The 144,179-nt window shown below is 39.2% G+C and overlaps 1 protein-coding gene across 1 annotated transcript; it reads right to left on the bottom strand.

Moving 5' to 3' along the window:
* Positions 1 to 56,880: 56,880 nt before the first annotated feature.
* Positions 56,881 to 128,768, bottom strand: Nxph2 (neurexophilin 2). The gene is made up of 2 exons (XM_051167015.1): positions 128,185 to 128,768; positions 56,881 to 57,863 (listed from the first exon to the last, which is right to left on the bottom strand). Exons 1-2 carry the CDS (start codon positions 128,233 to 128,235, stop codon positions 57,129 to 57,131), a joined length of 786 nt encoding a protein of 261 aa, XP_051022972.1. The 5' UTR covers positions 128,236 to 128,768; the 3' UTR covers positions 56,881 to 57,128.
* Between the last annotated feature and the right edge of the window lie 15,411 nt (positions 128,769 to 144,179).

Genomic DNA, 144,179 nt, shown 5'->3' with positions numbered 1-144,179 from the left:
GAAGAACTCAAATTATCCTTATTTGCAGATGATATGATAGTGTATATAAGTGACCCGCAAAATTCCACCAGAGAACTCCTACAGCTGATAAACACCTTCAGCAAATTGGCAAGATACAAAATAAACTCAAAAAAGGCAGTAGCTTTTCTGTATACAAATGACAAACAGGCAGAGGAAGAAATTAGGAAAACTATTCCCTTCACGATAGCCACAAACAATATAAAATATCTAGGAGTAACTCTAACCAAGCAAGTGAAGGACTTATTCGAAAAAAACTTCAAACCTCTGAAGAAAGAGACTGAAGATGACATGAGAAGATGGAGGGATTTACCTTGTTCGTGGATCGGGAGAATCAACATAGTAAAAATGGCCATCTTACCAAAAGCAATTTACAGATTCATTGCAATCCCTATCAAAATACCTACAAAATACTTTCAAGATATTAAAAGATCAATTCTCAAATTCATATGGAGAAATTAAAAACCCAGAATAGCAAAAACAATCCTATACAACAAAAGATCTTCTGGAGGAATCTCCATACCTGATCTCAAGCTGTACTACAGAGCAACAATAATTAAAACAGCATGGTACTGGCAAAGCAATAGACTGGTGGATCAATGGAATCGAATTGAAGACCCAGAGATGAATCCACACACATTTGCTCACTTGATTTTTGACAAAGAAGCCAAATCTATTCAATGGAAAAAAGGATAGCATCTTCAACAAATGGTGCTGGTCTAACTGGATGTCTACATGTAGAAAAATGCAATTAGACCCTTATTTGTCACCATGCACAAAACTCAAGTCCAAGTGGATTAAAGACCTCAATTTAAAACCAGAGACATTAATTCAGTTAGAGGAAAAAGTGGGGAAGAGCCTGGGACACATAGGCACAGGAGACAACTTCCTGAACAGTACACCAACAGCCCAGGCCTTAATGTCAACAATTAATAAATGGGACCTCATGAGGCTGAGAAGCTTCTGTAAGGCAGGAGACACTGTCAAGAGAACAAAGCGACAGCCTACAGAATGGGAAAAGATCTTCACCAACCCTTCATCTGACAAAGGTTTAATATCCAAAATATATATAGAACTCAAGAAATTAAACACCACAAAACCAAACAACCCAGTTCCGAAATGGGGCTTGGAACTTAACAGAGAATTCTCAACAGAGGAATATCAAAAGGCTGAGAAACACTTAAAGAAATGCTCGTCCTCGTTAGTCATCAGAGAAATGCAAATCAAAACGACACTGAGATTCCATCTTACACCCATCAGAATGGCTAAGATCAAAAATCAAATGACACCACATGTTGGAGAGGATGTGGAGAGAGAGGAACACTCCTTCATTGTTGGTGGGAATGCAAACTAGTACAACCACTTTGGAAAGCTATCTGGCGCTTTCTCAGAAAAATGGGAATAGGGCTTCCTCAAGACCCAGCTATCCCACTCCTTGGAATATACCCAGAAAATGCCCTACCACACAACAGGGACATATGCTCAACCATGTTCATAGCTGCTCTATACATAATAGCCAGAACATGGAAACAGCCTAAGTGTCCCTCAGTAGAAGAATGGACTAAGAAACTGTGGTATATTTACACGATGGAATACTACTCAGCTATTAAAAACGAGGAATTCCCAAAATTTGTGGACAAATGGATTGATCTAGAAATTATCATAATGAGTGAGTTCACCCAGAAGCAAAAAGAGACAAACGGTATATACTCACTTATATCAAAACACTAGTCCAAGGGATACATACCATGAAAATCTTTACTTACCAAGAAAGTGGGTCAGAGGAGAGGATATCCGATTGAGACTTTAGGCAAGGGTAGCATGGAAGAAAGAGGAAATAGTAGGACCCACAGGGTCCTGGAAACCTACAAGAAGAACTTTATGACAGGCAGATCTGGATCCTGGGGTCCTCCTCAAACTAAGGCACCAGCCAAGGAGAATATAGGCAGTAAGCTTTGAACCCCTACCAAGACCTAGCCGATGAACATGATACTTTCCACTGTTGAGTGGAGAGTGAGATCTGACTCTCACACGAACTCTGGTGCCCCTTTTCTGACCATGTCCCCCGGATGGGGAGACCTGGTGGCACTCAGAGGAAGGATAGCTAGTTACCAAGAAGAGACTTGATATTCTGAGAGCATATATAGGGGGAGGAGGTCTCCCTCAGTCACGGACATAGGGGAGGGGAAAAGGGGAGAAATGGGAGAGAGAGAAGAATGGGAGGAAACAGGGGAAGGGCTAACAATCGAGATGTAATATGAATAAATTAATAAAAAATGAATTTGAAAAAAAAAAGTTTTTTTTCCACCAGAAGTTTTGTGACAATACAAGCAATAGATAATAGAATCTTCTAGCGTATCTTGGCTGAATAAATGATAGCTCATCTTCCCAGTTGCTCATATTAAACACCAGAGTCTTCTTTCCCTGATGCCTGTATCTAATCCACTGAGAATCATTGTCCCTCCCAATATCTCACAGGACCAATTCATCCTCTGTCTATTTATTAACAACTATTTCCAACTTGAAGTTTGCAATAGCTTTCTAATGGATGTGCTTTATATGTGATTACCCTTTAACAACTCTTTCTTTTCACAGATACCCAAGTAATCACTGCAAAATAGAAATGATTGTGTTCTGCCCTTCCTACTTGCTTAAGTATTTCTGTGATTTTTCCATTGTTCTTAGTATATCATTAAGGTCCTAAGTTTGACCTACCACGTTCTCCAAAATTTTTTTTTGATTGCTGTCTTTCTAGCCATTTCCATTCTCCTCACAATATTGGCCACCCTGGTGCTATGCCTTAGTTCTCGATACTATATATGCATTATTAGTTTTGTTGCCTGAGTCCATGGCTTTTTTTCTAGTATTGACTCTTGGTTTGTTACTTCTGTCATTAACTTGACAAAATACCACCCAAAGGAAATTAAGGGCGTATTCTGATTCATGGTTTAAGAAAAAGTAGAGTTCAATATGTTGGAAAAGGCAGGGAAGCAGGTTATGAGACAGATGGCCACACTGTCACAATCAGGAAGCAGAGAAAAGATAGAATATGTGGGGTGCCTCACTGGTCATTCTGTATCTTGTAGAACCGACAATAAAGGTTAAATAGAGAGAAAAAGGAACATCTGGTTTTGAGTTCAGCCTAGCACAGGTCCCCACTTGCATGGTTTGATCATTTCTTGCTGCATTTAGAAACTTGAAGGACAGATTGCGTCTTTTTCTAGGTCCATCAAACTTGCAATCTGTGTGTGTCTAAAAATCAAGACTATTTTGTTGTAATATTGTTAAACTCTAGTAACAATCCTGTGGCATCTAATTGAAACAATGTGAAAGTAGGATATTCCAGAAATTCACAATGTCTGGATTTTACAAGAACGGTTCATTTAGATAAAAATGAAGCTTTTTTTTTTTTTTTAAATCATTGCTGCTTTATTTGTTAGTTAAGGTTACTATTGCTCTAATAAAACACCTTGACCAAAAGTGACTTGTGGAGGAAAGGATTTATTTGGCTTAAACTTCCAGGTAACAGTTCATCACTGAGGGAAGTTAGGGCAGGGGATTAAGCTGGGCTGGAACATGAAGGCAGGAGCTGATACATGTGGGAGGCATGGAGGTTCTTGTCCTCACAAATCAGCACTAGAGAACCAGAACTTTTAAACACACATGGTTGTTCCTTCAAATAATGAGATACTTAACCTCTTATCTGCCTAGAAGACTGAATGGAAATACCCAATAACTAGTACTCTCTGGGTAGCCATGCCAAATTCTGCCATGTCAGAAATCCCATGCTTAGTCTGTATGCTGTGACCTTAGAGTTGCTGACCTTTGCTGGAGGAGGTCTTGTGTTGTAGGCTGTCCTTGGACTATTTACCTTTGAAAGAAGTAGGGAAATCCCAATTGAAAGCCATCCAAAGGATCAAGGAAGTTCTTACAGGAAGCAACTCAGAGAAATAGGAAGTTCTTAGAGGGAGCTATTCAGGCCATTGTATTCTTGCCTGGGGGCTAGGGAGAGTGGGATTAGAATAGATCCTATTGACCTTGCTCTATGTATATTCTTACTAGTCCACATGAAAGAGAGTCTTGATTAGAAATTTCCAGACTTGACTCATTATTTCTCATGTCTCTGTACCCCAGTTTCAATCCCCACTCCCTCTTTCAGATGAACTCTGGTTTGATGTGTCCTACGGGCCAGGACACATCATTTGGCGCCTGACCAGGGTACTGAAAATGAGGAATTAAGTGAGGGACATTGTGTGGAGGGGGCCTCATGAAAAGACAAGTGGACTGTTTCCCCCAAAGTTGCCTGCTTCACAGAAGAATAGCAAGGTGAGCAAAGCAAACATGAGACAGACCAATAGTAAAGATTTATTCAGAGAGACATTGAAAAATAAGCTTCAAACACCAGGAATAAGGGTAAATAAAGAACAGCTGGATGAGTTTTTAGATTTTGTCAATGAAGTATGTCCATGGTTTCTTGAGGATGGAATGGTTAATTTAAGAATGTGGGATAAAGTTGGCAAAAGATTGCAGGGTCACTATGTTACTAATGGATCTGAAGAGACATCTGCCATGGTTTTTTTTTTTTTTTTTTCCTTTCGGTTTTCATCAGGGACATTCTTGATTCCTGACATGAGAGTGACAAAATGAGAGATTTATATCTCAAGCTGGAGAGGTCTTGGAAGGCGATATAAGGGAATCCAGGAATAACGATGAGGAAGGTATAGAGATGGAAGCTGCTTGCTCTCAGGAGCATGACTGGCAGCCTCTGCCTATAGAAACCCCAGAGCAACAGGATCCCATTGATAAACTTCGGGGACAGGTTCAGACCCTGGAAGAAGACCCTGGAAGCTTAGCTAAGAGACGGAAACAATCAGAGAGAGAATTAGAAAGAATAAGGATTGATGATGATGTTGAGAAAAGTCATTGCAGACGGGGCGGGGGAGGAAGACTGCCAGTCTAGTAAATAGCCCTCAGAGTATGTCCCCACTAGAAACACAGGACAAGAGGTGAGCAGTGAGCTCACTTCTCCGGTTGTAGGAGCTCTAGATTCTCAAGGCAACTGAGTCAAACAGTACGCCCCTATAGAATGGAAACAACTTAAAGAATTAAAGACTGCTTGTGCTCAGTATGGTCCCACTGCTTCTTTTACCATAGCAATGGTTGATGCACTAACCAACGCCAACCTTCCCCCCTGCCGATTGGAATACCTTAAGCAACGCGTGTTTAGATTGAAGAAGTGGATAATTCTAAAGTGTGAGTCAGAGTTGGTAAAAACAAAAAACAAAAAACAAAAAAAAAACATTATAGAAACGCTATATTATGCTTTTAGACCTATAAAAGTTCATACACACACACACACACACACACACACACACACACACACAGTTTGTTTGTTGGCTTTAGTTAAAGATAGTTTAGACCATAGATACGCCATTTATTGTCAAGGTTTCGAAACTGCTTTTTGTCTTTCCTATCAGACTGTTTGTTTGCTTTATGATTATTATGTCAAATTTTATGTCTATGTCTGCAAATTTGTTTCATTGTTTAAACATTGTTTCATTTTTCTATATTTTGAGAGAAGGCTAAGGTTTACTTGCTGGCCAATTTTCTAAAACAGTGTGGCCCAACATGGTACCACAGCCCGCGATGCGGTGAGAGTGCTGCCTCTGCTGCACCAGCCAGCAGCAGGCCCACCCTTCGCGGGGCTTGGACCCAGACACAATGGCCACCCCTGGGGAACAAGCCTAAGGCTGGAGCATCCATGGGCCAAAATGTTTTACAGGCGCTACTCCTGGCTGCCTGGGGGGCTCAATTCTTACATAACAGGGATGGCTGCGAACACGTGGCTGGTTAGAGAAGTACAGTCTAAGGAATAGAGTTTGTTGTCTAAATCATAGAATCTTCTTGCTTAATTCTTATTGTAAGAGACTAACAGTTGAGGAACACCGAGGTCCGAACATCACGGCAGCGGGAGTGCTCCACGGTTCGGAGGGACCAGGGTGCGGAGGACCTGCGTGCCCCTGCACACGGGAGGAGCGTGGTTTTTCTCTGATCGGAGCGGCAGCGGTAGAGGCGGCAGCACCAGCGGCACCAGCAGCGGCGGCTGAGGTTTGCAGCTCATAGCCTTCCGGTGGAGGCGATTGGTGTGGTGGCTGGTGGGAGTTGCTGCGGGAGAGGGGACTCGGGGCAGGATTTGGGTCGCGTGGAGCCTTTGGACCCAGATTGGACTCGGCGGACAGTTCGGCCCCAGAGTCCCGGGTATTGGCCCGGCCCAGCAAACAATTCTGCCTGAGGCACTAACTCAGCGTGGCCATAGCTCCCCTGCTGTGGCGCAGGCTTAGTTGAGCACGCTGCTCCACACTAGGCACTACCTCAGCTCAGCGGCAGCTCCCCTGCGGGGACACAGTCCGGGCGGAGCACTTGTTCCACCACTGGCGCTAACTCAGAGCAGCCACAGTTCTCCTGCTGTGGCGCAGGCTTGGTGACGTGCTCGGTTCCATCCTAGGCACCACCTCAGCTCAGCGGCAGCTCCCCTGCGGGGTCACAGTCTGGGCGGAGCACTTGTCCCACCACTGGCGCTAACTCAGAGCAGCCGCAGTTCTCCTGCTGTGGCGCAGGCTTGGTGACGTGCTCGGTTCCATCCTAGGCACCACCTCAGCTCAGCGGCAGCTCCCCTGCGGGGACACAGTCTGGGCGGAGCACTTGGTCTCACCACAGGCGCTAACTCAGAGCAGCCGCAGTTCTCCTGCTGTGGCGCAGGCTTGGTGACGTGCTGGGTTCCATCCTAGGCACCACCTCAGCTCAGCGGCAGCTCCCCTGCGGTGACACAGTCTGGGCGGAGCACTTGTCCCACCACTGGCGCTAACTCAGAGCAGCCGCAGTTCTCCTGCTGTGGCGCAGGCTTGGTGACGTGCTCGGTTCCATCCTAGGCACCACCTCAGCTCAGCGGCAGCTCCCCTGCGGGGACACAGTGCGGGCGGAGCACTTGTTCCACCACTGGCGCTAACTCAGAGCAGCCGCAGTTCTCCTGCTGTGGCACAGGCTGGACAGAGCTCTCGGTTCCACCAGCTCTAAGACTCTGGTTGGACACAGTGTACAGTTTGAATCCAGAATTCCTGGCTGAGATTGGTGGTCAGTTCGGGCCCGGAGTCAATAACTGACCACAGCACGCACTTTGGGCCAAAAGGCCCTAGTGGAGCTTGGTGCGTAGTCCCAGCCCAAAAATTCTGGCTGGACCCTGTGTGCATTTTGGGCCCAAAATCCCTAGCTGAGCTTGGCAGACGGTTCTGGCCCTGAGAATCTAGCTGAGTTCTGCCCGTGGTTCGGTCCCAGTGCTCCTGGATGGACTTGGCAGGGAACACAGAAGGCTGTGGATACCTTGGCCTGACCCAACGCTCATTCAGAGACCCAGAACAATTGCAGGATCCACAGCAGAGAGGGACTGAGGATCACTGGCTGTGAGAGACCAGAACAACAGGGCTAACCTCCTAACATCCACACCAGTGAAGCTTTGAGCTCGCAGCCTAGGGAAATCGTAAGAAAACAAGTGAATCTATCATCAGACACCCTCCATTCAACTCTGGAAGCTACCCAACAAAAACAAAGACGGCAAGATGTCTAAAGGACAACGAAAAAGCATACGCAAAAAACCCCAAAACAACATGGCGTCTCCAGTTTCCAGCTATCCCAAAGAAAACCACCCAGAGAACTCAAATACAACGGAAATACAAGAAAATGACCTCAAATCCTTAGTAATGAGGATGATAATGGAGGAAACAAATAAAATTCGTAATCAAATGCAGGAAGACGCAGACAAACAGGTGAGAGACATAAAAGAAGCACATAGAGTGGAACTGGAAAAATTGCAGGAAAATGCAAACAACCAGATGAAAGAAATAACTAAAACGGTTCAAGCTCTGAAGACCTATAAAGAGGCAATGGAAGAAACTCAGGAATATACAAAAAATCAGATGAAAGAAATCAAAAAATCAGTTCAAGATCTGAAAATGAAAATGGATTCAATGATAAACACACAGACAGAAGAAAAACGAGAACGTGAGACCTCAGAGAAGAAGGCGAGCAACACAGAGGTGAGCTTTTCTAACAGAATCCAAGAGATGGAAGAACGAATCTCAGGGCTAGAAGATACAATCACAGATATTGAATCAACCATTAAAGAAAATGCCAATCTGGAAAACTCCTGACACAAAACATCCAAGAAATTAAGGACACCATGAAAAGAAGAAATTTGCGGATAATAGGCATTGAAGAAAGAGAAGACATCAGACTCCAGGGCCCAGAACTATTCTCAACAAAATCATAGAAGAAAATTTCCCCAATCTAAAGAAAGAGATGCCTATAAACATACAAGAGGCCTACAGAACACCAAATAGAATTGACCAGAAAAGAAAAACTGCCCGCCACATAATAATCAAAACACAAAACATGCAGAACAAAGAAAAATATTAAAAGCTGCAAGGGAAAAGGGCCAAATAACATTTAATGGTAAACCTATCAGAATTACACCTGACTTCTCAGCAGAGACCATAAAAGCCAGAAGGGCCTGGACAGAGATCCTGCAAACCCTAAGAGAACACAGATGCCAGGCCAGACTACTTTACCCAGCAAAATTATCAATAACCATTGATGGAGAAAACAAAATATTCCATGACAAAAACAAATTCAAACAGTACCTATCCACAAATCCAGCTTTACAGAAGGTACTAGAAGGAAAACTCCATCCCAAAGGGTCAAGCTACAACCAAAACTACCCAGGAAATAGATAACTATCCCATGGCAAAAACACAACTACACAAACGCTCGACTGGAAACAACATCAAAATTAAGACTCTTAACAGTCACTGGTCATTAATATCTCTCAACATCAATGGCCTCAATTCTCCAATAAAAAGACACAGACTAACCGAATGGGTACATAAACAAGACCCAACATTCTTCTGCATCCAAGAAACACATCTCACCCATAATGAAAGGCATTACCTCAGGGTAAAAGGTTGGAAAAAAATATTCCAAGCAAATGGTCACAAGAAGCAAGCAGGGGTAGCCATTTTAGTATCGAACAAAATAGACTTTCAACCAAAATTAATCAAAAGGGATGAGGAAGGACACTTCATACTCATCAAAGGTAAAGTCAACCAAGATGACATCACAATTCTGAACATCTATGCTCCCAATACAAGGGCACCCACATATGTAAAAGATCTCCTAAAAAAGCTTAAACCACACATCGATCCCCACACAATAATAGTGGGAGACTTCAACACCCCACTCTCACTGAAGGATAAGTCATTGAAACAGAAACTAAGCCGAGAAATAACATCATTAACCAATGCCATGGGTCAAATGGATCTAACAGATATCTATAGAACCTTTCACCCAAACAAGAAAGAATACACCTTCTTCTCTGCACCCCATGGAACCTTCTCCAAAATTGATCACATCGTAGGTCACAAAGCAAGCCTCAACAGATACAAGAGGATTGAAATAATACCTTGTATCCTATCAGATCACCATGCTCTTAGGCTGCAATTCAACAACAACAGAAATAACAAAAAGCCTACACGTTGTGGAAACTAAACAACTCTCTGCTAAATGACACCTGGGTCAGGGAAGAAATAAAGAAAGAAATCAAGGAGTTTCTGAAATTCAATGAAAATGAAGAAACAACATACCCAAATTTGTGGGATACATTGAAAGCAGTGCTAAGAGGAAAATTCATAGCACTAAGTGCCTTTAAAAAGAAATTGGAAACATCGCACATAAGCATCTTAACAACACAACTGGAAGCCCTAGAAAAAAAAGAAGCAGAAACACCCAAGAGGAGTAGACGCCTGGAAATTATCAAACTCAGGGCTGAAATTAACAAATTAGAAACTAAGAAAACAGTCCAAAGAATCAACAAAACCAAAAGCTGGTTCTTTGAGAAAATCAACAAGATAGACAGACCATTAGCCAAACTAACTAAAAGGCAGAGAGACAGTATTGAAATGAACAAAATCAGAAATGAAAAGGGAGACATAACAACAGACACTGAAGAAATTCAAAGAATCATAAGATCCTACTTTGAAGGCATATACGCCACAAAATTTGAAAATCTAAGGGAAATGGACGATTTTCTTGATCAAGTTCACTTGCCAAGTTGAGTGAAGAACAGATAAACAAGTTAAATAGTCCCATTTCCCCTACAGAAATAGAAGCAATCATCGATGGTCTCCCAACCAAAAAAAGCCCAGGGCCAGATGGTTTCAGTGCAGAATTCTACCAGACCTTTAAGGGCGAGCTAATACCGATACTCTTCAAGCTACTCCAAAAGATAGAAATGGATGGAAAATTACCAAATTCATTCTATGAGGCCATAGTCTCATTGATACCTAAACCTCACAAAGACTCAACAAAGAAAGAGAATTTCAGACCAATTTCTCTTATGAACATAGATGCAAAAATACTAAATAAAATACTTGCAAAACGAATACAGGAGCACATCAAAGATATCATTCATCATGACCAAGTAGGCTTCATTCCAGGCATGCAGGGATGGTTTAATATACGGAAATCCATCAATGTAATCCATCATATAAACAAACTGAAAATAAAAAACCACATGATTATCTCCTTGGATGCAGAGAAAGCATTTGATAAAATTCAACACCCATTCATGTTTAAAGTTTTAGAGAGATCGGGGATACAAGGCACTTTCCTCAACATAATAAAGGCTATATACAGCAAGCCAATAGCCAAAATCAAAGTAAATGGTGAGATACTCAAGGAAATTCCTCTCAAATCGGGAACAAGGCAAGGCTGCCCACTCTCTCCATATCTCTTCAATATAGTACTCGAAGTTCTAGCCAGAGCAATAAGACAACAAAAGGAGATCAAGGGTATCCAAATGGGAAAGGAGGAAGTCAAATTATCCCTCTTTGCAGATGATATGATAGTGTACATAAGTGACCCTCAAAACTCCACCAGAGAACTCCTAAAGCTGATAAACACCTTCAGCAAATTGGCTGGATACAAAATTAACTCAAAAAAGTCTGTAGCCTTCCTATACACAAATGACAAGCTTGCAGAGGAAGAAATTAGGAAAACCACACCCTTCACATTAGCCACAAGCAATATAAAATATCTAGGAGTTACCCTAACTAAGCAAGTGAAGGACTTGTATGAAAAAAATTTCAAAACTCTGAAGAAAGAGATTGAAGATGACCTGAGAAGATGGCGTGATCTTCCTTGCTCATGGATCGGGAAATTAACATAGTAAAAATGGCCATCCTACCAAAAGCAATCTACAGATTCAATGCAATCCCTTTCAAAATAACTACACAATTTTTAAAGACATTGAAAGTTCAATTCTGAACTTCATATGGAAAAACAAAAAACCCAGAATAGCTAAAACAATCTTGTACAATAAAAGATGCTCCGGAGGAATCTCCATACCTGATCTCAAACTGTACTATAAAGCAATAGTACTTAAAACAGCATGGTACTGGCACAGCAACAGGCTGGTTGATCAGTGGAATCGAATCGAAGACCCAGATATGAATCCACACACATATGGTCACTTGATTTTTGACAAAGAAGCCAAATCCATTCAATGGAAAAAGGATAGCATCTTCAACAAATGGTGCTGGTCTAACTGGAGGTCTATGTATAAAAAAATGAAACTGGACCATATTTGTCACCTTGCACAAAACTCAAATCCAAGTGGATTAAAGACCTCAACATAAAACCAGAGACACTAAGCCACTTAGAAGAAAAAGTGGGAAAGAGCCTGGAACATATTGGCACAGGAGACAACTTCCTGAAGAGAACACCAACGGCCCAGGCCTTAATGTCAACCATTAATAAATGGGACCTCATGAGGCTGAGAAGCTTCTGTAAGGCAGGAGACACTGTCAAGAGAACAAAGCGACAGCCTACAGACTGGGAAAAAATCTTCACCAACCCTACATCTGACAAAGGTCTAATATCCAAAATATATAAAGAACTCAAGAAATTAAACACCAACAAACCGAATAACCCAATTGAGAAATGGGGCTTGGAACTAAACAGAGAATTCTCAACAGAGGAGTATCAAATGGCTGAGACACACTTAAAGAAATGCTCAACCTCCTTAGTCATCAGGGAAATGCAAATCAAAACAACTCTGATTTCCATCTTACACCCATCAGAATGGCTAAGATCAAAAATTCAAGCGACACCACATGCTGGCGAGGATGTGGGGAGAGAGGAACACTCCTTCATTGCTGGTGGGAATGCAAACTAGTACAGCCACTTTGGAAATCTATCTGGTGCTATCTCAGAAAAATGGGAATAGGGCTTCCTCAAGACCCAGCTATTCCACTCCTTGGAATATACCCAGAAGATGCTCCAGCACACAACAAGAAAATTTGCTCAACCATGTTCATAGCAGCCTTATTCATAATAGCCAGAACATGGAAACAGCCTAAGTGTCCCTCAGTAGAAGAGTGGATAAAGAAACTGTGGTACATATACACTATGGAATACTACTCAGCTATTAAAAACAAGGAATTCCCGAAATTTGTGGATAAATGGATTGAGCTAGAAATGATCATAATGAGTGAGTTAACCCAGAAGCAGAAAGAATCAAATGGTATATACTCACTTATATCTGCATACTAGCCCAAGGGGCATGTCCCACGAAAGCCTTCACTTACCAGGAAACTGGGACAGAGGGGAAGGCATCCTATTGGGACTCTAAATGAGAGACGCATGGGAGAACAGCAAAATAAAAGGATCCAGAGGGTCCTAGAAATCTACAAGTAGAGCAATATGATAGGCAGATTTGGGCCCAGGGGTCCCGCTCAAACTAAGGCACCAGCCAAGGACAATACAGGAGGTAAACTTTAAACCCCTTCCCAGATCTAGCCAATGGTCAGAATATTCTCCACAGTTGAGTGGAGAGTGTGATACGACTTTCTCACATACTCTGGTGCCTCACATTTGACCATGTCCCCTGGAGGGGGAGACCTGGTGGCACTCAGAGGAAGGACAGCAAGTAGCCAAGAAGAGACTTGATACCCTATGAGAATATATAGGGGGACGTATAGGGGAGGGGAATAATGGGAAAATGGGGGGGGGAGGAATGGGAGGATACAAGGGATGGGATAAACATTGAGATGTAACAAGAATAAATAAATAAAAAAAAAAAAAAAAAAAAAAAAAAAGAGACTAACAGTTTTCCAAACTGGTCTAGGGAATGGAGTTAATGCCAAACTCCTTAGCTACAAGGTGTTTATACTTTTCTTGTTTCTTTGCTTAATTTTTACTTGAGATATTTCTAAAAATTTTTAGATTCTCTAAAAAGAGAGAAAAACTAGTTTTATCCTTGGAACTAGATATTTACATCTGAGAGTTTCCAGCTTAGATCAGACTAGCTAAGCGAGCCCAGGGCTAGAACATCCTTGGGACAGATAATTTCACAGACATTGCTCCTAGCTGCCTGTGGACTAGACTCTTACAGAGCAGAGATGGCTACAGACACATGGCCAGTTGAAGAGGTGGCACTAGGAGGCTGATAGTTTTCTAAACTAACCTAGGGAATGTAGTTAACTGCCTAGAACTTAGAATTTTCTTGTTTCCTTGATTAATTTTTGTTTGAGATGTTTAAAGATTTTTTTACTAGAATTGAGATGAAATAATTAAACAAGGCGTGGTGGCACACACCTTTTATCCCAGCACTCAGGACACAGAGGCAGGCAGTCACTGTGACAGGGCATGGTGGTGCACACCTTTAATCCCAGCACTTGGGGACTAACACAAGCAGAACTCTTGAGTTCCAACCTGGTCTTCACAGGGCATGATCTGCTGATAAGCTAAATTACTTACAGAGATGTAAATTTTTTAACTTACATGAGACTATGAAACTTATGAGAACATTGCAGCCAGGATTACCCATTCCTGTGGCTGTCCCCAAGGAATCTTTTAAAATTGTCATACACCTTAAAGATTGCTTTTTCACTATTCCCTTGCATTCAAAAGATTGCCATCGCTTTGCTTTCAGTGTGCCTTCTGTGATTTTTAAGGAACCAACGAAGAGATATCATTGGTGGGTTTTGCCTCAGGGAATGGCTAACAACCCTACCCTATGTCAGAAATTGGTAGCTATAGCTTTACAAAAAGTTAGAGAAAAATATACTGACTTATATATCATTCATTACATAGATGATATGCTTATTGCTGGAAAGGACGGACAACAAGTGCTTTTGTGTTATTCTTTTATGGAGACCCATTATCTCAGTATGGTCTACAAATAGCTCCTGAAAAAGTTCAAAAGGTTGATCCATATTCACATTTGGGGCTCCAGCTTTTTTCCTTCTCAGATAAGACATCAAAGTATCACATTAAGTGTGGATCATTTAAAGACTTTAAATGACTTTTAAAAGTTGCTCTGTGATATAAATTGGCTTAGACCTTATTTCAAATTAACAACTGGACAGCCGGGCGTGGTGGTGCACGCCTTTAATCCCAGCACTCGGGAGGCAGAGGCAGGCGGATCGCTGTGAGTTCGAGGCCAGCCTGGTCTACAAAGCGAGTCCAGGACAGCCAAGGCTACACAGAGAAACCCTGTCTCGAAAAACAAAAAAACAAAAAAAAAAAAAAAAAAAAAAAAAAATTAACAACTGGAGATTTGAGGCCCTTATTCAAAATCTTACAAGGAGATTCCTCTTCAAATTCACCCTGGGAGCTTATAGCTGAAGCTAGGAAAGCCTTGACATTAGTGGAAGAGGCTATCTCCAATCAATTCATAACCTATATAGATTATGACAAGCCTCTAAGGTATATTGTCTTGGCCACACATGCTATGCCTACTGCGGTGTTCTGGCAAGGGGCTCCTGTTATGTGGGAGCATTTGCCATCTTCTCCCAGTAAGGTAATAGTGCCATATTATTTGGCTGTTGCAAAGTTGATTCATATAGGTCGATTGCAAAGAAGAAAGTATTTTGGCAAAGAACCTGATTTTATTATTCAGCCATATTCTAACGAACAGCAAAATTGGCTGTCTGCTAACACAGAGGATTGGCCGTTGGCTTATGCACAATTTTGTGGATATATAGATAACCATTTTCCCTCTAACAGGCTTCTCCACTTTTAAAATAAACATCCAGTTATTTTTCCTAAAATAACTGAGTTTCAGCCTGTGAGAGATAGTTTGCTGATTTTTACTGATGGGTTTCTAATGGAAAAGCTAGTTACATAGTAGAAGGACAGACATGTTATTGCTACTACTGCTAAGTCTGTTCAAATTGCTGAGCTGCAGGTGGTAGCTACTGTTTTCCAACATTATACTTTTTGTTCATTTAATTTATATTCAGATAGTGGCTATGTAATAGAGGCAGTTCCTCTCCTAGAAACTGCAGGACAAACCCAACCCCAATCACGGGCTAGTGGATTATATTCCCAAATCCAGACAGCTATTCTAAAGAGAAAACATCCTTTTTTATAGGACATTTAAGAGCTCACACTGATTTATCTGGACCTTTGGCTGCATGTAATGCATTAGCAGATGCAGCTACCAAGAATTTGGTATGCGTTACAAATGTAGGAAAGGTTCAAAAGGCTCATGATTTACATCATATTAATAACAGAAGTCTAAGACTTCAATATAGGATTACTAAAGAGCAAGGTCGAGCCATTGTGAAGGCATGCTCCACATGTCCTCAGTTTCTTCCTGTACCACATTGGGAGTTAATCCCAAAGGTCTGGTCCCTAACCAACTTTGGCAAATGGATGTTACTCATATACCTGAATTTGGAAGTTAAAATATGTTCATATTTCTATAGACACATATTCTGGATATTTAATTGCTTCTCTCCAATGCAGAGAAGCGACAAAAAATGTAATTGCTCACTGTCTGTATGGCCTTTTCTCACATTGGTGTGCCTAAGGCTATCAAGACAGATAATGGCTCAGGGTATGTTAGCAAAGCTTTTCAAAAAATTTGTGGCTCTTTTTCCATAAAGCATGTTACAGGTATTCCTTATAATCCTCAAGGACAAGATATGGTAGAAAGAGCTCATTCCACCATAAAAACCTATTTACAAAAAGTAAAGAAGGGAGAAATTTACCCCCAATCACCTAAAAATGCTTTCAGTCATGTTCTCTTTATTTTAAAATTTTTTTTTATTAATTTATTCTTGTTACATCTCAATGTTTATCCCATCCCTTGTATCCTCCCATTCCTCCCCCCCCCCCATTTTCCCATTATTCCCCTCCCCTATGACTGTTCCTGAGGGGGATTACCTCCCCCTATATATTCTCATAGGGTATCAAGTCTCTTCTTGGCTACTTGCTGTCCTTCCTCTGGGTGCCACCAGGTCTCCCCCTCCAGGGGACATGGTCAAATGTGAGGCACCAGAGTATGTGAGAAAGTCGTATCACACTCTCCACTCAACTGTGGAGAATATTCTGACCATTGGCTAGATCTGGGAAGGGGTTTAAAGTTTACCTCCTGTATTGTCCTTGGCTGGTGCCTTAGTTTGAGCGGGACCCCTGGGCCCAAATCTGCCTATCATATTGTTCTACTTGTAGATTTCTAGGACCCTCTGGATCCTTTTATTTTGCTGTTCTCCCATGCATCTCTCATTTAGAGTCCCAATAGGATGCCTTCCCCTCTGTCCCAGTTTCCTGGTAAGTGAAGGCTTTCGTGGGACATGCCCCTTGGGCTAGTATGCAGATATAAGTGAGTATATACCATTTGATTCTTTCTGCTTCTGGGTTAACTCACTCATTATGATCATTTCTAGCTCAATCCATTTATCCACAAATTTCGGGAATTCCTTGTTTTTAATAGCTGAGTAGTATTCCATAGTGTATATGTACCACAGTTTCTTTATCCACTCTTCTACTGAGGGACACTTAGGCTGTTTCCATGTTCTGGCTATTATGAATAAGGCTGCTATGAACATGGTTGAGCAAATTTTCTTGTTGTGTGCTGGAGCATCTTCTGGGTATATTCCAAGGAGTGGAATAGCTGGGTCTTGAGGAAGCCCTATTCCCATTTTCTGAGATAGCACCAGATAGATTTCCAAAGTGGCTGTACTAGTTTGCATTCCCACCAGCAATGAAGGAGTGTTCCTCTCTCCCCACATCCTCGCCAGCATGTGGTGTCGCTTGAATTTTTGATCTTAGCCATTCTGATGGGTGTAAGATGGAATCTCAGAGTTGTTTTGATTTGCATTTCCCTGATGACTAAGGAGGTTGAGCATTTCTTTAAGTGTTTCTCAGCCATTTGATACTCCTCTGTTGAGAATTCTCTGTTTAGTTCCAAGCCCCATTTCTCAATTGGGTTATTCGGTTTGGTGGTGTTTAATTTCTTGAGTTCTTTATATATTTTGGATATTAGACCTTTGTCAGATGTAGGGTTGGTGAAGATTTTTTCCCAGTCTGTAGGCTGTCGCTTTGTTCTCTTGACAGTGTCTCCTGCCTTACAGAAGCTTCTCAGCCTCATGAGGTCCCATTTATTAATGGTTGACATTAAGGCCTGGGCCGTTGGTGTTCTGTTCAGGAAGTTGTCTCCTGTGCCAATATGTTCCAGGCTCTTTCCCACTTTTTCTTCTAAGTGAGTTAGTGTCTCTGGTTTTATGTTGAGGTCTTTAATCCACTTGGATTTGAGTTTTGTGCAAGGTGACAAATATGGGTCCAGTTTCATTTTTTTACACATAGACCTCCAGTTAGACCAGCACCATTTGTTGAAGATGCTATCCTTTTTCCATTGAATGGATTTGGCTTCTTTGTCAAAAATCAAGTGACCATATGTGTGTGGATTCATATCTGGGTCTTCGATTCGATTCCACTGATCAACCAGCCTGTTGCTGTGCCAGTACCATGCTGTTTAATTACTATTGCTTTATAGTACAGTTTGAGATCAGGTATGGAGATTCCTCCGGAGCATCTTTTATTGTACAAGATTGTTTTAGCTATTCTGGGTTTTTTGTTTTTCCATATGAAGTTCAGAATTGAACTTTCAATGTCTTTAAAAAATTGTGTAGTTATTTTGATAGGGATTGCATTGAATCTGTAGATTGCTTTTGGTAGGATGGCCATTTTTACTATGTTAATTCTCCCGATCCATGAGCAAGGAAGATCACGCCATCTTCTCAGGTCATCTTCAATCTCTTTCTTCAGAGTTTTGAAATTTTTTTCATACAAGTCCTTCACTTGCTTAGTTAGGGTAACTCCTAGATATTTTATATTGCTTGTGGCTAATGTGAAGGGTGTGGTTTTCCTAATTTCTTCCTCTGTAAGCTTGTCATTTGTGTATAGGAAGGCTACAGACTTTTTTGAGTTAATTTTGTATCCAGCCAATTTGCTGAAGGTGTTTATCAGCTTTAGGAGTTCTCTGGTGGAGTTTTGAGGGTCACTTATGTACACTATCATATCATCTGCAAAGAGGGATAATTTGACTTCCTCCTTTCCCATTTGGATACCCTTGATCTCCTTTTGTTGTCTTATTGCTCTGGCTAGAACTTCGAGTACTATATTGAAGAGATATGGAGAGAGTGGGCAGCCTTGCCTTGTTCCCGATTTGAGAGGAATTTCCTTGAGTATCTCACCATTTACTTTGATTTTGGCTATTGGCTTGCTGTATATAGCCTTTATTATGTTGAGGAAAGTGCCTTGTATCCCCGATCTCTCTAAAACTTTAAACATGAATGGGTGTTGAATTTTATCAAATGCTTTCTCTGCATCCAAGGAGATAATCATGTGGTTTTTTATTTTCAGTTTGTTTATATGATGGATTACATTGATGGATTTCCGTATATTAAACCATCCCTGCATGCCTGGAATGAAGCCTACTTGGTCATGATGAATGATATCTTTGATGTGCTCCTGTATTCGTTTTGCAAGTATTTTATTTAGTATTTTTGCATCTATGTTCATAAGAGAAATTGGTCTGAAATTCTCTTTCTTTGTTGAGTCTTTGTGAGGTTTAGGTATCAATGAGACTATGGCCTCATAGAATGAATTTGGTAATTTTCCATCCATTTCTATCTTTTGGAGTAGCTTGAAGAGTATCGGTATTAGCTCGCCCTTAAAGGTCTGGTAGAATTCTGCACTGAAACCATCTGGCCCTGGGCTTTTTTTGGTTGGGAGACCATCGATGATTGCTTCTATTTCTGTAGGGGAAATGGGACTATTTAACTTGTTTATCTGTTCTTCACTCAACTTTGGCAAGTGAACTTGATCAAGAAAATCGTCCATTTCCCTTAGATTTTCAAATTTTGTGGCGTATATGCCTTCAAAGTAGGATCTTATGATTCTTTGAATTTCTTCAGTGTCTGTTGTTATGTCTCCCTTTTCATTTCTGATTTTGTTCATTTCAATACTGTCTCTCTGCCTTTTAGTTAGTTTGGCTAATGGTCTGTCTATCTTGTTGATTTTCTCAAAGAACCAGCTTTTGGTTTTGTTGATTCTTTGGACTGTTTTCTTAGTTTCTAATTTGTTAATTTCAGCCCTGAGTTTGATAATTTCCAGGCGTCTACTCCTCTTGGGTGTTTCTGCTTCTTTTTTTTCTAGGGCTTCCAGTTGTGTTGTTAAGATGCTTATGTGCGATGTTTCCAATTTCTTTTTAAAGGCACTTAGTGCTATGAATTTTCCTCTTAGCACTGCTTTCAATGTATCCCACAAATTTGGGTATGTTGTTTCTTCATTTTCATTGAATTTCAGAAACTCCTTGATTTCTTTCTTTATTTCTTCCCTGACCCAGGTGTCATTTAGCAGAGAGTTGTTTAGTTTCCACAAACGTGTAGGCTTTTTGTTATTTCTGTTGTTGTTGAATTGCAGCCTAAGAGCATGGTGATCTGATAGGATACAAGGTATTATTTCAATCCTCTTGTATCTGTTGAGGCTTGCTTTGTGACCTACGATGTGATCAATTTTGGAGAAGGTTCCATGGGGTGCAGAGAAGAAGGTGTATTCTTTCTTGTTTGGGTGAAAGGTTCTATAGATATCTGTTAGATCCATTTGACCCATGGCATTGGTTAATGATGTTATTTCTCGGCTTAGTTTCTGTTTCAATGACTTATCCTTCAGTGAGAGTGGGGTGTTGAAGTCTCCCACTATTATTGTGTGGGGATCGATGTGTGGTTTAAGCTTTTTTAGGAGATCTTTTACATATGTGGGTGCCCTTGTATTGGGAGCATAGATGTTCAGAATTGTGATGTCATCTTGGTTGACTTTACCTTTGATGAGTATGAAGTGTCCTTCCTCATCCCTTTTGATTAATTTTGGTTGAAAGTCTATTTTGTTCGATACTAAAATGGCTACCCCTGCTTGCTTCTTGTGACCATTTGCTTGGAATATTTTTTCCAACCTTTTACCCTGAGGTAATGCCTTTCATTATGGGTGAGATGTGTTTCTTGGATGCAGAAGAATGTTGGGTCTTGTTTATGTACCCATTCGGTTAGTCTGTGTCTTTTTATTGGAGAATTGAGGCCATTGATGTTGAGAGATATTAATGACCAGTGACTGTTAAGAGTCTTAATTTTGATGTTGTTTCCAGTCGAGCGTTTGTGTAGTTGTGTTTTTGCCATGGGATAGTTATCTATTTCCTGGGTAGTTTTGGTTGTAGCTTGACCCTTTGGGATGGAGTTTTCCTTCTAGTACCTTCTGTAAAGCTGGATTTGTGGATAGGTACTGTTTGAATTTGTTTTTGTCATGGAATATTTTGTTTTCTCCATCAATGGTTATTGATAATTTTGCTGGGTAAAGTAGTCTGGCCTGGCATCTGTGTTCTCTTAGGGTTTGCAGGATCTCTGTCCAGGCCCTTCTGGCTTTTATGGTCTCTGCTGAGAAGTCAGGTGTAATTCTGATAGGTTTACCATTAAATGTTATTTGGCCCTTTTCCCTTGCAGCTTTTAATATTTTTTCTTTGTTCTGCATGTTTTGTGTTTTGATTATTATGTGGCGGGCAGTTTTTCTTTTCTGGTCAATTCTATTTGGTGTTCTGTAGGCCTCTTGTATGTTTATAGGCATCTCTTTCTTTAGATTGGGGAAATTTTCTTCTATGATTTTGTTGAGAATAGTTTCTGGGCCCTGGAGTCTGATGTCTTCTCTTTCTTCAATGCCTATTATCCGCAAATTTCTTCTTTTCATGGTGTCCTTAATTTCTTGGATGTTTTGTGTCAGGAGTTTTCCAGATTTGGCATTTTCTTTAATGGTTGATTCAATATCTGTGATTGTATCTTCTAGCCCTGAGATTCGTTCTTCCATCTCTTGGATTCTGTTAGAAAAGCTCACCTCTGTGTTGCTCGCCTTCTTCTCTGAGGTCTCACGTTCTCGTTTTTCTTCTGTCTGTGTGTTTATCATTGAATCCATTTTCATTTTCAGATCTTGAACTGATTTTTTGATTTCTTTCATCTGATTTTTTGTATATTCCTGAGTTTCTTCCATTGCCTCTTTATAGGTCTTCAGAGCTTGAACCGTTTTAGTTATTTCTTTCATCTGGTTGTTTGCATTTTCCTGCAATTTTTCCAGTTCCACTCTATGTGCTTCTTTTATGTCTCTCACCTGTTTGTCTGCGTCTTCCTGCATTTGATTACGAATTTTATTTGTTTCCTCCATTATCATCCTCATTACTAAGGATTTGAGGTCATTTTCTTGTATTTCCGTTGTATTTGAGTTCTCTGGGTGGTTTTCTTTGGGATAGCTGGAAACTGGAGACGCCATGTTGTTTTGGGGTTTTTTGCGTATGCTTTTTCGTTGTCCTTTAGACATCTTGCCGTCTTTGTTTTTGTTGGGTAGCTTCCAGAGTTGAATGGAGGGTGTCTGATGATAGATTCACTTGTTTTCTTATGATTTCCCTAGGCTGCGAGCTCAAAGCTTCACTGGTGTGGATGTTAGGAGGTTAGCCCTGTTGTTCTGGTCTCTCACAGCCAGTGATCCTCAGTCCCTCTCTGCTGTGGATCCTGCAATTGTTCTGGGTCTCTGAATGAGCGTTGGGTCAGGCCAAGGTATCCACAGCCTTCTGTGTTCCCTGCCAAGTCCATCCAGGAGCACTGGGACCGAACCACGGGCAGAACTCAGCTAGATTCTCAGGGCCAGAACCGTCTGCCAAGCTCAGCTAGGGATTTTGGGCCCAAAATGCACACAGGGCCCAGCCAGAATTTTTGGGCTGGGACTACGCACCAAGCTCCCACTAGGGCCTTTTGGCCCAAAGTGCGTGCTGTGGTCAGTTATTGACTCAGGGCCCGAACTGACCACCAATCTCAGCCAGGAATTCTGGATTCAAACTGTACACTGTGTCCAACCAGAGTCTTAGAGCTGGTGGAACCGAGAGCTCTGTCCAGCCTGTGCCACAGCAGGAGAACTGCGGCTGCTCTGAGTTAGCGCCAGTGGTGGAACAAGTGCTCCGCCCGCACTGTGTCCCCGCAGGGGAGCTGCCGCTGAGCTGAGGTAGTGCCTAGGATGGAACCGAGCACGTCACCAAGCCTGCACCACAGCAGGAGAACTGCGGCTGCTCTGAGTTAGCGCCTGTGGTGAAACCAAGTGCTCCGCCCAGACTGTGTCACCGCAGGGGAGCTGCCGCTGAGCTGAGGTGGTGCCTAGGATGGAACCGAGCACGTCACCAAGCCTGCGCCACAGCAGGAGAACTGCGGCTGCTCTGAGTTAGCGCCAGTGGTGGGACAAGTGCTCCGCCCGGACTGTGTCCCCGCAGGGGAGCTGCCGCTGAGCTGAGGTGGTGCCTAGGATGGAACCGAGCACATCACCAAGCCTGCGCCACAGCAGGAGAACTGCGGCTGCTCTGAGTTAGCGCCAGTGGTGGGACAAGTGCTCCGCCCGGACTGTGTCCCCACAGGGGAGCTGCCGCTGAGCTGAGGTAGTGCCTAGTGTGGAGCAGCGTGCTCAACTAAGCCTGCGCCACAGCAGGGGAGCTATGGCCATGCTGAGTTAGTGCCTCAGGCAGAATTGTTTGCTGGGCCGGGCCAATACCCGGGACTCTGGGGCCGAACTGTCCGCCGAGTCCAATCTGGGTCCAAAGGCTCCACGCGACCCAAATCCTGCCCCGAGTCCCCTCTCCCGCAGCAATTCCCACCAGCCACCACACCAATCGCCTCCACCGGAAGGCTATGAGCTGCAAACCTCAGCCGCCGCTGCTGGTGCCGCTGGTGCTGCCGCCTCTACCGCTGCCGCTCCGATCAGAGAAAAACCACGCTCCTCCCGTGTGCAGGGGCACGCAGGTCCTCCGCACCCTGGTCCCTCCGAACCGTGGAGCACTCCCGCTGCCGTGATGTTCAGACCTCGGTGTTCCTGGCTCAGAAATCTGTGCAATTCCCTGAATTGTTCACTGGAGCCTCCAAACGCGGTCCACACTGCTCGCCGCCATCTTGGATCCCTCTATTTTAAATTTTTTTTACTGCTTGATGCCAAAGGAAATTCTGCAGCCAATCGATTCTGGCACACTAATAGTCATCCTTCACTACAGTGAAATGGAAAGATCCTTTAACTGGACGGTGGAATGGACCCAATCCTGTATTAAAATGGGGTTGAGGGTCTATCTGTGTTTTTTCACAGGAACATGATGCTGTACACTGGCTACCTGAGAGGCTTATGCATCAAGCAGATGCTGACATAGATGAGTTTGCTGATGATCCTGAGGTCTGAGGTGAAGCTTCATCGGAAATTTATTCCTGATCCTTCTCTTCTTCAACCTGCTCCTTGGGATAACGTATGCCAACAACACTCAGTGCCTGATTTCCCTGAGTATGATGAGGAAAGGAGAACTGAAGTGTTCTAGCACCTATGAGGCCTCCACCTTACAGACCTGACTGAATTTTGGAAAATGGTGCTTTGCAGAGACTCCTCTGGAATATTTTCCTTCCAGAAGCTCAGATTTTAAGCTTTACAAGTACTTTTCCACCCTAATTGTTAGGGTCAGTTTCATCTGCAGGACTGTGGAGAACTGAAAAGGGACTTGAGGTGTGCGTTGAATGGTAAAATATCTGTAATTCTTGTACCTATTATTGTTTTTGCCGTTGCTTTCCTAATATTGCTTATGCCTTACCTAAGAGATTAGTGACTTGAGATGACTGAGCAAGTTACAATGTCACCCTAGACATACCTAGACTCTTTATGAGTAGGATGCAGCTAGATTCACCTTCAATAGAGTTTCCTTAGAATTAACAGTAATCTACAGCATAGATCATTCTTGGTGGGGATGGCAGGGCTTGAAATTGGCCTGTGCCTTTCTTCCTTTCTAAAACAGCTCATGCCTCAGCAATAGCAGCCAATACCAAGCACAAGCACATGGCACAGAGCTCAGACACACTGCCGTTCTTTGTGTGCTGACAAGGAGGCAAGCCAGAGACAGGGAAGAGTGAGTCTGATCCTTATCTGACCTAAGACAGGCTATGAATGATGGATTCATGTGCCAATGGTGGGTAAAGATAAGCACTCTACTCACTGACCTAAGACAGACACTTCATAATTTTATTTTAGAAGGGGCAGATGTGGGGATCCATGCCAAATTCTGCCATGCCAGAAATCCCATGCTTAGCCTGCATGCTGTGACCTTAGAGTTGCTGACCTTTGCTAGAGGAGGTCTTGTGTTCTAGGCTATTCTTGAACTATTTGCCTTTGAAAGAAGTAGGGAGGTACCTACTGGAAATCATCCAGAGGATCAAAGAAGGTCTTACAGGGAGCTACTCAGAGAAATAAGAAGTTCTTACAGGGAGCTATTCAGGCCATTGTATTCTTGCCTGGGGGCTAGGGAGAGTGGGATTAGAATAGACCCTATTGACCTTGCTCTCTATATATTCTTACTAATCCACATGAAAGAGAGTCTTGGTCAAAAATTTCCTGACTTGACTAGTTATTTCTCATGTCTCTGTACCCCAGTTTCAATCCCCACTCCCTCTTTCAGGTGAACCCTGCTTCAATTTGTCCTGCAGGCCAGGACACATCAGGATTCCACTGTTCTATCTGTGTGGCTGAGGCCATCCTGGGTTCTTCCTCTACCCTTGTCAATCTATAGAATGTATCTTTATGGACGGTATCATACATAGTCTACAGATGTCATTTTTATGGGTGGTGTCACACATGCTTTACAAAGAGTCCTGATCTAGTCACATCTTAATCTTTATTGTAAATATAGGATTAAGCTAACTGTCACCAGGAAATTTTTCACCAAATAGTGTTGTACTTAAATATGACTAAAATAAACTACCCAGAGTCAGACTCCTGAAGATAAAACAAATACTGGCTACTGAGTCCTATCGACTCAAACTATGTTCTTGCCTCCTGCAGATTGTTAATTTTTCTTGCAGGGTGGTTGCAGACACCCTTACAAATTCAGAGGCCGTGGAAGAGGGCTGATGACTGGTTTTGTCCTGATAGATTTCTCAGCTTGTTTTTATGGAATACAGGACCACCAGCCCTGAGGCAGACCCACTTACAATGGTCCTCCTACACCAACCATTAAGAAAAAGCCATACAAGCTTCTTCTCAACAGCCTGCTCTTGTATATTTCGTTTGTCAACTGCTTTTCCATCCTCTGAGGTGACTCTAGCTTCTGTCAAGTTCACATAAAACCAGCCAGAACACTCAGTATTTAGATGTGTAGCTCTTTTAGATTTAATATTAATTTTATTGTGTATAGTTCAAAAATTTTATTCATACACATAACATATTTGATCCACCCTTAGCTTTCTTCCAAGTTCTTTCAATTCTTTGCATTGCTTTCCCTTCTAACTTCATTATCTTTCTCCTTTTTAAGTCTAGCAAGTCCTTATAGTGCTGCTTGTACTTACATTGATGTAGGACCACCCTCCAGAGAGGCCATTTTAGGGACTGTACCCATAAAGAAAACTCACTTCCTCTCCTAGAGAAGGCACTAACTGTCGATGGACATTAGCTGGAAGTTGAAGCTTCGTGTATCCTGGAATTTACGCAGCTTGTTTTCCTGAACATCTTCTGAATTCATTTACAGTTTCTGTGAATTTATGTGTACATCTCAGGGCAAAACTGTTTCGTTTCAGATGCCTCCCACCTTTAGCTCTTACAATCTGCACCCTGATTAGCAATGGGTCCTTCGCCTTAGTCAAGGGATTGGCATATAAAGCACTTTCATTTAGAGCTAGATATTTCACAATCTCTTGCTCTGTGCATTTTGACCAGCTATGGGTCTCTGTATTAATCATCATCTACTGCAAAACAAACCTCTTTAATGAAGGTTGAGAAATGTACTAATATGTGGTTAATACAGTTAAGGCAACTTATTACTGTATCCTTTTAGTAGGATAATAGTATTAGATTTTCTTTTTGGTTTTTGTGGGCGTGTGGTTATTTATTTCCTGTGTTTTCCTAAGTAAAGTTAATCTCCTTGGGTTGGAGTTTTCCTTCCTGTTGTGATGGATTTGTGGCTAGTTATTGTTTTAGCTTGGGGGGTTTTGTGGAGTATTTTGTTTTCTCCATTTGTGGGTGACTGAACATTTTGGTGGGAATAGTAGTCTGGGTTGGCATCTCTTAGTGTCTGCATGACATCCTTCCAGGCCCTTCAGGCTTTCATAGTCTCTGTTGAGAAGTCAGGTGTATTTCTGATAGGTTTGCCTTTGTATGTGTCTTGGCCTTTTTCTCTTACAGCTTTAAATTTTTTTTCTTTGTTCTATAAGTTCAGTGATTTGATCATTACACAGTGAGAGGATTTTCTTTTCTGATCCAATTTATTTGGAGTTCTCTATGTTTTTATATATATATGCATTTCTTTCCTTAGCTTAGTGAAGTTTTCTTCTGTGATTTTGTTGAAGATATTTTCTGGACCACAGAGCTGTCTATTTTCTTTTTCTTTTATTCCTACTATTCTTACATTTGGTCCCAGATTTCTTGGAAGTTCTGTGTCAGCAGCTTTTCAGATTTAACATTTTCTTTGACTGTTGAATCTATTTCCTCAATCATATCATCCAACCCTGAGATTCTTTCTTCTATCTCTTGTATCCTGTTGGTCCTGCTTATGTCTGCAGTTCCTGTCCTCTTCTTTAGGTTTTCCATTTCCAGAATTACCTCAGATTATTTTTTCTTCATTGCTTCTATCTCCATTTTTTAGGTCTTGTATCCTTTTATTCATTTCCTTTTCCTGCTTGATTGTAGTTTTCAATCTTTCATTAATTTCTTTAAGCAATTTGTTCAATCCCTTCACTTTTTTCTTTCTATATACATGTTCTAGTTTGGGGGATTTATTTTTCTCCTTTAAAACCTCTACTATTTTTATAACCTCAGATTTGAAATCTTTTCTTGTTTGTCTGGTGTGATATTATCTCCTGGGCTTGCTGTGGTAGGACTGCTATTTTCTGGTGGTATTAAATGGCCCTAGGAATTGTTTCTTGTGTTCTTACACTGACCTCTTCCCACTGTGATGTATCTATCTGGTGTTAGCAGAGTTTGCTGGTCTCTGATGGTCTGTGAGTTTGGGGGAAGGTGTGGACAATAGTGCTTTGGTCCACACCCAAGTCACATTCTCTGGGTTCACTCTCTGCTTGCTTTCTATTTCTGACAAAGATGGACCAGGTAGCTGGGAAACAACCAGAAGGATATCTGAGTAGAGACCTGTGACCTGGCCGTCCTTCTCAGGTCAGAAGAAAATGAAACTTTGGTCTTCCACCCAAGCCACCTCCTCTGGATTCACTCTCTCTGCTTGCTCCCTGTTCATGTCACAGATAGGCTAAGCAACTGAGGAGAAGGCAAGAACATATCTAAGCAGAGAACAACTCTAGTAGTCTAGCTGGCCTCCTTGGTGTGGAGGACAATGGGTTTTTGGTTCTACGCCTAAGACCCTCCTGTGATTTCATTCTCTGCTTGCTTGCTGTTGACTTAGGTGGATCTGGCTGCTGAGGAGCATCAGAAAGATACCTGAGAAGAGATCTGTACCTGGCAGCCTTCCTGGGGCTTGGTCTTATATCAAGTAGACCCAAGACACCTCTTATGGGTCCAGTGCTCTGCTTGCTTGCTGTCCCTAACACAGGTTGGTCAGGCAGTTGAGGAGTAGGCAGAACGATATCCAAGCAAAGAACTACTCCAGTGGCCCAAGTGGCCTCCTCTGGGCAGTGAACAGTGGGATTTTGGACCCTCGCCCAAGATGTCTACTCTGCATTCAGTCTCTGCTCCATTACTGTTTCTGACTTAGGTGGGTCTGGCTGCTGAGGAACAGACAGAAAGATACCCAAGTAGAGAACCTACTCCTGTATCCTGACTGGCTTCCTTGGGTCAGAAGTAAACGCGATTTTGGTCTCCTGCCCAAGTCCCCTCCTCTGGGTTCACTTTAGCCTTGATAGCTGTTCCTGACCAAGGATGGTCTGGTTGCTGACAAGCAGATGCAAAGGTATCTGAGTAGAGAGCTTCTCTGGTGGCCCTGCCGTGTTCCTCGGGAGAAGGACCATAAACACTGATGTTTTTAAGTCTCCGGTTCAGTCTGATAACCACAAAGCACAGGTACCACTTGCTTGCAGAGAGGTTACTAGACTTTGGAGACTGGGCCCCCACTTGCAGGGCACCCAGGGACTCTTCTGTGGATTAGCCAGGTGGTCCAGAGGCTGTGCTTCCACCTCATGATCCACACAGTGTGGACCTCTCTTACCTGGAAACGTCCAGCAGTGGCATTTTGTAGTTCTCAGTCTGTTCCTTAGGTCACTGTGCAGTCATTGCTGTCCCAGGGATCAGACAGGCTGTGAGATCAGCTCTGTCATCTTGGATCATCCACACCTTATTCCAATATATATGGTATATTAATGATAGGGAAAATGGCATTTTAAAAAGGGGGGCATAGGTAGTGTGTGTAAACATGTTTTTTATTTTGGTCCCAAGTGTGGGATGTGAAATATACTTGTGTGATGTTGTGTGAGACTTGAGAGATGTTTGCCCACTAAAAGACTTGTGAGAGGACATATGATGCTTTTCTGCTAGAAGAGGAATTGTCTTTTGTGGAGCACGGTTTTTGCCAGCTGATAAACCTGTATGGACTTTGAGACGATACATATAACCCAAACCAGAGGCTTGGCTTTTGAGGTGTTTTGTTTTTGTTTTTGTTTCTTAAATATTCATTTACTACGTATACATTGTTTTGCCTACATGTGCCCCTGCAAACCAGAAGAAGGCTCACTACAGATGGCTGTGAGCCACCATGTGGTTGCTGGGAATTGAACTCAGGACCTTGGGAAGAGCAGGTGGTGCCCTTAACCTCTGAGCCATCTCTCCAGCCCCAGCTTTTTAGTTTTTGTATCACTTGGCTGTTAATCACTCCGCTTTGAGATGCTCCCAGAGAGAGATGCTCCAGAGAATGCTCCGAGGTTCTGGGTTCTGGATGCTGCTCTGTGTTCTGGCTGCTGCAGTTGTAGTCATCTTTGCTAAATTGCTGGTTTTCTGTTTAATGGGTCTGCTGGAATCCTGGCAGTGAAGGGTGGAATCGCTCCAAGGGACTGAGTTTAAAAACTCTACTTCTCCTGCCTGTATTAATCTCTTTTCTATCCTATTTAGTGTAGGTGGATTGGAAGGGAGGTATTGACATTAAATAACCCAAGTAAAGTATGTTTATAAATGTTCAAAGTCTCTAGTTGCTTCTTTTCCCTCTGCCTTCTCTTGAGTCTCTACTCTATCTGCCTGGTGAGAATGGTAATAAAAGAATTTAATAAGGATGTCACAGTTGAAAAGAGCCTGGTTTTTGTTGGCAATGCAAAAACATGATGCTTCAATCACAACAACAAAGTTTACCAATATATTTGTTTTACATAAAAAGTAAAACACGTATTTCCTTATGCTTTTAAAAATTAATTTTATTCCTAGGTACACCTGGTAGAATGTTATATGTCATGTTTAATTGTAGAGAACAATTTGGATAATGATCTAGAGTGGTGTATATTTAAAGCCTATAGACTATTTAATGAGTTTTACCCAAAAATTTCTAGCATCTTATTTTACGCTATTTTGTATTCACTTTTCTGTTTTTTGTGCTATCTTTTCTAAAAGCTTAAAATTATTTTTCAAATTAATTAGCTTCTTTAATTTTTTCTGATTCACAATATTTAGAATGACTTTTTATTACACAATTCCCTTCATTTCTTTCTAACTTTGGCCTTCTGTTTTGTTAACTTACTGGAAAGGGGTGGCTATTGTTTTTTCTTCTATGATCATGTAAGACATTAATTGAGTGTTGTGCCATATTTACTGAGCACTACATAGGCTGAAATATGTATTTTGTAGGTTTAAATATTTTCTTATACAAGATGGAACATTAATAATAAAAAAAAATATATATATATATATATATATATATATACTGGTACCTTTATATGTTACCAGAGAAATAGGACAAGAAAAAAATCTGTTATTACTATAGGATACAACAGAAATTTAGAAATTCCTTTCTAAGTAGTGATATGTGTGGCATACATACATGTGTTATGCACACCCAGGTACACGTGTATGTACATGAACATAGAGGCCAACGCTTGATGTTGGTATTTTCCGCTGCTGCTTTCTACATTATAAACTAAGACAAGGTCTATGAATGAGCCTGATGTATTTTTTTGTGGCCACTCTGACTTGGTAGGTTGGCTCTAGGATTCTGTTTTGGCTTCCCGAATGCTGTGATTGTAGGAAGGCCACTATGTTTTCCTAGCTTTTATGTGGATTCTAAGAATCTCTACCATAGGCTTCACATTTGAGCAACAAGGACTTTATAATCTGAGCCACCTCCTCAACCCCAAGAAGCTTTTTGGTAAAAAACCTCTGGCAGCCTTTTATGGCCCCCATGTTCACATCTCCTGTGAACCCCACAGATCTTTCCCTTCTAATATCCCTCTCCTTACCTGTTGCTTTATCTAAGGCCCCAAGTAGAGCAAGAATCTCCTGATAACCCACAGGCCACTTCTGCCAGAAAATAAGGTAGGCTTCCAGCTCGTCTTCTCTCCATCTGGTTTTCCAGCTTGAATTCCCCAGCCTCATCCCCAGATCTGCAGCAGAACACATGCAGCAATCTGTTTAGTCCCCTGTTCCCATCTCTTCTAGATCTCACAGATCTTCCCCCCATTGAACCTTCCTCCCATGAATCATTGCTTTGTCACAGATTGCCACATCAGCAGGCACCCATGATAACCAAGAACCACGCCCGTCAGGGCACAAGGTAGGTAGATGTGGAGGTAGACCCACATCTCTTCTTCTGCTCCTCCAGATACAATCCCTCAAGTCTTTTCTCAAGCTCTCTGTAGCAGAAAACCTGCTCTCAGCCTCCCTTTCCTGTCCGACCTCATTCTCAATGGATCACAAAGATCTTCTCCTTAACTTCCATCCCCCAAAACCAGCCTCCAAAGCCAACAATCACTCCCTGTGAGCACGTCAGCTGATCAGGCCAGGGAAATAGGCAACACACAAATAGAGGAAGCACAGCTTAGAGGCAGCATTGAAGAAACCAGGGTTTCAAATCTCACAGGCCAACTTATTTTAATAAAAGGAAATGAATGATGCCCGGTAATCTGAAATGCTGAGTGAAGGTGGCCAAACAACCTGGAGAAACACAAAATAGAGTTATTGTTCAAGACTGGAAAAGTCTGATCATAGCTGTGATAGAGGATGGTCAGCAGTTACAATGCTTAATGTGGTGGCAGAAGGAAGCCAGGAATAGCAAACAACAGAGTAGAGTGAAGTGAGGGAATTGTTAAAGATAATTGATTTGTGAAAGGAGGTACTCTCATTAACAAGAACATATCCAATTCGATAATGCTGTTATGGAACAATGTTCTTTAAGAGCTTCAGGTAAAGTTGAGTAACCCAGCAAAAGGTCCATCTCATTTAATCATTTACTCTGGGGAAGCCTTCGTAATTTTTTTTAGAGATTGGCTTTAGCATTAAACAAATACTTTATGATGTAAGGCAGGTGTTTTGATAGAGACCTCGACATTTGAGAATTTGAATACTGAATGTCAAAGAGTTATTAGACTGTTGAAGACACTGGCAGCAGCAATGAATGAGTGGATAAGGAACATGGCTGATATTGGCTTTCATAAGAATCATGCTAATATACAAGCTATAGGTCACAGATATGAAAACATCTGGTGCTTAAATTTCAGTGAATTTGGTTATTTTCAAAGAAATGGAGGCCAAGCTGCTAAAAGCCTCATATCTCAAACTATCCAGCAGAGCAACTGTGACAAATGTGCTTTCTGAGTCAGACCCCAAAATGCCCAGTACTTTAATTGTGAAAAATATGGTACTTTTTTACATAGAAGTAAACAAGCCACTTCTGGCAGAAATTGGTTTTTTGGCAATAAGTTTACAGAAAGAAATCCTAGGCTTCCAGGGTTCTGCAGATGCTGTGGCAAGGGATATCACTGAACCAATGAGTGCAGGTCCAAGAGATATGTGCAAGATAATCTCTTGCCTTCAGAAAAAGAAATAGGGTACCTGCCATTTCAAGGCCCTGCAGCAAAAAAATAATTAATAAAATAAAATAAAAGCCATTTCCAACTGGTCATCCAATATGTAACAACCAGGCAGAAAAACCATAAATAAGTATTGCTGATCTTATGCACACCACTGAGGACAGTGCTGTTCTAGAATTGGCCACAGAGAAAAATATGATGTTAAAAGAAAAAGGTTTCTACCACTTGACAACAAGCCAAGGATACTATAAGAGAATATCCTACTTGTTTTATGTCTAACCAAAGTCCATTACCCATCGTTAGTAACCTTAGGGATACAACAATAAGAGCAGCAGCAACAATGACAAAAAAAGAAAAAGAAAAAAAAGAAAGAAATCTGGCAGGTGGATGTGTTTCCTTTGGCAGAATTTGGAAAACTAAAGTTTATACACCATGCCATTGATATATATTCAGGGTTTCAGTGGGCAACTGCTTTGGGTTCTGAAAAAGCTGATTTGGTAGTTACACACTTATTAGAAATAATGGCAATTATAGGAATACCTGCAAAAGTTTAGACTGACAATGCCCTCACATATGTCTACAGTAAGATGAAGCAATTCTCTGCATACTATAATATAAAGCACATTATGGGTATATCACACAATTCTATAGAAAGATCTAATCACTTTAAAGGAAATGCTTATAAAACAGAAAGAAAGAAAGAAAAAGACCCCAGGGAGAGACTAAATAATGTTTGCTTTATGTTAAAATTTCTTTTTTCTTTTCTTTTCTTTTTTTGTCCATTATTATTATTATTATTATTATTATTATTATTATTATTATTATTATTATTATTCCAGACATAAAATCCATTGTATAGATTTAAAACTGCCATTTTATTTTACAGTATAAACATTACAAAACTTCAAAACCATGTGTTCAGTATATAGGTGTTCTATATGAGATAATAAACAAACATTAATACTAATATATTTTTCAGTTTTTCCATAATACTGTGAATATATTAGATAAAAATAAATGAATGAAAAAAGAGATGGTATCATAAAACAGAGAGCATGAAATTCTATTTCTGAAAGATGTTTAAAAATATATTAAGCATCCCCTTCTCATAAAAGATTCTTCAAAATATTCTAACTACCACCTATTTAGTAATAGATTTGTTTGTTTTTATTTTATTTTTAATATATTTTATTAATTTATTCATATTACATCTCAATAATAAATTTTAATATTCAAGTTACTTAGAAACCAAAGGGGATTTTCAGTGTAATTTTAAAGTATTATTTTTCAAAGAACACTGTGTCTTCTTTTTTATTGATTAAATATTTTTTACATGTACATTTATATTATTATTAAAATTTTAATTTATTCACTTTACATCCAGATAGCAGTGCCCTCCCTCATCTCCTCCCAGTCTCACCCTCCCTTCTTCATCCTACCTCCCCACATCCCCTAGTCCTCAGAAAGTGGGAGCCTATCAACCTTATCTAGACTGCCTGAATCCTCTTCCTCTATGGCCTGGCAAAGCTGCCCTACCAGTGGGAAGTGATCAATGAGTGGGCATCAGAGTTCATGTCTGAGGTATCCCCTACTCTACATATTATGAGACCCACAAGGAGACAGTGCTGCCTTAAGACTACACCTGAACATGATCCTCGGTTGGCACATCAGTCTCATTAGGCCCCCTGGGTCCAGGTTTGTTGGCTCCATTGGTCTCCTTGTGGAGCTTCTGTCTTCTTTAAGTCCTTCTATCACCCCAACACTTCCATAAGACCCCCTGAACTCCATCCTAAAGTTTGTCTGTGAGTCTCAGTCTCAGCATCTGCTTCAATCTCCTGCTGCGTTGGTCTTTCAGAGGACCTCTATGATAGGCTCCCATCCTGTTCTGTCTCTTCAATTGCTTCCTATGTCTATTCTGTGTGCACTTCTGAATGAGAATTAAGCATCCTCCCTAGGGTCCTCTTTATAATTTAGCTTCTTTAGGTCTGTGTATTGTAGTGTTGTTATCTTGTATTATGTGACTAATATCTGCTTAGAAGTGAGCATATACCGTATGTATCTTCCTGAGTATGGATTGCCTCACTCAGGATGATATTTTCTAGTTCTGTTGATGGAACTAGAAAAGATCATCCTGAGTAAAGTTTAAATCTTATTAATATTGATGAAAAAAGAACAGCATCTGAGAAACACTGGGTAATGGAAAAATGGAATGAAAATACCATATATACTATAAGGATGTGATAACATTAGAATTTAAACCTACAATAGTTTTGCTTGGGGAACGTGGTTTCGCTTATATTTCTACAGGGAATATCATCAAAGTTTATGTAGATTAGAATTAAGTAGGAAAGGTCTCTTGAAAATCTTGACCCCTGATCTGAAAGGCATTTAGTTTAAAAGATCTCTCCTTTAATTAATGGCTTAAAGCACAAAATGCAAAATGTACAGAGAATTTTGGTTTCTTTAATAATGCAGTTAAGTTGAGTGAATATTTTTTGTTTTGTTTTAACCCCAGTTCTGGGATATGGAGCTGCTTCAGATTGACCACAGTCACTGAATACTGAGGGGTGGTGTGTAATTTTTGCTAGCTACAGATAATTTATGTTTGGAATTCTGAGAACTCTTGAAAGGGTATCAATGTCAGAGCACCAATCTACAGAAAGTTTCCTGGTACATTCAGGCAGGGGTGTAGGCTTTAAGGACTAGCTGCATGCCTGGCAGGGTAGACAGCACACTCACTCAGAAGAAACTATGGGCTACAAAACAGCAGTTTCTGAGTCTCCTTGCCAACAGGAGACACCACAGTATAGAATCCAGGTAGATCTAACCTGAGGTCACCAATCTGGTCTAGCAAAAGTTCCCAGGCCTGATCTCAGGTCAATCACCTGTGTTATCTGAAGAGTTCCATGATCTCCTTAGGTGAAGGATCTCAACCTATAGCCACTCACCTTTTGAGCTGCTCTCAAGGCCAGTGAAGGACACCAGAAACTACTACACAATGCCAGACACAACAAGATGGCTAAAGGTCAAAGTAAAAACACAAACAAGAAAAACCAAAGTAAGATGGAATCTCCTAAACCCAGCTATCCCAAAGCAACCAACCCTGGAAACTCTAACAGAACTGAAACACATGAAAATTACCTCAGCTCTTTTCTTGTGAAGATATTAATGGAGGAAATGAATAAAATACATAAACAAGTACAGGAAGATACAGCCAAACAAATTGAGGCCCTTAGAGAGGCCATGACAGACACCCATAAAGAGGAAATGAAGAAACCACTAGAAGAAATTCAGGAAAATGCAAACAATCAGGTGAAGGAAATCAAAGAAATCAATAACACTGTTCAAGATTTGAAGACGAAAATGTAAACAATAACAAAAGCACAAACTGAGGAAAGTCTAGAAAGAGAGAATTTAGCAAAGGATACAGAAACTGCAGAGGTAAGCATTGTCAACAGAATATAAGAGATGGAGGAAAGAATCTCAGGTGTCGATAGTACAATGGAATAACTTGATGCAACTATTAATGAAAATGTTAAATCTAAACTATTCCTGACACAAAACTTTCAAGAAATCAAGGACACGATGAAAAGATGAAACCTAGGGATAATCGGAATTGAAGACAGAAGATTTCTGGATACAAGGTGCAGAAAATATTTTCAATAAAATCATAGAAGTAAATTACTCTAATTTAAAGAAAGAATCTTATACACATACAATAAACCTACAGAACACGAAATAGAGTAGACCAGAAAATAAAAACCTCCCACAACATAAGAATCAAAATATAAAATATAGAGAACAAAAAATATTAAAAACAACAAGGGAAAAAGTACAAGTCACATTCAATGGCAAATCTATGAGAATCACACTGGACTTTTCAGCAGAGACTGCAAATGCCAGAAGGGTCTGGTAGATGTATTGCAAACCATGAAAGGCCATAGATGCCAATGCACGCACGCATGCACGCACACACACACACACACACATACACACACACGTGTGTATGTGTTTGTGTGTGTATATATATATATATTCAATAACTATAGATGGAGAAAACAACATATTTCATTACAAAAACAAATTTAAACAGTACCTATCCACAAGTCCATCCTTTAAGATGATACTAGAAGGAAAACACCAACCAAAGGAGGCTAATTATACCAGAAAATAAAGGACATAGATAGCATTACTTTGAAAGAAAATTAGACAAGCATACAAAAACACTACCACAACCAACATCAAAATAAAAGGACCTAACAGTCACTGGTTATTACTCTCTCTCTCTCTCTCTCTCTCTCTCTCTCTCTCTCTCTCTCTCAATATCAATATCAATGGTATCAACTCTCCAATAAAGAGACATAGACAAACAGAATGGATGCATAAACAAGACTCACCATTCTGGTGCATAGAAGAAACACACTTTAGCAACAAAGATAGACATTATCTAAGAGTAAAGGGCTGGAAAAAGGTCTTCCAAGCAAATGAACACAAGAAGCAAGCTCAAGTAGTCATTCTACTATCTGTTAAAATAGACTTTCAACCAGAATTAATCAAAAAAGATGAGGAGGAACACTTAATACTCAAAGGAAAACTCAACCAAGATGACATCACAATTCTGAACATCTATGCCCTGAATACAAAAGCACACACATTTATAAAAAAAACCATTAATAAAGCTTGGACCACACATTGATCCCTACCCATTAATAGTGGGATACATCAACCATCCCCTTTCACCAAAGGATAGGTCACTGAAGCAGAAGCTAAACTGGGAAAAATGACACTAACAGATGTCACAAATCAAATGGACCTAACAGATATCTACAGAACTTTCCACTTAAACACAAAAGAATATACCATTTACTCAGCAACTGATGGAAACTTCTCCAAAATTGACCATAGAGTAGGTCACAACAGAAGCCTCAACAGATACAAGAAGATTGAAATAATACCTTCCGTTCTATCAGATCACCATGGAATAGAACTGGACCTCAACAACAGAAATAACAAAAAGCCTATACACACATGGAAACTGACCAACTCTTTACTCAATGATAACTTGGTGAGAGAAGAAATAAAGGAAGAAATTAGAGACTTCCTAAAATTTAATGAAAATGAAGGTACAACATACCCAAATTTATGGAACACAATGAAAGCAATGGTAACACAAAGTTCATAGCACTATAAGACTTCATAAGGAAACTAGAAACATCTCAAACAAGCAACTTAATGGCACATGTTGAAGCCAGAAGGAAATACTTAAATTCAGGTCTGAAATCAATATGTTAGAAACAAAGAGAACAATGCAATGAATCATTGAAACCAAGAGCTGGTCCTTTGAGAAAATTAACAAGATAGACAAATTGCTAGCCATGCTAACTAAAGGACAGAGAGACACTACCTGTAGCAACCAAATTAGAAATGAAAAATAGATATAAAAAAGACACTGAGGAAATACAAAGAAGCATTACTTCAAAAGACTATATGCTATAAAATTTGAAAAAATCTAAATGAAATGGACAGTTTTCCTGATAGATTCCACTTACCAATGTTGAATCAAGATCATGTAAACAAATTAAACAATCCTATATCTTGTGTGTAAATAGAAGCAGTCATCAAAGTCTTCCAACCAGAAAAAAAAAAAAAAAAGCCCAGTGCCAGATGGATTCAATGCAGAATTCTACCATACCTTCAAAGAAGAGCTAATACCAATAGTCTTCAACTATTCCACAAAATATAAGTGGAAGGAACATTACCAAACTCCTACGAAGCCACAGTCACATTAATACCTAAACCATACAAAGAAGAGAATTTCAGAAAAATTTCTCTTATGAACATTGATGCAAAAATAAAAATTCTCAATGAAATACTCGCAAACCACATCTAAGACCGTATCAAAGATATTATTCACCATGATGAAGTAGGCTGCATTTCAGGCCTTCAGGGATGGTTCAATATATGGAAACCCATCAATGTAATTCATCATGCAAACAAACTGAAATGAAAAGAAACCACATGTCATGTGCTTAGATGCTGAAAGGCATTTGACAAAATCCAACACCAATTTACATTTTAAAATTTTGGAGAGATCAGGGATACAAGGAACATATATAAACATAATAAAGGCTATATACAGCAAGCCAATATGCAGCAGCAAATTAAATGGAAAGAAACTCCACTAAGTGAAAGTGGAAAGAAATTCGACTAAAATCAGGAACAAGACAAGGCTGCCCACTCTCTCCATATCTCTTCAATATAGTACTTGAAGTTCTAACTAGAGCAATAAAACAATGAAAGGAGATCAAGTGGATGCACATAGGAAGTGAGGAGGTCAAAATATCGTTCACAGGTGATACAATAGTGGACATAAGTGATCCACTAAATCCTGCCAGAGAACTCATAAAACTGATAAACACCTTCAGTAAAGTAGCTGGATACAAAATTAATTTTTAAAAAACCAGTAGCCCTCCTGCAAAGAAATAACAAACTAGCTGAGAAAGAAATTAGGGAAACCTTGCTTGGTACAAGAGTTTGTGTGGGCAACCCTGGGACTATATCCACTGGCTTTGATGATCTCCCTGTGTGGCTCCTGAATCCCCTGGGTCATTCAATCCTCACATTTTTCCATTCCTCTCCTATTACTCTACCTGGAGCCAAGCAGTGAGTCCCAGCATCTGTCCTCATACCCCACTGGGTAGAGTCTCTCAGAGGACAGCTGTGCTTGGCAATATCCACTTTAAGTGAGTATATACCATGTGTGTCTTTCTCTGTCTGGATTACTTCACTTAGGATGATTATTTCTAGTTCCATCCACTTCCCTGGAAATGTCACGCTTTCCTTGTTTTTAATAGATGAGTAGTATTCCATTGTGTACATGTACAGTTTCTTTATCCATTATTCAGGTGAGTGATATCTAAGTTGTTTCCAGATTCTGCCTATCATGAATAAGGCTGATATGAACATATTTGAGCAAATATCCTTGTTGTATGGTATCTTTCAGGTATATGCCCATAAATGGTATAGCTGGGTCTTCAGGTAGCACTATTCCCAATTTTCTGAGAAAATTTTAGGTCGATTTCCAAAGTGGTTGAACAAGTTTGCATTCCCACCATCAATGGGGAGTATTCTCTCTTTTCCCACATCCTTGCCAGCATGTGCTGCTGCTTGAGTCTTTTATCTTAGCCTTTCTGATGGGTGTAAGATGGAATCTCAGAGTTGTTCTGATTTAAATTTCCCTGATGAGTAAGGACGTTGAAATTTTCTTTAAGGGTTTTGCATCCATTTGATATTCCTCTGTTTAACCCAGTTTTAATTGGGGTATTTGGTTTGGTGGTGTTTAATTCTTGAGTTCTTTATGTGTTGCAGATGTAGGGTTGATGAAGATCCTTTTGCAGTCTGTAGGTTGTTGTTTTGTTCTGTTGACAAGGTCCTTTGCCTTTCAAAAGCTTTTCAGTTTTGTCAGGAACCATATATTAAATGTTGATCTTAAAGCCTAAGTTATTGGTATTCTGTTCAGGAAATTGTCTCCTGTGTCAATGAGTTAAAAGCTCTTCCCCACTTTTTTGTCTGACAGATTTAGTGTGTCTGGTTTCATGTTGAGGTATTTAATTGTACAGTGTGATAAATATGGATCTATTTTCATTTTCCCATATGAAGACATCCAGTTAGATGAGTACCATTTGTTGAAGATGTTATCTCTTTTACATTATAGGAATTTTGACTTTTTTTTCTAAAAAACTATGTGTTTACAAATGCGTGGATTTATTTCTGGATCATCAGTTTGATTCCATTGATTAACTATCCTATTTATTTGCAAGTATCTTGCCATTTTTTATTACTGTTACTCTATAGTAGAACTTGAGATCAGGGATGGAGATTCCTGTGGAAGATATTTTATTGTATAGGATTGCTTTAGCTATTCTGGTTTTATTGTTTTTTATACATGAAGTTGAGAAGTGATCTTTTAAATTCTTTAAAAAATTGCATGGGTATTTTGATATGGTTTGCATTGAATCTGTGGATTGCTTTTGGTAAGCCATCTTACTATGTTGATCCTCCTGATCAACAAGCATATAAGGTCTTTCCATCTTTTGATATCTTCTTCAATTTATTTCTTTGGAGACTTAATTTTTTTTTTATACAAGTCTTTCACCTGCTCAGTTAGAGTTATACTAGGATACTTTATCTTTTTTGTGGATACTGTAAAATGTGTAGCTTCCCTAATTTCTTTAAAAATATTTAATTTATTATACTTTATTCAGATTACATCCCAAATATTATCCCCTTGCTTGTATCTTACCATTTCCCCCCACCCCTGCCTCCATCCCTCTTCTGCCCCATTCCCCTGACAGAAGGGAATTTCCTTCCCCATCATTTGACCACAGCCTATCAGGTCTCATCTGGATAGCCTGCTTCCCCTTTCTTTGTGTGCCACCAGTCCTTCCCTTCAAGAGGAAGTAATCCAATCAGTGGCAACGGAGTTCATGTCAGAGGAATTCTCCACTCTCCCTCAACAATAGAGAATGAATTGTACACTGGCTAGATCTTAACAGGGGATTTGGGTGCACAAAACTAAAGTCCAATTGGATTAAACACCTCAATATAAAAACAGACATACTAAATCTGTTAGAACAAAAAGCTGGGAAGAGCCTTGAACTCGTCGGCACCGGAGACAACTTGCTGAACAGAACCTCAACAGCTCAGTACTTGCTCCTGGGCTCCTGGTGGAGCTCTGTAAATTATATGGAAGAATAGCTAATGAACAGCTCATTGTACATGGTTGTGGGGAGAATGGGGAATACTTCTGACATGAACACTGTTGTCTCCAATTTGATCACCTCCCTTTGGTAGGGAGGCCAGTTGGACACACACAAGGAGGGGAAGCAGGCTATTCAGATGACATGATAGGCTGTATCATACAGCCCAGAAGGAGGTCCCCTTCTATGAGAGGTCTAGGGGAGAGGAATAGGGTAGGACAAGGAGGGAGGGTGGGAATGGGAAGATAAAAGCAAGGGGATAACAATTGGGAATATAATCTGAATAAATTGTAATAAAAATTTTAAAACTACACATACAGAACAAAAAAATTTTAAAGCTTCAAGTGGAAAAGATCAAGTATGGTGTGAAAGCACACCTGATATAATTATACCTGACTTCTCTGTGCAGACTAGAAACTTAAGAAGGGCTGGAGTTTGATGCAGACTCTAAGACACTACAGATACCATTCATAGACTACTATACAAGCAATATTTTCAGTCACCATAAATAGAGAAATATGATATTCAGTGATAAAGCCAAAGTTACAGAATATCTATCTACAAATCCAGTTCCACAGAAAGTGTTAGAAGATTAAACTAGAACCTAAGGAGCCTGCTCCAGTTGTTAAAACACAGGGAATAAAGAACTTTAGGCCAGCAGAATCAGAAGAATGAAAACACACACACACACACACATACACACACACACACTTACTCACACCAACAACAAAATAGCAGGAATCAACAATTAATTGGTTTGTTGATGATTTTTAATATCAATAGACTCAATTCTCCAATAATAAGACTCAGAGTAACAAAATGAATGGGAAAGGATAATCTATCCTTCTGCTGAAACATTAATTCAAAGTAAAGGGTTGGAAATAGACCTAAGAAGACAAATAGATCTAAGAAGCAAACTGGTGTAGCCATTTTAATATCTAAAAAGATAAACTTCAAACCAAAAACTAATCAAAAAGGAGAGCAAAGGACACCACATATTCATCCAATTAAAAATCTATCAAAGTGACATTTCAATCTATAGCATTTGTGCCCCAAACAAAAGGGTACCCAAATTTGTAAAAGGAGCCCTACTACAGATTAAATCATGTATTAACCACCAATACTGATAGTGGAAGACTTAAATACCATATTGTCACCAATGGAGAAGTCATCCCAATATTATCTATACAGAGACATATTGGAGCTAAGAAATGGTTTAAGCCAAATGTTTACCCAAAGAACAACAGAATATACCTTCTTCTTAGCACCTCATGGAACTTTCTCCAAAACTGACCACATACTTTGACACAAAGAAAATATCATCAGATACAAGAAAATTGAAATAACTTTTGTATGTTATCAGATCATCATGGATCAAAGCTGGATTAATAACAACAGAAACAATAGCAAGCTTGCAAACTCATGAGAACTGATTCTTTACTGAAAGAAAAGTAAGTCAAGACAGAAATAAACAAGCAAATTAAAGGCTATGAATACCCAATATATCAAAAACTATGGGACACAGTGAAATACTGCTAAGTGGGAAGTTCATAGCACTAAGTGCCTACATAAAAAAGTAAAGATCTATATATTAGCAGCTTAACAGTACACCTGAATTCTCCAGAACAACAACAACAACAAAATCACACCCAAGTGGAGTAGATGGCAAGAAATAATCAAACTCAAGGTTGAAATCAATAAAATAGAAACAAAGAGAATAATACAAAGAAATAACAAAACAAATTATTGTTCCTTAAGAAAATTAACAAAACAGACAAACCTTCATCAAAATTAACTAAAAGGCAGAGAGAGAATACTAATGTTAACAAAATGAAAAACAAAACAGGGGATATAACAATAGATATTAAGGAATACCAGAGAATTTTAAGGACATAGTTTAAAAACCTTTACTCTACCAAAATACAAAATCTTAAAGAAATAAATAATTTTTTAGATATCTAAATGTATCTCCCCCCTACAAAAAAAGATGAAACCAGATGGCTCTAGCACAGAGTTCTATAAGTCTTTAAAAAAAAAAAAAAGGATTTAAGGTCAATACTCTTCAAATTACTCCATAAAACAAAATGAGAAGGACCATCGTTCAATTCATGAGGCTACAGTTTCTCTAACCTCATAAAGATCCAACAAAGAAAGAGTATTACAGACCAATCCTGAGCATAGATACAAAACAATCAGTATAATATTTGCAACTGAATACAAGAATACCTCAAAAAGGTCATCTACTGTGATCATGTAGGCTTCATCCCAGAGATGCAGGGATGACTCATCATGTGAAAATCAGTAAGTGCATTTCTCCATAAACAAAAAGAAAAAATAAATCACATGCTCATCTTATGAGATGCAGAGAAGGTATTTGACAAAATCTAACACTTCATGATAAAAGTTTGGAGAGATTAGGAATAAAAGGTACAAAGCATAAGAAAGGCAATTTATAGCAAGCCTATAGTCAATATCAAATTAAATGGAGAAAAACTCAAATCCCACTAAAATCTGGTGTAAGACAAAGTTGTCCACTCTTTTCATATGTTTTCTGTATACTACTTCAAGACATAGCTGAAGTAATAAAAGAGAGTAAGGACATGAAATTGGATAGAAAGAAGTCGGAGTCTATTTGCAGATTGTATTATAGTATACATAAGTGAACATTATAAACATATCTAGGGAACACCTACAGTAGATACATGCTTTTAGCAAAATATCCAGAAAGAAACTTAAATCACAATAATCAGTAGCCATTCTATCTACAAATGAAAAACAATCTGAGAAGGAAATCAAGCAAATACCACCTTCACAATAGTGTTAAATAAAATAAAATATCAGATAACTCTAACCAGGCAAGTCTTTGAAGAAAAAAAATTGAAGAAGATATTAGAAGATAGAAAGATCTCCCATGCTCATTAATATGTAGGATTAACATAGTAAAAATTATCACTCTACAAAAAAATCTATAGTTTCAATGTAATCCCCATCAAAATTCCAATACAATTATTTACAGACCCTGAAAGAACAATCCTTGACTTTATGTTAAGAAACAGAAACCAACCAAGCAACCAATAAAAACAAATCCAGAACAAAAAAAGAAGTGCTAGAGATCTCACCATTCCCAACTGCAGGTTGTGTAGAGCTATCACAATAAAAATCCATGACATTGACCTGAAAACATGCATGTCGATCAATGGAATCACACTAAAGATGCAGACATGAATCTGCACACCTATGGACATCTGATCTTGATTTAAAAAAAAAAAAAAACAAGAAACACACACTAGAAAAAATGCAGCATCTTAACTAAACTGTCCTGGTCATATTAGATGTCTGCATGATGAGGAATGCAAAAAGATCCATACTTGTGACGCTGCATAAAACTCCAGTCGAAATGGATCAAAGACCTGAACATAAAACCAGATACATTGAATGTCATAGAATATAAAGTGGAAAATACACTTGAACTTACCAACATAGGAGACTTCCTGAAAAGAACACTAATAGCAGAAGGACTAAGATTGACAATTAATAAATGGGACCTCATAAAACTGAAAAGATGTGTCAAACAAAGGACACAGTCATTTGGACAGTGTGTCAGCACACAGAATGTGGAAAGATTTTTTTCACAACTCCATATCTGATAGAGGACTAATGTACCAAATATATAAAGAACTCAAGAAACTAGATAACAAAAATCCAAATAACCCAAATAAAAATGAGATACAGATCTAAAGAGATAATTTTCTATAGAGAAAACTTAAATGGTTGAGAAACACTTGAAATTTCAATATCTTTATCCGTCATGGAAATGCAAATCAAAACTACTTTGAGATTCCATTTTACACTGCCAAATGGAATGATTAGGATCAGTAACACAAGTGACAGCCTATGCTGGTAGAATAAAGAGAACACTCACTCCTTCATTTCTGGTGGGAGCATAAACTTGTAGAGCCATTGTGGAAACCAACATGGCAGTTCTTTAGAAAGTTGGGAATCAATCTACCTCAAGACCCTGCTATATCACTCTTGGGCACATACCCAAAGGATACTTGATCCTACCACAAGGTCATTTGCTCAAACATGTTCACACCTGCTTTATTCACAGTAGCCAGAAACTGAAAACAAGGTACATGTCTCTGCTCTGAAGAATAGATTTTTTTAAAAGTGGACCTCTTACACAAATGGGGTATTAATAAGCTGTTTTTAAAAATGACATGGTGAAATTGGAAGACAAATGGATACCTAGAGGAAAATCATCCTGAGTGCAGTAACCCAGACAGTGAAAGAGAAATATAGTTATATGTTCACTTATATGTGTATATTAGCCTTTAATATATAATAATAACATTATTAATAATAATAACATTGATAAGTAATAACAAAGCTAAAATGTGTAAACCAAGAGATGTTAGGTATAGAGGTAGGGACTAGATAAAACATAAGGATCTCTTTTGGAGAGGAAAACAGAATAGATTTTATGGGTGGACTGGAGGTGGGTAATGAAGGGAATGGGAGGATGAGTAGGAAGTGGAGGCAGAGATAGAGTTGAAGGAGAAAATACAGGGAGAGACTGCTAGAATTGAGGGGCATTGAAGGGGTGATATGGAAACTTAGTACAGTAGGAACTTTCTAAAATATACAAAGGTAATTCTAATGAGGTCTCCAAATAACGGGTGATACAGAGTATCAACCTGCCATTTCTTGTCACCAAACGAGGGCCCAGGACTGGAACTGACTTTCGTGCAATGAGTTGTTGGCTAAGTGGGGTCCTATGGAAATTGCCAAACAGTCAATGATTTTGCTAAGACAATATCCTGCTCTCCACAAACTGACAGCTAGGCCCCACTGCTGAGGACAACACCCACACAACTCATTGAACATGGAGAGTTCAAGCTTGTGCCTACATGGATCATTCGCTCCTACACTCTAGCATCATTGATGTAGGATGATGCTCTGCAGGCTCTGATAAAAAAAATGTAAACACTAAGTCACAAAGCCTACATTCTGTCTTGTCTTCAAAATATGCTAGGGCCATGGTGCCACAAAACTTATGGAGGTAGACATCGAATGTCTGATCGGACTCTCTGAATCAACTAAGCAAGGTGCATATGAATTCACAGAGACTGAAGCACCAAGCACAGGGCTTACATAGGTCTGCGTCAGGGACTCTGCATATATTTTGTATCTTTTGGCTTATTCTTCCTATGGGACTTCTAAGGGTGTGAACAAGTGGGTCTCCGATTCTTGTGCTTGTTACTACAGCTTTTTTCCTCCTGTTGGGTTGCCTTTTCCAGCCTCAGTGTGATAGTTCTTGCTTTATCTTATTATATTTTACTTTTAATGTTTTATTGCTATCTTTAAGAATCCCATTCTTTTGTAATAGGAGACAAAAAAAGAAGTGGATCTGAGATGTGGAGGAAATGGAAAGAATGGAGGGAGAAGAAAGCATAACCAGGGATAAGGTATGAGAAAATAATCTATTTTCAATAAAAGAGTAAAAAGTATATTCTCATTCTAAAGAAAAACATTAAGACGATATCTCTGAAATGACAAATTGATGATGAACCTAGAGAAATCCAGTTATTTAGATGGATGCACATGCTTCATTTTAAACACAATATGGTGTTTGGATATCTGAGGAGAAAACATCAGATGTGGTTATTCATTTGTACTCAAAAAGTTCAAAACTTTATGGAGCAAAATGTTCATCAGTAGGATTTGAAGAACTTGAAGTTTAGGAACCATTTCCTGAGAACTAGTTTTAAGGTACTAGAAGCCGCCTATGAAAACTTCTAGAGGAGGAAATTGAGGAACTAGCTGTCAGTCCTACGCAGCTGTGATACCTATAAACCACAGCAATGACCATCATGCCATGTAAATTCTAAAGGTGAAGTACCGGTATGCACATCATAGGGCTGACCAACAGCTGTAGCATTGGTCTTAAGACCCAGTGAACAAACCACATGCTTCACATTAGCCACAAGCAATACAAAATATTTAGGAGTTACTCTAACTAAGCAAGTGAAGGCATTATTTGAAAAAAAATTCAAAACTCTGAAGAAAGAGATTGAAGATGACATGAGAAGATGGAATGATCTTCCTTGCTCATGGATCAGGAGAATTAATATAGTAAAAATGGCCATCTTACCAAAAGCAATCTACAGATTCAATGCAATCCCTATCAAAATACCTACACAATTTTTTAAAGACATTGAAAGTTCAATTCTGAACTTCATATGGAAAAACAAAAAACCCAGAATAGCTAAAACAATCTTGTACAATAAAAGATCCTCCAGAGGAATCTCCATACCTGATTTCAAACTGTACTATAAAGCAATAGTAATTAAAACAGCATGGTATTGGCACAGCAACAGGCTGATTGATCAGTGGAATTGAATCGAAGACCCAGATATGAATCCACACACATATGGTCACTTGGTTTTTGACAAAGAAGCCAAATCCGTTCAATGGAAAAAAGATAGCATCTTCAACAAAAGGTGCTGGTCTAACTGGATGTCTATGTGTAAAAAAATGCAACTGGACCCATATTTGTCACCTTGCACAAAACTCAAATCCAAGGGGATTAAAGACCTCAACATAAAACCAGAGACACTAAGTCACTTAGAAGAAAAAGTGGGGAAGAGCCTGGAACATATTGGCACAGGAGATAACTTCCAGAACAGAACACCAACAGCCCAGGCCTTAATGTCAACAATTAATAAATGGGACCTCATGAGGCTAAGAAGCTTCTGTAAGGCAGGAGACACTGTCAAGAGAACAAAGTGACAGCCTACAGACTGGGAAAAGATCTTCACCAACCCTACATCTGACAAAGGTCTAATATCCAAAATATATAAAGAACTCAAGAAATTAAACACCACCAAACCAAATAACACAACTGAGAAATGGGGCTTGGAATTAAACAGAATTCTCAACAGAGGAATATCAAATGGCTGAGAAACACTTAAAGAAATGCTCAACCTCCTTAGTCATCAGGGAAATGCAAATCAAAACAACTTTGAGATTCCATCTTACACCCATCAGAATGGCTAAGATCAAAAATTCAAGTGACACCACATGCTGGCGATGATGTGGGGAGAGAGGAACACTCCTTCATTGCTGGTGGGAATGCAAACTAGTACAGCCACTTTGGAAATCTATCTGGTGCTATCTCAGAAAACTGGGAATAGAGGTTCCTCAAGACCCAGCTATTCCACTCCTTGGAATATACCCAGAAGATGCTCCAGCACACAGCAAGAAACTTTGCTCAACCATGTTCATAGCAGCCTTATTCATAATAGCCAGATCATGGAAACAGCCTAAGTGTCCCTCAGTAGAAGAATGGATAAAGAAACTGTGGTACATTTACACTATGGAATACTACTCAGCTATTAAAAACAAGAAATTCCCGAAATTTGTGGACAAATGGATTGAGGTAGAAATGATCATAATGAGTGAGTTAACCCAGAAGCAGAAAGAGTCAAATGGTATATACTCACTTATATCTGCATATTAGCCCAAGGGGCATGTTCCATAAAAACCTTCACTTACCAGGAAACTGGAACAGAGGGGAGGACATCCTATTGGGACTCTAGATGAGAGAAGCATGGGAGAATAGCAAAGTAGAAGGATCCAGAGGGTCCTAGAAACCTACAAGTAGAACATTATGATAGGCAGATTTGGGCCCAGGGGTCCCGATCAAACTATGGCACCAGCCAAGGACAATACAGGCCGTAAACTTCAAACCCCTACCCAGATCTAGACAATGGACAGAACATTCTCCACAGTTGAGTGGAAAGTGGGGTATGACTTTCACACGTACTCCGGTGCCCCATATTTGACCATGTCCCCTGGATGGGGAGACCTGGTGGCACTCAGAGGAAGGATATCAGGCTACCAAGAAGAGACTTGATACCCTATAAGCATATACAGGGGGAGGAAATCCCCCTCAGGCACAGTCATAGCCGAGGGGAGTAAGGGGAAAATGAGAGGGAGGGAAGAATGGGAGGATACAAGGGATGGGATAACCATTGAGATGTAACAAGAGTAAATTAATAAAAATCATATTATCTTAAAAAAAAAAAAAAAAGACCCAGTGAACAAGAGGAAACCCATGCCTGGCATTAGAAACCCAGAAAACTAGCCAGGGCCAAGGTGAACCTACAACCACCACTTTAATAAAACAGCACAACCCTTACCTGCAGTCTAAATATTTGTCCTCACACCCCTAGGTAGGCATAGTCCTCACCGCTCTTCCAGGAAATTTCTTATTACAACAGAGAAAGACCATTGCTGAAAACCATACTCATTTAAAATGCAGTTTGGAGCCTAGTCTTAATAGAAATATCCACAACACACTCCAGCAGTTAAAGGGCAGGGAACCTTGCAGAAAGGGAAGAAACATTGTAAGAGTGACATCAGGGCATCTTGCATAAACATGAGATGAACAAGGACAACAAAAACAGATACGCCAAATGAGGGAAAAGCCTATGAGGTCTCAACCTTAAGTAAATGTATACGTTATTATATGCTACATATACATATATACCTGCTATATACAGTATAGTATATAATGTGTACACACACACACACACACACACACACACACACACACACACACACACACACACCCTCCCAAACCTTTTCTTCTTAGCTCCCTGATTCTTCTAGAGGTTAAACCAATGAAATCAAATCCCAGTTATTCTTTCTAATTTGTGGTTATCACAAGAGTTGTATATATGTATATACTGCATGCATGCGGATACATATATGTGACTCGCGTTACCGTCTCGCCAGCAAGAACGACGCTGCACACACAGGAGCCTTCTGCAGTAAAGCTTTAATGCGTCTTAAGAGGGAGAGCACAAGCTTACGACAAGTAAAATGGAGACCCCCAAACAGCAGAAACCCGTCCCTTATATAGGAAACTGTTCTCCGCTTAGGATGTGTCAGTCCCTGATTGGCTGTTACTCATCAGGCGATATGACGCCACGGGAGAGGCAGAGCACAACAAGTGGAAAGTTCCTTCGCACATGCGCAGATTACTTGTTTACCAGTTTGGGACACAGGATGTCAGCGCCATCTTGTAATGGCGAATGTGAGTGCGGCCTCTCACACATATACATTATATGCTATATTATACATAGTAGTATATATGTTTACACATACACATATATTTTAAAGGAGCATATATGGGAGACATTGAGTAGAGAGTGGGAAATGGTGTAATCGTATTATAATATAAAAAATAAAGCATAATAAAAAAGTAGATTGACACTGATAATGAACTCTAGGAATGAGTGTGTTCTTTATGTGTGATAGTGTTTTCTTTGACTTTCAACTTGGTCCATTCTTTCATTGCCCAGTCTTTATTTTCTTTCTCATAATGTGATTGCTTGACACTTAACATATATTCTACTCATGGCAATAAAGATTATTCCTCACTTTTTTATCATGGAAAACAAGGGACATTGTTGGTATAGCTACAATACTAAATTAAGAGGAAACAGGCTTTTTAAATGTATCTAGTAGATGCTTTCAAATTGTAACTTTTTATCCCTGGGACATAAAGGAAATACCTAGAAAACTTGCCCTTTTGCTAGCGCCTGCCACTTTGCTACTGACTAGAGAGGAGTGAGTGGCTGGCTGTCTTGCTGTTATGGATCGTGATGCCACAGGACAAAGTGGGAAGAATAAATGGGATTTGACTTCACCAGTTTAACCTCTAGAAGAATCATGGGATGAAGAAAAGAGGCTACGTGAGCAGATCAATAGTTGACAAATGAAAAGGGTCTCAGTCAGTTGGAAGGGGCATTTATTTTCACATGATATGGGAGAATAAATCACTTGCAGAATTAAACAGTCAGGATTGTCTTTGGCAAAACAACACTCCACTTTCCTCTATTAAAAAAAATCTCTGGGAACTATAGTATAAAGGGAAATTGGAGGTACTGCTATTCAAACTGATTCTTGCTGCAATTAATTACTAAATATAAAGTCAAATTATTTTTCACACCCAGTCTGCTTATTAAAATGAAATGCTTGTTGCCATAAATATTTTGTAACAGCAAAGAAGCTTATGGTCTCTGTGTTAATGCTTACTTTGTATTTCTCTTACCATTTACTTTTGCAACTTAAATTTATCCTTCAGTATAAAAATTCTCTTCATTCTTTACCTATAATATAAACATCTCTGATCTATTCTGGAGTTTGACATTTGCCCTTACCCTTTTTCCCATCTGTTCTCTGCCATTTTTGTTTTAGTGGCCCAAAGCTTAAGATAACCGACATTGTGCTCTACTCGTAAAATAACAAGGCTATATGGGCTTGTTACAGCCCAGATTCTAAGTGCCGTCTCATGTTGAGTCCCAGCCTGAAAGACTGTTTTCACAAGAAGGACAGAAATGACAGAGTCGAACTCAGATTCCATGATTACATGCTGTTGTGAGGCGGGTTTTCCTATAAATTACAACACTCCCCACTAATTAAAACTTCTTCTCCAGAAAGGAAGCAGGGTCTAGTGAGTCTCAGGAGGTAAAGAAAAGGTACCATGCCCGTGAGACCAGAAACATGGAAGATTATTGAGGGCCTCTAACATGCAGTGTAAAAAGTTTCTAGGAGTAGAGGCTGAGAAGTAAAATTTCAGAAAGAGGTCTTTTCTGGAAGAGTAAACTTTCACTGAGACTGTGAAGCTGCCAGCAAGCTGTAAAGAGATGGAGGTGTAATTGTCAGGAGTGATCACCCATGTCATGTGGGTTTTCTGGCAATGCAGTTGCACTTGAGTTATGCCTGGTCCTCATAAGTAACCCTGCACTGTTCCTGTTAGTAACTCCAACTAAAAACTCACCGGTTCACAAAATTGGCCATTGGTGCAGTGGTTGCTTTGATGTCTTGTAGGCTCCTTTTCTGTGGTGAGCACACACATGTTTTGTGTCTTCCCCAGAAAAGTCTGACACAAAACACACAGAAAGTTTATTCGTATCTATATGACCAAAGCATATAACATGATCAAACCTAAATTAAAAGAAGTAAAAGGGGTATTTTTAAAATAAGAAAAAGAAAAAGAAAAAAATCTGCTGAAATTCAAGTAACCTATAATCTGGAGAATTTTTTAAAAAGAGAGCAGTTTATTATAATGACACAAGAAGTTGTCTCCCAAGTACAAAGGCAAGGGTTGCAGCTGACCTTCAAGACTCAGAACGAGAGGTCCTTGTACTTTTATGACTTACCTTTTCTCATGCCTGCTCCCTCTGCCTGTTTGCTTCCATTTCATTCTTTCTTTCCTGGCAGAAAAAAAAAAATGTCATTTTCCCTGTTACTTTCATGCAAGAAAGCAACAAGGTGACATAACCCAAATGTCAGAATCCAACAACTGTCTGTTAATCTTAATTCAATGTTCTCAGATAAGACCGAGACTTGAGTGTGGGTGGAGTTCTGATATTCAGGGCTGTGGACAGGACACAACAAGCAAGGTCACACTGAAAAAGGTAGCTGCTAAGCTCCAGCCATCCTGCTATGGTGATTACATTGAAGTAAAATTAACAAGAAAAGGGAAGAGCATCACTCTACCTAGATCTCATTTGGCCATATTTTGCTTTTTCATATCGCTCCTTTACTAAACATTTAGGCAATGCTATTACTACAATTTTCATTTCCTATTTAAAAAAACATGGACTTCATACTCCGAAGTCTTCTTTCTCTTCCTTTGAAAATATATGACTGTATTCTTGGAAGATGCTATGCCCAACTTTTCAGTTACTCTCTAATACATTAAAGAAATAGAATATCATAAGCAGATGTCACTTACACGACAGCTAAGATATTAACATGGCTGTCTCCTTACATAGACACGTTTGAATGTAGTAATAAAGATGTTTTCACTGACTGATATTTAAGCAATTTTGAAGCAAATACTGATCCAAAACATTAAGTCTACATATACTACAGTGTATACTACAGTGTCTATAAATGGTGGCATCAAGTAAATAAAAGAGATTTCATTTTAAAATTATTGTTATTAGTGCTTCTTCATCAATGTTATGAGGCAGAAATTATAACTACATGTTGCACATGAGACAAGTTGAGTAGCAGGATAAAAATCCAATTGTTATTAAATGACATATTCAAGACAAAAATACAGATTGGAATAATTCTAAAAATCTGTACTTGTTTGATAAATATCTAGCCTTTCAGTTTCCATGTCTCCTGTTGCTAATATTCACTGAGAATTGTGCTTATCTGAAGTAATGTGCACACACTGGAAATGGTGCAGAGTAGACTTATTTGAGAACAGTAGGCCCTCAGTGCACTGGAGATTGAGAAAATTAAAGCAACAAATATCGATCAAGTATCTATTTGCGAAATTTAATTTTATCTTTATCTTGTCAGGTACTTACAATAGCTGCTAAAACATTTGTTAACACATCTGTAAGGCTCTTTCAGTAAGAGAGTAAATGTGAAAGTGATTAGATCGAAGACACGCTCCCACTAATAGCCCATCCATTTGTGTCTGGACAGAGTACAAGGTTCTATCCATGGAGGCTCTCCTTTTAGCTGAGGCATTCATCTTCTTCTGTCTTTGTCCATTATAACTTGCAGTTCCTTTGTCTGTGGGCTGTAGCTGTGGGATGAATTATACCACCTGCTCTTCCGATTCTCCATCTTTTTGGACTTCCTGGCTTCCACAATAGTGTGAGCCAGTTCCCACAATAGCTTCCATAGACTATACATATTGAATTGGCTTTGCTTCTTTGCAGAAGCCTAAGTGCCTTAGTACTACAGAGCAGATAGTCAGCCCGGGGTTGTAGAAGACACTCAGACCTCACTTTTTCTTTCAGATGACAGATTACATATGCTTTAAGGGGAAGCTAAATTAAATGAAGGCAAGAAAAGATTAAAATGAAGCAGAATGTGGGACATGTTCCCAGAGCTCCAGACCTCAACACAGAGTAGAAGATTAAGATACCCATAAAATGATTCACAAATACCTCATGTAAGCTTGGAAGAAAGAAATCCATGTGATTCGTCTTTTATAATTGGTAATTTTACTCATTGACGGTTTGATTAACTACTTGTTAATTATTCATTATTATTTTACTGCAAGTAAACTGCACGAATCTGTCCTCTATTGGTTAACCAATCAGTTTGATAGTTTTTATGAAGTAAACTTGGAGCTTTAGGCAATAAAGTTATTCTAAACAATTCACTGATTTCTAGAAAATATAGTCGCAGGTACTGTAAGCATTTAAAACCTTCTTCAAATGAAATGTTCTACTGACACTAATTCTTAGCCAGGAGTATCATTGGAAGAAATGGCTCCATTTTGACCATATCTGCATTTTCAGTTTTCAAAAACTTTGAATTCATAGAGAAATGATAATCCTAAAGATTTTAGAGAAGGAACATTTTGAATGCCATTTTATCCTAATTTTACTGCTTTAAGCCATGTCTTTGCTAAGTCTGTTGTAATTATTTGTTGAGTTATCGGTCTACTTGGGAATCAATAGGAAGGGATTTTAGCTAGACTTGCCATTTATTTTCTCTCTTGGAGATGTGGTGTAACTGTCTTTCCACACACAGAGATGGAAGCTGCCAGTGGCCTTTTTGAAGCATCCTTCTTCTGCTAACACGGGGTAGGCACTTCCTATTTGACTTTTACCTTCTCCTCTAGTCTAGCACTAAAATGTACAAGGTTTTCTCTCTTAATTTTTGTACAGTTTGGTTTTTTATATCAGAAACTTGCTTATATTAATGACCTTTCACTTAACTCGGTCAGTACTAAAAAAATAACAATGCTTTTTATAGGAATGTGTGGATCTTCATGTTTAAATGTAATCTGACTTATAATGTGCCATCACTGATGATAATGTAGTTTAACATGAAGTTATGACTTAGAAATAGATGTGGCATATGTTCTACATAATTTAAAAATATGCTTGTGAAACTTTAAAAAAAATTACAAATCCTTCTTTGGTTGAAGAATTGCAAAAATTGATTTGTACTTTATTTCTTTGCATAGAAATATTTATTTCTCAGCATTTGGACATCAGATAATTTAAAATCTAATTTTATGTTGTGAACAACACAATCAGAATAGTAGTTGCACCTGCAGAATTTTTAGTTTTACCTGATGTCAGATCATGTGCTATCTGCTTTATATTAGTTATAATTTATTCCATAAACTTCATAGCCATCCTATCCTAATCAATGTATATACAAGGAAAATCTTAATATTTAATGGATGTTACAAACATCCACAACACACACACACACACACACAGAGAGAGAGAGAGAGAGAGAGAGAGAGAGAGAGAGAGAGAGAGAGAAAATAAAACCATGTGAGAAATAAAAACAAGGGAATAACTTTTAAAAACCAAACAAACAACTACCTAGAGTCATGTGCTGAGTTAGCAAACTATTTTATTTATGTAAAACTTCACACACACACTTCATCTGTATACAGAAAATCCTAAGTACATATAATCCCTCATATTTTACAATAAACAGTATTTAATCATGTTTCTTGATGAACATAAATTGATGTCTCAAATATTGTTTATCAACAACAAAATCACAAAAGCACCCAATGATCTAACAGAAGAAATTTCAAGCGTGGACTACCACATATCAAGCCAAGCACAACCTGTACAAAAGACAAAATAGGCCACTACAGATACCACCAGAAAAAGAGTAGAGTAACGATGTGAAATAGAGAACAGAGCTGTTGACTGTCTTAGCAGTGTGATAAGAGCATATTTGCTGCTTAGGACTTACCTTTCATGAGTCTTCTTTGAGTGTTTACTTTACTGATATTGTATAGATGAGAAGTGAGAAAAGTTAACATCAACTACAAGGAGAGTTATCACAAGTCCTAGAAACCTTCTCCCCTCTGTCTGTTCTCAATACAGTGTCAAGTTACATCATCAAGATGGCGACTCAACTCTTCTAGAAGGTGAGGACACTGAGAGTAAAGTAATTTCGAAGCTCAGTGACACAGAGATTGTAGATATCAGCATTTAACATTTAAGGATACTCAAATGTAACTCATTATTTCGACTCAGAACTCTTATTCTTATTCTAGTGATTACCTAAACACGAAGAAAACCCTAATCTGGGGCACTGCCAATAATGAGCCCATGACTGTGGAATTTCCTCCCCAGAAACACTTTCTTTCAATTATAGAATTGTTCCACAAATGTATATAAAGTTGCACTGTCAAATGAAGGGAACAAAGTCCTAAATTTTAATATGAATAAAACTTTAAAAAATAGTCTTGCAGCACTGAAATGTCTGAAAAACATCATCATCTTCATGACTGTTGAGGTGACTTAGACCCATATACCCAATGGTTTGTTCTAATACCACTCAGCTGAGAATCCTAACAGTAACGTGAATCAGCCTCATTCTGTGCAGAGCTGCTCAGATGGTATTGTGTTTGGTTCTCCTGCGACATTGTAGCTATTAAAACTGTCACCACTATGAAGAGATAGGAAGTCTAAAATGTGTTCAAAGCAGAAACACAATCCATCTATTAAATATCATCTTTTCAGCTACTTTACTGAACCTACTCTTTCAAAGAAAACTTTCCAAAACATTTCAAAGGCAGCTCATTTGAAGAGCAGTGCTTATTACATCTATAATTTGGTTACTCCCTCCACACATGGCTGGTGTTAAAGCTTCCTATAGAGAAATAACAATTTCAGAATGTTACCATCTTACATGAAAACAATGGTTTCATAATCAGTGTGACTGTTAAAATAAAAGTATTTATCACAAAAACAAATGAAGTTCATGTTTGAATTTTTTTTTTAATTTAGAAATGGGACAATAAATTATAGTCCACTGCCAGAAATAAAAGAGATCATTTGCCATGAAAAGCTCAGCCTTTCTTGGGCATCTTAGGTAAATTGACATGAACATTTTATTTCTATTACTGAGAAAAGATTCATCCAGAAGATAAGTATGGTGTCTCACTATGGTAATTGTAGTCAGGGCAAACCTTTTGCACAAGTTTATAATCCACACTGTAAAAAGCTATGTAAATGCAGATGACCTTAAAGGGTTTGGAACATAACCAGGACACATGACTCTGAGTCTGCTCCTGGTAGCAGATCTTGGACGGGTCGAAATTGCACAAAGCGGTCTTCTTTGCCCGATCTGTTTTTTCATATTCAATATGGCAATTGAAAGATTTGGATTCCTTAGTCTCCAAGGTAGACTGGGGAGCTATTTCAAATTCCACTACTTTAGAGGGAGGCACCAAGCTCACTGAAACATTGCCCAGACCTGTAGAATTGTGTCGGAAATAAACACTGAACGTTCCATTTCCGTGATCAACAATTTTCCCTGTGATGAGCAGGTTAAGTTTGACGGTTTTAATGTTAGAATGAAAGTCACCCCACCCAAACATTTTCTTAAATTTTCCTGTTTTCACTATCGGCCGTCTTTTAGTTCTTGCCAGTGGCTCTTGAATCTCTGTGATGTTGGCCAGCCAATCCCAAAAGTTCTCCCCGGTGTCTGCATATGCCGGCTTTGGACCTGGAGGCTGTTTAACAAACAGACGCAGAGGACTGGTAATCCTTGAGTGTACCACACTGCCAACCAGTGTTCCTGGAACATCTCTGTCTTCCCATTCCACACCCTCTGTGTTGTGTAGCACCTCTTCGCTTTCACAAAACAGCTGTGGAAAAAAAGAAGAAGAGAAAAAGATAGACGTTGGGGTGGGCTTTGGATATAAGCATGTGTTGATAAGGCAAAAAAAAAAAAAAAAAAAAAAAAAAAAAAAAAAAAACCAATGAGATGAATTAGATTCCAAAGATCAGTTCACTCACAGGTGGGTTCAACAATATAATGACAAGAGCAATTAAGCCAAGTAGTGAAAAATGATAATAAATGCTAATAAATGCTAAACCCGGCTCAATGGGGCAGATACACTGAGGTATTCCAGCTTAGGGGTTGCTTTGGTTCTTCCTATCCTCAGCATTTTGTTATGCAGATTGGCACCACTAGTGGCTTTTGGCCATCATGCAATTATATTTGTGGGTAATAGTTCTTTTAGATGGTAAATATATAAATACCAAAGTTTTTACCAAGGAACTATAAGCCATTTAAATATGAGATGTTGATAAATCCTTTAAATGTTTTCTGAAAGATTACGGCATTACTTTATTCAAAGGTTCAATACATATAATTTCATAGTTTTCAATAAAATCCTATATCAAAGCCTGTAACAAAAATGAGGATTAGTTTATTTTTTTATGACAATTTTAGATGAGAGCATAGTCATCATATATTCAATTGTCTTACATTAAAGAAATAGTATAAAAGACTATAAATTGATTAAAAGACTGTATAGTTTAATAAATTTTATTGTAATAAAATCATACTCCAAAGATGGAATTACTGAGAAAAAAAAAAAAAAAAAAAAAAAAAAAAAAAAAAAAAAGACCTACATATCAGTTCCAGAATCACTGCAGAGTAGGGATCAAAAGACTCAAAAATGGTGTTTTTTTTTTTTTTCAAAATTCTTTTCCTACCACTAACACATCTATAGTTAAATTAAGGGTAATTTGATATAACATATATTCTTAGTTTAATGAGCACTCAGATCCATTCAACATCGTAGGTGTTGACAAATGTGCATGCTAAAGTGATAACTTCTAGACCCACCCTGGCAGGGATGACGCTATTCCAAATGAAGATACTTGTGCCTCTCCATTTGCCTAAAATCTATTTTTTTTTAAATCCCTGATAAATTGAAATTTCCCCAGGACTCTTATGTTTGAAGAGGGAAAGGCTGAAGCCTGGTGTCAGCCAGATCTCCGTGCTTCCAACAGATCGCCGTGCTCCAGAAGAAACAAGAAGAGAGACAATGATAAGCAGGCCACGTGTCAACCAAGACTGCTTGGTTAGTTATGCATGCCTTTTGCTGTCTAATTGAATCTGAACCGTATAGTCAGTGTCCCAAACAGACTTGGAGTGATCTTCTGTAGAACTGTTTTTTCCCTCCTTCCCACTGTGGTCACATTGAATACACATTCCTTTTTGTTTATTTCTGTTCGTCCCCACCACCCCGCCCCCCCATCCCCGTTATTATTTGTCTCTGTAGTTGGTGTGTTCAGGATGGGTGGCTTAGCATGGCGCATTAAGGTGGCCAGGGTGCATAGTCTTGCACATAATTAGCAAGTGCTTTAGGAATGAACTATATCTTTAGCTCCTAGTTATTTATTTTGAGATAAGAATTTACAGTTTTTATCAAAGTTGGCCTGAGATGCATGAGGTTCCTGCCTTTGCTGCTTCAGGTATTTTCTCTTACAGGCATATGCCACCATATCTAATTTTACTACTTTCCATTCCTGATGAATTAAAGATGACGTAGTCCCAAAGGAAATATTTAAGACTTGGGGGTCAAAATATATCTGCTATTGTAACTATAGCTTTCTAATTTTGAACACTCATGGTTATAATGTATACAGATCAATGGTAATAGCCCTGGAGCTTAGCACTCTGGCTCCAGTGTTGCCTTAGTTTCCTGAGAACTGAAAAGCTTGTGCCAAGTGATACACCTTGACCCCCAGTGAGACCAAGATTCCGCAAGCAGATTTGAAAAGCCCAGTATCTCCTACATGGCTGGGGTTCTTGTTGCCTACATGCCCCGTGTCTAGTCATTTGTGAGCGAGCTCTCCTTTGCTTAGGAGACATTTAAAATATCCCTGCTCTTTGCTGATAATCTCCAGCGCAGACTGTTTCTTCACTTCCTGACCTAGAACCAAAGCAGCACAACTTCAAAACTTTTCGCATACCTGCTTGCCTTTCTCTTCTTCCACGTGTCATATTCCTCCTGACCTACCCCTTAACATGCTTTTGGTAGCTACACTGTTAGCTTTTTTTTAACTAATAGGGCTGGAGAAAGAGTTCAGTAGGTGAAAGCATTTGATGCAATCACAAAGCACCTAAGCACAGGTGTCAGAACCTCTCAGGTGGCTCACAACAAACGCCATTAACCCCAGATCCAGGGACTTCAGTGTTTTCTTCTGGCCTCTTTCAAAAACATGCACATTCACACACATACACATAAATACTTATTTCATTTCTTCTTTTACCTTTGAGATTGTAATATAATTACAATACCCCCCCTTCCTTTTCTTACTTCTAAACCGTCTCATACATGCCTCCTTGCACTCTTTCAAATTTATGGCCCTTTTTTTTTTTAGTAATTGTTGTAACATGCATGCACATGTACACACACACATGCACACACAGAGACACACACACACACCACACAGACACACACACACCGACACACACATACACACACTTGTAGACACATATATGTCCAAATAAATAAATTGAACTTTCCAAGTCTTATGATGTTATTCATTTGCATGTTTTCGGGGCTAATACTAATTGGAGAAGACTATTTCTCTCACTCTCATCATTTCTTACTTTCTTTTAGTTCCTTGAGTGGGAGTGAAGCCTTGTGGGAGTGAAGCCTTGTGGGAGTGAAGCCTTGTGGGAATGAAGCCTTGTGGGAGTGAAGCCTTGTGGGCTTTTCTCCACCCACTTCTCTGTTTCTGCTGTTGCTGTCCTTGCTCAGCTCACGCTCAGCTCAGTGAAGGCAGTCATGTTGGTAAGATCTTATGGGCACAGCTTCTGTTATTACTAGGAGAAACGACCTCATAGCAAGCTCTCTGACTCTTTGGCTCGTGCATTATTTCTTCCCACGCCTTGAATGTAGGAGTTAAGTTACAGAGGTGCCCACTGGGTCCATTCTCCACAATTCTGTACTTTGATTGCTTGTGGGTTTCTGTAGTGGCCTCCATCCATTACAAGATGTTTCTTTGATGAGGAGTGAGGACCATATTTATGTTTGAGTACAAGGACACGTATTTAGAATGTAGTTAGGGATTGGGCTGTTTTGCTGAGGTAGTGGTTGTAGGTTCTTCTTCAAGATCCGTGACTTCACTAGCCCTGGGTTGGTGGCATGATTTCCCCCTTGTTGAGTGGCTCTTCAGGCCAATTTGATAGCTGGTGGTTACTGCTAAGGTGTGTGCGCGTCACAGCTGTGAATGGTGGTACACGCTCTTAATCCCAGCACTCAGGGAGGCAGAGGCAGGAGGGTTGCTGTGAGTTCGAGACCAGCCCTGTCTACAAAGCAAGTCCAGGACAGCCAAGGATACACAGAGAAACCCTGTCTCAAAAAAAACAAAAAATGTGTGTCACCACTGCAGCCTGAAGATTATCGTGCTGTGCTTGTTGTAGGTGTGTCTCATAAGCATCCTAGCTGGGTGAGACCCATGGCCACCTCCCTGTTTTGGAAGTTCGCAGAGCATCTTCTGGTTCCATGAAAGCTAACCTTGAGGACTAGCTTCCATTTGGGGGTAGTGCCAGCTCAAGGACCTCTGGGACTTCTGTCTGACGTGCATGGCAATTTTTTCGGCCTAGGGACTTACCTCTCATCTCCAGAAGACCAGCCAATGGTTACAGCAATAGCCTGTAATATTCTAGGACTTTCTTTATCATCCCTGACCAACACCTCAGAAGAAGGATTGTCATGCTGCTGTTGGGCTTTTTGTTAGATGGTGCCACGTCTTGGGAGAATATTGTCAGCTCCCGTGGGAAAACTTCATTTAAACTATATTAAATAACTACCGTATTAAACCCTTTAAACTTTAATTACATTGAGTATATGTGTGTGTACACATGTACGTAGAGGTCAGAAGTCACCTGAGGGAGTTGGTTCTCTTTTTCTACCATGTAGTTTTTAGGGGATTGAATTCAAGGGGTCAAGTAGGCTTGGTAGTACGTATCTTTACCTACTGACCAATCTCATCAGCCTCTACATTTTTATATTTTTATAACCGTCTACCAATTTATACTTCATTAATAGAACTAAGAAATATTTTTTATTCAAAAGTACTTTTGACCACAAATGTGGAAAAAGTATTCTTTGCCACCAGAAGTGGTGTGTCTTTTTTTAAGAGTTTGTTCTGTACTATAGTGTTCCTGAGAATTTTCTGCTTAAAATACGTCTGTTCATTTAGTGCTCTGTTCAAATCATGTGCCAGTTTTTGTTCATTTGGTGCTTTGTTTGTTCTTGAAACCTTATAGATATTGAGTCCAGTTCAGTGGCAAGTGTTTTCCAATCTTATCTGATTCTGATGAATTTTAGAAAACGTAGTAGAGCTCAGCATCCTATGAGACCCTCCCCTTACTCCTGGAAGTGCTGACACAGTGATTCTGAGGCTACTTACTCTCTTAGGGGTCTATTGCTGGGAAAAGACACGATGAGCATGGTGGATTTTATGAAGGAAAGCATTTAATTGTAAGCTTGCAGGTTCATAGGTTCGGTCTATTATTGTCATGGTGGGAAGCATGGCAGCATGGGGGCAGACATGCAGCTGGAGAAAGAGCCGCAGGCAGCAGGAAGAGAGAGAAAGAGAAACAGATTGGACAAATCTTGGGGTTCTTCAACCAGGTCACACATATGCTAACAATGCCATAGTCCCAACAATGGCACTCCCTAATTGCCACGCATTCAAACTTATAAGCCTATGGGGTCTATTCCTATCAAAACCACCACAATCACTAATAAAAGTAAATGGTCAGTCACTGATTTTTTGAAAGATATATTCTTCCAAAAGAAATTTATAGAGATATAACAGAATTTCATTCAGACATTCAGACATATGTGACTTCCCTAAGTGATGAAAAAAAATCAAATTTAAGTCTATCAAAAATGATATTATAAAAAAATGATATTATACATGATATTATTTGTATAAAGTTTCCTTAACTCTTCAGAAAAGATATTTTGTGGCATGTTAAAACATAATTCTGTGAATAAAAAAAAATCATTCTAATGGACTCTTCTCCATGTAGAAACATGATGAAGAAGCCCTTGGTTTTACAGTTCATTTACATAAAATAATAGTCAATAGCACACATTATAACATTCTCCTCCTTTATTAAAAACTCTAACTGAAGGTTAGACAGGACATGCCCGTATTATATGTACATATACGGTTGGTTTATAAAACATCTACCTATCTATCACCCATCTGTTTTCAAAGACTATCATCTCTAATTTGCTCGGGTATTATCCTTAGCCAAACTGATAAAAAAAAAAAAAAAAAAACTGTACAGTTCTTCTGAGTAGTTCTTCAAAATGCTGATTTCTGAAGCTAAGTCCAAATCTCAACAAGGAGTTCAGTAATGATTTTATCGTACAATTAAAAATAGAAAGGCATTTCTCATCATCTTTAACTGCTGATAAAACTGTATCCTTTTCCAGACTTCCTCCTCCCCTGGTGTAACTTGTGCAGCTTCCTTTCATTATAGGTCATCACTGTGTGCTGTCATCACTGAAAAAGCACATTCACATAAGAAGTTATACAGATCTGCTAGATGGTTGCATTATTGAGATAAAATTTATGCTCACCCACAGAAGACCTATGAGGGGATACAGATGGATAAACAGTCCCTAACTCTGATCACATTGTATATACTTTACTTCGCACAGAGCAAAGCAACACAATATGATGAGAAGAGCAACCATTTCATGTCCACCGATACTATTCTCCTTCCATAAGAATATGAACCAAAACCCAAATTTCCTCATTTGTATTTTGTGTGTTTGTTGGTTTTAAAGACAAAGGAAAAATGATTAGAGACTAATCTTTAGCAAAAGACCTTCATAATCGATGTTTCTTCCAACGCAAAACTCATGCCGCCTCATGAACACTGTCTCTAAAGAATTATATGAATTCATAAGCCTCCAAAGAACTGATTAATGAGTAATGGAACACTGCGCTACGTGCCATATGATAAATTAATAGCTCAGTAGAAATCCACCTTCTTAACCCAAGAGATCAATCATTTAGCCTATCGGTGAAGTCACACCTAGATCAGAGGCCCGCGTAAATTCTCTTGGCAATCAAACTGTGTTTATGGATTTTTTAAAAAAACTTTATAAACTTTGTTATAAATAAATTTAAAACATTACACACCAAAATTAACTGCATGCAAGGTAACAGAGCTGAATCAACCTCTGTCCAGTTAAAATAGGTGTTCTGAACTGAAGCTGTGGAGCCTCACGTTAAATTTCACGTTTGCAGTAATGAATATATGTTAAGCATCCATTTCTCATCAAATACAAAAAAAAAAAATCATTACAGAATAAGAACTTGAGAAACAACTGATCTCATATCTACTTCTCTGTTATACCAATCAAAAGGATCTCCAAGAGGTCCTGCATCAGGCTAGGAACCTCCAGTCCTGAACAGTTTCTGTGATAAAAAAAATAGTCTAGGAGAAGACAGTATATTTCTCAACTTGTTGGCAAAAATTTTCCATCAAACCAGGACCCAGAGTGGCCTTCCGAGGACTTGCATGGACTGGACAAAGATGTAGCTGAGGGCCAGCCCTGGATTCGTGCAGTTACCTGAGTAAGAGGAGTGGGGACTCTGTCTGACATGGACTCTCTTGCCAGCTTTTGAATAACTTCTCCCTGGCAGGACTGCCTTTCCGGGCCACAGGGGAAGAGGACATACTCAGTCCTGATAAGACTTGATGAACCAGGGAGGCACAGGGGGGTGGTGGAAGGGGGTTACCCCCTTCTGAGAACAGGGAAAGGGAATGTTGGAAGGGACCGAGGGAGGGTGGGAGGGAGGGAGGGAGGGAGGGTGGGGATGGGAGGGAGGGTGAGAGGGAGGGTGGGGATGGGAAGTAAAGAGGGATGGGGCTACAATCAGGATGTAAAGTGAATAAATAAATCAATGTTTTTTTAAAAAAAAAAAAAAAACAAAGTCTCCACCATTGAGTGGAGAGTGAGATCTGACTCTCACACGAACTCTGGTGCCCCTTTTCTGACCATGTCCCCCGGATGGGGAGACCTGGTGGCACTCAGAGGAAGGATAGTTAGTTACCAAGAAGAGACTTGATATTCTGAGAGCATATATAGGGGGAGGAGGTCTCCCTCAGTCACAGACATAGGGGAGGGGAGAAGGAGGGAAGTGGGAGGGAGGGAAGAATGGGAGGAAACAGGGGAATGGCTAACAATCGAGATGTAATATGAATAAATTAATAAAAAAATTTTTTTAAAAAGTTGTGTCCCATTGGTTACTTCTGTACTTGCTGGAGTTCTAACACTAATATCAGCACCACTCCTGGTTTTTTTTTTTTTTTCTGCCCTATCATCTACAATAACAATGCAAAAAACACTTACCTATAAGCACAAAGTGGAGTTCTATAAAGAGGAAGAAAGAGCAAATGGTGAGCCTTCTCTGTCTGAACATTCTCCGTTTTCAAGACATTCATCAAAGCATAAGTAATTTGTGTTTTGGTTGCTGTATCAATTTTACAAATCACACACATTAGTTAGCTATCATGGTAAAGTACTAAATTTTCTGCCTCTTAGGGAAGAATCCAAAAAGATGAATAAAAGCTCAAACTTTCCATCAATTTCATAAAGCAGGTGGAGAAAAGCAGGTAGGATAATGAGGCCATTTTATTTCCATTTATTTTGTTGTGGTGGTGTAGAGGGCAGATGACAGTCGCAAATTATTCATCTTAACAAGCTCGAGTTGAGTTTCACTGATAATTAAATTCATTTTTCTTAGAGGCAAGAAGAAACTGCAATTAATTTAATAGTATCAGATAAACTACTAGTAGTAAAGAACTGTCACAAATTATAAAAATAATTTATAAACTAAAAGGCATATTTCTCCGAAAACATTATTTAATTTCTCGGCTATATCTGATACCTATTTTAATAAGCATTTTACTTTGAAATATTTTTAATTAACACGAAAATTGCACAGTATGGTTTGTCCCGATGTGCTGTGCTCAGTTGCTTTTATTGTTAACTTCTAACAATAAACAGCACCTGTCATAAGCAGACATGAACCTACTGGATGCACATAGTGCTTTCCTGATGTTAAGCACTTCAGCTCACCTGAGGGTCATATTTCTGTTTCTCTATTACAAAATTGTCACAGTAATGTACCAACACTGATACACATCATTTGCAGTCTCGGGTTGTCTTTAGTTGTCCAACACTGCTCCCTGCGCATTCCAGGACCTCAAGCCATGACTGTGAATCCCTACTCAGTTTATCATGCATAGGACAGATGCTGATTTTCTTGGCCTTGAATACTTTGAGGAATATTGGGCAGATAAGTTTTAGAATGCTCCTCAATGTGGTTATGTGTGCATTTTTATGGTTAGAACTTCCAAGGGTCAAACTCAGGCCCACAGGATTATAGGGTGTGTGCTTGTACCCACCAAATTATTTACTGGTCTCAAGGTTTTAGATTTTCATATTTGCAACAACAAATATATTTACAATTTATTCCGGCTCATTACCAAGTACTTACTGTAACACATACAACACACAATGTATTGGATGTATAACCTGCAATTGGAAAGGAAGTCTTATAAGCTCATAAATATATATAGCACACCAATTATTTGTATTTCTTTAACCACAAAAGAAGAAAATCCTGACAGTCCAGGAAAAAAGGGAGCAATGAAATATATGTTCCCATGTATGAATGGATTTCTGACAAACTTGGAATGTTGGTCATTTCTTTAAAAAATAAGGAATCTAGTATATGATATCACTGATAAATTGACAAAGAACAAAAAACAAATGATTATTGGAGGCAGATGTATTGGGGTTTTGGGCCCTCCAGAAGCACTTAGTTACTTTCGTTCAATGTGACAACCATGGCTAAGTACCAAATGGGGAAATAATTTATTTGCTTGATAGATTTGTTTACAGTATTATAATAGTTGACTGTGTATAGCTAGCAACAAACTATTTTATTGGGTGTGCTTGTTTCAGCTAAGAACTCTAAAGTGGCCACTGTTGTATAACCTGAACATGACTCTCAGATAATTTTACAACTAAAAAGCAGAAAAATTATGAAATGTGGTCTGCTGCCTCATTTTTGCTGTTTGAATATAGATGATGCAATTGGATTGCTTTAATAATCCTGTTTAATTTCCTCAAGTTAAAATGAAATGATAATTTGCTTGGTAGAAACACACACACACACACACACACACAGAGAGAGAGAGAGAGAGAGAGAGAGAGAGAGAGAGAGAGAGAGAGAGAGAGAGAGAGAGAGAGAGAATAGAAAGCTGGTCACTGATCAGTTTGTAAACACATCTTGAAAAGCACTTTCTCTGAGCATCGAGTTTTCCAGGATGTCATCCATACAGACATGGGCCTATTCAATGCATATAGTGCTTTATTCATATCTAGCACTTCATCTCACCTGAGAGTTCATATTTCTGGTTCTCTATTACAAAAAATACCACACTAGATTAACAAAGAAAAAACAAAATGAAGAATGATAGAATCAAACATCTGTCAATGTATTAATTGCACATATTAATATTTCATAGCATAGTATGGCTTAGCTTCATATTTTATTTTGCTTTGGAAAGTAAATGACTGCTTAGGAAAAGGAAGCTAAATACTGGCCATGCTTTCTGCTGGGAGTCAAATGTTCCTTTTATCTTTAAGTAACTCTTAATACTTGGTCTTTACAATTTTCTAAATTAGTGCAAGAACTGATAGGAAACTTAGATCTAAAGACAGAAATCTCATCAGTAAGAGCCAAAATGTTTCATTGCAATAATTGGAGGTAGTTTTATTGCTAATGGTAAATACTGCAACTCTTGTTTTATCTTTATAACAACAATAATTGACAGAAGTATCACCATCCTACACACACACACACACACACACACACACACACACACACACACACACATACCTTTGTACACTGTGGGACACATTAAATTGGGTGTACACTCTAAATATCTGCCCATATTACCCACAGATAAGTGTAGTCCCCACCCCTCACCAATGAAACTTCTCTTTGTAACAGATGGCAACCACTACAAAAAAGCCACAGCCACCAAAATACAGAGTTGTGGAACGCAGTTACAATGGATTCCTTTGCAAAACCATCCCTACAACTAAGTCCTGAGAACATTGCAGAGGATGGGGTAAAATGACTGTAAAAGCCGGATGATCAGGGACTCTGCTGTGATATGGTGTCTTCTAGGAATGGCAGAGGCTACACCCGTAACAGCTCACCAAAACAGTTGCGCAAACATGAGCTGAACAAGGACAGCCTACATGTATTACACCAGTGTGGACAGGAAAATCCTACACAAAGAACAACAAAGGAATCCTGAGAGCAGAAGAAGTCATCTTCCCCAGGGTAGAACCCTTGAACTGATGACCCAGGACCAAATGGTCAGTCCCACAAACATACATACAAGTAACATTATATAGACTTATCTGGTTATGTTTAGAAATATTTCTGTACATACATATGTGCATGTAACAACCAGTATGGAAAAAAAGTGATAGCTGATGTGAAATGAGGAAGGGAAGGATTTATTTGGCTTATAACTGCACATTGTAGTCTCTCATTGAAGGAAACAAGAGCAGGTACTCAGACAGGGCAGGAACATGGAGACACGGAGGTATAAATAGGATCTGAAAGGTGGAAAGGGCGGGGCAAAATGTTATAATCATATTATGCTACAATCTCAAATAGAAAAGAAACCAAAGTTAAAAATGAAAAGCCACAGGCGTGGGAGAGGAAATACTTCCAGGTCAATGACACAAGCAAGAGCTGGAACAGAATCATGGGAGAAAACGTCCATGACACACAGACACACAGACACACAGACACAAGGACATAGAACATAAAGTACATAAATACCAGAAAAGCAAGTTTTCCCATCATATTATAGTTAAAATGAAATATACAGAACAAAGAGATGGCACTAAAAGCTGTGACATAAAAACAAACAAACAAACAAACAAACCCCAAAGACGCGTCACCAAGAGGAACCCATCTGACTGACAGCTGCTTCCTCAATGGAAGAGCATAAAACAATGTATTTCAAGGCCAGAAAGACCTCAGATGCCAACACAGACTATTGTGCTCAGCAAAAATTATGTTATAGTTGAAGGCAAAATAAAAACTTTCTGTCGTATAAACTGACTAAAAAAATTCCTATCCACAAAACCAGCCACATTTAGGATATAGGAAGCAAAAATATGGTTTGAAGAAAGGGATAAGAATAGCCAAGAAACTATAGAAGGAACAAATGAGGTTGTAATTACTGAAACATAAATTAGGGCTAAAAACAAATATAATAAGCAACATGAAATCAATCAACACACCTGTCAATAATAACTTGAAATACCAATGGTCTTATTTCACCAATCAAAAGCACAAGTTAGTTTGAAGAATTAAGCAAAAGAATTCATCTCTCTCCTGCTACAAGAAATTCATTTTACCTTGAAAAATATGAACCACCTTAAGGTGAAAAGATGACAAAAGATAATATGAGGAAATGGGACCAGGACGCAAGCAGGTGTCAATATCCTAATATCTGACAAAATAGACCTCAAAGTAAAACAACTAAGATAAGATGAAGGACACTTTACACTAACCAAGGGAACAATTAACCAAGGGAACATTACAACAGCAAATATGTGCAGCACTCAATTTCATAAAAAGTACACTATAGGAATGAAAGACATGGGGTTATAGCAGCCCACTCATAGTAGATGACTTCAACAGCCAAGTTTCTTTGTAAGCTGATACTCTGAACAAAACATAAACAAACAAAAACAAGAACTAAATGACAATGTATATCAAATATACCAACATATCTACAAAGTATTCCACACAAACATCAAAGAATATATATTTTACTTGGCAACCCATGAAAGCATCTTTAGAGTAAGCCGTATCATAAGACACACACACACAAATAAAACAGATTTCAACACATTCATAAAAGTGAATAACTTCATATATCCTTTCCGATCATGGTGCAATAAAGCTTAAATCCAATAGCAAACAAGCATCTAGTAATCATACAAATGTTTGTAGACAAAACAACACATAACTAAATACTCAATAGATCAAAAGAGAAATCAAGAAAGAAACTGAAATTTTCCTTGTGTGTGTGTGAGCGCACACACACACACACACACACACACACACACACACACACCACATTAAAAAACACCTCAGGGACACATTAAAAGCACTACAATGAGATGAAAATAGTAAGCACTTTAAAAAATCAGAAAAAAAAACACAAGTAAATGACTTAAGAATGCAACTCAAGAAAGAGACTATTAAAAATAAAATTATAGTTTACTAACTGGGAAAACCTCACAGAAACGGATAAATTTCTAGATTCATCCAAGCTCTGAGGTTAAACAAAGATGCCAACAATGTATACAGACCACATCAAACAGAGTGACTGAAACAGGAGTCAAAAACCTCTGAACTGAAACAAGCCTAGCAAAAGTAGGTTCACAGCAGAATTCTATCAGATTTCCAATAAAATATACGCAAAATACTTGATATATTTTTAAGAAAAAGGCATAGAAAGAGAAGGAACCCTTCCAAACCACAGTCGAGTTGGCTTTATTCTGGAGACAGATATGGTTTAATATATGTAAGACAATGTAATCCTATAAGTAGAGACTAACAGACAAAAGTCATATGATGATCTATAGATGGAGAAAAAATTAAAAATCTAACATGTCTTCATGATAAAAATATTAGAAAGATAAGGGATGGAGAGAATATACCTCAACATAGTAAAGATTATAACATGAAAAGCCAACAGCTGTATTATCCTAAATGGAGAGAAACTCAAAGCAATCCCATTAAAAATCGCAAATGGTATAGAAATTACCACTGTCCTCATTTTTCTTCAATGCAGTGCTTGAAGCACTCGCTAAAGCAACAAGGGAAGAAAATTAAAGGAATCACAATAAAAAATAAATTATTCATGTTTGCAAATGACAGGTTATTACACACAAGGTAACCAAAAATTTACTGGAAGTCTAGAAATGAACACTATTTCTAGCAAAGTGGCAGTTTAGAAAATTAGCAACCTTTTCATATATCAACAACAAGCACACTGATAAAGATCTTATGGAAACACTTCATGTGGTGGTTTAAACAAAAATGTCTCCATCGGTTCACCTATTTGAAGGCTTAGATTAAGTGTGACATTAGCACTTGTGGCCTTCTTAAAGTAGGTATAGGCTTTGTTGGAGTAGGTGTGGTCTTGTTGGAGTAGGTGTGGTCTTGTTGGAGTAGGTGTGGCCTTGTTGGAGTAGGTGTGGTCTTGTTGGAGTGGGTGTGGCCTTGTTGGAGTAGGTGTGGTCTTGTTGGATTAGGTGTGGTCTTGTTGGAGTAGACCTTGTTGAAGTAGGTCTTGTTGGAGTAGGCGCACCACTGGGGACAGCCTTTAGGGTTTCAGAAGAAGAACTTTCTCTCTTCCTGCTTTTTGCTATGGGCATAATGGACTAAAACTCTGACACTGTAAGCAAATCCCAGTTAAATGTTTTTCCTTTTAAGAGTTGCCATGGTCATGCTGTCTCTTCACAGCAATAGAACACTAAGACTCTTCTATTAATAAAAGCTTCAAAATAACCTAAGGAGATTGGGGAAGAAACTAGAAGATAGAAAGACCTTCCATGCTCATGCACTCATGAGAACTAATATTATGAAAATGACCATTTTACCAGAGGTCATTTACAGATTTAATTCAATTCAAACCAAAATCCTCATGACATTCTTCACAGAAATGAAAATACTAAAATTTATATGGAACCACAAAAGATGTAGGATAGCCAATGCCATCCTGAACCAAAATTTACAATGCTGAAGAGATTACCATTCTGTATTTCAATCTATGTTACAGAATTATAATACTTAAAACACCATGGCACCAGCACAAAAACAGACATAGACCTAATGGCACAAAAACGAAGATTCAAACATGAGTGCATGTATCTATAGGCATCTGATATTTAACAAAGATGCTAAAAACATACACTGAAGGAAAAGCAACATCTTCAGGAAGTCATGCTGGGAAAACTCATGTACACATGAAAAAGAGTAAAATTAGACTTATAAAAATGTACAAAACTACCAAATACAGTAATATGGAGCCTGAAAGTGTATAATTTAATTATAGAAAGAGGAGGAGGGTGTTTAGAATGAGAGAGGATGTAAAGGGATAAGCATCACTAAGAATTTTTGCAAAATCCAGGGGGAAACTTATTAGTTTACATTACTTAAGAATAAATACATATATGTATATATAGTGTGTGTGTGTGTTTGTGTGTGTGTGTGTGTGTGTGTGTCTGTGAAGTTATTTCACTTTATCACTTGAGTGATAACACTCCTTCCAAGAGCCACAGACTATTTAACAAAACTCCAGTGCCTAACATGAGAAGCTTGTTTCCAGTTGATGATTGTGGGAAACCAAGAAACTCCACAAACAATATAAGCAATCACTGCTGCCTTTGGTTGTCCCCCACAACTTGAAAGAAAGACCCTCTTGCTGAAGATGATACATTTTTTCAAACACAAGATGTGAAAGAATCGATCTAGAATTGACCTAGAAGCATCCTCCTTGAAGATTATCGTTCATAGTATCTAAAAGTGCTGTACAAGCTACCAAAGAAGAAAAGCAATCAATAGTCATATCCACATATAAACCCTACAAACCACAATGCTCAGCACAGCAAGGCATCTTCAGATACTCAATAGTAGCAGCTATATTCTAGAGGTGATTGACATCTGTCTAATTGTACTTAAGTACCTCTCAATGGGAGAGAAGTCCTACCTGGTTCTATAAACCTAGCCAACTACTAACGTAACCTAGCCAACAGCTAATGAGGGCACGGACATTATGAGAATCTACTACTGTCATTTTTCTAAACCAGTATAATTTATAATTGCATTCTTAATACTTATCCTCATATTCACAAATTAGCATAGCTCTTATTCCTCACCACCAAAGAAGCTTTTTTTTTTCCAGCATACAGAGGCAATTAAACTCCATGAGCAGTTAAAATAAGATAAAAAAAAAGACCTGATCATGGGGTGTCCAACCCCAACTGATAAACCTAACACACAATCCCTACACCTAAGGGTCAGGGAATATCATGAAAGAGAGGGTAGATAAATAATAGCCAGTATCTTCTATATATGGCAAGGAAGCTGTGCCCTCAACATCTCAGCAATATTGCTTCCTAAGCAAGACCTACGTAGTGGCTACATGAGCTGACATGCTGCTGTGGGTGAGGGAAACTCTACAGTGCAACATATCCAGATACAGAGCTACAGAAAATTAATGGTTGATGAGAAAGAGAGAGCCAGTCTCCTCCAAGGACAAACCTTCTGGTAGGTTATCTAATCTCAGAGGTTCAGCCCTAAACACATACCCCCCTTAGCAACACCAAATGGATTCAGCAGGCTGTATTTATATGTACGTATAAATGTGTATGTGTGAGTGTGCTTATAACAAAAGAAAAACTTAAGAAGAGATCATGAATTTGATGGTGAGTAAGGGGGACATGGGAGGATTTGGAAGAAGGAAAGGAAAGGTATGAAATTCCCCCAAATTAAAATAATCTTAAAGCACAGGTCTTACACTTTTGTGGGCAGATATGATTACATGAAAGCAAGATTCTTAAAACCCCGGGAGAAAAAGAACAAAGAAGCCCCAACCCACCTCATCATCTGGTAACCTGGGATACCAGATGGATCTGTGAAAGTAATGAACCAACACAGCCTGGTTAATTCATTCATTAAGAAAAATCTTCCTTAATAGCCCAGAAAAGTAGGGCTTTTGTTTTCTGCATTACCTAGCAGCTTATCTGAGTCATCATAACACATGGGACCTAGAGAACTGAGTTGTTTTAGGGGCATCAGCAAAGACCAAGAGGGTCAACGAAGCTAGCCTGTAGGAAGTGACAGCAAGGACAGTACTTACTAGGCAGGCATTCAGCCACACAGAGGATTGGTTTTTTTTTTTGTTTTTGTTTTTGTTTTTTCAAGGATTAGACTGAGTGAACAACTTTTCTACTTGATGCTGTGGAAACATGTTCGTGTCTATTTTCATGGAATTCAAACCACTCATTAATTTTTTTTTCAATAGGAGGCCCACATATTCCAAGTAGAAATTGGAGCTTCCTGCTTATGTGTACCAGATCTTCCCCACTGCATACTCTATGAACCTCTTCAATTCTACTTCCAGAATGTTCTCGTGCTAGCCTGTACTGTGTGAAGGCGTCGCTGAATTCCTCTTCCCTTTCTCAGTTAGAACTGTAAAGTAAATAGTAATAATATTATATTGCATATGAGAAAACTTCCCAGAGAATTTTAGCAGCCAATCAAAGTTTACCATGTAAATGACCTTGGTAAGTAAGCATATCTAAGTTCCCTTTAGTAAGTAAGTGTACAGACATATATGTCTATAAGCTGACATCATGGTATGGTTAAGGGTAAGTGTATTTTTCTTTTTTGTTTTTGTTTCAGTTTTTCAAGACAGGGTTTCTCTTGGCTGTCCTAGACTCACTTTGTAGACTAGGCTGGCCTTGTATTCACAGAGACCCACCTACCTCTGCATCCCTAGTGCTGGGATTAAAGACATTTTTATTGTAGAGATGAGGGATAAAACAGCTAGAGGCATCTGGAAGAGTACAGAGAAGAGAGAGAAAGCAGTAGACTCAACATGGGCAGCAGACTAGATCTGGCTGGGGGCGGAGCAGGAGCATAGCAGAGAAAGAACAAAGAAAGGGAGGGGGAGGGGATGGAGTGAGAGCTCAGGCTGTGATGTGAGTTCAGAATGCCTCACTGTTGGTGAGGAAGAAGGGGCACTGAGGGGCGGGGAGGAGAGGAACAGAGCAAGAAAGGAAGACAAGAGAGAAGACCAAGAGAAAGCATCACTGAATTGACAGGGTTGTAAGTACAATGAGAAGCTAGTGGGAGGGAAGCTCCTCACCTGGAGGAAGTTAAGCATGTGAGCTGATGTGATGTGGGGGGGAGGGTAGGTGAAATAGTCTTAGAAGATCTGAGAAGAGCTAGCATGGCAGCATGGACTCTGAAATGTGTATCAATGATACTGAGGGAGCCTGAAGGCCAGTGTGTGCTCTGATGTGTCAATAGGAATCACAGGAAGCTATTTGTCCCTTCTGCCAGTGATAGAATCCCCATTTGGTGGATGGGAACTGGCTTTAAACTTCCTAAAGAATTTCCTAAAGGCTGAATTTTCCCTAACTGTCAGAATTTGGGAAAACAAGAGTTTCCTTTCTACCTGACATTTTAATACTGCATTCAAATCATGTTTAACATTATTCATGCCTCCTCATTGTATGGTATAGGCTGTGCCATAAAGGGAAATAAATATTTAGTTTTATAAACATTTTAGAAATGAACCATAATTATGCAACAATCTTCTCACTAATACCCAGTTTCTAAAATTTCTACTTTGACCCTATAGTTTATGATCTTGTTAGCAGATACTGCTGGGTATCAGCATGTATAAATATAATATCACACTACAAATATTAGGCCAAAACATTTTGTACAAATTTAATTTAGATTATTGTATTGAGTGTTTACAACCATTTCTGATTAAGACTATTCAGGCATTTCTGTTCCGGTTTGTATAGGGGTTTCTTGTTCCTTTGTGTGGCTTATAAAAATTGGAACAAACACCTGCCAAGCCCATCTGTTGGACTTCTTATTTAATGTTCTCCTTCCTGTTTGCCTCATGAAGGCCTGGGAGATTTACATTACTTTACACTTGCTAAGACTGGCTCATTAAAATACTATTTTGAAACTGCAATTATCTGCTGTTTAATTCCAATGGTCAAAAAACATTGTGGTACTGATATCTTCTGGCTGCAGGGGAACTCCACATCTGCTCTTATCCGATGGAGTCTCAAGTTCGAATTACTGTGGGGTTACGAGAAGAGATGTACAGAGCTGTTAAGGAAAAACAAAGTGAACGACAAAAACAAAACAAAAACCCACAAGCAACCCTGAGACAGTAACTAGGGTTGTGAGCATTTCCTGGGAACAAGACACTATAGAAAAAGATGTACAAGAGGACAGTTCACAAATGGTTACTCCATACTCTGTTAACTTGTGTCTCTGGATCTAGAGAGGACCATTTATATAGCATAGGTGGAGGTCAGACTCTGGATTTAGAAACCCATGCACGCCGTTTAACTCTGTCACACAAGTGGCACATAAAGGCACAGAACTAGTTTCTGTAAGGGGCAGGCCCTGCTAGCAACCCATTTCGGGAAGAAAAGGAAAGGCACAGGACTATTACTCTGGTTTAAGGCAAACTGTAGAGGAATAATGGGAGAAATCTATCCAACACAGGCCACTTGACTATTTTCTAGAAATATTTTTCTTATGTTTACATATATTCCATACGTAGGGTTTTGCTTACCTAAAATCACAGCACTGGCCCATAGTCTCATGGTTCAAACTCTACCAGGGACAACTAGAAAAGTTTTCCAATATTCTGAGTTTCTCCTAGCTCTCAGTATCTACCTATCCCAAAAACCAGACTAAAATTAACATGGAAAAAGAATAATGCAAGCTACTATTTGTTACAACACAGCCAAGAAAGGCATAATGCCTAGACAGAATATTCATTTCATTAAGTAGAATATAAAGTGCCTTTATCTACATATGAGAACCAAATTATCAAATACTACGAACTATCAAAAAGTGAAAGATCATTAACAATGGCCTTAAGCAAAGAAAAAGTTTAGTTTGGCAGGAAAGAAGAGTAAAGGGACACACAACCTTTGTTCTGAGCGTAGAAAAAGGGGAAGTAAATGGGTGAAGAAAGGAGTTGAATGGCATGAAAACAAGAAATACCAGTTGAAAAAAATTGCTTGGAAATTATTTAAGAAAAGTTTGTTCTTCGGCTCTTTTTGTTTTTTTTGTTTGTTTGCTTGCTTGTTTTTCAAGACAAGGTTTCTCTGTGTAGCCTTAGCTGTCCTGGACTCGCTTTGTAGACCAGACTGGCCTCGAACTCACAGCGATCTGCCTGCCTCTGCCTCCCGAGTGCTGGGATTAACGGTGTGCGCCACCACGCCTGGCTTTAGTTCTTATTTGTATGCACTGGAGAGAATAGGCCTTGTTCTTTCATGTTTTAAATAACATGTATTTAAACCAAGGGCTTGAAGCCATTTTTCTTCTATATGTTCAGGACATTAGGGTGCAATTGTTAATCATTTATTTAGTAGAGTAAATCTAATGCTTTGAATCTGAAGCAAAAAGAAAAAAGAAAAAGAAAAAAAGAAAACAACATTTTGGAAGACTTTCAAGAGGCACCAGCCAGAGTGTACTGTATCTGAGTGGTAGAAGACCAGACACTGCAGTAACCTAACAGCTGACCCTGAAACACAGACATTGGTGTTTCCCAGACAGGAGGGGGACATCCCGGGAGCTGGGGATGCACAGTTCCAGGCCCCCACAGCTGTCTCCAGTGTTCAGGAGTCATAAGATCGCACATGGTACAATCCATCTATACGGTCCCCAGTCCCAGGGCAGCTTCACTCCGTTAGCCAAACCTCAGATTCCTCCAGCCTCTCTGAAGGCAGCTCCAGGAGCCACGCAGAGTCCCCATATCATGGAGATCTCTGGACTTACAGTGCGTGGGACACTGTCTTTAGGAGAGCAAGTCCTCAGTTCCAGCAACTCCTCTTCAGCAACCAGACCTCCTCAGATATCTCCCGCTTCCTCAAGGGCAGCACTAGATATGTGGGGTCAGCATCCTAACACCAATCCAGTTCTTCTGGTCCCCGCCCCCGCGCTGAGACCAGCTGTACAATATAAACATATAAGGCTTGGGTCCAAGATGGGGAAGTCCAGTGGAATCTCAGTGCCGCAAACGCAGCATCTGCTTGGCCACTAAAACTGCACTGCTGAATCCGATTCCGTAAAGTCAGGGCTTGTTTGCTGCCTGGCTGACTTCCTAAAGGCAAACCCTGCTCTTGATCTCCCTGATCTCCCTGTCCCACCCGGGACACAACCAGCATAGAAGTAAGTCATAGGCTGGATCCAGCACCCATTGTCTGCCATCTTGAGGAGGCAAGTCGGGGCCCCTAGCAACATTCAGCTTAGAGCCCTCTCCTGCTGATTCCAGACCTGCCTATCTCACCTGGGACAAGGCCAGTAGAGGCGAGAAGATACTGATGGACATCTGCCAACGCAAGGAGCTCCATGGGGGTGTGAGCAAATTCATCTTAGAGCCCTCTATGTTCCCTCCTGGACTGCCTAGGTATCAGAGACCACCAGGTCTGCTATCGCCAGAGACAGCCAGATGGATAGAGGTTTGCTTAACCACACAATCAAAACACCCTGGGCCACGTGTCATCACTTAAACCGTCCGTCCTACCACAGGAAGTCCTGGAGATAGTAACGTACCTGAAATGCAAGATCGTGATCTTAAAGCTGAGGCTATGAAAATAATAGAAGCCTTAAAGGAGGAAAATAAATTCCTCAAAGAAATACAAGAAAATACAATCGAACCAATGAAGAAATTAAATAAATCCTTTAAATTTTAGGAAACTACAATCAAATGAGGGAAATAAAGAATGAAACTGTTCAAGACCTAAAAATGAGATTAGAAGCAATAAAGAAAGCAAAATATAAGGCAATCTTGGAGATGGAAAACCTAGGGAAGAGAACAAGAACTAAACACAAAAGCCTCACCAACTGAATTCAAGATATGGAAGAATCTCAAGAGTAGAGGATACTGTTGAAGAAATCGACACATCGGTCCAAAAAAAAAAAAAAAGCAAAACTAAAAAAATCCATGACACAAAAATTCTGGGACACTATGGAAAAAACAAAACAAAACAAAAACTAAACCTAAGAATATTAGGAATAGAAGGAAGAGACTCCCAGCTTGAAAAGCCAGAAAATATTTTCAGCAAAAATCATAGAAGAAAACTTCCCCAAGCTAAAGTAAGAGATGCCTATAAACATATGAAAAGCGTACACAGCTTCAGAAAGATTGAACCAGAAAAGGAAATCCTCCCAATACCTAATAACAAAATACTAAATATATGGAACAAATAAAGAATATTAAAATGGGGCTAGAGAGATGGCTCAGGGATTGAGAGCATTATCTGCTCTTCCAGAGGTCCTGGGTTCAATTCCCAGCAACCACATGGTGGCTCACAACCATCTTTGGTGTGATCTGATGCCCTCTTCTGGCCTGTAGCTATACATGCAGATAGAGCATTCATATATACATAAGATAAGTAAATAAATCTTTTAATAAGAACATTAAAAACTACAAGGGAAAAAGTCCAAGTCACATATAAAGATAAACCTATCAGAATTAACCTGACTTCTCAATAGAGACTGTGAAAGCCAGAAGGACCTGGGCAGATGCCATGCAGACACTTAGAGATCAAAGATGTCAGCCCAGACTGCTATACACTGTAAGAATTTCATCGTAGATGAATAAAACAAGATATTCCATGACAAAACCAAGTTTAAACAGCAGCAATGGTCACTCCCCAATAAAAAGGCACAGGCTAACAGAATGGATGAAAAAGCAGGATCCGTCGTTCTGCTGCGTACAAGAAACACACCTCAGCAACAGAGATAAACATCACCTCAGAGTAAAGGCCTGTAAAAAGGTTTTCCAAGCAAACAGACCCAAGGAGCAAGCTGGAGTAGCCATTCTGGTATCTAATAAAATAGACTTTCAGCCAAAACTAATTGAAAGAGATGGGAAGGACATTTCATGCTCATATTTGGCACACCAAGATGATGTGTCAGTGGTGACCATCGATGCCCCAAATGCAAGGGCATCCATACTTAAAAAAGAAACATGACTGAATCTTAAATCAGCCAGAATCTGGAAACAGCCTAGAGGCCCCTCGTGCAAAGAATGGATAAAGAAACTGTGGTACATTCACACAATGGAATACTACTCAGCTAATAAAAACAATGAAATTATGAAATTTGCAGGCAAAAGGTTGGAACTAGAGAAGATCATCCTGAGTGAGGTAACCCAGGCCCATAAAGAGAGATGATATATTTGCACTTATAAACGGATTTTAGCCGTATTGTACAGGATAAACACAGTACAATGCACAGACCCAAAGGAGATAAATGATAAGGAGGACCCTATGGAGGGTGATTAAATCTCACTCAGTAGTGGTTGAAGAAAGGTAATAAAATAGAAGATACATGGAGAAATATAAAGTGGAGATCAGACCTGGAGAGAGCAGCATTAGGAGGACAAAGGGCCTGCAGAGAAAAGGGAAACTGTGGGTGAGTGCATCTCTGTGACAAGCTACAGACCTAGGCTCCAGAGATTCCTAGTAGCAGGGACCATAGAGCCTGAAGAAGATGCCCTCTAACTAGACAAGTCTCCTGAGAGAGAGAGGGGGGAACACCAACTCACACACAAAGCTTCAGCTCAAAATTCACCTAGCCTGCAAAATGTGCAAGGATAAAGATAGAACAGATACAGAAGAGACTGAGGGAAGGTCCAACCAATGCCTGGCCCAACCCAAGACCCACCCCATGGGAGACAGCCAATGCCTGACACTATTAACAATACTCAGCTACTTTCAAAGACAGGAGTCAAGCAGAATTGTTCTCTCTGAGACTCCATCCAGCAGCGCCTAGAAACAGATGCTGAGACTCACAGACAAATATTGGGTGACGATGAGAAGGGAACTTTGTGGAAAGGTGAGAGTGGAGGAGAAAAGACAGAGCTAACTAATCAAGTCCCAGAGGAGCCTGCTGAGACTGCAGCACCAACCAAGGACCTTGCTGGACCTAGGCCCCCTTCAATGATGTAGCTGATGGGCATCTCAGGCTTCATGTGGTCCTCTAGTAAAGGAAGCAGGGTCTGTCTCTCTCTCACAGGATTTTTTTTTTTTGCCAGCTTTTCAATTACTTCCCCCTGGTGGGTCTACCTTGCCAGGCCACAGGTGAAGAGGGCACTCTCTGTCCTGATAAGACTTGATCAGATGGGTTGGATGGGAAGTAAGGCTCCCCTTTTCTGAGGGAGGGGGATGGGAGGGAGAGAAGGAAGGTGGGAATGGGAGGTGAGGAGTTATGGGCTATGACTAAGATGTAAAGTGAATAGATAGATAAATAGATGGTAGTTAAATAGATAATTGATAAATAGATAGATAATAGATAGATAGATTAGATAGATAGATAGATAACAAGTATCAATATTTCCTATAGATATAATAGGCTTAATATTTAATGTCTCACCTAGCAGAGTTGTCCTCTGAGAGGCTCCACCCAGCAGGGGTTCAAAACAGATGCTGAGATTCAAAACCTAACACTGGGTAATGCATAGGGGAGTGTTATGGAAAAGTGGGGGGGGGGGCTGGGGGGGAAGAGCTGGAGGAGACAAGATCTCCACCAACAGAATAAACTAAGCAGGGTCCAGAGGGGCTAGCTGAGAGTTAAGCTTAACCAATGAAGGACTATGCATGCACTGGCCCTAAGCCCCCTACCAAAGGTAGCTGATGGCAAGCTCAGGATTCATGTGGGTCCCCTAGTAAGGGGAGTGAAAACTGTCTTTGATATGAATTCTAATGCCAGATTTTTTAATCGCTTCCCCCTGGCAGAACTGGCTTGCCAGGCTACAGGGGCAGAGGACACACACAGTCCTGATGTGCTTTGATGGTCTGGGGTGGATGGGAAGGGGGCTACCCTTTTCTGAGGAATAAAGGAGGGGAGAGGAAAGGGGACCAGGGGAGAGAGGGAGGGTGGGGCTGGTAGGAGAGGAATGATGGGGCCATGACCAGGATATAAAGTGAATAATAAGCAAGCAAGCAAATAAATAAAATATTTAATGCTTCAGAAATCATTAATAAAGAAAAATATCACAACCATAAATCACCTCTGCAAGTAAACTAATGAATGTCTCCCACTTGCTGTTGAAAAATCATAGGCCCAGTATGAGTCTCAAGACAGAACATTTGACAAACAATTAAAAGGATAAACTGGAGTAGATAAGAATTTTAAATAATAAACCTCTGGGGACCCTTTAAAGGCAAAGATGCCGGAGTTAAATGCCTTCAGACATCGGACTAAATTCTGAGCGTTAGTATCCAGAACTCCAGCAGCTGTTTGTGTGATGTAATGGTAAAATTGCAGCACAGGTTCTAATCACGCCAAGATTTAGGTAAAACAGGTTTCTGCTGTTTTTTTGTTTTGTTTTTGTTGTTGTTGCTGTGTTTTTTTGTAAAAAACAGTTTTTACTGATATTCTGTGTTTAAAGCTGTTTCAAGGTTTCTTTTCCAGCTATAAAATTTGGAAGGTGAAGTCAATAGATGTGATCTGGGCTGGCATAATGAAAAGCAGCGACAATGAGCCTTTCTGTGCATTCTAGAAGATTCTTACTATACTATAGTCATACTTTTTTAAGTATGGTAAACACTTTCTTGAGAAATATTCATTCATTGAGAGGATGCTATACATATGTCTACCTCTATTCATTCTTTAACAAAAGAAATAAGAGATATTTAAAATGATAAAAATGGGTAGGTCTTATCCAAAATGTTTACCCATACGAATAAGAATCTTTCTTCATTATTTCTAGGGATGTGACCATGTCATGTCACAAAAGAAATGGCTTTGCAGGATTTGGATCCATGCTGAGTACATTGTTTTATTTTATTTTATTTTATTTTTTTTTTGTTTATTTGTTTTTGTTTTGTTTTTGTTTTTGTTACTTCTTGGGTTTGTTTTTTTTTTTTTAGACTTGAGTATATTTTTATTTCAAGTTTTTTCATGAGAGTCTGAGATGATGATTAAGACACAGAATATCTGATGAAGTTCTAGCATTTTCTCATGTGCTGTGAGTGCAAGTCATTGGTTCCAAGTAAAATGTCCTCAAGCTATTAATGCATAGAGTACAACCAAGTGTGTAAGTGGCCACAAGAAAGGCAACTTATAGAAAGGCAGTCTAGGCACTGAAAGGGACTTTGGCTTCGTATCAGAATTAGTGCTACTTAAGTGTGGATCCACAGTCACCAGACAACCTGTCTTTTCTTTCCAAACTGCAAACAAGATAAACAGTTCTGTGTTTTGAAACGTTTGTAGCAATTTGACATTGTGACACCATCCAATGACATGGCTTTCAACTGTATAAAAGCACCATAGTGGATTAAAATTTTTTAAAAATGGGCCATTTACACAGATGACTTAAGAAATAATGGCCTGAGTATGAAGAGAGAGTGGCTCTACAGTCCAAAGCACTTGCCGCTCCTCCAGAGGTCGTAAGTTTGGTTCTAAGCACCCTTGTTGATTAACGGTAGCTCCAGGGGATCTCTTCTGGCCTCTGAGGACACACCTAAGTAAATCTTTGTTTAATACAAAGTAAAATAGCTTGAGGTACCTCAGACACGTTCTACTAAAGGAGGAAGATGCCTGAGTAGGTCCTGGGTGGTGAACTACTCAGAAGAACTCAATGGAATATCAAGCCAATGGAAGCGTGTTTTAGCACATTTGGGATGGAAACAGGCCAGTACCCACCAAACACAATGGAGACCAAATAAACGGTCAGTGAATCAACACCAGTACAAGTTCAAGGCGGGCTTTTCATGTCAGTGTCCAAAATGCATTTCACTTAATGAAGGCTCGACTAAATTGGATTGGTATGGTCACATATAGAAGGAAATATTTTTTTTATTTTCAAATAGATGTACTTGAAAGAAGTTATAAAGTGGAAATTGGCAGTCAAAGGCCATGGAATAGAGGAAAATTTCATCGTGATATAGATGAAAGATACACAACTTGAAGCTCTTATTCCAAACATAACAACTATCTAGAATTTGACTGCTATAATACAGTTATTATGTCTTAACATGACATTAAAGTAGTATCGATGCTGCCTGATTTCTATACTTTGGAGTCTACATGTATAGCAAGTAGATTTTATTCAGTGGGATAGAGCCGATTAGAATACTGCTTCTGTTAAGGGCAAAATCTATCTAACATTATCAACCTTACATGTTCTCACATTATCTATCTACTGTGTTTCTAGAATGTAGTTGACCTCAATTTGTTGGAGTTTTTCCTTCTAATATCTTCTGGAGAGCTGGGTTGGCGCATAGGTATTGCTTAAATTTGGTTTTGTCATGGACTATCTTGTCCAACTTTTTGTTTTAATGTTTTCTTTGAGAGATGTGTCAATTTCTTCCATTGTATCTACAGCCCCTGAGATTCTGTCCTTCATTTGTTGAATTCTGTTGGTGATACTTACCTGTCTGATTCCTGATTTCTTCTCTGCGTTTTCCGTTTCCAGAGTTTTCTCAATTGATTCTAATTCTGTTTTCGCGTCTTGAACAGCTTTACTCATTTATTTCGCCTGTTTGGTTGTGGTTTCCTGTTCCTCCTTGATGGTTTCTATCCATTTGTTTGTATTTACCTGTAATTCTTGGAATGATCTATACATTCCCTCTTTATAGTTCTCAAAAAAGTGGATAAGCATAGCTTTAAGGTCATTTCCTGTGATTCAGCCGCATTAGAGTGCACGGTGTTGTCTGGGAATTCTGGAGGAGCCACGCAGTCCTGGGTTTTGTTGATTGTGTTTTGTTGATTCCTTTAGGCATCTGCTGTGGGGGCTCAGGTTTTCTAAGCTGGTAGTCGAGGGGGCAAGTCACTTCGGAAGGCAGCTGCTTTGTTTACTGGCTTGGCAGACACTGCCCTCCCGGAGTTAGGTTTCTCTGAGCTCTGTCTCCTAGGATCCTGGATTCTGCAGGGTTCCTCTTGGTATCCTCAGAGGTATAAGCAGCAGAGGGAGACCAGAACACTGTACTGTTTCCACAGGGTTCGTTCTCCAGTGCCCAGGAGGCCTACACTCACTCCAGTACTCGGAAGAGTTCAGGGTTCTTGGAGCTTATGATTCCTGTCCCCACGGGTCCTCCAGCCATGATGGGGGCGAAGCTATTTCTGATGCTCCCTAACTGTCCAGTATGAAAAGTTCCCAAGTTTGGTTTTGCACCAGCAGCCCTTTCACTCACCTACTCGCTGCACCAATTCTCTGTTCCTCAAGGGGCCTGCACTCGCTCCAGTATTCAGAGGAGTGCAGGGTGGTCAAAATTTGTGATTTACAAACTGAGTCCTGTCAGGCTGTGATGAGTGGGGAGCCTGGTGCTCCTGGGTTGTTCCTTTAAGTTAGTTTCCCAGCCTCTGTGCTTCTGCTCTCTAGACATGATACATACTGGGCACCGCCATCTTGGAATCATGCTGAGTGTTGTTCTAAAGAGGCTGCAGCCTTGCAATCTTGCTGCAGCTGGGGAAAACATGGTCTCACATTTCTAATTCTCAGAAATTCACCAAACAGATTTCTTCAATAGAGACACAACAATCACATTCCAGAAATAATTTATTAATAACAAGTACTTGCTTTATTAAAAGAAAAGAAGAAATCTTAGGGTTTTTAAAAAACGCAATTATATAATAGTAAAATCAAATTTCTAGTTAGTGTATCCATAGCTAGGAATATAGCATTCCAAATGTTGTGACAAATCAGAATACACACCAAGTGAATAAAAACAGAGACAAATCATAAACCACAGAGCAGGTTATTCTAGTGTGCGCTAACTAGAGACGCCACCCTCCAAGGAAAAGGCTTGGTTCCATGTCAAAGTACAATGGACATCTCAGTGAATCGCCCATTGCTCTAATCTGGTAGGAAAAACTCTCCTACTACAATCTAACTGGGAGTTATGGTCTAAGACGTCATTAACCTCAAAGAACATTTGCTCACATTTGTGTACACTGCTACTAAGTGCTTTATGCTATCGCTTTTCTTTTGCTAAATACCGTGGTCTATTAATAAAGCCTGAAGTTGCATCAGCACTCTGGAAAGCGTATGCATGTTGGGAACACTATTGCTGTATTGGCGACTCACAAATACCGTTTTCAACTAACCCTTCTGCGTACTTCTCCCTACATAGCCTTTATTCTGTGGTCGTGTTCACTGTGTCCCAGTGACAGACCTTGGAATGATCGCTTTCAAAAAAAATTTTTTTTCTGGATTGATCCATCATCATAGCCTTTTGAGAGATACCTTCAAGTCTTGTCAGGCGACACATTCCTTCTCTCGCTGAGCCTCATGTCATCAGCTAATTTAATAAGATTAGTGTCTGCCCTTTCAAAATCTGACCTTGTCAAAGGCTCTGTGGGCAGCCAGGCTGATTATACAGACACTTTCTCTTATTCCTTTATACCAATTGTAATTTGCAGTGGCAGTAACATCTGTCCCTAGATGCCAGAGCTGTCCTCTATGAAAGGCTTCCTGAGTGGCCCTGCAACTGTATTGTATATGAATGCATTTATCCTGATATGCAGAGTGTAGAATGAATGTACTTAGATAAAAGAACTTCACACCTTCCCAGCATAGAACCCCAAACAGTGATAACCTACAAAATAACAATTGCAACAACATGAAGCTCTACTGATACCGTCCCAAAGGTGATACATGCTAATCACTGCACAATTCATCACCAGATTGAGGCAGTGAAACCAGGGCAGAAATATAAGCACAGATGAATTAAGAAGTTTTAGAAAGTTTCTGAAAACACAGTTGTGCTGATATTCTTTTCCTTCATCCGTATTTTAATACTGCAAATAGCTGCACTGATTAATTAAACCTAAGACAATGTCATTAATAAGACAGATTTAATATTTCTTTCAATTGAAAATTGATGTTTCCTTCTGTACTCACTGAAAAATTCAAGGAGCTCACTTAACAATATGACAAAAAAATTAGTAATGAATGTTTTAGCAATTTCTTTTTCCTCACAAAAGTATACTGAAAAATCTTGAGAGACAGCAATTGTCACTTAGTTATGAATACCCCACATAGGAGTCTAGAAATGGGTTCAACCTCGCAACAAGTATAGTGCTTATTATCATTTGAATATTGTTCTAAATTAAGGAGACACGTTGCCAAAAAGTTAATGACCGTCAACTGGAAAACCTCCAATTAAGTAATTGGATATCAATTTCTCCATTGGTTAAAGGCTGGAGTATGTTTATCCTAGCTTAGACTGTGCAATATTCTAACTCAATCTCCCCATGTTGACAAAACACACCACGGACATACACACCTAAGTTGTGTCCATACAGACACAAAACAGTTTGAAACAAAAATAAGAGAGCATTCCATCTCAGACCAATTTTTGATAGGAAAAGCTGTGCTGCCTTGAATGCTACCAGCACCTCAAATATGGCCCTGGCTCACATTGTATTCCCTCAGGTGAGATAGCAACAGAGTAATTCCAGTCAGGAAAAAGCTAGTTAGATCCCAGAATAGCCTATGGGCTGCTGGCACAGTTCCACTTGCAGGGGCCCCTCTGGTTTGTTTTGTTTTGTTTTGTTTTGTTTCAGAGCAACAAGCATCCGGCCTGAGGAAGTGAGAGCCTTCTCCTTAGCAACGCAAATATTGAAATCACGTTTTCTCTTCTATCTTTAATTCTACAGCAGTAATTGCAGCTTTTAAAAGAACTCATTTGTGATGAAACATAAATGAAAGCATTTGTCACCTTAATTATTTTTAATGCACTATATTCTGAGTACTTTTAAGTTTGCAGCAAAATCAAGTGGAAGTACAGAGATCTTCTACACCTCCCACCCCCATGTGCAAATAATCCCAAATTAACTGTTTCCGTTATATGTTGCCTGGGTTGCATTTTATCACAGGAACAGAAAAGTATGGCAGTGCTTGGAGCAAAGGGGGTGTATGGAGGTCCAGCTCAAGAAGTTTTAAAAAGAAACAATATTAAGCCAACAGTGTGATGTTTTTGCAGATAGTCTGGCCGCTCTCTGCCGCTGTCCTAAAAACTTCCTGAGGCTGAACTTAACCGTAGTGCACTAATTTCTTTGGCAGAGAAGAATTTAAGACAGTATAATATTAAATGTGTGGATGGTTATTATTAATGGCTCTCATATACGTCTACAATGAAAATGAACCAGTAGAGCAGAGGTAAACTTAAATGTAGAGGTTGAAGAGAAAAAGAGTGACAGGAAACCTAATGTGGCAGCTGGAACTTGTACTGAAAGAAATAAGACATTACCCCTGCTAAGAAGAGACCTTTTATTCTTCACCAGGTCAAGAGCAACAACGCTGGAATGAACTCAAGCTTCTAACCTGCGAAAGAGCCTACAACATTTATTTTTTTGTTCTTGTTGTTCTCAGAAAGTGACTGAATAAAGATACCGCTGCTAATGTAATTTAGGGGACAGGGTCCATCCCAAAATAGCAACCAAATGTGGCAGTGCCATCCACATGTTGACTTTAGAGGAGTGAAATATGAAAGACTGAAGTGATTATGAATTCTTCCTCTGAGCTTTCAGTGAGCCACTGACGCCAGGCAGTGTGTGCAATGAGAGTCCTTGCATGAAGGCCTTGGGAAGTCAAAAGGCCACTGCATGAGATTTTGAAATTGGAGCCTCCGAGAGGTTGAAGATGCCAGAGCTACAAAAGACTGATGCATACAGGAAGTAGAACCAACATGAAGGAGGTACATGGTGCAGAAAGCAGAGCTGGAGTGACAGAGACATTGAAACCCTATGACGCTGGACAAAGAGCTACAGGGTTTGGCGGTTGCCTCGTTGGATTTCGTCATATTTTGGTATTTCCTCACTATACCCTCAATCTTTGTATTTACAGTGCTAATGTACATTCTGTGATGTGGCAATACAATATTCTGAAAATATCTCCTCCATTTTAAGAGACTGAAAATTTTGCTGCATCTCACAACCAAAGTTAATAATAGATCCTGAGGTCACTTAAGACTGCTACTCTGCTGGGTTTGTTTAACTTGCCTCTAAGAGAACAAACTTTCTTGCCTTGAGTGCCCCATGTATTCAACCTTTACAACCTAAGCTAATGCATAGCAATATTCTTGAATTACTGGTGACTAAAAGTTAATCACTACCTTCTAAGTTTACCACATTAATGTTAAACCTCTGTTTAAATTAATGAAGTTCTCATAAGATAATCTTATAATATATAACCAGTTTATACCCTGGATACTAAAGCTTTAGAAAAACAAAACTAAATGATAGACACAAGCTCAAAATTTATAATTTCCTTTGATTTGATTGTTTTGAGTTTCTTCATTATATGTTTACGCCGATAACTTTTTAGGCTTTATTTTTACTGTCGCTCAAACACATAAATCTGCGTGAGGCTGCTTGCAAAAATTGATTAGTTGCCTTCTCCATTAGAAGGATCCCAAAACAGATTAAAGCAAATAATAGTCCTGCTGATGTACCTAAAACATCTCTTTTTACCCACTTAGAAAAATTCAAGTTTTTCATGGCATTCTCCATAACAGCCAAGGACAAGTCATAATTAAATAAATTTATCTATTACTCCAAAATCAGATGCATAAACAATAAGTAATGAACTTCTCAGGAGCAACTTGTCAAAGAAACTTAGAATTTAATTTTTAAGTGCTTCTGCAGTTTCAGTAGTTTGTGCTTATAGCTGTTTCCAAAAATGGGTTAACACTTATGAGAATTCTATTGATTTAACTGGAGTGTAACATTTAACATCAATGTGTTAAACTGAATTTTTCAGTTTTATTTTCATCATATGTACTTTTTTTATTTTTCTCTCTCTCTTTTTTAAATTAATTTATTCTTGTTACATCTCAATGGTTATCCCATCCCTTATATCCTCCCATTCTTCCCTCCCTCCCATTTTCCCCTTATTCCCCTCCCCTATGACTGTTCCTGAGGGGGATTTCCTCCCCCTGTATATTCTCATAGGGTATCAAGTCTCTTCTTGGTATCCTGCTATACTTCCTCTGAGTGCCTCCAGGTCTCCCCCTCCAGGGGACATGGTCAAATATGAGGCACCAGAGTTCGTGTGAAAGTCATACCCCACTCTCCACTCAATTGTGGAGAATGTCCTGTCCATTGGCTAGATATGGGTAGGGGTTTAAAGGTTACTGCCTGTATTGTCCTTGGCTGGTGCCTTAGTTTGAGCGGGACTCCTGGGCCCAAATCTGTCTATCATAATGTTCTACTTGTAGGTTTCTAGGACCCTCTGGATCCTTCTACTTTGCTATTCTCCCATGCTTCTCTCATCTAGAGTCCCAATAGGATGTCCTCCCCTCTTTCCCAGTTTCCTGGTGAGTGAAGACTTTCGTGGGACATGCCCCTTGGGCTAGTATTCAGATATAGGTGAGTATATACCATTTGACTCTTTCTGCTTCTGGGTTAACTCGCTCATTATGATCATTTCTAGCTCAATCCATTTGTCCACAAATTTCGGGCATTCCTTGTTTTTAATAGCTGAGTAGCATTCCATAGTGTATATGTACCAAAGTTTCTTTATCCATTCTTCTACTGAGGGACACTTAGGCTGTTTCCATGTTCTGGCTCATCATATGTACTTAAGTTTCATGTTTCACATACCTTAAATCACTTACCAACACCCCTACAACTCACCTAAACCTTCTATATTTCCTTTCCATTCTGGAAACATCCAGCCATTTTAATCTTTATTAAAACCTACATAAGCTCTCTGCCATCGTACGCTTTCTTATTTTGCAGAGATTAAAATTAAGAGATCACCTCAAGTCTCAGAGAAGACTTTGAATCTTTAAACAATGTTGAGATGGTGACTGGGAGAAACCAGTGTGCTTTGGATTATTATATGGTGAGTGTGTGGACCCCAGGGAGTGGAATGTAATGATTTGGGTAAAAATGGTTACCACAGATATTTGAATGCTTAGTACCAGTCCAGTCGGTGCTGCTGTCTGGGGAGGTCTAAGCCATGTGTTCTTTATGGTTGGCAAGTATTTGTTTAGCGTAACAGCCTGTGCTTCCTGCTCCAGGTGCAGCCATCTTTTCATGTCATGATGAGCTCATCTGTTTGTAACCATATATTCATATAACTTTACAAATAGGTTACCTTGGTAGTTTGTCGTGAGAGAAAAAGTAATTAACACATACCATATTTTTCCATCTGTCCTTGAGCTGTTACTTAGCATAGTGCTCCCAAAATGTATCCATGTCATTTATGTTGGAATCTCATTCTTGTTAGTGGTTAGATACACAAATATATATTAGGTTTTGTTTAGCCATTAATCCATTGATGGACATGTGGCTGAATACACCTTTGATAATTGTGAGTAATGATAGAAACAGTTTGGTATGCAAGTCTCTGTCTGAGGCACTGTTTTCTGCTTACATCCAGGAGAAAGTGTGATTCATATGGTAAGGCTATGTTTAGCATAATAGGGACTACTGCCAATCTTTTCAGCAGCAAGTGTTTATATTCTCATGAACACATAAGGATTCCAATTTACAGCTTTTCTTGGGACCAGGCACTGTGGTTAGTTCAAGTGAGGATTAACTCACAATCACTTGGACTAAGGATTAATTAGCATTTTTGTTTACCTTAAATTATTATAATTTACCACTATCAGGCCTACAGTTCTCCACTGGAAATGTCTTCACTCATACATTTCTCTCTGTGGATTGGGATTCACTGGTTTTACTACTAATAAATATGGCTTCACTCTTCCTGTGACTTCTAAACTGTAGAAGGAGGCTTAGGCACATTAAAATCCATAGATTAACAAGATTATCAAAGTTTCACCTTACCAGGTTCCTGACCACTGTTGGTTTTGCCTAACCTTCCTTGTGCTGTTCAGCACATTTGTTGACATCTTTCTGGACTCTTGGTTAACCTTTCTCTTGGTGTTATCTTCCTAAAGACAGTTCCTTCTTGTCAAACTGAGATAAGGCACTCCTATTTTTATTCTGATATTATGCCATGATATCCTATCATTGGCAAAAATATATATATATATAAACCTTAGCCACATGGAGTAGGCCTACATTAACAAATATACCTTTTTCTTACAGTTGTATTTTCCCTTCATTTATCTGCCTCCTTCCAATTTGACTCAGAGCTGGATGTGACAACAATTTTCAAATAACTCTTTTCCTCCTTTTCTTTGTCAAATCCAAAGATTTAGGTACATAATGTGTCATTTTATGCTTTACTCAATCTTATTCATAAGTCTGACAATAGTAGTCTTGAACGCTAAAAACAACCCAAACATCTTCTCATGACATTTCTGATGTTGTTGTTATTGTTGTTGTTGTTGTTGATGATGACGATGATGATGATGTCAGTTTTTTCAAGACAGGCTCTCTCTATACTGACTTGGCTATCCTGGACTCGCTTTGTAGACCAGGCTGGCCTGGAACTCACAGAAATCCACCTGCCTCTGCTTCATCAAGTGCTGGGATTACAGGCATGTGCTATCACTCCTGGCTTTTCATGACATTTTTTTCCTCTTCTTTAATGGCATTTTCTTTCCCCAGTCTGGACTGCTTGATGAGCATTCTCCTATGTCTCTTAGCAAGTTGGTCTTTGTGGTTTCCATGAACCGTGAGCTTTTGTCTAAAGAATTTTCACATTTTGTTCAAAGACAGTTTTCATGGTGAAAACTTACAGAGGAAAACCTGTCTTTTGCTAACTTGACATAGTTTATAATATCTGTTTTATGTTTAGCTTAATCTGAAAAGCATTTATAAATACATTATTACAATAGGGTATATAGTTGGATGCCAAACAGTCTCTGCATTTGTATTAGATACTTTTCTTATTGCAGTACTATATGACTAAAGAAACCCAGTGAAAGATTTATTTTGCCTTACATTTAAGGAGGAGTCCTTTCTGGCAGCAAAGTCAGCAGCAGGAGCAAGAGATTACTGATCACATGGCACCTGTTGCAAAGGGGCAGAGTGATAAATTCTTCTGCTCAACTAATTGTATCATTTTTAATGTTAAATATGCCAGATCATGAAATAGTGTTACTCATATTTAGAGTCGGTCTTTGTACCTCAATTAACCTAATCTAAATAATCTTTCCTATCACACGCAAAGGCTGTTTCTTCTGTGATTATAAATACCAACCATCAAGTCAACAGTCAATCTATTCCTTATTAACTTGACATCCAAACATATTAATTCATAGCTTTCCATTGATACATTGAAATAAGGGTTGAACCCAACTGTGGATAGTGCAATTGAGTTTTCAATCAGGAGCATGGGTAGTTATGTGATGGAACAATAGAATTAAATTAAAATAGTAAGAGCTCAGGCATGTCCAGAGCAGTTGATCTATGTCTAGGGAGAATTTAAAGACAGTGTGCTTCTGCAGCACTCAGGAAAAGCAAAACTATACCCAAAGTCATCTTATTGGAGCAAGGTAATGGATAATGTGCTAATTAGTGTTTTTGCTGTTTGAAATAAAACTTAAAGAAGGTGATCAAAGAAGCTATGAAAGAATTCAAAAATTGGAAAACAGGAAGTTATATCATCAACCTAAGCAATGTCAGTTTCTGTGGCAAAGGAATCTCCATTTTTATTCATCAAGTCAAGGGCTCCTTTGTTTCTTATTAAAGAGTTATCCTAACTAAAAATTGTCTTATATGAGCTGGGCATGGTGACACAAACCTTTAATCCCAGCAGATATGAAGGAAGAGTCAGGCAGATCTATATGAGTCCCAAGTTAGCCAGGGTTGTTATAGTGAGACCTCATTTTGTAAAAAAAATAAAAATAAAAAAATAAAATAAAATAAAAATATAATATAATAATAATAAATTAAAAGGGCTCTTCACTTATATGCTTTCATTTATGTAGTTATAACTATGATTAAAAACCTGCAACACAAATAGCTATAATTAGATTAATTATAAAACACACACACACACACACACACACAGTGAAATCTTCTGGGAATTAGAAATTGTTTCTTCAGGGTCAGCACACAGAGCTGTGATCCAGAGTAAATTCAGGGCTTCATCTCAACTATCATGCGTCCTTAGTGACTTTGTAAATCTTAGACATAGTACTGGTTTTGAAGACATGAACAAGTTATGGAGAGCTATTTAAGTAATCATCACAAGTAAATTAGATGTAATAGGCAGATATAAAAGTGTGTGGTACTTCTAGGATACTTTTTTTTTTTAATTTGCAAACTTGCAGTGGAAATGGATAGAACACAAATATTTTCGCTTCAAAATCAGATGCTAGGGTGAAAGGAAAAAGTAGAGGCGATAGTGACAGCCAGACATCCCGATTTCTAACTGTTCCAGTTATGCTATAGGTAAGGAAGTTAATTTATCCTGTGGCTCAATATCATTTGTTACTGCACCTCTTCTGAAATCCTCAGGCTTGTGGATGTAGATGAAGCCAACATACGTGGACGATGAAACATGCAGTGAAGAAGAAGGGAGCTGAGCAAAGGGGAGGAGTGAGAATAGCTTCTAACAGAAGCCTGGCAAAAAAGGGAGAAGCCATCCTCAATAAAGCCATAGTTAAAGATAGGCTTACAAAAAAAAAGTGAAAAACAAATGTTAAAGATATTTCAAAAAAAAAAAAAAAAAAAGAATTCTAGATGTAGAAAAGAGAAAGTGCAAATGCCCCGAGGCAGATAAAAGCTAACACCAGGAATTATATGTAGTTGAAAGGCTCTAAAAAGGGAAAATTGGAACTAAACAAGTCCAATAAGGAAATTCAGGTCAGACCCTGGAATGGAAAGGCAGTGTGGAGACTTGCCTCGTAAGCATGTGCAGGTACTCAGACCAGCATTTCCTCAGATTGATGGGCGGCAATGCTGAGCACAGCAGCGGTACTACATGACCTGCTTAACGATACCTGAAATGGGACTTGCATGTGAAGGAAAGACTGCATGGCATCGGCAAGTTATTCTACAGTGATCCAACAGTGCAATGAGCAAGGCCAAGGACAGCTACGGTGGAAGTCTTGTGGCGTGGTTATATTCTGGGTTATTGAAAGGAAGATGCCAATAAGATTGAATTATGGTTTGCAAAAGCACATTCATTATATTAAAGGGACTTTGGCTGGCTATGTGTGGACAAGGTAAACAAAGAGATGGGAGTTCCTTCTTGCCTGCTCTTGAAATTGTTTATCTTGAGAAGCTCCATGACTCTTCAGCTTAGTCTATAAAGAACAGTCAAGGGTGATATCAAATTCTTTGTTGTATGTAGTTTGTGGCTTCCTGTCCATTTATCTTAGTTTCTACATGAATGAGAAGGTCATTACCCTTTCATCCTCTGTCTTCCTCTAAGGTAAGTAGAGGCATGACATATAATACACTGCCCTTCCGAACAAGGAAAGGGAGGGTGGTTGGACATTTCATATGAAGGCATAAATGGACAACACTGACAGACAAGCCACAGATTGCATCTTAATCTGTGTAGCTCCAACAAAGCTAAAGAGAAGAAGTACAGGATGAAGTTTCAATAGGGTATCAATACAAAGAAGAGATTGTTTGACAGTTATGTTGACAAATGAGTTGGAAGTCTCCCCATAAGTCTACACAACAGACAACTTGGCATTTGAAGACAAAAACTAACCCATTTGGCTCAAACTTGTTCTTGAAACCTAATTTCCAGGGCTGAGGTTTTTACATTAAGACAACTGTTGGGGTTTTGTTAATAGCCTTGTTTGAAAGCTGGACTAAATCTTGCACTTACTTGGCCTGAGCATCTAGCATAAATCTGCTTTTACATAATATATAGAACTTGACACCTGTTGGACATGGCCTATCAATTCCTTGGTCCTCAGATTAGTGTCCACAGTACCACACCAGGTTGAGTAACATTCTTTTTCTCCTTACACATGATAAAGGAGAGAAACAGTCTTAGTCATTGTTCTTTGGTTATGAATAGACTCCATGACCAAGGACACTCTTAGAAAAGAAAGCTTTTAACTGGTTATTTGCTTACAGTTTTAGAGAGTGAGTCTAGTGCAGGAAGCAGACAGACATGGCACAAGGGCAGTAGTTCAGAGCTTTGCATCATTATCCAAAGGCAGAGAAGAGAGACTGTGTTTGGCATTGGCTTTGGAAACCTCAAGATCCCAACCAGTGACACACTTCCTCTAACAAGATCACACTTCCTAATCCTTCCCAAACAGTTCCATTAATTCTGATGATTAAGCAGTCAAATATGTGAACCCATTCTCACTCAAACCACCATAATAACAGGTTCCAAATAAGTCACTTGACCCTTCGTGCTCTTCTGTTGAGGCTGGAACACTTGAACCGAGGCATTCTTGGCTCTTCACGGTCTTATGAGTTGCTCTATATGGCCCTTGATTTTTTTTACTGCTATTCATAAAATATTCACTTCATGTTCTCTTAAAATATTTTATAAGAATGGCTTTAGAAAATCATATTTTATGAGATTCTGGAAGGGACGCATCCAACCTAGCATTCCTACCTTTTGCCCATCAATTATGTCTTCAAAGTCTGTAGTATTTGATGGTGAGGCAAGGAATAAGCACATGTCAGATCTGACTTCCCAGCGTTTTCTGTTCAACTTAATAATTGATCTATCTCTCAAGCTCCTTACCTTATTGTTTTAAACCCATAGAACATTCATATGCGTACTTATTGGGGCAATTTACCCAAAATATATGATGATTGCTATTAATTTGTTTCTTTGAGACAGGATCTCATTAGCTTATGCTGACCTCAAATTCAGTATATGATTTTAGATGACCTTGAACTTCTGAGCCCCTGTTTTCTGTCTTCCCAGTGTTAAGATGGTTTTGTGTGTATGCTCACAAACACTGTCTGCTTGATATAGTACCTCAGCATTAGAGCTCAGTAGATCCCTGGTGGCTGTTGGACACATTTCTCTTTCACTAAACAAACAGAGGTTCAAGCAGAGAATGAGGACCACAGCACAGTTAGCTAATGCAATCATGGAGATAGGGAAACTGCACCACTCATAGTTATGTGGGTTTACTGTGTTTTCTTCTCCAAATTAGTGTGCTAGTTGCCAGAGAACGGAAACACTATTAATTAATTATTTAAAACATTAAACAAATAGCAATGGAGACCTTAAGTGACAGGCATTATGGTATGTGTTCTCTCTGAAGCTATCCTCTCATACACAAACAGAGTTACACATTGTTGAAGATCAGTCTGCAAACTAAGGCACTCTAGTAGTCAGAGTAAATGTTATGTGATGGACTTATCCCTAACATAAGCTTTCTTCGGGCTCATCATAATTATAAGTGGCTCTTGATTCTCCGCGCTAGCACATTGAAATAGTGAGAACGATGAGTTAACCTATGCATGCATTGTGTCTAATAAGAGTTAAATGACTCAGTTAATTAATGGAATGTTTTACATTATTATTGTTGTTATTATTATTATTATTATTAATTTTTATTATTATGAATGCTTATGGGTATTTTGCCTGTATATAAAGTTTGTGAATCATGTATGTGACTGATGCTCTAGGGAGGGCAGACGTGTGCTTCAGGTTCCCTGGAAATAGAGTTACAGACAGTTATGAGTCACCATGTAGGTGCTGGAAATTTAACCTTGGTCCAGCCATCTTTCCAGTGTCCTTCCCTATTATTTTCAACATATACTAATATTGATATGTACAGTTACTGAGATAATGAACCACAAATATTTTGGTCAGTGTTTTACTGCTGTAAAGAGATACTATGACCATGGCAACTCTTACAGAAGAAATCATTTAATTGATGGCTTGCTTATAGTTTAGGGTTTAGTCCATTATCCTCATGGCAAGCAGCACAGTGGCACGCAGACAGATACTGTGATGGAAAATTAGTTGAGATTTCTACATCTGAATCCATGGGCATCAGCAAGAGAGAACTGCTGGGCCTTGCTTGGAATTTTGAGACTTCACAACCTACCCCCAGTTATACAGTTCATCCAATAAGGCCACACCTACTCCAACAAGGCCACACCCACTCCAACAAGGCCACACCTACTCCAATAAGGCCACACCCACTCCAACAAGGCCACGCCTACTCCAACAAGGCCACGCCTACTCCAACAAGGCCACACATCCTATTCCTTCTCAAGTAGTGCCATTCCCTGATGAGTAATCATTCAAATATAATCAGCCTATGGGGACATTTTTTGGTTTTGTTTTTTTCTAGACGTGGTTTCTCTGTGTAGTCTTGGCTGTCCTGGACTTGATTTTTAGAGGAGGCTGGCCTTGAACTGACAGAGATCCACCTGCCTCTGCCTTCTTGAGTGCTGGAATTACAGGTATGGGCCACAGAGTCCAGCTGGGTCCATTCTTATTCAAAATACCACACACAATATTTATTTTTTTATGTTGCTTTTGTTTTTTGAGGCAGGCTTTCATTTAGCTCAGGCTGACTACAAACTATGAAATTAAAAATTACCTTGAACTTCTGAGCCTCTGGTTTCTCTCTCCCTAGTGGTTAGATTACTAGCTTATTCCACCCCACCTAACCTAATTTCTTATATGATACTTTTGATAAAAGGAAATTGAGGCATCTTTCAAATACAGATAATGCAAAAATAAAACAAACAAAGCAAAACACCCACATAATTACATTATGGAAAATTTTTACTGCCTGTATTTTGCTTTTATTCATTCCAGTCCAGATGCAAACTTTTTTAGTTAGGATAAATGTAGGAGATGACTCTACAAAGTTGTGTTTCTTATACGACATGGGATTCTGATTTAGTAATGATGTTTATTTGAAGTCAAATATAGCCATAATAGTCATTTTAGAACCAGGAAAAAATCATGACTTTAAGTAAAGTTCCTGTGCAAAAAAAAAAAAAAAAAAAAAAAAAAAAAAAAAAAAAAAAAAGAAAGAAATTGTTAACAGCTTCAATCCAAGATTATGGCAAAAGGACATTATAAGATTATGTTGTGTAATATTTGTCAATGTAGATACATATCTGTTTGGTTTTCTAAATTTGAGTCTATTTTATATTTGTCCATCCATCTGTATACAGTTGATTTATTAGATTTCAAAATCTAAAACTAAGTTTTGTATCTTACGGTTGCAGGGCATTTGGTGCCATTGCGAACCCTGATATTGTGAACATTAAAATACTGTTTATTGTTTGGTGTGTCTCAATCCTAAAACACACCCTTAATCCAAGAGCTTTCTGTTTATTGTAAACAGGTGATTATGGTGTGGTACAGCCCTAAAACATTCCTTTAATCCAAGAGCTTTCTGTACACAGGATTTAATAAGTTAATTCTAAATCAAGAGGTAGAGCAAGAAGCCAGCTGACAGGAATTAAGTAGTAAGGAGGGACATTGAGAGAAGTGTGTTTAAGATAATGAGGAGGAGGAAGAGGAGGAGAAGAGGAAGAAGGAGGAGGAAGAAGAGGAGGAGGAAGAGGAGGAGGAGGAAGAGGAGGAGGAAGAGGAGGAGGAGGAAGAGGAGTCTTTAGTTCTTAGTTCTTGGCTTTCAGCATTTGGCTTTCTCCTTCTAGGCTGTTTGCTGAGCTAGCAAACTTTGGCTTTTTGGCACTGATGTATAGGAACAGCAGGATATTATGATAAAGTATTTCATTGCCATTTTCCCCTTGTTTTGGTTCTATGCTGGTTCTCTGGGCTGACCAGCCCTCTGGTTCTTAGCCATGGGCTCCCTCACTTGCCTATAGGGTTGAGACATTGCCTTAATTTGTGTTTTGTTATGTTCATATCTTGAAATGTCTTTGTAAACATCTATTAATGAAAAGGAATAAAGGGGTAGGGTGATTAAGAGGAAGCAGAAATAATAAGAGTAATGTAACTAATAAGGCAAAGAGTGTCACAGAACTACCTGCTTACTCCCACAAAGGTCAGTTTGCATTTTGAATCTCCCTAGTTGAAAACAAAAAAACTATGGCCCACGTAGTTCTGGAAGTTTCCTTACCTGATACACACTGTGTCAGACTGATATTAGGGATTAGCGATATAATAAATTTAAGCAATTAAAATTGTTCTACTATCATGCATACAGAAGAAATTATAGCAAAGAAGAGATGTCTGGTGATCTTTTGTCACATGTCTGACACGGGATCTTCTTTGATGGAAGAAAAAGTAGAAACCCAGATGTGAATCTGTGATAACAGGATTCTTTTAATAGATAGTCCTTAAAATTCTGTCAGTGTCAGATTTGAGGCCATGAACATCTTTCTTAATATGCTGATCTCAGGCCTTTTCAAATATGCTGGTTAAGCCTTGCTATCCCCATGTTTCATAGCTTTGCTGTTCTTGCTAGTTCTGCTCTTCTATTGATTTATAAGCTTGGCTGTAGAATCCAAAATGTACCCACTTGCTCTCTCTAGTTCCAGTGGTGCTGCTGACTTCATATTCAGACTCCTAATAACATGGTTTTGTAATTCTTAATAATATGACACTTTCTGGTTTGTTACTTATTTTTCTATTTATAGGTTTGCTCAATGTTCTTGATTATGAAGTAAAATGGCCATTTAAAAAATCTTTTACTTTGATAGGTTATGAAATTTTAATGTTTTGGTTTTTATTAATTAATTTATTTATTCATTTTATATCCAAGTTGCACCCCCAACCCAATTTTTTACAGACCTTGAAACAGCAATTCTCACCTTCATATGAAAAACAAAACAAAAAAACCCAGAATAGCTAAATAATCCTAAACAATAAAAGAATTTCTAGAGGTTTCTCCATCCCTGACTTTAATCTGTATTACAGAGGAATAGTAAACATAACAGTATGGTATTGGCATAGAAACAGACTGATTGATCAATGGAATCAAATCAAAGACCCAGAGGTAAACCCACATACCTATGGACACTTGAATTCTGACAAAGAAGCCAAATCCATTCAATGGAAAAAAAGCATCTTCAACAAATGGTGCTGGTCTAACGAGATGGCTACATGTAGAAAAATGAAAATAGATCCATATCTATCACCCTGCACAAAACTGAAGTCAAAATGGATTAAAGACCTCAACAGAAAACAAGACACACTAAATCTGTTAGAAGAAAAAAATGGGGAAGAGCCTGGAACTCACTGGCACAGAAAACAACTTCTTAAACAGAACTCCAACAGCCCAGAATCGAGTGTCAACAATTAATAAATGGGACTGCATGAGGCTGAGAAGCTTCTGTAAGGTAGAAGATACTGTCAACAGAACAAAGCGACAGCCTACATACTGGGATAAAATCTTCACCAACCCTACATCTGACAAAGGTCTACTACCCAAAATACATAAAGAACTCAAGAAATTTAACACCACCAAACCAAATAATAGAATTAAAAAATGGGGTACAGAACTAAACAGAGAATTATCAACAGAGGAATATTGAATGGCTGAGAAACATTTAAAGACAGGCTCAACATCCCTAGTTATCAGGGAAATGCAACTCAAAATGACTCTGAGATTCCATATTATACCCTCTCTGAGTGGCTAAGATCAAAAACTCAGGTGAGAGCACATGCTGGTGAGGATATGGAGAAAGAGTAACACTCCTCGATTGCTGGTGGGAGTGCAAACTTGTACAACCACTTTGTAAATCACTCTGGAGCTTTCTCAGGAAGTTGGAAATAATTCTACCTCAAGATCCAGCCATACCACTCCTGAGAACATACCTGAAAAATGCTGCACCATATAACAAGGGCATTTGCTCATCGATGTTCATAGCAGCTTTACTTGTCGGAACCAGAATCTGTAAACAACCTAAATGTCCCTCAGCTGAAGAGTTGGTTCGCCACAACTGTGGTACACAATGGAATAGCATTCAGCTATTAAAAACAATGAAATATTGAAATTTGCTGGCAAATGGATGCAACTAGAAAAGACCATCCTGAGTGAGGTAACCAAGACCCAGAAAGACACACGTAGTATACACTCACTCATAAGTGGATATTAGCCACATAATACAGGATAACTATACTACAATACACAGGCTGAAACATCAGCCAAGGACCATGTATGATGTGGACCTAGATGCTCTGCTCAGATGTGGTAGCACAGTCTCCTTGTGGGTCCCACAGTGTGGAAAGTAGGGACTACTATAGACATGCACACTCTGGCCACCGAACTTCGATCACTTCCGCCTGGCAAGGCATCCTTGTTAGACTACAGAGGAAGAGATTAAAGATAGTACAGATGAGACTTGATAGGCTGAGGTCAGTTGTTAGGGGAGGAGGGCTCCCCTTTCTGAGTACTAAGGGACAGAGGAAGGAGGTTGATGGAGTGAGGGCGGATCAGGAGGAGATGAGGGAGGGGGATACAATAGGGATGTGAAGAATTTAAACTGCAGAACAAGCAGGTAATTTATACTGCCAATCCCTCTATGTGAGAATAGCTCTGAGACTGACTGAGACTTGAATATCTAGGCATAGAAAATGCTTCTTGTTGGCTAGAGACACCCTGTGAGTTGCTACTAGATGCCATTCTTCATACGGCATGAATGAAGATTTACAGATGTCTTTTTTCCCACTCACACAAAACGCAAAAAAAAAAAAAAAAAAAAAAAGTCAACCTTAGTTTTTTGGTGCATCACACACGTCATAAAATTATAATTTTAGAACTGTATAATGATTGTGAGAAATTATGTTTTCAGAACAAAATAGCTGGACACTGACACTGGATCACACCTGACAGGATTCATTCCTCTCTGCACGCTGGACACTAACATCCTGCATCTTTTATACTCCAATGCCAGGGTCTCAGTTGCTGTTATTCATCAGAACAGGAAAGTTTCTGGGACAGTGTTGTAGAAAGCTTCTGATCCCAATTGGTCCAGGATTTTAGAGTGTTCCACACGAGACTCCTATTAAGCCCGGAATTTTGCAACATTTGAAAAATGGGCCATAAACACTATCCCTGGCTTGCTTCACCATTTTCCCCAATTTTATTTGGGCCCTAAGTCAGCCTGAAGAAACTGTAAGAGAACGACGCCCCATTTCCTCTAAGGGGTGTTGGGTAGGTTTCTGTTTGCTCTCTTAGGCTGGCAGGTGCTTATCATCATCAGGAGATGGTTATAAGTTATTATTGGTCTTATACAGACAGAAAACTAAGTTGGACTCAGGGATGTCTCTCTTTTCCTTTATCTTTCTTTCATAGGTAAGGAGATAAGTGCTGAAAAGAAAGAAAGGGAGATATAGAAATATAGAGAGATGTCACAACAAAAGGTAGATCATTGTGTCTACTCTTCAACTCAAAACCTAAATTGTTACTCACAAAGAAGGTTGTTTTTTAATTCATTGGTATAGAATTTTGTATTTTGATGCAAAATATGTGTAATTTTGATATACTGATATAGAATTCAAGGCTAAGATTATTCTTTACACACCCATATACTATATATATATGTGTGTGTGTATATACATATATACATATATAATATATATGTATTCTACTCTAATATGAGGTTTTTGTACCATACAACTCAATTACAATACAAAGTTTACTTACAACTTTGAAAGTGATGCTGCGGGCTATTTAGGATATTTAGGTAATACAAGCTAATTCTTAGTTGAGCAAACCACGGTCAAGTCAAATACTAGTCTATTTTTATCACAAGATTATATATCCTGTGTCTAATACATAGATATGATTCTATGGATATATAAAGTAACATAGCTAAATATAAGGTCTTCAAAAGCCTCAGAGACTTACAGAGTATGGCATTTAAAGATGTTTTTATTATTCTAAAGATTCTTTGTCAAGAAGACAAGTCAACAAGACAACTCCTGGCAACACTCAGCTTACCTCAAAGAAGATGATAACCATCAAAGAATCTCATTACGAAGATGGCTTCAAGTATGGCAGACCAACCACTGAGCAAAATGTCCTCATTTCTGCCACAGATAGAATTCTGCCTAAGAGTGGGCAAGCTTGGATGCAGGCAAAGTCCACGGTCAAACTCTGGCAAGACAGGGTAAGCAAGTCCTCAATAGTTCCTGTCTCACATGTGTGTCTGTCAGATATGTTGGGCTAGAAGGTTGGAGATGATGTTCCGGCGTTAAAGAGAGTGTTGGGTGACTGTTCGGGTAGTAAACTGTCTCTGTCATTTTTTCATTTTGGAAGCTGCTAACTTGCACTTCTAGTTCAGTCAGGTAATTAAGTTTTGTTCCTTCTCAAGTCTCTGATGGGGTTGAAGACCAGATAGCTTAATCTTACAGTTAAGCTTAGTTGGTTAGTGGTTAAGATGTTTTTATATCTAGGTAGATGTTTTAAGTTCATTGAGATGAGATATGATAGATATTGATTTTCATTCACAATTTTAGATTCAACAGGATAGGAAAGATCTTTACTTCAAGTTTTCCAAACATGGATAGCCAAATCACTATGAATGTAGCATTATATGATTCCCGATTATTTCATGGTTCTTTCTGCTGTATGTAGTTTTTATGTGTAATAATACAAATGTATATGTTAAAAAAGAAACATAATAAAAATACAACCAAAAAACCTTAGAGACAAGCAAATTATAACATATCTGTAGGACAATACGACTTCAAAATTAAATTAGTAGGAAAAGGGATACGTGTACAGAGTTCAGAGAGAGCCTCAAGACAGCAGCATTATATAACTGCGACAGTCTGTAGTTGACCATATAGTCTTACTCTCTTATTATAAATTATAATAGCAGTGAATTTTGTTATCATAGACTATGGCTTCTAACATACTGTTGCCTGGGTAAATTTATTGGGAGAAGGATATAGGAAACTGTATTAAGTAAGAATACTTTGTGGGGCTGGGCATGTTGGTGCACACCTTTAATCCTAACACTCTGGAGGCAGAGGCAGACTAACTCTGTGAGTTAGAGGCCAGCCTGGTCTACATAATAAGTTCCAGGACATCCAGAGCTATGTAGAGAGTCCTAGTCTCCAAGAACAAACAAAGAAACAAACAATAACAAAAGGAAAGAGAAAAATGATAATACTTTGTGTCCAAAATTGTCAATAAGATAAAAACAAAATAATTATAAAAGAAAGCAGAGTTTATATTTCAAAAAGCATATTATATAAAAGAACCTAAGAGTTAATTATATGTAAACAGCTTATTAAATTTTAAATAAATTTTGTTACTCAAAAATTATAGATAATGAGGGGCTGAAAAGATGATTGAGAGTTTAAGAGCAATTATGACTCTTCCAGAGTGCCCACATTAGGTTCCCAAATCCATATGGCAATTTATAACCATTAGTAATTCTAGTCGCAGGAAATCTAACTTGTCTCCAGGTCTCCTTGGGCATGCAATTGGTATTTAGAAACAAAACAAAACCGAACCCTGCATATTGTGGTGGTTTGAATAAAAATGGCCCCCAAAGGCTTATGGGAAGTAGCACTATTTGAAAGGAGTAGTACCTTTGGCCTTGTTGGAGGAAGTATGTCACTGAGAGTGATATTTTAAATCACAGAAACCCCAAATAGGCCCGGTTGCTTTATTCCTGCTGCCTGCCAATCTGGATGTAGAACTCTTGGCTCCTTCTCCAGCACCATGTCTGACTGTGCACCTCAGGGCACATCATGCCAGGAGGAAAAGGGCGAAACCTCGGAACGGGAAGCCAGGGCCAAAGAAAGGGGGGGGGGGGGGGGTGGGGGGAAAAGAGGGGCCCAGGGGCAGGACTCGTGAGAGCAAGAGAAACCCGAGCGAAGACGCGAGACGAGCGAGCAGCGGGCGAGCAGCGACGAGCGAGCGCGCGAGCGAGCAGCGAGCGAGCGAGCCAGCCAGCCAGCGAGCGATGCGAGCCAGCTGAGCGAGCGAGCGAGCGAGCGAGCGAGCGAGCCAGCCAGCGAGCCAGCGAGCGAGCGAGCGAGCGAGAGCGAGCGAGCCAGCCAGGCTAGCGAGCGAGCGAGCAGCATCGAGCGAGCGACGTAGCGAGCGAGCCAGCCAGCGAGCCAGCGAGCTAGAGCGAGCAGCGAGCGAGCGAGCGAGCCAGCTATATAGCTAGCGATCGAGCGAGCCAGCCAGCCAGCGAGCTATCGATCTAGCTAGCCAGCAGCGAGCGAGCGAGCGATCTCTACAGCCATCTATCCATCTATCTATCTATCTATCGAGCTACTATCCATCACTATATCTATCTATCTATCTATCTATCCATCCATCCATCCATCCATCCATCTATCTATCTATCTATCCATCCATCTATCTATCTATCTATCTATCCATCCATCTATCTATCTATCTATCCATCTATCTATCCATCTATCTATCATCTTTTCCCATAAGATCAGGATACTAAGCTATTAAAACCGGGACAAGTTGGGAAATATATTTCTTGTTATATTGTATGTGATACAACTTTAGAGTTGTAACCTAACACTGTTCTACTTATAAGAAGTATTCTCTACAATCCGTGGTCTCAGTTGCTTACTGGATAAAGCAAGCATGTTTTATATATGCTTCCTTTTTTTTTAAAGACAGGTTTTCTCTGTGTAGCCCTGGCTCTGCTCGTCTTGCTTTGTAGACTAGGCTATCCTCACAGAGATCTGCCTATTTCTTCCTCTGTGACCAGCTTTGCAGACCAGGCTTTCCTCACAGAGATCTGCCCATCTCTGCCTCTGTGACCAGCTTTGCAGACCAGGCTGTCCTCACAGATATCTGCTTATCTCCTCCTCTGTGTCTGTCTCTACCTCCATGAGTGTTGGGACTACAGACAAGCACCACCACACCTGGCTATGCTTCCTTTGATTAACTTCCAGTACTAGCCTTGCTCATCATAGATTATGCTACTTATTTTGTCCTTTATTTAAAAGATGGTTAATAACATACATAACTGACTTTAAAACAAATGGTATTGTGCAATTTTCTGATGATAACCCACTGCTTTATTAGGTTTCTCTAATATAGTAGTTAATATCAAATATATTGATGACATAATTTCTTTATGGTATGCACAAAGAGAAGGTTTTTTTGTTGTAGATATGAGAGAAGACATTCTAGAGTGGCATCTGGAAGACTCCAGAGCAGAAAGAGACAGTAGTAGATTGAATATGGCCAATAGATTGGACTGGCCATAAAGAAGCAGGAGTAGAGGAGAGAGATAGAGAAAAGGAGAGAGAGTGGAAACAAAATGAGAGAGAGAAAGAACAAAAGAGATCATAGTCAAACTGGCAGGGTTATATGGAGAATGAGTGGCTGGGGGACAGAAGGTTGTGACCTAGGGGGAGTTTAGGGTAGAAGGGTTAAGAAAAGCTAGGATGATAGCATGACTTTGAAATGTGCAACAAGCATTTGTGAGAGTAAGGGAGTTTAGAAATCAGTATCACCTTTGATCTTCCAATAAGCAGCACAAATAATCCCTTGTCCCTCCTGCCTGTGATAAGAGAAATGACTTCTTTTGGTAAAGCAAAACCAGCTTCAGAAGTTTCTGAGGAATGCTGGCTTTTTGCCAACTACCCCATATCTTCCTAAGGTATGGAACTGTCTTTTGAAGAATTGGAGTTGTCTTTTGACCTGACAAATATGATATCAAAATTTGAAAATTCTTACTTTGAATTCTTAATAATACTATTCTTAGAAAATATTGAAGTAAGTCTATTCTTTATAAATATTCAAATTTAATAGAAAACTAGTCAAAGAAGAATGTAAGCCTACACTTTATTGTGATAGTCTCCTGTTTTATTAAACCCCTTTCGAAAACTATGTTATGATAACCCAACCATAGAAACAAAACAACACCTTCTTGTTAACCCAGGATAACTAAATACTGAAAGGCCACATGGTCTTCAGCATTGTTCCTTTAATATTTATACCTTAATGAGTTGGGTGTGGTGATTCATGACTCTTATACCAATCCTTGGGAGGCAGAATCACGAGAATCTCCGAGAGTTCCAGGAAATAAACATGATCCCTGTTCCCATCTTCCTGGGAAAGCATGCTTTTTCCTTAGTTATCCCAACTTCAAGTTCTTTCTTGCACTCTGGGCTCAGCTCAAGGTCACATCATATAAGATTTCTGTTACTAATTCTAAAATTGTACCACGTCTCATACTTCCTCTCATTTACATGTGTGCGTTTCCTAAACATCCTTTCCTGCTCACAAGTATCCTAAGGATCCATCTACTTGTTGTTTCTCTTGTAATATGATTGGACGAACCTGTTTGGCAGATTAATGAGTTTATCTCGTGACACTGAAGGTGCTCAGAAATAAATATTTGTATAAAGAACCAATGGGCAGTATAGATTACACTAAAACTATCCCATGCTCTCCTCAAGATCCAGAGAAACCTGGATAAGAAAGACAGTATTTAGAGGTGCTAGTCAGAAACAAGGTACCAATCTACATAATTTTGTTAGTTGTCCAATGTATCCTAAATGAGTTGAAATTTGGAATAAGTATAATGCTGTAGTTATGGATTGTATCAATAGCACTCTAATTTGTATATTGCATCGCCTTTCATTTTTATGGTTTCAGGCTGTTGATTTTTTTTTTTATGAGAACTGTCTAGTGAGGGTTTCTACTGCTGTGATAAAATTCCATGACCCAAAATAGTTTGGGCAGGAAAGGGTTTATTTGAGCTGAAAGTTTTCAGGTCACAGTCTATCTTTGAAGAGACAGAGACAGGGCAGAAACTCAAGGTAGGAACCTGGAGGCAGTAACAGAAAGTAGAGACCATGAAGAGATGCTGCTTAGTGGCTTGCTTTCAAGAATTGTTCAGTCTTTGTTATTAGCATAGTAAAATTTCCTTTTAGACATGGGAAAATATCTCAGTCAGGAATCCCTCTACACCCCAGGTTGGACCTGATAACCAGAACCCACTAACATCAGTTACTCAAACTAAACAGACACAGAAATAGAACCCATGATGCCCACTGGTCAGTACATAAGCAGAGACCAAGAGTGATGCTCTGCTCTGCACCTCTGGAAAGATGATACCTTGATTTGCCCTGTGACTGGAGAGTCTCCCCTAATGCCTTGACCCTCAAATCAGAGACTATTGTTAGAGACTGGACCTCTGGACCTGACCTTCAGCTAATATATATATTACAGGTGAGATCTTGGCAAGATAGTCTTCAGATGACAGTTAATGAATGTTTTGTGATGATCCTCGGCATAATAAATTATAACTTTCGTTTTACCAACTATTTGTATATACTTTCTTTCTCATGATAGCCTTTATTATAGCACCCAGAACACCAATCTGGAGATGACAGGCATCCCACATAATGATTATGGATTACCTACATCAATAACCAGGTATGAAAATGTACCATAGACACAGGCCAATCTGATGGAAACATAAATTCAGTTACAGTTTGTTTTTCTTGGCTAGAAGATAATTTAACGATAGCTTTCACAATAGATTATAGCAAGTATTAACAAATAAAAATATTGAAGATGACATATATTTTTACTTTCTCATTATTCTCTTTAGATTATTAAAATTTAACGATACACTACTTTTCTGTCCAATATATTAACAGTTCTGACTGGAAGGGTTATGAGAAATGTTTAATTTAAATTGAATTCTGTGTCCTAAGTTTATCACATGGTACTGGTAAGAAACCTCATGCAGATTGTGTAATGTGACTGATGAACATATGAGATGTAGCAAAACGCAAAAGTTGGCCTGTAAGCCCTGCCTGCCCAAGGACCGGTAACTTTCTGGACTGCTGAGAGTTGTAGTTCTTGGAAAATCACAAAGCCACATGGGGAAATACTGTGTCCTTATGGTTTTATCCTTAAAAGTTCCAACACATCTTACCACTCACTGGAAATTCCAGAGAGTGGCCCTGAACAAAGTCCCTCCTGATCACCATTAAAACTTGCTTCAGTCAGGGAGATCCAAGATGGCAGCACGGAAGTATGCTCCATATCTGAACACCTGGACAGCAATGAGAGCAGAGCAACTGACAGGCCTGTGGGGGACCCCAAAACCCCAAATGTCTATCTTTTCCAGGTGAGACAAGAGCCCACAATGTGGGAAATTCATGGATCCAAGCCCAGGTCACCTGGCTAAACCCCAGAAAAACTCCGGAAGGTCTGAGCTTCAGACCGTATGGTATCTGGGTGGTGCAGCTCCAACCACAGGCTCTCACTCTCACTGAGGGGAGACTTTCCAGATACCAATTGGACCCTCCTGTGAAGTGGTTACCTTCCAGGACCGGGGGCACAGAGCTCCCGGTTCAGGCACCCATACTCACCACCAGGCAGCAGAGAATTTCAGGGTACTATGGATTGCGGCTGCAAACTGGGCCCCTCCAGTGGAGAAGTGGATACCTTCTGATACCTGGGCAGGCAGAACCAACCTCGGGCTCCCTGACTCAGTGAGCACAGTGTCTGAGCACATTGAATAAGCACCGTGGCTGGGCAGTGGGGCCTCCTTAACCTTTAGATGAGAAAGCAAGTAGCAGAGCAGCCAACTCCAGGACTTCCCTTCCAGGGAGGAGGGTCCCTGTACTCTGAAGGATCTCAGTTGGCCCCAAGGATCAAACAGCTCACGAGAGGCAATTTCTGGTTACTATGAGTTTTATAAATAAACATGGCTGGAAAATGTAGCGTTCTTTATGTACCCAAGAATGGACTAGCTGGATTTTGAGAAAAATTGATTCGCGAGGAACTGCCACACTGATTTTCATAGAGGTTGTACAAGTTTGCACTCCCACCAGCAAAAGAAGAGTACTGCCCTTACTTCGCATCCTCTTCAGCATGAGATGTCATTTGTTCTACTGATCTTTGTGTTCTGTCCAGTTTATAATGAAAGCATTTAGTAATTTTGGTCAGCATTTCCATTATGACTAAAACTGTGACACCCCCCAACACTCAGGGTAGTCACAGTTAGTCACACAACTGGCACTTGGATGGAAATAGAGCAAGGACAGCATGTCAGCCACAACCAGTGGAATGCATTTATCTTTAAAATCCCTTCCATTCCACAAGGTTTACAGTCCCTATCCACATTGAACAAACTTTTGCAGGCTGATTCACCAAAGATGCTCTGAGAGTTGCGATTTTGCTGAGCTGTAACCCTTGAAGGGATGGTTTGGAGAGGGCCTTCTCTCTTCAGACAATCACTCCCAGCGGGACCTACATCCTGCAGACCCCACCTATTGCAGATCCTCTTCGGTCTTGCCGCGTTGGTGTGGGGTGATGCACAGACACCACCAAAAGACAGACCAGTACGCAGAAGCACATTGCAATTCAGGACAAAGCTAACTTGGACATGGTGGGTTTGTCCAAAGACATATATCTTCGTGCTGTATGTCTGAACTCAGTTTGCAAGTATTTTATTGTATATTATTGAACCTGTGTTCATCATGGGCAACGACCTCTAGATTTCGTTTTGTCTTATATCTTTCCCTGATTTGGATGTAAATCTGCTAAAAATAAGTTTAAAAGTGTTCTGTGTGACTCCATTTGATTCTGAAATTATTTTAATTAGCGGGCCTTTTATTACAATGCTAATATCCTCTTTTCTTAAAGGTCCATTTAAGTTGCTGATCTTCTTGGGTTAATTTTGGTAGTTTGGCTGAATCTAGAAATACATTAATTTCCGATAAAATTTTCAACTTGATCGAGGACATATTTTTAAGCCATTCTTTTATAATACTCTGAAATTTTTTAGTGTCTGCTGTAATGGTTCCCTGTTCATTTCTGATTATGTTAATTTTAGTTCTTTCTTTTTGCTAATTGAGCAAAGGGTCTGTTGATCATGTTCACATTTCAAAGCACAACTCATAGATTAGTTGATTTTTTGTATTGTTTCCTTCATTTCTATTTTGTTGACTTCATCTTATTTTTATTTTTTCTTGCTCTCTATTGAGTTTGGATTGAGATCTTGTTTTTCCCAGTTTTTGAGTTATATTACTAAATAATTTATTTGCATTGTTCTTATTTTTTAAGGTAGGCACTTACTGCTAAAATTTTTATCTCATAGGACTATTTTTAATCTGTCTGAGAGGTTTTGTTGTATTATCATTTCATTTTCATCTAATTCTAGGATTATTTTCCTTTCTTGGTTTCTTTTTGACTCATTCATCATTTAGTAATAAGTTGTTAATTTTTACGACTCCTTATACTTACAGAGATTTGCTTGTGATAGATTTTGTTTTCTTGCGGTATGGTCACATAGCATACATGGAATTATCTTAGTCTTTCTGAATCTGTTAATTTTTTGTTGTTGTTGTTCCTCAGGATGTGGTAAGAGAAGATTTTGTATGCTACTATACAGAAAATAAATTATTTGGTGTTTGAGTATAATTTCTGTAGATATCTGTTAAATCCATTTGATGTATGCTATCCCAATTTTTTTTTAAGATCTATCACAAAGAGAGAAGACATTGCAACCATCTGTTATTATTAGGTATTGATGTTAATCTATGCCTTTAAATCAGGGAGTTCCATAAATGCATGTACAGAAGTTTGTCACATGTATGTTTAGGATAGAAAAACAGTACTGTGTTTACTTGGCTAATTGTTCCATTCATTAGAATAAAGTGACCCTTTATATTTTTGTGATTACCTTTAGTTTCAAGTCTATTTTGCAGAATATTAAGATAGTGATGTCTGCTTGCTTTCTGTTTACATTTGATCAGAGTAATTTTCTCTATTACTTGATTCTAAGAAGGAGTCTATCTTCAAAGTTAACGTGTGTTTATTGTAGAAAACAGTTAGACGTATTATCCGTGTATTTCCATGATCCATTAAGCCATCTTGTTGTTTGACTGAAGAATTGAGGTTTTTTTTTATTTAATAGTATCATTGAAAGGTGTGTGTTAGTTGCAGCCATTGTGCTGTTGATTTGGATGCTGTGTTTTTATGTTCTCAGTGTTACTTGCATTTTCAGAAATTATAGCTTTGGTTGTTTTCTTTCTAAAATTTCTTGGCTATGCTTTTTTCAACCTGAAACACTGTTTCCTGTATTTTCTTCAGGTTTTGTCTGTTGGGCATAAATTTTAAATTTATTTAGACTATACATATAACAAAAAAGTTTATCTTTTTCCTTTAATTATGGGTGATAGTTTTTCTGGGTATGCTAGTACATGCTGGCCATCATGATCTTTTAAGGCTTGGAATTCATTTCTCCAAACTATTTTGTATTTCAAAGTTTCCATTGAGGAAATAAGTTATTATTATTATTATTATTATTACTATTACCACCATCATTATTATTGATTTTTCTTTATATGTGGCCTGTTTTTTCTTATGTAGTTTTCAATACCATTTTGTTGTTCTACATAGTTGATGTTATTTTCATACACATTTATTTTATAACACATGCATAAAACAAACTACATACAGCAGAGAGAACCATGTGACAATCATGAGTTCTATAAATGTTACCTTCATAGTGATTTGGCTATTTGTATTAGTCAAACTTGAAGTAATCATCTTTTCTGTCTTGTTGGGTCCACATTTCCGAGTGAAGTTCAGTATCTTTCCTATCTCATCTCTATTAACTCCTTTATATCTATCTAAAAGATCTTATCCCTTAACCAACTAAACTTGACTGTAGAACTAAACTATCTGTTCTTTAGCACCCTTCAGAGACTGGAGAAGGAGTAACACTTAAATTCCTGAGTGAACCAGCAGTGCAGTTTAGCAGCTTCCAAAGTAAACAAAACGACTGAGACAGTTTACTGCCTGAACAGTCACCCAGCACTCTCTTTAATGTTGGAGCCTCATCTTCGTCCTTCATAGTGAATGCTTTAATGATGATATGCTTCAGGAGTTTTTCTTCTGGACTTGTTGATTTGCTGTTTTATATTGCTCTTGTTCCTATATGAATGTGTCTTCTTTAATTTGAGGACATTTTCATCAGTAATCTTCCTGAAGATCTGGACTACACCACTGAGCTGATCTTCTTCCTCTCCCCCATCTCTTCCTAGAATGCAATGGGTTATCTTTTTATTGTATCAAAATTTGCTGTGTATTTCTTCTCTCTGTTTTCCCCCAATTTTTCATATCCTTTAGTCATTTCATTTTGTGATAGCAATTCTCAATTCTCAACTTGGCTATATCTGGAATGAACTACAATGCAGTAATGGACAGCACACTTCTTATCCGGATGTTGAGGCGAGAACAAAACGTGCCTTTGATCTGGATCTTGGGATTGGATGACACATGTCTTTGATGTTTATCTTGGACTAAACCATCTACTGGAAGCCTATATAAGGGCAATGGAGGGAGGAATGTTGTCAGCACATCCATTCTTTTGAGACTCCAGCTTATACAGAAGACCAGCTGAGACACCCAGCCTCATGGGACAGAGCAACTACAGGATTCTTGGACTTTCCACTTACAGCTAGCCATTGTTGAGTTAGTTGGGTTGCAGCCTATATCTCATTGCAATAAATTGCATATATATTGGAAATTTGTATATGTATAGCCAGAAGTCTCATATATATATATACACTTATATGAGAGAGAGAGAGAGAGAGAGAGAGAGAGAGAGAGAGCGAGCATATGTTCTGGAATTCTGGAGAACCCTGACTAATACAGATTTTGGTACTAGAAGTGACTCTAGAGCAACAGGAGTAAAAGGATAAATCTTTTAAAAAAGTATTTATTATTTTATGCATTATTCTGCATGCATACATGCATGCCTGCATACCAGAAGAGGGCACCAGATCTCAATATAGATGATTATAAGGTACCATGTGGTTGCTGGGAATTGAGCTCGGGACCTTTAGAAGAACAGCCAGTGCTCTTAACCTCTGACCCATCTCTCCAGCCCTAAAGGATGAATCTTTTAAGTATCTAAGATAGGCTTTATAATTCACCAGCACTTTCAGCTACTGAAACCTCTCCAATAACTTTCTCTCTCTCTCTCTCTCTCTCTCTCTCTCTCTCTCTCTCTCTCTCTCTCTCTCTCTCTCTCTCTCTGGAGCTCAGTGAGTATTGAAAGTTCAAGGTGGAAACTATACTTTAAACTTAAACTGGCATATGCCTCTGATTATTTTGATTGATCGGTTATGAGTGGCTATGGATTTGTTGAAAGTTTAGGGGAAGATGCTGCTGGTGGTTGATTGATCTTAGCATTGCTGAGTAAGTTGACAGACGATAGGGATGACGAATCCAGATTACGCACTCCATCTTTGTGTCTTCATAATCTGTCTTGTGCTTGACTTTCACCCCTACTTGTAAGGCTTTCCATTGCATTTTCTAGGTGGGTTATTGGCTGTTTCAATTCTATGTTCATTTCAGTTTGAGTTCTCTTCAATCTTTCTCTCAAAATATTGAATTATGCTGTCAGTTCTCGGATTTTTCTCATCATTTCCATCAACTTATGTGTATGGTTTTCTTTAGCATCACCTGGGTGATTATTTTCCTTGAGTTCATTGACTTGCTTCTTTGTGTGGTCTTTGAATTTTTTTATGTTTTTGGTGAAGTTATGATTGTTCTTTTAAAGTCTGTGTCCTAGGGTTCACCAAGGTAATTGTCATTTACAGACATTTTTACAGGACAAACAGGTTTGGGGTGTTGATTCTGACTTTTTCCTTCATATTAATTGTAATTTTGCAGTGAGATCTGGGTATATAGATTTCTTTCAACTTGTACCTTATATGGGTAGAACAGCTTAGGGTAGAATGCAGGATATTCAAGCCAAGTTGGGCCGAAAGGTTATTACTTCTTTCCTGCATCACTACTGTCATCTCTGCATAGGATCTTCATTGGGTTTTCTAGCTTTAGCGTCTGTGTCATTTAACACTTCTGTTTCCATTTTGTGTGTGTGTGTGTGTGTGTGTGTGTGTGTGTGTGTGTGTGTGTGTGTGTTTTACTTCAGGTCATGGGAATTTTCCAGCAAGTTGGCTGGAAAATTCATTTATCCCTATTCTTATTAGTTATCTATGTGAATTTTTATCTGGTAGTTACATATTTATAACAATTATTTCTTGTTCTCCATCTAATATTTCTTTATAGCCACAATATTGTGTTTTTAATAAAAATATTCTGTGACTATTTGAGAACAATATTTGAGATTTTACAGTGTATGCTTAGCTCTTTGAATTATTGGTGTTTTTTAGAGTGAGTTATCCTGCCTTCTTCTCCTTGCTCCCTTCCTCCCCCCGCCCCCCTTTTGGGAATTGGTATTTTTCTCTCTAAAAGCTTTCTTAAGTTTCTGGTGATATTTGTTGTATATGTCCCTTTCTGAGCAGGAGGCCATGCTGGCTTGTATGGAAGGTCAGAATCTGCCTTCTCTGAAGTTACTAGTACCTGTTATTTTCAGTAGGCATGAAAATTACAAGTTCTTTAATAGGCCCACACAGTACAGACTATCTTGGTTTTGTAGTACTGCTCTTCAGAGTCCTACCATTCTCATACAAAACATGCAACCTAACCAACAATGCCCTCTCAGCCTAGATGTGAATCTAATAAAGAGAATACATAGTAAACTGGCTGTCCTTTATTCATCATTTAGTTGTTTTATAACTAATATATCTGAGCCTTGTATTCTGTTCTCAACATAGCTCATTTCTGTCTATTTCCCAGGAGCCAACCATTTAAAATGAATTTCTTCTGTGTATACATTAGTCAAAATCAATTTTTCATTGATTTCAGAGAAATAATTTTGCTAGTACATGTGGAAAAAAGAATTGACATTTGTTGAGTTAATGCAATATCAGGTATGTTATGCTTTCATATATAATTACTATAACTCTTTGAAAATGTTGCACATTAATTTTCATAAGGAGAAAGAGTGAGATTCATTAGATTGACTAACAATGCTACGAAAGCCAATCTGATACCAAAATATGTTCTTTATTCCATTCTGAAATATTCAAAAAGCATTATGTATGCAGGCCTAGCTAAAGTTACCTGTGCAATGAGTCCTGGCTGAAATATTTAAGTCTAGAAAATCCATGGAGAGAAGTTTTTAAAAATATTTTATTAATTCATCCATACTACATCTCAATTGTTATCCCATCCCTTGTATCCTCCAATTCCTCCCTCCCTCTCGCTTTCCCCCTACTCCTCTCCCCTATGACTGTGACTGAGGGGGACCTCCTCCCCCTGTATATGCTCATAGGGTATCAAGTCTCTTCTTGGTAGCCTGCTATGCTTCCCCTGAGTGCCACCAGGTCTCCCCATCCAGGGGGCATGGTCAAATATGGGGCACCAGAGTTCATGTGAAAGTCAGTCCCCACTCTCCACTCAACTGTGGAGAATGTCCTGTCCATTGGCTAGATCTGGGTAGGGGTTCAAAGTTTACTGCACGTATTGTCCTTGGCTTGTGCCATAGTTTGAGCGGGACCCCTGGGCCCAGATCTGCCCCATCATAATGTTCTTCTGGTTCTAGGACCCTCTGCTGGATCCTTCTATTTCCCCATTCTCCCATGCTTCGGGAGAGAAGTTTAAAGTGACTTGTTAAATAAGTAAGTACATACATACATACATACATACATACATACATACATACATATGTACATACATACATACATACATACATACGTACATACCCCAATCTCCTTCTTAGTGGAATGTCACAGTAAATCAAAAGAAAGTTTAACAAAGATGATTCTGTGCTGGTGAAATATTCGTGTGGACACTGGGCACACAGAAGATGTACCAGACATGATAAAATGCCATAGGATGGAAAATAACAAACAGTTTGTTGTAGAGGAATTTGAAAAGAAATTCCAGATTCTGAGTCTAAGTGGATATTGCGGGGATGCGGATAGATGAGTCTAAAACAACTGCAAACTGTGCAGTTGTCGCAAGGAAAAGCTGAATAAATATATTCACTCTCTGGCGTGGTTTGAGAGAGTCCAAAATCACCCATGGGATGGACCATTTCTGTGGAGATTATTGCACAAATCAAAGAGGGAAGACCTACTCACAGTGGGTGGCACCACTACCTGGCCAAGGTTATCAATTGCATAAATGGACAGTGGGATCTGAGCAGTACCAAATACTGATCAGTCTAACCAGCCTGCAATCATGTTCCTGCTGCCATGTTATCTGTGCCTGCTGCTACATCTTCCACAGCGTGACACACTATTCCCTTCTGTAACTAAGAAAAGTCACTTAAGTGCTGTAAGAAGAGCTTCAGAGTCCATTCTTGTGGAAGAATAAAAAACAAGAAGCTACAAGAACATGGGCTGTGGAGTCCTGCTCCTCCACACAACAAGGACATATGCTCAACCATGTTCATAGCAGCCTTATTCATAATAGCCAGAACCTGGAAACAGCCTAAATGTCCCTCAGTTGAAGAATGAATAAAGAAACTGTGGTACATTTAATAGAATACTACGCAGCTATTAAAAACAAGGAAATCCCAAAATCTGAAGACAAATGGATGGAACTAGAGATGGGCATACTGAGTGAGTTAACCCAGAATCAGAAAGACTCACATGGTATATACTCACTTATTATTGGGCATTAGCCCAAAAAGCATGTCCCATGAAAGTCTTCACTTACCACGAGAGTAGGACTGATGTAAGGACATCCCACTGGGACTCTAGGTAAGAGAAATATAGGAGATGGGGAAATAGAAGGACCTAGATTGTCCTAGAAACCTGCAAGAAGAACATCGTGATGGGTGGATTGGGGCCCAGGGGAGTCTGCTCAAACTAATGTACTAACCAAGGACAATACAATAGTAAACGTTGAACCCCTACTCTGATCTAGCCAATGGACAGGACATTCTCCACAGTTATGTGGAGAGCAGGAACTGACTCTGATCTGAACTCTGGTGCCCCATATTTGACCACCTCCCCCTGGTGGGGAGGCCTGATGGCACTCAAAGAAAGAATAAGCAGGCTACCAAGATGAGACTTGATAGCCTATGACCATATAGTGGGGGAGGAGGCCCCCCTAGGACTTAGACCTAGGGAAGGGGAATAGGGTGAAAGCGGGAGGGAGGGAGGGAGGAACCGGAGGATATAAGTGATGGGATTACAATTGAGTTGTAATCTGAATACATTAAAAAATATTTAACTAGCACCTCAAATTATTATATGTTCCTGAAATAAATTCACTTTGATATGACCTATAAAATGTATGTTTACCTTGATAAAGTCTCAGAAACTCAAAATATATTTACCAATATGTTCATTAAATTTGGAAACCTGGGAACAATGCTGACTTTCACTTTCATTCAACAATATTTAAGGGCTTACCTCTTGTAGCAAGAAAACTAAACTTAATGAAACATAATGTTCAACAGAAAGACCCAAATAAAAGATTATTTGCAAATGATATGACATGTTGAAAAATAAAATCTAGTAAAATTAAAAACAAATTATTAAAAATAATAATTTGGCCAGAATGGTGGTGTGTGCCTTTAATCCCAGCACACAGGAGGCAGAGGCAGGTGGATCTCTGTGATTTCGAGGCCAGCCTGGTCTACAAAGTGAGCCCAAGACAGGCAAGGCAACACAGAGAAACCCTGTCTTGAAAACCAAAAACAAACTAATAATAATAATAATAATAATAATTTGATATATAAATGCAACAGGTATAAAGTTAATAAAGAAATTATTAAAATTTCTTAAATTACAGTGAAAATAGTTCCAAAATATCAGGTATATAAATATGATTCCTAACAGTCTAAATGTATAAAATATACAAGAATAATAAAAGTTCCACTGCAATATTAAAAAGAAACTGTGAAATATAAAGATAATAAATAAATCAACTGAAAATAGAATATTTAAAATGACTGTGCACACAATAAAACTCCCCCCTCACACCTAATACACAATGCCCAGCACACGTAAGGATTGGTAAAATGTTAAGAAGGTAAATGTATTTGCTGCAAAGTTTGACAACCTCAGTTTGATTACCACCATAGACATGGTGGAAAAACTGCCTCTGGCATGTGTATATCCCTGACATACATATAATTGTAATAAAATTTTAAAACAATGAAGTGCAATAGATTGGTGTATTTACAAAAAGATATCAATATAGACATTTGCTTACATTGTGAGTAGTATTAAATACTGTTAAAATCATTAGAAAAAATGTATTTAATCCCAACACTCGGGAGACAGAGGCAGGTGGATCGCTGTGAGTTCGAGGCCAGCCTGGTCTACAAAGTGAGCCCAGGACAGCCAAGGCTTCACAGAGAAATCTTGTCTTGAAAAAAAAAAAACAAAAACAAAAAAGAATATGTTTAAGAAAATTCAAGCAACTCATTTTCAGCATTAAGCCAGCACCCTCATTTTTAGAATTTTTATAGGTATACTTATAAATGTTTTGTAAACATAAAAATTCTAAATATTAATTATGGATTGCTTAAATATATTTTGGTAAAACAATGCTGTGAACACTATGAATTCTCAAACCTAGTATAGCGCTATACAATATGAAAAAAATCCAAAGTTATCACTGCATTATACTGACATGTAGGAAAACATTATGCTATACATTACATTGTGATAAAACATGCATATTAATATCTAGAAAAATATCATTATAACATTAATAATTACCCTAAGCAGGGACAAGATTAGTGGGTATTTAAAATTTTCTGAATATTAAAGAAAAACTAAAACAAGCACTTAAGTACAAGCGATTTCTCCAGTAAACACTTCCCTGGATGTGCATAGGTGAAAATGAGAGAACGCCAATGAGGAGTGGCTGCAGGCAAAGCCCCACAGAGGACAGCTTTAGCCTACTGCTGCAAAAAAACAACCTGAGTATCTCTTACACTTCAGAGCTTTACAGACAAAAGAGTAAGGCTTTCCACTCTGTGGTATCTGCCAGCTACTGGTCCAAACGAAGGGAAAGCTACCCGGGATTCAGACTGAAGTGTGTCTCCAAAGCATCAAAAAATGTGTTACACTTATAATAAAATGTGATTTCATAAGTACTGGGAAAGGGAGAGTAATAGTAGTGTGCTAACAGAAAAACAAAATTTGTTAACATCCTGCACGAGTGTGGTTATCTACAGACAGCCCCGTGGCCTGCGGCTTCTCCTCAGCTCTCCCCTGTTCACCAGAACGTCAGACTTCCTGCCACCTTTGCGCATGTCCTTTTTGCTATCCACCTGTCCCTAGCTGAAGCAGCACAGGACAGATCTTAAAGTCAGGGGCTCTGAAATCCTCTGTTGATCCTAACTGGAAGCTCATTTACTCAGCCGTCAATGAAATGTGAAAACTGTATATAAAGAGGAAAGCATTAGGATATAGACTTGGTAAAGTCAAAGGCAAGTTAGAACTCGAGATTCAGGGAAACGCTCTGTAGCGTATGTATGTTTTATTTAACTCGTTTGACGTTATTGCAAGATTTGTTTAACCTATTACCGGACAAAAGAGTCAGTCAGTTTAGTGTGGCGTCTGTGCATAACAGGGTCTTTCAGAGAAATTCCTCTCAATTTCATTTTCCTGAGTTTCAATTCTGAGTGTTTTATAAAGATGGCGTTCGTCACGGACCCCACAATTGGCTGCAAATGGACGGTGCCGTGAACCAGGAGTTGTAGTTGGCAACAAACCCATAACGGCAATTTGTATCTGTGGGACATTTGTCCCGTTTGTTTCTTCACCCACTAAGCGGATGAATCATCCACCACTCTGCTCAGTTTTTAGGGTCACTGTGAAGACGGTCATGAACTAAAGTACATGCAAGAGTTTTTCAAACTGTATAGTCCATTACACCATGACATGTTAGCAAACGTATCAAAATGGCGGATTCAAAGATACATGCTTGGCTTTGAACATGTTGAATAAGAATTGGCAGCAAAAATAAGTTAAAATGAACAGCAAATGGACACGGATACTGATCTATGGGCGTAGAAACTGAGGCCAGGACTGCTGAGTCATCATCTCAAGAGCAACACGCCTTTGAATTCTGCTTCCGTTTCTATTTCAACAGCCAATCTCTTTAACGTGCTTCCAAACAACTCCTGGCCTGGATTACTCAAATGCAGAATTTCGTTAATACATATTACAGTCACTACAAAATGTTAAGTGATTTATTTCACTTTCCAATCACTTATCGAACTATGCAAAATATGCCGGTTCAGACACATCGGTCACCTTCACCATCAAACCTGGAACAAACTGAGAAGAAATCTGGAAGAGACATCAAGCTCCTCATAAAAAGCAGCAGAAATTGCACATGGGGTATTTCTACATTAACCTACGTTATTTCTTATTTTATTGTTTAGAGGGAATAACTATTTTGACTTTTATGTATGATAATTTTAAAAATCGTAATCTTGAACAGTTTTACAAAACAGTGTGTATAAAACTTTTTATACCCTTTAATTCAGTGTATTTGGTCCAAACTCAGAAGTATTACATAGTCAAGTTTTACTATTGAAGATATTTAAGATATTCACTAAAGAAACAAACCCGGAGACTAATTTATATATTTCCTTTTATTATTATTTCCTAAAGTTACACTGGCTGATGTTTTTCTCTACATTTGATAGGTATCATGTTAGAATTGTTGCTGGCCTTACTTTTTTAAATTTTGTGACATTTGTACTTGAAATTCTAAAGTTTTTTTGAAATTAAGGGTATTTCCAATTTAAATTCAGGTGTTCTGCTGGGGCATACAGAAGCCATTGGCTAGTTTTCTGGTTGTAAAATTCTAGCAAGTTACAAATTATTTAATTAAGTAATCAGCATTTGAGTGTCAGTTCACTTTTTATTTAAATGAAAGAAATGAGTAAATGTTAGTAGTTTAAAATTTTAAGATGACATAACACTTGAAAGTACTATTATAATTTAAATTTTGTTGATTTTGCTAATTAAATACTTAATACGTGTTCATTTCTTTCACTTAGACTACATTTTCTTTTTTCCATAAGCAGAGAGAGGAGTCATCAGCCTCAGATTGTTCTAAAATACACTTCTAAGTATGTCTCATTTACATGTAAATCATTATTTAAATCAATGTTTGTATCTAAGATGTAGTAGAATTGTACAAAAACTAAAGATGTGTTTCTTTGTTTGATTGTTTGAAAGAGGGTTTCTCTGTGTAGCTTTGGCTGTCCTGGTCTTGTGTTGTAGACCAGGCTGGCCTCACACTCACAGAGATCCATCTGCCTTTGAGTGCTGGGATTACAGGCGTTCAGAACCGTACCAAGGAAGACATGGTTCTTAAAAAAGAAAAACGAGAATCACTTTCAAAAGGTATTCTTGAGAGTAAATCTTAGAAATAGCTGTTTTTCCTTTATCGTGATAATTTCATTTTTACAGGAGAGTCTCTGTAGCTGTTCAGTGAGCTTCCCAAGCCCCTCCTCCTCCTCACCCCCGCTTACATCTGGAACCATTGTTTAACGCTGTTGCACAATGTTTGTGATAGTCTCGGTACAAAATCTGGGTAAAAATAGGTAGCAATGTTTGTTAAATGTTTAATTGATTTGGAAGGAGAATTCAAGTCTTTTGACACAGTGTCCAGTGTCCTTTTCAGAACAGGAATGGAAATATTTAAAGTATCTTATGTCTCTCACTCTTAATTGGCAGGAAAAAATGTGATGAATTGTTGAAATCCGTGAACATAAAAACATATGCCAATCTGATGCTTGGATGTCATTGTGGTTTGGCTTGACAGAACATTCTATTCTCTTAGCACTGGTCTATGTGTCGAAAGAAGAAATGACAATAATGTCATTAAAGACTAACAGCAACTTCTTAAATTAATTCATTATGAAAAAAATTCCTCCCATAGCATTTAGACTAAAATAAGAAAACACTCATTTTAGATTGTGTGTTTACAAAGAAACATTTTCATAATGATGTTCATCACACAGCTTAGTGAACCAGACAGATGTTTGTGGATCCATATTAAAATACTCGCAAATTAAAGTAACATAAAGTTGGAGTTCTCGATCAGTAATATGTTAGATTTTTTTCTATAGTATAAAATTTTATCCTGCAAGTTATTATAGATTGCTTTTTTTTTTTTTTTTTTGGTCCAGGATTTTAAGCTAAAAAAATGAGTTACGATCTTCATCATTGGCCATATCATCAGTAATAAAACATTTAAAGAGAATCTGAGTAAACGTCATAAAAACATGACGAGAATACCTGGTTTGATACAATTAAAAATAAAAAAATGTATTAAAAATCATACAACTGTCTAACAAACATGCTAATTGGAAGACATCATCTTATACAATAAATAAAATAAATTTAGAATAACACTCTTTAAATTGCAACTATGTACAAATCAAAACTGTAAGATTTGCCTGTTAATTTAGTGACCAGATCAATGCAAAAATTAGTTTGTTGAATAAAATATCATGGCAATAACAATGCCCAAAAGGTAACCTCACATAGATGAATATTCAAAATCACTCAGAATGATTTTTCAAAGAAGCTTCAAAATAACCTACTTCAAAATCAAGATATTAAGTACCAGCTTAAAACTAGCAAAAACACTTATGGCTAAGATAAAAATGAGCTTCCTTACAAAAATGCTGATACAGCCCCTGGCTGTTGGCTTCAGGGTGTACAGCTATAATTCTTTTTCCAAATATTACCCAGCAATGTTGCAGCTACAGACTACTACCAATTAGCGACAATTTTGTAGCTTTCATAAAAAGCCACAGATCTGTGACTTGTTTATTTTCACCTTTGATTGTTACCACTAGCTAACTAGCTCATTTATGGTGTCTTAATTAGCTATTTAATATATAAATGTTGGACAGTGCATTATAAGGTACACGTTGACACATCATATTGTACATGACAAGCCTAGTGGCTCTTCATTCATGTGATTGCAAGAGTTACACATTTTATGCCACAGTGTAACTTGACCACTTATCGGACAAGAAAAGAAAGAAACAAAGGAAGGAAGGAAGGAAGGAAAGAAGGAAGGAAGGAAGGGAAAAGAAAAGAAAATTGAGGAAACACAGAAAACAAAGATTAAGCAAGACTTTCTTTTCTGTTTGAAATCTCTTAGACAACATACTAAACTGACAAAAGGAGTCAGCTACTTAAAGCTGGATCACATAGAAAAATCTCAAAATAGTCCAGAGAGACACAACTTTTAGTGGGGTACAAGGGCACATTTTTTTAAAGTACCAAATTAATGGTGCTCATAAGGAGAGTTGGTCTGAAAGTCAAGATCCCTCTAAATCTTAGGCTTGATATGATTTTTTTTTCTGCGCAGTCATCTGGACAAAAGATAACTATTGATCCCAGACTGGAAAATGTCATTTTGATGTTTATTGATCAAACTGTATGAGGAAAATTGTCATTGATAAATGGAAGACAGTGATGAGTTATCACTTCTGGATAATACAAAAGAAAGCATAAGACAATCACACTAAATAAATATTACAATTATAAATTAACTAAGTTGGCAAAAATACGCTTAGTAAATACAACTGATGTGATATCAATAATAAGCATGAACGCACAAAATATTATCCTTCAAGTATTCTGATTTTATAGGACTCTAGGAGTTGCCTGGTTATAATGTAATGAACAGAGAAACAATTTGGAATAACACGTGTTTTTAAATCTTTGCTAGATTTTACATTAAACTAGATTAATTATTTATTTATTCAAATGCAATTTATATACCAGCTTGCATTTTACTGAAAATTAAAATCACCCTTTTTGTGAGTCCAGAATTATCTAACAAACCTGTAAGAATTTGACGTCTGGTGGAGTCATGTCATGAAACAACACTCCTTTTATTATGCTATTAATTCCACATGCTAATTTTCCTCATAAAGTGAGAGAAAAGAAACAGTGTTTCTTTTTTCTTATACTGAATAAGAATATCAAGAAAAAATACATGTAAAATTGTAAAATGAGCATTCAGATTGTCCATGTCCCTAGTAATCCCATTAATTAGGTGTAGTAACATGCTAAAAAGACTGACTATAGACCATGAAAACTGCGCAAAGGTGTAGGGAGCATGGACACATTTTTCCCATAGGCTCCCTGCAACATTTATCAACTCAGTTTATTTAATCTTTAAAATTTCTCATAAAATAAGTGAGAATTTTCACTATTTGAGAAATACTGTAATTGAATACTTATTTAAACCCAACTTTTTACAACTGTTTTCACATTAAGCAGAGAATTTTCATTTAAGTAATTGTCAGTGTACTCAAAGAAATTCAATATTCACATTTAAAATATTTTTAAAGAATATTCTTTAGGCTGTCAGTGAAAAAAAAAGTCTAACTCTAATTCCAAGTCTATCCCTCTAACAAATTTTACATGGCTCTATATAAGACTTTTATAAAATATATCTCTATATAAATGTGTGTCGGGCAAGCACCTGCCTTCTGCATAGGGCATGGCTTTCCAGGACATATGATTCCTATAGAATAAATACTACATTTCAAGTCTATTTACCTTTTAAATCTATTTGCTCTTAGGATTTAATTAAGAAGTTTAACATCATCTGTGAATAACAGAACTATGAACTATGCAAGCAGCAAATTTTTATGTATTTTGTGAACTCAGCTTGGTGGGCTATATAGTGAGATTGGGAGTGTTTTTATGTGGCTCTGCCCTGCTCAGCTGCTTTTCTTTCCCTTTACATCATTCTTGGCTTGTATATGGCTAGGAACAGCTCAGAGAATGTGTAGACTCTAAACAGGCTTTTATTGTCCTGGAGGATGGCAGCTAAGGACTGTGTGCTTATCACAGAGCTGCAGCTCCCGGATTCACTTCCAATGATGAAGTGCTCCACGCAAAAAAAAAAAAAAAAAAAAAAAAAAAAAAAAAAAAAAAAAAAAAAATTACAATACCAGTACAATCCAAAAACCAATTCGAATTCAAATTTAAAAACTAATCAGTCAACCTATGTTGTAACATTAGAATCCAGCTCTTGAGGGGTATATGTCATCCCTTCCATAGTATTTCTCACTCCCTGGTGGAAGAGGGGCGAGCTAACATTTCCGGTATTGGTGCTGATAGAACTTTCCCCCCGTGGCATCCCTAAACACATTTACTCATCTTTGGAGACCTAACATGGTGCTTATGGAACACATATACAGTCCATGATCGCCTAATGTAAAATTAACCAGCTGAGATTCGCGAGGCTGTACTGAAGACTCCATTAAAGCAGCCCATTTGCCCAAGGTTTTTCCCTTTGCACGTGGTACAAGAGCTGTTTTGTTGGATCACTTTTATTGGAATTGTGAATAAAATTTTTGAGCACATGATACTGGAGATCATAGGCAACCATCTCAGACACCTAAAACTTTTATTTTAAAGTGGTGGCCCATTCAAAGACCATACCACATTTCTTCTTGATGCTAAGGACAATTTTCTCATTCAAAGGTGTGCAGGTGAATTAAGTCTCTGCTTAAACCTCCTCACCTTCGGAGTCTGTTTCACCCTCACCACTTGCAAAGTGCCTGCCTCTCTCTCTCTCTCTCTCCTCTCTCTCTCTCTCTATATATATATATATATATATATATATATATATATATATATAATATATATATATATACACATGACTTGGTCTTTCCTCTAAAAGAATGAGGAAAAAGAAGTGGTCTTTATTCTGCAAGCACTTGCAAGTGTTGCCCTTGTTTCTAACAACCCATGGCAAGCAAATAAAACCTAAAGTGTCCGGACCAAATAAGCCCTGGAATCAAGGAAAGGCCGGTCACTCTCACTACTCCTGGCACCAAGTGACCAGGAGAAACCTGGCAGGGACGGAAGAAGCCAGCAACCCATTTCTGCTATTGTGCGTCAAGTTACTTTTAAAAGATTTTACGTTGGGGTCCACCTTAAATACAATAACCAGGAAAAGATAAAGTGTACCCTCCTTCCAGAAACCTAGGGAATCCTGAATGGCAGCCTGAGGTTCGCTAGCGCACCCTGAACTATCTCTTAACATCCCACAGTTTGCTCTGCAGTCACAGTGGTTCAGGCAGTGAGATGTGGGCCCGTGGATCCAGCTGGCTGCTGATCCCACGAAGTTGGCCGTCAAAGTTATATATTGCATCTCTAGCGAGTAGAAAGGCCATTTCGGTTCCCACTGCTAGATGGAACACTGTGTGAAATCCAGCTGCCCCTAAAATCAGTCTTTATCTAAAATGGACCCCTGCTTTGGAAGAAGTGTTCACAGCAGTCACCTGGGCAAAACGGAGCTGCCAAGCCCCTGTCTCTGGACTGCAGGAAGGTCTTTGAACCCAAACCCTCACTAACCCCTTCCACTCCTCTCTCTCTCTCTCTCTCTCTCTCTCTCTCTCTCTCGCCTCTCTCTCCTCGCCTCCTCCTCGCTCTCCTCTCTCTCTCTCTCTCTCTCTCTCTCTCTCTCTCTCTCTCTCTCTCTCTCTCTCTCTCCTTTCTTCTTCATCAATAGCAAAGCAATCTGAGTCACAGCCTGAGATGCTTGAGAGCACCTTAGCTCCCAAGTCCGTTATGGAAGAGGATTTCCCACTTAAACTATCCCGGCACCTGTGCAGCACCGCAGACCGCGCACTCACCAGCTGTAGTAAGCCAGGGACCACGATGAGAGGCAAAGGCCACAAGCGCATGGTGCCAGCTGGCGCAGTCTCAGGAGCTGAGCTCCCTCTTCAGCCTCTCCTGCATCTCCACTTCGCGCTGAGGGTTAAGGATGCTCCGGACCCAGCGGCCAGTGGGCAGAGAGGCCAGCAGGAGGGTCCTCTTTTGAATGAGAGGAAAGCCGCCTAGCTGCAGGGCTCCAGTACACTCTCTCTGTTTGCACCTGCTTCTGGGGTGAGCGGCTGGTGGCCTGAGGATTTGCGGGTCCGCGGAACCAGGATCGCTACTGCGCTGGACCACGGACACCCAGAGGCTGTCGCTCAGGAGGAGCGCGAAGAGTTCCGCTCAGACCTGAGCGCCCCGCCCAGCTTAGCGGCTGTTAGCTGTACCTAGCGCGCAAGGCGCAGAGTGACTGTGGCGCTGGACTAGGGAGGCAGAAGGATGCAAGAAGAATGCCCAGTGACTGCTCTCAGGAAATGTGTGAAGAAGGTTACTCAGAGTCGTGGGGAGGCGCGAGGGCTGAGGCATGGGTGGGGGTGTCTTATGAAAGGAAAAGGGGCTGAGCCACAGTCTCAGGAGAACCTACCTAGCTGGAGTTTGGCAAGAAGTATTGGTATTGCCGGAAGGGCTAAAAGGATTTCTGAGTTGGTTACTTAAGGGAGCCCAGGCGGAACTCAAACTGTGCCACTGGCAAGACAGTGAGTAAAGGAACCAAGGATGGTTGAGAATGATGTGGACACCAGGAGTTTATAGGAGTCCAACAGAACTGTGAACTGGGACACAGTAACAGCGTCCCCGGGCTCAGGGAGAGGAGAAAATCATAGGCTTATAGAAGGCAGTTTTGGAGGCCAGGCAAAGCTGCAAACCTCAGCTCTGAGCCTCAGCCTCTGTGTTAATAAGTCTCCTTTGGGGGGGCGCTTAACCTTTAAAACTAGGTGGAAAAGTTAAAGCCACAGTGGCCAATGGGGGGAAATCTAAGTACTTGCCATGCTGATCCATTCTTGAGCATATGGAAAACCTAAGATCTAGTGAGGCTAGACATCCAAAATGGCTGGAGTCCTGACATCTAAAGAAAAATAGCTCTTTACCAAAGGAAACTGTGGAGACAAGGAAGTAGAGCTGTAACTGACAGCCACCCCGCCCCCCAAAATACACACACACACACACACACACACACACACAAAGAGCAGTTTGGGTTGCAATTTAGGATAAGAGAGTGGGCCTGGGGGTGAGCAATAAAGTTGTATTTCTAGCATCCTGAATTATAAAACAGAAATAAAGGTAGTTTGTGAATTCCTTTAGCAGTCTGGGGCCTGAGGCAAAGCAGGAGGATTTATAAGAAGAGGATAAAGTCCTGCTTGTTCTTTCAGTGGATGTGCTAAGATTATGGTGCATAAAAGAAAGAACATGGGCTGGAGGGATGGCTCTGTGGTTAAGAGCACTGTCTGCTCTCCCAGAGGTCCCGAGTTCAATTCCCAGCAACCACGTGGTGTGGTTCACAGCCGTCTATAATGTGATCTCATGCCCTCTTCTGATATGTAAATAGAGTAATCATATACCTAAAATAAATAAAATTTAAAAAAAAGAAAGAACATTATTCCAAAGAGTTGCAAAATTCCCCTGCGATTTTGAGGACAACCTAGAAGGATAAATAAGTTTTAAAATGAAAAGAGATTTTCAGTTTCTTGGCTTTGAGTTTAGGGGTAGGTTTTTATTTTATTTATAAACAATTATAAAATATAACGGACTTAATGGAACTTATTGCATAAAAACAGATAAACTCCTTTTTGAAGAAATGAAGCTGCAAAGGTAGGAAAACAAACATTAGCCAGATGCAGCCCCCATGTGAAGTCATTCGTTATCTGCCCTGGTCTGGCCGATTCACCTGGTCCTTTCTTTTTATCATTAATGTTTTGCTTTTTTTGAGACAGGGTTTCTCCGTGTAACAGTCCTGGCTGTCCTAGAACTCAATTTGCAGACCAGGCTGGCTTCGAACTCATAGAGATCCACCTGCCTCTGCCTCCGTACTCCTGGGATTAAAGGCATTTTCTACCATACCTAGCTTTGAGGTCCTTTCTTAACTTAACTTGTAATCCTTACTACAGACTGTTTCTAAGGGTATTTTTTTATGTTCATAGCCGCTTTATTAAAAATATCAAAAATCTGGAAAATACATAGATGTCCCTCAACCAAAGAATGGCTATTAAAAAGAAAGAAATTAAACAAGTGATAGTACAATCTCTTACTTTATTTATATTTCTTAGAATGCTTCTGTTCTTGTTTAAAAACTTCTAAATCGACTTTAAAAGTAGAATCTACAGTTGCATGCATGTGTTCAAACTATGGATTCTCACAAATGATATGTTGGAGTGAGATTAGAATTCCAAACCGGCACATATAGGACATAAGAGAAGTGTGTAGAAAAGAAAGCCCAAAGTTTGTGCTACTGATTTTGATATTTCAATGTTTATTTATAAAGTGACAATTGATTATTTCCTAGATTCCCAAATTTACTTTATAAATTATGAGAAACTTAAAAACAGGAAGAAAGGAATGTGGCGGGGAGTGAGATTGGAAAATAAGAAGAAAAGGGGGAAGAAAAGGAGAGGTGGAAAGGTAGAATAAGCTTTCACATTGTGTGTGTTCTTCAAAGGCTCGTAGTTCTACCAAGACATGGACACTAAACAAAGCACAGTAGTCAGTACAGAAAGAAAAAGAAGCTGCTTAGTACCGTTGGTGGAAGGAAGGATCGTTTTAACACCAGTGCTTCGTGGAAGCCATGAAGCAGTGACCAAGCTTAGTGTACACTGAAGAAGGCAAGGCCGCAGAGGGACAGGGGAGAGAAGGGTGAGCAAAGGCAAAGCGAAATGACTTCAGAGAGCTCCGCTGAGGCATAAATTAGAAGAGTTGAGTGGGTGGAAGACATGTGCTGAGAAAAATGCAAGAAGAAGGAAAACGTTTTGTAGGCTAGATGATAGAGATCTGGAATTCCAAGCTACAGGGTTCAGGTATAATCTGGGGGACGCTCAAAACAACCTCAAAGGGCAAAAAGATTTATGTACCTCCTGGAGGAGGAGGTAGCTTGGCCTCATGTTGAGTGAGCGCAAGTGCCAAAGAGATGTGTGTTGAATAACTTTGCCTAGGATTTGTACATTAAGCTTAATGTTTGGATATTGATTTTTTTTTCCTGACAAATTAGAAGATTTTTTTTAAATAACCATTTTCTGTGTCTTATCATTAATCTAATGACTTGAGTATCATATCATTGAGTTATCATTTTAAGAATATTTGTCCCAGTTTTGGGACAGTAAGAACAATATTTTTATATCAACTAGTAATAGAAAGCCGACCTAACCAAATTTCACCACCACATGATTCTGTTTAGATCTTTTGAATTTTCTGATGTGAATGAATAAAGCTCAAAGCTTTGAAACCAGATTCATCCACCTATGGCTTTTCTGGGTGCCTACGGTTGTGGTGTGTGTGTGTGTGTGTGTGTGTGTGTGTGTGTGTGTGTGTGTACTTTTCCTCCATACTTACTTACTTTTTTGTTTTGTTTTGTTTTTCGAGACAGGGTTTCTCTGTGTAGCCTTGGCCATCCTGGACTCACTTTGTAGACCAGACTGGCCTCAAACTCACAGCGATCCGCCTGCCTCTGCCTCCCGAGTGCTGGGATTAAAGGCGTGCGCCACCACACCCAGCTCATACTCACTTGCTTATCATTTACTCTTCATTTGTATCAATACCAGAAAGTGACAGGAAAATAATATGCAAGCTGGAATTTCAGAGGCGTAATGGATATTAAATATTATGCAACTTTCTCATTTTGCATTTAAGGAAACAGACTGTAAAGGTTGTGTGATTTCCTTTTGGTCATCTTATGAGACATGAACGTGTATGCAACATGATTGAAGTCAGTGAGCTCTACAGAGCATGGTCCTTGATAATTCAACTCTCTGGCAATTATAAATGTGCGGAAGGACTGCACCTCTAACTAATAAGAAATGTGGGGAAATGCCAAAAAAGCTATGGCATCTATATCATTATCAGGAGAAGTGATTCCAATTTACCAAGCCTGAAGCATTCATCTTGCAATAATTTTCAAAGAGTTGAGAGGTCAGGAGAATGACATGACTTAGTGCTAATGTACAGCCTGGGATGAGGGAAGGCGGGGATTTAAGAAGCGAGGTAACTTACCTCAAGGACAAAGATGTTTTCAAGGAGCCTCTGGTTTCTTATGGTTTGGCGGTAAAAGGCTCGTGAACACTTTGGTACCATTCTTAACTAAAATCCTTTTGAGTCCCATTATTCTTGAGAAATCCAATATTTTAAGTCAAGACTTAATCCAATATAATGCTACGTTGTATTAAATATTAACCCTGACTGCACAGTTAGAGTCATCGGGGCCTTTGAATGTCTCTGAGGGTGAAATTAAGTATTGATGGTTTTAATTAGAAACATTGTTTTTATTTGCCTCTCCCAGCTTCTTCCCTCTTTTCCTTTTAAAAAAAAAAATCTTCTTTTCCATATGCAATTGGGTGGGTACCCTGGTGTTTTAACAGAATGTCATTATATCCTTGGTTCTAGAAACCTTGTTAAGGAGAGAGCTAGGCAACTTATTGAGTATATTGAGACATAAGGGGAGGAGTTAGCAAGTCTCATGCCACGTCTGTGTTCAAGGCCCAAACGCAAACTGAAATATCCACCATAGTGAGGCTACAGCTGTCCTCCATTTGGTAGCCATGCTCACATCACTCTCTGTTCCCTTGGATGCTAGGGGCACTAGCATGACCGCTTTCACAGTAGATGTCAATTGTTAGACTCCAAAGAGACCCTAAAGAGGAAGGAAGGCATGTGCAGGCCGACTATGAGGGACCAGCACTCATGAGGCCTGGCAAGGCAGTGCAGAAGCTTCTTTTTTTTTTTTTTTTTTTTTTTTTTGGTTTTTCAAGACAGAGGTTCTCTGTGTAGCCTTGGCCATCCGGGACTCACTCTGTAGACCAGGCTGGCCTCGAACTCACAGCGATCCGCCTGCCTCTGCCTCCCGAGTGCTGGGATTAAAGGCGTGCGCCACCACGCCCAGCCCTGCAGAAGCTTCTTGAGTTGCTAGCTAATGCGCATCTTCATCAAACCAGGTGGGGTTCTTGTAAATTCGGCATTAGCTTTCTATGTATGATCACAGGTACTGTCCATGTGCCGATACGGATGATTACTTAAGGGAGTGACAGGCTCATCTTCTTGTTCATCAAATATAATGCACATCATCCCTGGCGCAGTCTCTTCACACTCTTCAGATATTGTGTCCTAAGTGCAGAGAAAGCAGGGATCAGATGTGCACAGGTGCCCACACTTCCTGCAACCTGCACCTGGTTACCTGTGTCCTATTGATAAGGCATTATTGCTGCAAATTCCCAAATATAACATAACTAAAACATAGAGGATTACATAGTTACCATAGAAAAGCCCTGAAAGTGGGCCTGAATATTGGGGGGGAGGGGAATCCAACTCCTAGTCCTTACAAGAGTCTGCCTCTCCATCCCAACATCACCAACTAAACTGTGAAAGACGTTTGAAATTTTCTCTTTAGTTTTTTCGTTTCATAGATGCATTTTTTTTCCATTAACACAGACTTTCCTTTCCCAGGTGGCCTCAATTTTCATTGATAGGACCTTGAAGACTCAGTCCCTGAAATCTCACATAGAAGGACGGTTCAGCATCCTATGGGATCTCTACTGCTTTACCTCAAAAGGCATGTGAAGTCCCTCCTTATATATCGAAGGCCATCACTTGTCAGAACATAGCAGCAGCTACACACAGTAGAGTGCTTAACTATGGCAAAGTGCTGTCTGCCATTTTTTTGACAACTGTGGTGCCATTTTTGTTTACAGACAGGCATTTATTTATTAAAGCACATGTGACTTTTTAAATTATGTCCCATAGGGGTACTGTTAAGTACAGTGAGCTATTTTGTTCGCGTATTCACTCATTCGCCACTCTATTTTGTGGTCTTTTGGGACCATGACATTACGAGTCAAGAACTATTTTCATGTTTTATTTTACTCTGAGCCAAATACATACCTCCCTACTTCCTAACATAAACTATGTTAGGAAACAAGTGGGCTGAATGTGCAGGCTTACATTAAGAGGCAAGTAGGATTTGATATAATAAAGTCCCATTTTCTAAAACTTTTAGAGTTTCTGGTTTTTTCTCATGTGCTGGTCTAAAATGAGCTTGTTTCCTTGGCAGCATAGTAAGCATACGAATGGCTCTCTCGGTTTCTTGGAATATCCATACTGCCATCTACTGACCAAATGTGGCATTACATTATAAAGGGAGGGTTTTTTGTTTGCTTGCTTGCTTTTTTTTTTTTTTTTTTTAATGTTTCTGAATGGAAGGTCTTTTTTTTAATTATTAATTTATTCTTGTTACATCTCAATGTTTATCCCATCCCTTGTATCCTCCCATTCTTCCCCTCCCTCCCATTTTCCCCTTATTCCCCTCCCCTATGACAGTTCCTGAGGGGGATTACCTCCCCCTGTATATGCTCATAGGGTATCAAGTCTCTTCTTGGCAACCTACAAGTAGAGCATTATGATAGGCAGATTTGGGCCCAGGGGTCCTGCTCAAACTAAGGCACCAGCCAAGGACAATACAGGCGGTAAACTTTAAACCCCTACCCAGATCTAGCCAATGGTCAGAACATTCTCCACAGTTGAGTCGAGAGTGGGGTATGACTTTCTCACGTACTCTGGTGCCTCACATTTGACCATGTCCCCTGGAGGGGGAGACCCGTTGGCACTCAGAGGAAGGACAGCAGGTTGTTTGCTTGCTTGCTTGCTTGGTGAGTGACACTATTTCTTGGGGAATATGAACAAATGTGTATTCACTTCAGATAAGGAACTGATGACTGAGCAAAGTACAGTGAGTTTTTTATGGGCTTTCTTACAGGACTATGGATGAAGGGTTACTAACAGGAGCAGAAATAACCCAAAGACATCTGCATCACCAAAGCCCACCACAGCACGGGTGGCAGCTAACAAATCTGGGAAATCTGGAACGTACTGCACAACTTGCAGGCTGCCTAACAGGTAGGACAGAGACCGTCCCTCGCAGGTAGTTTAGTTACTGTGAGCCTCTTCCCAGCAGCTGCAGGAGTTTCTGTCTCTTCCAGTTGGCTCAGACGCTCTCTACTTCTTCCAGGCAGCTGAGATTTTCTGAGAGTCTTCAAGATAGTCCGGCTTGTGTAAGTCTTTCAACAGGTCCTTACTATTTTGATACATCCATGGGGAAGGAGGGACCTGGTGACCTTGGTCAGTTTGGGGCAGTTCCTGAAGCTATTTTGAGGTATTTCGTCTGGCACTTAAGAAGCTTTCCTGTAGGGTAGACTGTCTCACCTCATCTCAGAACATCCTATCTTAAACTATCCTGCCTTTTACATTCTGTGTCTTAAGGAGTCTATCTTCAACATGGAAGTTCGTAGCTCAAAAGAAGCTACTACACAACACCTTTCCTTCTCTCAATCCCTCTCATGGCGCCCCCATCCATGCCCCCATATTAATCTATTAGATATTTACATATGTAACATAGAAATACAACCACTGAGTCCATTCGGTGCTATTTGTATATGTATGACCACATGGCACTAGATAATGGATTCAGGAGCTCCCTGGGGAAGACTAGTTCTCCCTCATTAACTGCCTTGTGTTCTTTATCTATTCCTCATACCCCTGTGGGGTCTTCCCCTTTTGCATTATTGTTGGTGTGCTCAGTGTTTTTGTCTTCTTTAAGCAACCGTATTTTTGTGGTATCATGGGTGAAGCGTCTCATCATTTCTAGGAGACATAATAGCACAGTAGATTTCCTGGTCTTCTGACTTTTGTAATCTTCCTGCCTGCTCCTCTGCCATGCACACCGAGGCTTAGGTGTAGGAGTCGTGTGGTGCATGTATCAATTAAAGCTGCACAATCCACTCTGAGTTGTTCCCTGCACTTTGACACCTTGCAATTCCTGTAATGGTCTTCCTCAATTACAAATAGAAGATTTTTGATGAAGCATGAAAGTTACCCTTATCTATGAGTAAAAAAAAAGGGTAATAATTATTTAGCATACAGTTTGGAATCATGTTGGGCTGCTAAAATGGGGGTAGTAATTTTTTTTTTCTCTATGACCCATGGCTTCATAATCCCCGGGTGGTTGGCCAGGTTTCCAAGTCTCAGGCATAATTTACTACTGTTGATCAAGCCTTGTGTATGACTAGAGAGATATTGGTTACTGTCAAAGTGTAAGCGTCACTATTTTTGCTGTGCTGTTTGTTGTTATAGTCCGTAGGCATCACATCTGCACAGGACTGCTGGTTGTCTCCATCACTTGGCAGCCTGCATGCTACTTTTCAGTGCTGTTAAAGCTAATCTCGTGGAGAAGACTTGAAGTCAGACCCAGATCAGATTCTGAGTCCTGTGTCTGATGCCGATGGTTTCTTCAGAAAACATCAACCTCTGGCAGACAACCAAGAGCATTATACAGAGCCTCTGTTGTTTGGGGAGTCTCTTAGATACCCTTGACCAAAAATGCAAAAGGGAAATTCTCATGCTCAGTGTTGGTGGTTTTGTTAGACACTCTATGGCTTTTGAGGAAAGCATTGTCTGCATTAAAGTGTGAATGAGTGTGTGTGTGTGTGTGTGTGTGTGTGTGTGTGTGTGTGTGTGTGTTTGTGTGTGGGTGTGGGTGTACATAAACACTTACATGTCATTTAAGTTAAATAAAAATTTGCCCTTATGGATTTTTCAAACACCCTTAGTGTGTTTTCCTTCCTCCTTCCCTTTCCTTCTGTCTTGACCTCCACTCATACTCACGAATTACACCCCTGCTCTCCTATGTCTCCCTCCATATCATTTGTATCCTAAAATCCCACTCACTCCTGCCATATCCACTGTCCCTCGTGGCACCATTGTACTTCCTTGGTTTCTGTGGATAACCCAGGTTGTACACTCGTATCTGAAGATTTGTAGCTTTAGGATGCACAGGTGAGAGAGAACATGTGGCAGTTGTCTTTCTGGGTCTGAAATACATCAGACCTACAAATGTCATAGTTTGATTTTTTTTTTTCTTTACAGCTGAATAGTGTTCCATATATGTGATATTTTTGTTATCCGTTCCTCAGTTTGATGACATTTAGATTATTTTAACTTTTAGTTATTCTGAAAATCAGTGTGGAACATGCTCAATAAGCCAAAAATGAATAAGTACCACTATTTGGCATATAAGCCAAAAATGAACCACTATTTGGCATATGTACAAAGGATTTTTACATCTTATTCCACAGACATTTGTTAAACTATGTGTATTGCCATGCTTTTCATAACAAAAGATGACTTTTTCAGGCAAATTCATATGGATCTTTCTAGAATAATTGAGTGAAGTAACTGAATATTGTTATATATACTTAGTACATTAAGAACCTGCTTCATTTTTACAGATCATTCATTGTCTTCTGATAGGTTCTATGAATGGAAGTTCATACATGTTATAAATGAAACAGAATGGGTAGGCAGGTGTCCATTTGTCTTTCTTTGAAATGGTTACCATAATAGCTTATATCTTATTTGCATTTTCCTGAGTAACATAAACAGATGGAAAGCAAGCCATTAAGGCAAAAATAAGCTTAGCTGTATTGAATCAATCAATACTCCTATGAGTGATGTGAAAAAATTAAGGCTCATTGTTCCTTCATCAGAAGAGAAGACAAGCAAAAACCCTTCTGATTAGAAGGTTCAGTTAAAACTCTTACTTTGAGATTCTAAGTTTTTGTTATTCTGCAGCAACTTACTTTGCCCACATTAGTTTTGTAAGTGCTCAATGTGAACTGTTCCTGTCTAATTAAAGCTGTTACTGACCTCTCAACAGCACCCTCACATTCTCTTGTTTTTTAATTTAATAATTTATTCAGATTACATCTCATTTGTTATCCCCTCACTTGTATCTGCCCACTCCCCATCCCTCCCTCTTTCATCCTATTCCCCTCCCCTAGATCTGTGACAGAATGAGACCTTGTCACCCACTAGAAGATCACAGCCTACCAGATCTCTTCCTGGTAGCCTGTTTACTCTTCCTCGGAGTGTCACCAGGTCTCCCCATCAAGGGGAAGTGGTCAAGTAAGGGACACCAGACTTTATGTCCGAGTCAATCCCTGTTCTCCAGACAATTGTGGAGAATGTGCTGTCCATTGGCTAGATCTGGATAGGGGTTCTAGGTTTACTACATGATTGTCTTTGGTTGGTACAGTAGTTTGAGCTGACCCACCTGGGTCCAGATCCACCAGCCTTAATAGTCTTCTTGTAGGTTTCTAGGACCCTACCTTCGTAGGGGTGATCCTTTAGACAAAGTGACTGAACCAGGCCAGCTGCTGGAGTATTAGGCTCCACCCAGGCCAGAGTCTAGTCCCTCGACAAGGAGCTTTTCTACTTTCTTGCTATAACAAGAGACTCCTTGGAGAGCCCATGGAAGCAGATGGAAGACTCATGATATATATATATATATATATATATATATATATATATATATATATATATGAATGTGCAGTACAAATAGTTGATATTCTTTCACATAAATTAGAGTAAACTACCTTCTAATTTTGGAAATACTAATACAACATTAAGATTCATAAAGGCTCAAGAGATGCTTCATCAATTAACTAGGATGCTGTACTATATTTTATTAAGCTAAACATATTTCTGCAACAAAAGAGCCATGTAAATGACAATTATAGGTAAACATGGATGATAATAAAAATTCCATCTAAATTATTCATCTTATTGATAATCAAATTTCAAGTTTGCTTCAGCATCAATCACCTTTTTCTTTGAAATAGTTAACTTAAGGCATTTCTGTATTCAGCTTATATTCTGCAAGGACAGACCCTATGTTAATTATCTGTCAATCACTGATGGATAGATTAGAATCAGGACCAGAAATTTTTTATGTCATTTTGGATTTGCCTTCTGGACTCATTTTTAATTTCTTCTCCTTAGGAAAGTGATTCTTAAATGATTAGAATGTAATGTTTTTCCTTGTTTTACATATTTTAGCTGTGACAATGGGACACAATTCATTTTTAATCACTTTCATCTTGAAAATTCATGATAGTCATTCTATTAGCAGCCATTGCTTCAAATTATCAGCTTTGACTCAGAAAACAAAGCAACTAGGTTACATCAATAGAGTTTGTCCAATTCCCAGATGTAAGAGAAATTGATTCAAATCATCCTTTGTAGCTGAATAGTAAAACAATCACTAGGCAGTTGGCCAGAAATGTAATGAGGAAAAAAGAAGTCAAAGGGTGAAAAGAAAATAAACAACAGAAAGCAGTCACCAACATTGAGCGTGAGAAAGCCAAACACTTCTATTACTATTTGCGTTGCTAAATGTAATGATCACCTTGTGGTAATTTCCTGAGGTGGTATAAACAAATGCTCCTCAGGAGGGCACCAATAATGAACGAAAGATAAACCAAAGTAGCAGTTCTACCAGAGGCCAACTTGGTGAGCCAATGAGCTCACTTTAGAGGTATATGGGTGATAGATTATGTCTAAGAGTGGGAATGGCATCCCCAAACAATTGTGTTGCTGCAAAGTTTTGACCTTTCATACACTATAACCTCGTATGAAGCTACACATATAATTTCACTTTCAGATAGATTTTTACGTTCTACGTAAACGAGAATTTCCCAAGATCACTTGCAGCAGTTGGATAGGAGGTATTAAACTATAGAATCCTGGCCAAGGGTCCAGTGTTAATTCTTTTCTTCTATTATAGAGTATTAGCCATCAGCATGGATGCAGCTCTCGCTGTATTGTTTATGATTACTAAGCCAAGGACTCTGTCCTTCACAACGTCCATGACACGGTCATGGATGGTATGCCCAGAGAAAAAGTCATATAGCAACAATCTGTAACCCATGTATTGTATTTTATCATGTTGATGCGAAAACACAACTCTTATCTCAAAGGGGTATTAAGTGGTTTATTTTAGAGTCAAGTAGAAATTGCCATGCTGGGAAACACAAAATAGAAAAACCTCTGTTGATGTCCTTAGGTGCTATTTGATGGTATTCTTAGCCTTTTGGTTGGAGAGAGCTAGGTGTTTCTTAATTCTAAATGATTTAAGTAACAGTAACAATGACATTAGCTCATACACTAAAAGGATAGCAAATGGCTTTTAAAAGGGCTAAAGATGGCCCAAGGTAACTTGATTCTGGAACTGAAACATTCCAAGGACTCCTCAGTTGTGAGCATTCTTCCAGTCAGTGCATCAGCCTTACAGAAGGGCCAGGGAGAGGTGCAGCTTCATCCTAAGAACTTTGATGTATATATAATAAACTAGGATAATGTACTTTTATGGGTTCTGGGGTGCGGAGGTCAGCTGTAGGATCTAGTTGCGGAGTTTTCTCTCAGCCTAGTTGCGGAGTTTCCCTCAACCTTCACTCCTCCAAGCTCCAGGGAGGCCATCTGAGGAAGGCTTTGTCCCACAGATCAGCCACACTGAAGGCTGAGATGGAATAGAGGCTGATGTGGCCACCCACCTGTGCACTCTCAGTTGGGAAGAGGGCCAGATTATATATTTTTGAATAAATTATTCAGATTACATCCCAATTGTTATCCCCTCACTTGTATCTTCTCATTCTCCCCTAGCTCTCTCTTTCACCCAATATCCCCTCCCCTAGACCTGTGAGAGAAGAGGTTTCCCCCAACCATATGATCACAGTCTACCAGGTCTCATCCAGATAGCCAGCTTCCCCTTCCTCTGAGAGCCACTAGGCTTCCCCACCAAGGGGATGTGGCCAAATAGGAGGCACCAGCGTTCATTTCAGAGCCAGTCTTCATTCTCCACACAACTGTGGAGAATGCACTGTCCATTGGCTAGAACTGAATAGGGGGTCAGAGTTTCCAGCATGCATTGTCCTTGGTTGGTACAGCAGTTTGTGCAGCCCATCCTCCCTGCCTGAGTCCAGATCCATCAGCCTTGATGGTCTTCTTGTAGGGTTCCTAGACCATCTGAGTCCTTCTATCACCCCATTCTCCTACACTACTCTCACCTAGAGTCCCAATGGCAAGTCCCAGCATCGGTCCTGATCCCGCACTGAGGGAAGACTCTCAGAGGACATCCATGCTGGGCTAATATCCAATTATAAGTGAGTATATACCATGTGTATCTTTCTGGGTCTAGGTTAACTCACTCAGAATGATCATTTTTAATTCCATCTATTTACCTGCAAATTTCAAGATTTCCTTGTTTTTAATACCTGAGTAGTACTCCATAGTGTAAGTGTACCACAGTTTCTTTCCAAAATATATAAAGAACCTAAGAAATTAAATACGACCAAACCAAATAACCCAATTAAGAAATGGGGTTCAGAGCTAAACAGAGAATTCTCAACAGAGGAATATCAAATGGCTGAGAAATGCTCAACCTCCTTAGTCATCAACCTCCTTAGTCATCAGGGAAATGCAAATCAAAACAACTCTGAGATTCCATCTTATACCCATCAGAATGGCTAAGATCAAAAACTCAAGTGACAGCACATGCTAGCGAGGATGTGGAGAAAGGGGAACACTCCTCCATTGCTGGTGGGAGTGCAAACTTGTACAACAACTTTGGAAATCAATCTGGTGCTGTCTCAGAAAATTGGGAATAGGGCTACCTCAAGATTCAGCTATTCCACTCCTTGGAATATACCTGAAAGATGCTCCACCACACAACAAGGACATTTGCTCAACTGTGTTCATAGCAGCCTTTTTCATAACAGCCAGAATCTAGAAACAACCTAGATGTCCCTCAGTCAAAGAATGGGTAGAGGGCAAGATTCTTACACTGCCCCTGAGAGGAGTGAGCCTTTGCTTTTGCGTCCTTCCGAGCCGATGGCAAAGAAAACCATCAGACTTTACAGGGTCTATTAAATACTGTTTCTGAGTTTACTCTGATTCCATGTGGACTACATTTGGCCATTTTCTTCATGGAAAAGATAGCAGTATGTCTTTATTTTAGTTATGGATTCATTTTTTCTAAACATAATGCTTCTATAAAAACTATCATCTGTGTACTTATAGAATGCTTTATCTACCATCACAGTTGCTTTGTCTACGATCCACACAATGTTGCTTCTGACAAGAAGCAATGATCCCACCTTCATGGAGTCCATGGGTCTTCTGATGCTCCGCACCACCCTGAAGCAACTGAATTGTTAGGACATTTGAGAGACTTTGGATACTTTAGAGAAACTTTCAACATTTAATTAATTAATTAATTTTCTGTGCTGGAAAGTTTAAAGATTATATGGTTATTAAAAGTTATTTTGTGATATGTAATTATGATATTAATATTTGTATGCCACATCTTCGAAGAAAGGCTAATTTCTCAAATTGTTCTAGAAATAGAAGGAGCATTACCAAACTCATTCTATGAGGCCCCAGCCATCTTGACACCTACACAAAACTAAAGTCCAGGTGGATTAAAGACCTCAACATAAATTCCAAACACACTAAATCTGTCAGAAGAGAAAGTGGGGAAGAGCCTTGAACTCATTGGTACAGGAGGCAACCATTAATAAATGAGACCTCATGAAACTGAAAAGCTTCTGTAAGGGAAAGAACACTCTCAAGAGAACAAAACAACAGCCTACAGACTAGGAAAGATCTTTACTAACCTTACATCTGACAAAGGGCTAATATCCAAATTACATAAATATCTCAAGAAAGTAAAAACCACCAAACCATATCACCCAATTAAACATAGGGTACAGAGCTAAAGAGAGAATTCTTGACAGAGGAACTGTGGTTGGCCAAGAAACTCTTAAGGAAATACTCAGCCTCCTTAGTTGTCAGGGAAATGTAAATCAAAACAATTCTGAGATTCCATCTTACATTTACCAGATGAAAAACTCAAGTGACAGCACATGCTTGTGGGGATGTGGAGAGAGGGGAAAACTCTCCCATTGCTTGTGGGAGTTCAAACTTGTACAACAACTTTGGAAATCAATGTGGCACTTTCTCAGAAAATTGGGAATAGTGCTACCTCAAGACCCATCCATACCACTCCTGGGCATATACCTGAAAGATGCTCCACCATACAAGAAAGACATTTGCACAACTATGTTCATAGCAACTTTATTCATAATAACCAGAATCTAGAAACGACCTAGAAGTTCCTCAACTGAAGAATGAATAAAGAAACTGTGGTACATTTACACAATGGAATACTACTCAGCTATTAAAAAGCAAGGAAATCTTGAAATTTGAAGGCAAATCAATGGAACAAGAAATGATCATCCAGAGGTTAAAAAAATTACACACATTGTATATACTCACTTCTCAGTGGATATTAGCCCAACATAAATGTGTTCTGAGAGACTCCACCCAGCAGGAGAATGGAATAAATGCCAGACTCTGGAAGAAATGCTAAGAGTGGCATGGAAGAATGCGGGAATAGAAGGATCCATCCAGAGGGTTCAGGAGCCCCACAAGGGGACCATCACGGCCAGCAGATCTGGAACCAGGTGGTCCTGCACAAACTGTTGCACCAACCAACAGTATACAGTGAACCTAGACCCTCTGTTAAGAAATAACCAAATGGACAGCTCATTCTCCATGGTTTTGGAGGGAGTGGGACTGCTTGTGACATGAGCCCTGGTGTCCCCAATTTTATCCCTTCTCCTTAGTTTGGAGGCCTGGTGGGTACACAGAGTAAGGGATACAGACTATCCAGAATGAGACCTCATAGGCTGTGGTCATATGGTGTGTGGGGCGGGGGAGCGTGGAGGTCCCCTTAGTTAGAGGTCTGAGAAGGGAAATAGGGCAGAGATGGGGCGGGGGTCAAGGACGGGAATGGGAAGATACAAGTGAGGTGATAACAATCAGAATGTCATCTGAATAAATTTTAATAAATTACAACAGTAAAATCACCCAGCTAGCAATTTCTCTTATT

This window comes from Acomys russatus, chromosome 24 (assembly GCF_903995435.1).
Source record: "Acomys russatus chromosome 24, mAcoRus1.1, whole genome shotgun sequence".
NCBI classification, from domain to species: domain Eukaryota; kingdom Metazoa; phylum Chordata; class Mammalia; order Rodentia; family Muridae; genus Acomys; species Acomys russatus.
Note: the sequence above shows the minus strand (reverse complement) of the source record. Positions and strands in the feature narration are given on the sequence as shown.

Bases quoted from the DNA above. Each gene is read 5' to 3' on its own strand.
- Nxph2 (XM_051167015.1), bottom strand. From the start codon at position 128,235: ATGCGCTTGTGGCCTTTGCCTCTCATCGTGGTCCCTGGCTTACTACAG. The intron at 57,864-128,184 runs GTGAGTGCGCGG...TTTTTTCCACAG, and splicing joins TCCCTGGCTTACTACAGCTG to CTGTTTTGTGAAAGCGAAGA.